Source organism: Chanodichthys erythropterus, chromosome 4 (genome assembly GCF_024489055.1).
Source record: "Chanodichthys erythropterus isolate Z2021 chromosome 4, ASM2448905v1, whole genome shotgun sequence".
In the NCBI taxonomy this organism is placed as follows: Eukaryota; Metazoa; Chordata; class Actinopteri; order Cypriniformes; family Xenocyprididae; genus Chanodichthys; species Chanodichthys erythropterus.
The window spans coordinates 20,152,092-20,296,270 of record NC_090224.1 but is presented as its reverse complement, the minus strand read 5'-3'; the positions used below and the strand labels follow the sequence as shown (position 1 = coordinate 20,296,270).

General features: G+C 36.9%; 4 protein-coding genes across 19 annotated transcripts; 3 read left to right on the top strand and 1 right to left on the bottom strand.

Moving 5' to 3' along the window:
* Positions 1–575: 575 nt before the first annotated feature.
* On the bottom strand, positions 576–15,537 carry hmbox1b (homeobox containing 1 b). 3 transcript variants are annotated; one of them, XM_067384450.1, is made up of 10 exons: positions 15,402–15,537; positions 10,481–11,002; positions 8,910–8,995; positions 6,083–6,193; positions 4,690–4,843; positions 4,388–4,470; positions 4,170–4,265; positions 3,684–3,793; positions 2,899–2,982; positions 576–2,527 (listed from the first exon to the last, which is right to left on the bottom strand). In XM_067384450.1, the coding sequence occupies exons 2-10, from the start codon at positions 10,999–11,001 to the stop codon at positions 2,384–2,386; spliced, it is 1,389 nt and encodes a 462-aa protein (XP_067240551.1). In that variant the 5' UTR covers position 11,002; positions 15,402–15,537; the 3' UTR covers positions 576–2,383. The 3 variants fall into 3 exon arrangements, with proteins under 3 accessions (XP_067240551.1, XP_067240552.1, XP_067240553.1); XM_067384451.1 differs by having other exon boundaries at positions 3,684–3,778; XM_067384452.1 differs by having other exon boundaries at positions 3,684–3,775.
* Positions 15,538–18,440: 2,903 nt separating this feature from the next.
* On the top strand, positions 18,441–50,902 carry filip1b (filamin A interacting protein 1b). 8 transcript variants are annotated; one of them, XM_067384442.1, is made up of 10 exons: positions 18,441–18,860; positions 23,018–23,116; positions 30,895–31,182; positions 32,588–32,761; positions 32,974–33,152; positions 38,012–40,790; positions 40,964–41,028; positions 41,279–41,335; positions 42,724–42,781; positions 44,285–44,746. In XM_067384442.1, exons 3-10 carry the CDS (start codon positions 30,901–30,903, stop codon positions 44,306–44,308), a joined length of 3,618 nt encoding a protein of 1,205 aa, XP_067240543.1. In that variant the 5' UTR covers positions 18,441–18,860; positions 23,018–23,116; positions 30,895–30,900; the 3' UTR covers positions 44,309–44,746. The 8 variants fall into 8 exon arrangements, with proteins under 8 accessions (XP_067240543.1, XP_067240544.1, XP_067240542.1 ...); XM_067384443.1 differs by lacking the exons at positions 23,018–23,116; positions 44,285–44,746 and adding an exon at positions 44,769–50,902; XM_067384441.1 differs by lacking the exon at positions 23,018–23,116 and having other exon boundaries at positions 44,285–44,745.
* Positions 50,903–51,029: 127 nt separating this feature from the next.
* On the top strand, positions 51,030–55,720 carry cox7a2b (cytochrome c oxidase subunit 7A2b). Its single transcript, XM_067384453.1, has 4 exons — positions 51,030–51,169; positions 53,075–53,164; positions 54,915–54,999; positions 55,237–55,720. Exons 1-4 carry the CDS (start codon positions 51,152–51,154, stop codon positions 55,293–55,295), a joined length of 252 nt encoding a protein of 83 aa, XP_067240554.1. The 5' UTR covers positions 51,030–51,151; the 3' UTR covers positions 55,296–55,720.
* Positions 55,721–57,595: 1,875 nt separating this feature from the next.
* Positions 57,596–132,041, top strand: col12a1b (collagen, type XII, alpha 1b). 7 transcript variants are annotated; one of them, XM_067384434.1, is made up of 79 exons: positions 57,596–57,731; positions 59,230–59,332; positions 61,373–61,489; positions 62,128–62,271; positions 62,589–62,645; positions 62,912–62,980; positions 64,250–64,513; positions 64,622–64,786; positions 64,939–65,112; positions 65,213–65,503; positions 65,589–66,191; positions 66,641–66,919; positions 67,123–67,407; positions 68,166–68,438; positions 73,698–73,967; positions 75,354–75,620; positions 77,946–78,138; positions 78,246–78,373; positions 80,815–80,964; positions 81,125–81,244; positions 83,705–83,869; positions 84,099–84,245; positions 84,683–84,825; positions 85,853–85,982; positions 86,979–87,124; positions 88,292–88,421; positions 88,535–88,671; positions 90,693–90,822; positions 91,271–91,410; positions 91,727–91,859; positions 92,749–92,769; positions 93,616–93,755; positions 94,676–94,805; positions 95,025–95,164; positions 95,316–95,445; positions 95,810–95,949; positions 96,060–96,189; positions 96,588–96,727; positions 97,158–97,287; positions 97,424–97,563; positions 97,824–97,953; positions 98,081–98,220; positions 98,307–98,439; positions 98,553–98,692; positions 98,783–98,912; positions 98,992–99,131; positions 99,224–99,353; positions 100,582–100,724; positions 102,181–102,310; positions 102,888–103,030; positions 103,282–103,411; positions 104,210–104,329; positions 104,471–104,617; positions 104,708–104,824; positions 105,187–105,339; positions 105,432–105,506; positions 106,951–107,090; positions 107,313–107,436; positions 107,712–107,855; positions 108,103–108,267; positions 108,368–108,406; positions 109,067–109,205; positions 110,560–110,702; positions 111,679–111,788; positions 116,392–116,550; positions 116,730–116,807; positions 119,297–119,383; positions 119,546–119,599; positions 119,711–119,806; positions 121,359–121,412; positions 122,985–123,038; positions 123,511–123,564; positions 123,687–123,758; positions 124,418–124,453; positions 124,540–124,606; positions 124,921–125,103; positions 127,523–127,600; positions 128,195–128,365; positions 129,434–132,041. In XM_067384434.1, the coding sequence occupies exons 2-79, from the start codon at positions 59,263–59,265 to the stop codon at positions 129,439–129,441; spliced, it is 10,917 nt and encodes a 3,638-aa protein (XP_067240535.1). In that variant the 5' UTR covers positions 57,596–57,731; positions 59,230–59,262; the 3' UTR covers positions 129,442–132,041. The 7 variants fall into 7 exon arrangements, with proteins under 7 accessions (XP_067240535.1, XP_067240534.1, XP_067240541.1 ...); XM_067384433.1 differs by having other exon boundaries at positions 95,025–95,173; XM_067384440.1 differs by lacking the exon at positions 62,912–62,980.
* The last annotated feature ends 12,138 nt before the right edge of the window (positions 132,042–144,179 follow it).

Genomic DNA, 144,179 nt, shown 5'->3' with positions numbered 1-144,179 from the left:
CACGAGCATAACAAATTTCTGTCAAAACCATTCTTACGTAACTGTCGTTTTGAGTTGAAATTGATCATTTATGTGAGATTGACTTTAAAACTGTTGCAGTTAATTTACGCAAGAATTGTTCTACGAATATTTGTTCTGCTCGCTTTTTATAAAATGAATGAAGCCCAGCGAGTGAATAAAGTTCTTTTAGAACCTTTTCTGAATACATTAAGCTACATTTTGGAACCAAGCTTATGTTAGGTGAGAGTTCAGACTCTCAGAATCTCTGTGGCAGCAGAGGAAACATTTATTAGTCAGTCTCTTTCGAACACTGTGAAATTCTGATGTCATTTCACAATAATAATAAAGCCTTGAGGACGCAGCGTCATTATGCACTGGGGAGTTCTGACTGCTGTCGCCTTGAGCCAACCATTTTTAGAGGAATGATATTTCACATTGACATCTTTAAATCTAAATATCCAAACACAATGAGAACAGATGCTTCGGTCTCGACTCTTTGAGTGAATTGCACGTTAATAAAAACATAAAAGTTAAATAAATACAAACATAAGAATAATGCATTAATTGACTGTGGGTAATGCTGGAGATTGAACGGTTTAAAATAAAGGAAGCTGAAGGAAGTCTCTCTTTGCAGGTTCATTTAGAGTCTAGGAGACTTTAGCTTTTGCACAGAATAACTTGCGCTTTGGCGGTTATCTAACCACATCTTTCAAGTTTTACTATGATTATAATTCAGTTTTCCCCCTTTGCTCATGAAAGTACAGTATAATGCAGTTGGGTGAATTTCACAAAAAAAAAAACTCTCCTGCAAATTAAAATGAAAATCATACATTTTTGCATTAATTTGTCAATTCTGCATATTTTCCAACAAAATTGTTTTGTTATTTTTACCATATTCTTTTTCAATTGAAATATATTTTTCCTGCATTACAGACAGGGCTTGACATGAACTTTTTTGCTCACCAGCCACTGTGGCTAGTGGTTTCCCAAAGTTACTCAGCATTTTCACTGGACAATTTTGACTTTGATACCATGGGGAAACACTGCCGTATAAATATTTTTAATATCTCATAATTTGGCAGCAGGTATATTAGGCTGCTGTCACTTTAAGACCTGATGCACTGATCCATTATACTGTTACACATGCGTTTTCTTTCTCAACCGATTGTGTTTACATGAATACTCGCCAAGGCCGCCATTTTGACATTATTTTGTGTGTATTCAACTGTTTAAGTGTAATAAGCACTGAAAAATAAGGGAATTTAGTAGTGAGAGGCGGCTTTATGTGCCGCACTTTGGGTGTGAGAACAAAAACTGCGGGAATTAGTAAAATTATTCACAATCCCATGCTAAAATTCAAGCCCTGTAACACCAACAATATTCATCTGGAGCAAATGAAACGAGGCAGGTTTGTGTGTCGACTCACTGTCAGAGAGAAGAGAGAGAAAGAGCAGTATTGTGTATCTATTCTGAGGAAAATAAGTATTGGAAGTGATCAGATATTTCAATATTGATATGTATCGAAAAATTTGATATTTTTTGACAACACTACATTGCACTTAGTTCATTATTTCAGATGCCTTTTTAAAAGACTACAACTGAAAAATGTATATATTATATATAAAATTCAACCCACAGGAATGACTGCGTTACACGCCACTGCTGAAATACACCCGCACTTGGCATGTTGGCGGGTGTTAATGTCAAGCCCTGATTACAGTAATGAAAATTGAGAGGAAAATTTGTTTTAAAATATGCAAAAAATTATCTTAGCTGACCTCAAAACATAGTTTTTTCTCTCCCTTTCATTTGTGGTGAAATGTGTAGACAGTTTTCATGAGATTCACCCAATTGCTGCTTGATGAAATACCATACAAAAAGAAAGCACAAACATTAAACCAGTTAACTGAGAACATCTGTAGTGGGAATGGAAGAGTTCATCATTGATCCAGAGCGGAAATAAAGTACAGCTTTGCCGTCTGAAAACGTCTCTGCACATTTTGCTATCAGACTCACCTCTCTCCTAAACGATCTGCCTTGAGCTTATCCGTGAGAACGAGGGGATGAGAGTTACTGGAGCACAGAGACAGGAAGCACACGAACATTATACGAGTTACTGGAACTGGAATGAGGTATGAGGTTTGGGTCAGCTTCTCTGCAAGGGTTCGGGAGGCTTAAATAAGAGGCGTAGGTGATGGACCAACATGGTGGAACAACCGTCCATTTGTCCTGTACTCTGGGTTTGTGTAGTGGTTCAGCAGGAGTGTCGATGGCAGGCGATATTAGAATCTAAAAGCTTGAGACAGAGCGCTGATTTGGTCATTGCCCCATGAACACGTCTGCAATCATCCACACATTGATTCTCATCGTCCTGCAGTCTTCCTCAGTCATCATCCAGTGCCTCTGTTTTGATTTCACTGGCCACGCCTCCTGGACGGGACAGGGCGAGGATGCTGTGATTGACAGCTGCCATCTCCACGGCGAGAGAGATGGGGTCCTGGTGGTCTGCGTGATTACCGGCGTCATCCTTAATAAAGACAAGTACGTGAATTAGCAACTGCGTTACTGAAACTTTCAATGTCAGGTTACAAAAATACAAAAAAAGTCTTTTTTTAATAGTTTTCTTTACAAGCAAAATTCTAGATTTGATTTAATTTTTAACAATTTATCACTCTGGGTGGATATGTTTATCCCCAGAAATGTACTTATAATGTTAATCGTAATTTAATTTGTGGCCATTTTTACTCTCACTCTCCGACTCTTAAGCATTCAACAGGCTGTTTTTTGCTTCTGTACCTTTAAGACTTTTCTTTGAGAGTGTTTTCATGTAACTCCATTGTGAGCTTTGACTATTAGCATGTACAAAGTGTGTGTGATGTTCATGTTTTCATGTGATACCTGTGTTGGTGAGGTGGGCTCCAGACGGTAGTAACCAAAAGGTCTGTTCACGCTTCTCTTTTCAAAATAGGTAACATCACAACCCTGTAATGAAATCAGAACGAACATCAGCTCTAGCAATTGTGATAAAAATCTCACATTCAACAGATTCTGATCTAAAAGTAAAAAAGATGATGAATCCGAATCCGAGTCACAGTGTTGCCAAGTCTGCGATTTTCCTGCGGAATTGGACTACTTTAATATGGTTGTTTTTCATGTCCGCGGGTTGAAGCAACTCTGGATTGCAAATTTTACCAAGGGAACCCCACTAAAAATGCGAATTTTACTCCCTGGGAACACTATTTATATTGGAGTCTGCGATTGTGCTAGTTTTGGGCTTGTTTTGAGTAGGGATGTGCAACGATTAATCGCGATTAATCATTTGCAAAATAAAAGTCTGTGTTTACGTAATATATGTGTGTGTTCTGTGTATAATAATTATGTATATATAAATACACACATACATGTATAAATTTAAGAAATATTATGCATCTTTAAATAAATATAAATATAAATATTTTATATATAAATCTAACATTTTTCTTAAATATATAAAAGGTATCTGTCTGTATTTATATATACATAATTATTATACACAGAACACACACATATTACGTAAACACAGACTTTTATTTTGCAAATGATTAATCGCGATTAATTGTTGCACATCCCTAGTTTTGAGTAGCAATTGGGCGAGTTTTGTTTTAAAAATATGGCAACCCTACAGAGTGGTTGGATTCGCTCACCTGCTCATTGTAGTCGTTGGCGTCAACGTCGTCACTGTTGGAGTGTCCTCCAGGACTCTGCACATCTATCCCGTGGCTTTCCAGAATTGTGGCTTCTTGGAAAAAAGACCCTGTCATGAAACATCTGAAACTCTTTAAAACCACTTCCACAACATGCGAACATTAGCAAACGATTCACTGCCAATACACAAACCAGTAAACTCCTGACTGATTTGACCATAAGACAATGAAATATTTTCAAATGCATTTTATTATTATATTTTTATAGTTAAATATTTTATTTTATGGTTTTAGTTAAATGTATTTTTATTTCAGCCAATGAAACATTTCATATTTTAATTTAGTTTAACTTGTACTAAAATAACTAAAACTAAAATAAAAATGAATAAAAACTATATAGACATAACTTTTTTTTTTTATTTGTTATTAAAATTAAAATAAAAACTATAAAGTAACAACACTAATAAATCAACTAAAACATGTTACCAATATTGGCCCTCCTCTTGATCTCTTTGCGTCGATTGGCAAACCAGTTGTACACTTTTAAGGACGTGACTCTTTCCAAGTCAGACAACTTCTTTCCTAGGCAGGAAAACAAGATTGAAAGGTCAGAGATGATTGCGAGAATAATTTGTTAATTTGTAGTGCAACAGATAAATGTCACAAACACAGCTGTGCAGATTCAGAGACACCAGCGTTTCTACCTGGTTTCTGAATAACAGCATTGCAGGCGTTGGCGATCTCCTCTCGTTTGGCTTCATCTGGATACTGATTATCACTGAAATAACTGAGGAGAGAACAAAATAGATCATTTCAAAAGGACAGCTCTGGTTTTTAAACTATAAACAGCCTAAAGTTTGCTAGACCATCCAGTTTGTTGGCATGATTTGCGCTATAAAAAAAAGCATTTTATTATGCTGTCAGATTTTATTTCTAATTTTAAATGTTATTGAGACCCAACACTGACAAAGAGTTTCAGTTTTTCAGACATTTCTGTCTGTCTTACCTCTCCATCACAGCGAGACATTCCTTCCTCCAGGTGAATCGACTGCCTCTGCGCAGACGGAAGCTTCCAGGGGCGGAGCTTATGGGGGGCGGAGTCTGACGCCACTCCATCTCATCCAGAGATACAGGGGTGGGTCGCATATTTAGTGTGGCACCTGAAAATAAATATTAAAAATATATATATGCTATCATTCAAAAGTTTTTTTAGTTTTTTTTTATGTTTTTGAAAAAAAAAGTCTCACCAAGGCTGTATTTATTTTATCAATATGGAAGAGGATTAGGGCCAAGCAATAATACAAAAATAAAACCATTGAGATTAAAGTTGTGAAATTTCAAGAAAAAACTTGAAAAAAATGTTGAATAAACTCATTAAATTTCGAGAAAAAAGTCGATAAAATGTTGAGAATAAAGTCATTAAATTACGAGAAAAAAGTCGTTAATTTATGAGAACAAATACGTAATTTAACGAATTTGTTCTTGTAATTTAACAACTTCTCGTAATTTAATGACTTTTCTCAACATTTTATCTCGACTTTTTCTCGAAATGTAACGACATTTTTCTCATAATTTAACGAATTTGTTCTCGTAATTTAATGACTTTATTCTCAACATTTTATCTTGACTTTTTTCTCAATTTAACAAGTTTTTTTCTCATAATTTCATGACTTTATTCTCAACATTTTATCTCGAATTTTCTCAATTTAACGACATTTCTCATAATTTAACGAATTTGTTCTCGTAATTTAACAACTTTTTTCTCGTAATTTAGCGTTTTTTTTTTCGTAATTTAACGAATTTGTTCTCGTAATTTAACGGTTTTCTCGTAATTTAATGACTTTATTCTCAACATTTTATCTAGACTTTTTCTCGAAATTTAACGATTTTTTTTTTTATAATTTAACAAATTTGTTCTCGTAATTTACCAACTTTTTTCTTTTTATTATTGCTTGGCCCTAATCCTCTTCCGTATATCAAAAATACAGTAAATTTATTCCTCTGATGGCAAAGCTGAATTTTCAGCATCATTACTCCAGTCTTCAGTGTCACATGATCCTTCATAAATCATTCTAATATGATGATTTGATGCTCAAGAAACATTTCTGAACAGTTGTGCTGCTTCATATTTTTATGATGCATTTTTTTTTCAGGATTCTTTGATGAATAGAACAGCATTTATTTGAATCTTTTGTAACATTATAAATGTCTTTACTGTCACTTTTGATCAATTTAACACATCCTTGCCGAATAAAAGTTAATTTGTTCTATTAAAACATCAATATCTCAAACTTTTGAATGGTAGTATACACAAACAATTCGGCCTGTACTTGGATTCAACCTTATCTTTGCAGATCTACCAACCTACAGCAAATTCAAAACAAGTGAAGTCTGTTAACCTGGCGTGGTCTTCTCAAGCTGGTACCAGCGGTAGAAAGCTCGTTTCTTCTGTTCGCTGAGATCTGAGCCCTGCTGGAGGAGCCAGTGAGAGATTCTGCTCTGACTGATGCCTGACAGAGAAAGAGAAATCAATAACAAATTAATGCAATGGCTGATGAAAGAATGCTCAGAATAATGATAAAACGACAGCCCATCTCACACAAAACATTTATAATTCTATTTCTGTTTAGTAATTATGATTAAATCTATTGTACATGATTGTTCTGTCCTCACTAAAAGAAAAATGCTGTGAAGCGACAAAATCTTAGTTGATCAGAACATAATGTTTAATATAAAGCTATGTGGAAAAAGATGAGCTTCACACAGAGGCGTGTGACAAAACTGGAAACCAAACGACCAATAAAATGATCTAGACATTTGTTGTGGTTGTGGATCTTCGGGAACAACAACAAAAGATTTATCACTTGCCGCAAAACATCATCTGTGACACGCTGTCATTTTCCACAGACAATCATTTTACTCTGCTTGTACAAATGCTTCAGTACAAAACAAAAGCAATAAGCCCTAAGCTCTGCTCTGCGCTGTACCTAACACCCCATAGCTGTCTATATTCACTGTAAACCACGGCTTATTTTTGTTTTTTATTTACTTTATTCACACTCTGGCGCAGTAATACTGATGTAATGAGGTCACGGGTTTATGTTTGTAGAGGAATTTACAACAGCTTCGAACGCAGCTCAATTAATCAGAATCAAGGACCAAAACTATCCATTTTGTAAGTGTTATTTGAGTTGTAAAGTCTAAACCCTCTAGCAGTGGGACTACAATCCTTGGCAGATGAACGTCTGGTGAACTCCTATTTCTGCTAGTTTGGTGAGGACTTTTTTCAATACTTCATTATATAAATTAAATATAGATTAAAACTTATTACAAAAGCTACAAAGTTATTCAGTCAAGAGCAGTGAGCGATTTTCTCTTTGTCTTTTGTTGTTTGATTAGTATGAACAACACAAACAGCAGCAGGTTTATTAGGTATTTTTTCAGGCACTGGTCAATTTTGATATATTGAGCTACTGTCTTTTAGACTAGTGGAAAGAAACATCCAAAATACACATGTAAGTGTTTATTTTATTACACTTTATATGCGTCTTAAAAGCCGTGAGATTTTTCCTCAGCACTTTAGCAGAAATCTCCACTTCTGCAGCTTTACATACACCACACTTTATTCCCATCTCTATTCTGAAGGTTTTACAGAGGGATTTCTGCACATATCATTTGCCTGATATAATTTAACATTTTATTCCTTAAATATGCCCTTGATTCAAAAATTGAATTTACCTCGGCATAGTTGAATAACAAGAGTTCAGTACATGGAAAAGACATACAGTGAGTCTCAAACCCCATTGTTTCCTCCTTCTTATGTAAATCTCATTTGTTTAAAAGACTTCCGGAAAACACTCGGATCTCAACATAACACCGACTGTTACGTAACAGTCGGGGGCTCCGCCCCCAATATTTGCATAGGCCTATGCCATTGCCAGCTCATATTCAAGCCATTAGAAAGGGCAGAATCATCAGACTAGGTAAGCAAGCGATGACAATAGCAAAAAAGGGCAGATGGACCAATATTAACTGACATGATCCATGATATCATGATATTTTTAGTGATATTTGTAAACTGTCTTTCTAAATGTTTCATTAGCATGTTGCTAATGTACTGTTAAATGTGGTTAAAGTTACCATAGTTTCTTACTGTATTCACGGAGACAAGAGCCGTCGCTATTTTCATTTTTAAACACTTGCAGTCTGTATAATTCAAACACAACTTCATTCTTTATAAATCTCTCCTCATTAGCCGTTAGCCACGGAGCACAGCCTCAAACTCATGCAGAATCAAACGTTTAACATCCAAATATATACTTTACTCACATAATTCAAAGCATGCATGCAGTATGCATGACGAACATCTTGTAAAGATCCATTTGATGGTTATATTAGCTGTGTGAACTTTGTAAATGCGCTGTAATATAGTCCAGAGCTCGTGTGGCTAAGAAGATGCGATTGGCAGGGGGCGGGGTCGAGTGAAAATCAGTGCATAGTTAATGATCCCACAAAATAGGCAGTTAAAAAAATTAATTAAAAAAAAACTATGGGGTATTTTGAGCTGAAACTTCACAGACACATTCAGGAGACACTTTAGACTTATATTACATATTTTAAAAACATGATCAAGGGCACCTTTAAAAAAATATATATATATATATATTTTTTTTTTTTTCTGGCTGTTGACAGTATTTCCTGATAAAAAGAGATATCTAAAATCCCCTCTGTAAAAACCTTTAATATGTCTATAAAATTAAACAAATTCTGAACCTGGATTTGTACAATGTTCAGAATTATTTTTTGGAGCTTTTATGCAAGTGAGTGCATATTTAATTAAATAATGCATCATTTGCATATTTAAAAAACATTTCAGAAAACCTGTAATACAAAACAAAGCACTGTCTGAGAGGCGGCTTTCTGCGCACGCTTCAGATGTGTGCACAGAAAATTCTCTTTCACATCATCTTGTGCTTGAATGTCTTAACTTCTTGAATGTTAAAATTGGCAAGACTTAAAAATGTATGATGCAAATGATAAACTTGTCCTTATTGTCAAGCCTTATAACAGTACCATCCCAATGTTTTGTCTTGTAGCTGTTCTGTTGAAAGCTGTCCTGTGTGTATTTTAATGTTTATGTAGCCCATAGACTTTAAGTGCATTAATGTAATTCATAGTAAGTGCATTAATGCATGCTTTTACAAACTGGGGTGATGACAGACTGACCTGTGACCTGAGCCACCACAGCCTGTGAGATGCGTCTGTTGCCCAGAAAGGCTTTGATTTCCTCTTTCACCAGGGTACTGTCCCGCCTGCACACATCACAGGACACAAACACAACATGACGTATGTTAAGATTCAGTTATCAAACTCATCGCAGACTGTCTCAGAGCAAAATGACCCTGTTTACACCTGGTAATCACGATTTGATAGCACTAAATTCAGGTCAGGTTCACAGTGAATTGAATTGGTTTTTGCCTTTGACCCACACCAGAGTTATTTTAGCATCACTGTGATACTATTATAGTTCAGTTTATAATATAGACCTTACAAGCAAGCATGCCGCCATCTTTAGAATTTTGTGTTTAAACTTGCGTAGATCTGTATATTTCTATGGCATCACTGTCGAAGAGTAATCAGCTGGTGAAGTGGATTTACTTATTGTAGAGTTAAAGGGATAGTTCACCCAAAAACTCACCCTCAAGTTGTTCCAAACCAGTATGAGTTTGTTCTGTGGTAATGTCAGTAACCAAACAATTTCTGGTCCCCATTGACTTCCATAGTATTTTTTTTCCTACTATGGAAGTCAATGGGGACCAGCAATTGTTTGAATACCAACATTCTTCAAAATATCTTCTTTTGTGTTCAACAGAACAATGAAATTCATACAGGTTTAGAACAACTTGAGGGTGAGTAAATGATGACAGAATTTTCAATTTTGGGTGAACTATCCCTTTAACGAAAGGTATCATGAGCATTGTAATGTCGGATGTCATAAATGTCAGTGGACTGGGAAGATTTTAAAATGAGCGGTTCATTTGTAAATCCGCAAGATCTTACCTTTATGTTGTGGAAATACAAACCGGCAGACAACACAACGATTGCAGTGATGAAAAGGGGCAGGGCTACATAAGGTCTATAGTTGAGAAATGTTGCTTTGACAAATAGCTGAAATAAAATAAGTTTGAGGGTTTTTTGGGTTCATTCATTTTTGTGCTCCAGACTGAAATTAAAATGGTTGCAAATGTATTTACAAATGCATGCATACATAAAATTATTATTTTTTTATTATTATTATTACTTTTATTAAAAATTGTGCAACTTTATACAAATATTTATGTAATGTTATTTAAAATCCATATAGCTCAAATGCTAGAAAAACAAAGTCTGTGTAGTACATACTGCATGTTCTCTATTGTAATATTTTAAACTTGTTTTTAACTTGTTTTGTTTAATTTAAGTTTAGATATTTTAGTAAATCAAGTTAAACTAAATGAAAATGTTACTTTGACAATTAGTCAAGTCACCTTTATTTTTATAGCGCTTTTTACAATGCAGATTGTGTCAAAGCAGCTTTACATTGATAAGTGGTACATAAATTTTGGCTGCACAGCAGCTCTTAAAGAATAGTGTCAATGCAGGCAGATCAGAAGCACTGTTAAATAAATGTCAAGAATAGTCAAGTGCTGACATAAAATAGGTTCACGCTTTATATTTTATTTTAGTTCAGTTAACGTTCGTTTTATCAAGTATGGTTTTAGTTTAAGTTAACTATAATAACCCTGACCCACACTGACCTCATGAGCTCCTCCACCTTGTCGTCTATATCCAGGTCCTCCTCTGACCCCTCCAGCCCGTACGACCTCATTGCCGCCGCACTGTTTACCGGGCAACGGTTCGGTGATAATTTCCCATTGGGTGTGGCTGCCAAAGCGTCCCGCCCATTCTGCACCATGGCAACCAGAGAGACGGGCGAGGGTAAGACCGCAGGTGGAGACGTGGCGTAACTGTTGTTGGGCGAGGGCGATAAGTTGCCATGGAACTGCGTCTGCGTCGCTGTGGAAGTGGTGGAGGAAGTTGCCATAGTAGCGCTGCTAGCGTTATTTGAGGTGGGTGTAGTGCTGGAGGTGGTGCTGTTGGTGGTGTTGGAGTCCGACGGGCCGCGCCGGCCGAATTTGTCCCCGTGCTCGCGGTCAAGTCGCTCCAGGGTGTCCAGGGCGTGCACTATCTCAGGTTTGGTCATACCTGTACGCCGCAGTCTCTGGAGCAGGTCGATCTGTTCGATGGTGAAGCGTGGCTCATCTGTGTAGTGAGACATTCTGAGGGGACACAGAAGCAAACGTTATTGCCCAACAGACATCAATCACATGTAAATCAATGGCCATTACAGGAGAAGAAGCAAACAGAAGCTAAATTCAGAGTTGTGAATCTGTGAAGTGCATACTGTGTTGTAGTACATACTGTATGCTCCCCATTGTAAACAAAAAAAAAGAAAAAAGAAGGTACAACTAGATATGTGCCGGTATTTATCACGATAATGAACGCGCATGATATTGTTATCGTGGGCACTTCTAAATACTATGAATAATTTGATAATTACGAATTATTCTGATTTTTAGAATGCATTTTATAGGATTAGTTCACTTTAGAATTAAAATTTCCTGATAATTTACTCACCCCCATGTCATCCAAGATGTTTGTGTCTTTCTTTCTTCAGTCGAAACGAAATGAAGGTTTTTGAGGAAAACATTCCAGGATTTTTCTCCATATAGTGGACTTCACTGGGGTTCAACGGGTTGAAGGTTCAAATGTCCGTTTCAGTGCAGCTTCAAAGAGCTCTACATGATCCCAGATGAGGAATAGAGTCTTATCTAGAGAAACCATCACTCATTTTCTAAAAAAATAAATAAAAATTGCTCGTCTTGCACTGCTCTGCACCATGCATTACGTAATTTTCAAGTCACGCTTTACTTTTTTGTAAAGGGTGTTTGACTTAGTCTTTGCACGTTCGTTTTGTAAACATTTGCTTGGTACTTCCACCGACGTCACAAGTGACTTTCCAACAGGATTATGTAATGCGTGGCACAGTGCAAGACAAGCATTTGTGGTTTTTATTTATTTAGTTTTTTTTTTAAATGACCTATCGTTTCATCTGGGATCATGTAGAGCTCTTTGAAGCTGCACTGAAACTGACATTTGAACCTTCAACCCGTTGAACCCCAGTGAAGTCCACTATATGGAGAAAAATCCTGGAATGTTTTCCTCAAAACCCCTATTTCTTTTCGACTGAAGAAAGAAAGACAAACATCTTGGATGACATGGGTGTGAGTAAATAATCAGGAAATTTTAATTCTGAAGTGAACCAATCTTTTAAAATCCATATTGGTCAACCACTAGTAAAACAAACAAAAAAAAAAAATACTGTGTGCATTAAAAAAAATTAAGTATAACAGTATGCAACAATATGCAACACATTCCCTGCAAATGTTGCATGATTAAGTGAGTGACATCCAATCATCCCAGCTTTGTTTTAAACTGCCATGAAATAACCCATATTTGGGAAAAAAAAGGAAAGTGACATATGAAGGCCAAGTATGGTGACCCACACTTGGAATTTGTCCTCTGCATTTAACCCATCCAAGTTAGTGCTCACACATTAGGAGTAGTGAGTAGTGAACACACACACACACACACACACACACCCCTCATCCTTCGAGTTACCAGTCTGACTCTCTAACCATTAGGCCACAATTGCCCCTACGGTCAACTACTAGTAAAACAAAACCTAACTTTTAGAACTCTACACTTTAAAAAAAACAATGCATGATGTTGATATAATCCTAAAGAAGAAGCAATGTTACTATTATTATATATAATTCACAACTTTATAACAATGACAAATATAAGAAACTATATTATTTAAAATCTAATTGCCATCATCATGCGGACTCAGTATTTAACTGAATCTTTAGAGTTTAATTCAGTGTTTTCTGTACCGCAATTAAGCATCTTTGCTGAACCTTTGAACACTTAAACAAATGACTTTTAGACACTGGTTCTCCTTAATAAAAACAGATTCACAAATTACTCTCAACGGCATTAGTTAATGTTTATACGGTTTGAATCAATCCAGTGACTCACTCAGTTATTGAATTGTACTAGGTAACAGCTGAGTTAACAGTTTCATAGTCATTTGTTTTAGTCTGTCACATTGGAAACAGAAGGTCGAGTGCATATATGAGGCGTTTCATGTGCACACAGTATATATACCATACACTTTCTACTGCATATTTTCTTTCAAGAACAATAAGAAGTACTACGCTATTCTGAACAAACCCACAATTCACTTAGATCTTACGAGAAATTAATTATAATTTCAAGCGCTCCGCCATCTCATGGCAGTCGAGTTATGATGATAAAAGCAGGATTCATATGACCTACTTAAAATTCTGTTTATCCAAGACGGCTTTCATCAGCAAGCACGAGCAATTACTGTCGCTGTTGTCAGGGAAACCATACCACCCAATGACGGATGAGTATGGCGTTTATGTAACTCAAGATTAAGGCGCAGAATGCAAATATGGAGCATGTGTTGTTTAACCTCCTAATCTAGAGCACATGGTTTTATATTAAGCTAATGGTTATGCATAGTTGTATTATTACCAGGCGGTAATAGATGACTAGCCAACCAGGCTACAGCTTACATTTTAACCATGTTCTCACTTATGCTGCACGTTAAAACATTCTTTTGCTATTTTATCATCTGCCAAGTAATATGAGCAATAATAATAGCAATGCTTGACTACTAATAATCTTTATTTTATCTTTATGCTACAGTTCCTGGAACAAAATGGATGGAAAAGTTAATAACGGACCGGTGACCCGGAGCCCTTGTTGCAACTTAGTAACTCCTCTAACTTAACCGTCCCAGTTGCGCTGCTGGTTTGCTGTGAAATTCCTCACTAGTGTGGAGTTTTCCATTATTCCAGACCTACTGTATTTACACAGGTTAACCGTTAACCTTACACAGCTGAAGCCAAAGCACTTGCCACTAAAAAAAAGGCTCTGAGAGCTCTTGTGCTGCATAATTGCTTCCACTTAGATCTCAGATGATCCTTATAAAAGTCTGTGATAGGAACGTGGCAGCCACTGTGGGTTTCTAAAAATACATTGCTGTGAGGCTTTGACTGAGACAGAAATTGTGTGTGCAATGAAAGAGATACAGAACGGCATCATGAAAAAGCCCTTACAGTATGTCATGCATGCGATCCTTTAACATGCACAGGGGGTTTCACCCACACGCCCTGCTGCATTAGTGCTCATGTGGCGCTGTTATACGCGTAAACCCAGCACTGGAGCATTAAATACTGCAGGCGTTCACTGCAGGGCTCTTTATGAGGGCACAGCTGCAGAGACTGCAAGTCAAGGGTGCAAACCTGCACCGCATGCACACGTGCATCAGCTCATCTGACTGCATCCACACAAGTCAAATGAGTTCACACTCAAAGCTTTAAATAATAATCCACATGAGAATCCATGTGCCCTTCTTCTCTTCATTTCATTTCATAACAACTACTTGTGTAGACATCATGCAACACTTTTTTTTTTTTTTGCTAATAATTGTTTGTTTTTGACAATCAGCCATGTTCTGCATTTGTCATTTCCAAAATCTAAAAACAAATAGTAGTGCATGTTATAGTAAACTGTGTGTAAACAATTATTAATTTCATTTCAGAAACTACAGAGTTATGGTTTAGCACAGGTTTTCTTACCATTAACAGACTTAAACATGTAAATCTAACCTTTAAATCCTGCAATATACTTAATATACTGCTTACTTGCTTCATTTAGATGTTGCAAATGACCTCCAGAGTTTAAAACCAGGAGCTTCTATGAATTGTAGCATGCAAAAGGATGAAAAATCTTTTTCAATGCATCTCTATACGCTTCTCAGATACTGGAAATTCAAGTTATGAATGCAGATCAGAACAACTCCATGCAGCAAACTCCTAATCAATGAGGATTATTGACAAATAACGTTCATTTATATTCACTTCCATCTTCATTGCATTCGAAGGGTCTTCAGTCAACCCGTGCAAGCCCAGACTGTGTTAAAATATGAATATTTTCTAAATGCATGTCATATGATAGTGATAAATGCACAGATCTACGCCCATCATTTCTATGCATGACACACAACTGCATATCCAGCATTAGAAAAAGACAGTCAGCGTGCACAAGAAACATAAACATATTAAACGCGCGGTTATAAAATAATTCAAATGTGGTATTTCAGCCTATATAAACAAAAATAAGTTTTGCATGACTCGTCTGTGTCCTGACCTCTGCAAAGAGACACCAAAAGGGCTTTAAATAACAGCACACATGCATATATAAATCTCAACCAGGAATTCGCAGGATTGTTCAATAGTAAATATGAAGAATATGCATAAATAAATACAAGAGTTCAGCACTTTCACACTGGGAAAACTGGCTAAATAACTCATTAACTGACAACTACATTACTATTTAAACTATCTAGACAGATAAACAAGTCTATCTGGATTTAAACTGCATACATTTGTCGATTAAAATGAAACCACGAAGCGTGTTTTTAACAAGATAAACAAAACGAACTAAATTATCCAGGCGGCTAGTTAGCTTAGCACGAGCCAGCACAAAACTGACTCTCCTCATGGATAAAATCACATTTCATACCTGGAATGAGGAAAATACACAATATCTCAGCGCAGCAGATCATTTAATGCGCTCTGTCAGGTGATGAAGATGATATTTTATGTGATGTTGTGAGGAAGACTCGCCCTGACTGACTGACTGACTGTCTTTGTCTGACTGACAGCAGCCGCGCTGACGTCACGCCGCACGCTTCGGATAAACTCGGGAAATGTAGTTCTTCGCGAACACGCCGCCATATTGTGTGTATGTGATTACGCGGTTGACTGATGTGTTTCTCTTACTTTTTGTTTTCTTTTTAAAGTCAGCCTAAAGATAATACCCGGTAAGCAACCGGGAGTGAATGTGAAAGACGAACAGTTTCCTTAAATTAACTTAAAAATAGTTAAATCCCTGTTTAAAGTTCGTCTTATTTGCATAAACAAACTGTTGCTTGAGGTATTGATGGCATCTGAAGAAGATAAACATGATATGGACATTATATCTTCAGGTACTCCTTTTACTACTAAATAAAAAGAAACAAGAGTGATGAAAAGGTAGAAAGATAAACCCTAAAATAGCAAATGCGGCCTTTTTGAGTTTTGGATATCAAAGCGGCCAGTAGAGTGCGCTGTTTTGCACTGTTAACTCTAATTGGATGGTCAACCAAATGACAATGAAATCTCTGTCTAAATTAGCTCCTTATCTGATGAATGATTCTTCTGTTCATTAATCTACATGGTATAACTCTCTAAATTGAAATAATATGCAGGAATGCTTCAGTGCCGCCCACACTCACTGCTGAAGATGATGTAAACTGATGTTTTGTGTTGTAGATTCACAGAAAAGCAGCATTTATGGGAGCAAGATTGACAGATTTACATATGTGGGTGATGCTGTACATATTCTGAGGTTTTGTCATAACATATTGCACTTGTTCTGGACTTAACTGGAGGTAACAAACACTCATGTATCACGGTTCACTTTTGACAGTAATGTTGTTGTTTCTGAAAGATTGATTAAGGTGTGTACCATTTGATCTTTACCACATGCAAAAACAAAACATGATAATGCCATGGTATTTTTGTTATTGTAAATAATTTAATTTGAATGTTAGATATATAGTTCTGTGAATTAAAGGGTTAGTTCACCCAAAAATGAAAATTATGTCATTTATTTGACATAAAATCGTAAATCGTGCCATTTTACACCCGTAAGACCTTTGTTCTTCTTCAGAACACAAATTAAGATATTTTTAATGAAATCCGATGGCTCAGTGAAGCCTGCATAGGGAGCGATGACATTTCCTCTCTCAAGATCCATTAATGTACTAAAAACATATTTAAATCAGTTCATGTGAGTACAGTGGTTCAATATTAATATTATAAAGTGACGAGAATATTTTTGGAGCGCCAAAAAAACAACAAAATAACGACTTATTTAGTGATCAAAACACTGCTTCAGGAAGCTTCAGAGCATAAATGAATCAGCGTGTCGAATCATGATTCGGATTGCGTGTCAAACCACCAAACTGCTGAAATCATGTGACTTTGGCGCTCCGAACCGCTGATTCAATACACTGATTCATTATGCTCCGGAGCTTCATGAAGCAATGTTTTGAAATAAGTCGTTATTTTGTTTTTTGGTGCTCCAAAAATATTCTTGTCGCTTTATAATATTAATATTGAACCACTGTACTCACATGAACTGATTTAAATATGTTTTTAGTACATTAATGGATCTTGAGAGAGGAAATGTCATTGCTCCCTATACACTAATCCTTTAAAGTGATTGATTTCAAACACCTGAGCAATAAATGCATGTTTTGAACAGGAAGACAACAAGTGTTGTTGACAAACAGCTCTACAGTAGGAACTGAGCTGTAAACACAAGCCTGTTTAAATGACTCTGTGACATTTCTGACACTTCTGTGTCAGTGTTTGTCATGATCTGCTGTCACACTTGTGGCACTTTGCCAAAAGTCAGGGAATAACTGTCTCCTGTTTTACATAGTCAAAAATATTTGATCATGTTTATTTATTTATTTATTTTTTTTCATCTTAGTGAACGAATCTGACAAAACCATGTCTCAGTAACAGTTAACCCCAAACTCAAAAGCAAAAAAAGAAAGATGAAAGAATTTACACATCAAATGATGCCTGTTTTAAATGATCATTATCATAAATCAGAAAAATCTAATTTTTGTTCCCATAATGCATCAGGATATTTCACTTTTCTATTTTGGAATTTCCAATATTACTGTATTACAGTAAAAAAATAAAAATGTATTTTTATTAATTAAATGTATTATTTATTTTTTATTTATTTATTAATTAAATCAGTATGAATTAATGGAGCATAAATTAAGCTAAGCAAAATATATAAAATATACATTTTGCATTAAGATAATAAACTCTAATATTTATTTTTTTATATATTTTTTCATTTTTCTTTAGAATAAATTAAATGCAGAACAAAAAAATGCTACCAGGATGCATAAATATTTTACTTTTTTTGCATTATAGTAATGAGAATTTGTGGGTAAAATGTACTTAATTGCATTGTCACAATTAAAAAGAAATCTTGAATGAATGAATAATTCATTAATTAAAATAATTAACAGCCTGAAAATATGCTTTATTTTTTATGGAAAAAATGAAAAATTATATATATATATATATATATATATATATATATATATATATATATATATATATATATATATATATATATATATATATATATATATATATATATATATATATATATATATATATATAATTACTTAAGTAATATATATTGATTTTTGTGATGAAATCTAATATGTGGATATGTTCTTGACACATTTTGTAAGGTTTTGTAATATTAGTTTTGCTCCCCAGTGTTTGATTTACCTCAGATAGAAAGTTCATTTCTTTCCCAGCAACTGCTTGGGTAGTTATGACAGTCTTTTCCTCATTTGGCGGAATACCGTGGTCCAGCTGTCAGCAGGGTTCACAGACGTCTGTTTCAACCCCCTCAGCTGCTGAACACTACGAGAGACTGAGCGCATGAGTTAAAATTAGCTCTTAGTCAACACACAGCTTCACGGGTCAGGACATAAAGGACTTTGGGGTCTCTCCAGACAGTCTAAACTGTCTCTGTCTACCGTCTTTCCCTCATCCAGGACATTGAGAAAGCAAAAGAAGTGAGCTGGAGTGATACCAACAAGATCCCTTCTTATTGGTCATTCTCTATCTCTCTTTTCTCAGTCGTTCTGCTCGCTCAGACTTGGATAGAGGACAATACAGTTCTCACAGACCGCTAGTGCTAGGACAATCTCTGTAGGAGCAGAAGACAACGTAAAGGCAGGACCGCAAGAAGGAGCGTCTTTGTGATGGTTTATTCCAGGAACAGATGGACATTAAAGTGGACGTTTCTTTTGACACGCTTTTAAAGTCTTCACTGACTTTGACACAAAGTCATCTGTGAACTGATACCTGTAACTTGGGACCATATAAAAAGGTATGTTGTGCAATTTTTATCAGCAAAATATTTGTACTGGAAAAATTTTTACTATTTTATATATATATATATATATATATATATATATATATATATATATATATATATATATATATATATATATATATATATATATATATATATATATATATATATATATATATGTTTATTACAATTGTTGTTATCATTTTGGCCAACAAATCTGTATCTGTAAATCTATATATATTTACATATATTATTTTTGTGTTAAGATTTGTTTTTTACTATTTAAATTTAGCTGAAAAGCATATAATCAACAGGTTATTTTAGTGTCAACTTACCCTATATAGTGTGACAACATGCCCCGCTACATTTCTAAGCAGTCGAATTAATGAATTGGATAAAAAACCCTTCATATTTATGTTGAATAAGGGACTCGAGCTATATCTAGAGACTCGGCGTTAGGATCTTTTAACTTGTGCTAGTAAGAAACCACCTAACAAATAGATAAAGCCACCCAGAAGCCTTTAGCACCAGAAAAGCAATACCCACATGTGAGTCAATGACCTCTCACATCTTTTGCAGGAAGTTTTAGAATCTAGTTTTATTTGTGTTTGTGCATTTACGGTGACCATGTAACTGAGAGGTTTGTTCATCTCTGACTTCATTGTGAGTAAGGGCAGCTTTCAGGAAGCGCTTCATCAGATTGCACTTAGCGATTCCATTTCCTACTGAAGGAGTTCCTCTGACACGGGCCCAGGGGAGCCGACTGGCAACGTTACAGCGCTTTGAAGTCGTCAGTGACAGAGATGATGTCTTAAATCAGCCTGTGTGACTCAATATTCTCTCTGGACTTTAGGATCTGTCTAAACATTTCAGTCCACATGTGGGTGAGCAGAAGGAGAAGAGATGAAGTCCAGAATGCTTGTGTTTAGACTCAGTTTTGCAAATAATGTTGGAATCTGAGCATGCGAGTTGTCATAATGTGACAGCACCATGCAATAACATGGTACTTTGATGTATATACAATGGTACTGAATGATTTCTGTATTCATATACTATCAGTGCACTGAAACCAAAGATTTGAAACCAAATCTGTGATTTCTTTCGTGGCCACAGGAATGATCGGCCCAGTGTTTCCTTTGAATCATCGGCCGCAGTTAGGGTCTGAACTAATGACCTGACGCGCTGCGATAAGACGCGGTACATGACATCAGCGTTCTAATTCTGCACCGCCATGTGAGAAACAACAACAAGCTTCCACTGCTACTTTTGGTGCCTGTCGTCGTCATGGCAACAAAACAGAGGCTGTTTGTTTAGATGGTTAATTGACATGTGTTTAGTTTATTTTTAACAAAAAGCATGCAGGTTCTAAATGTCGTCATCGATGTTTATTGAGTTTACTAAAACATACACTTTGTATACAAGGTATTTGTGAAGGACTTTGGAGAACCATTTAAATACTGTGTACTTGTCTTTACTATGGTATTTATCAAAGAACTATGACTTTAGGACATGCGGCATGGTAAATACCATGGTATATGAAAGTATAATTTTCTACAATGGCATATGTTAAGGAACCTTGGTAATACTATAGTTTTGGACATTGGTAGTACCATGGTATGCTTTGAAGTATTATATAAATAATTGTATGGTACCATAACATTACCAAAGGTCACGGTAATACCATGGTATATGAATATGGTGATCATTGAGTACCACAGTATATATCGAACTACAATGGTATCGCTGTGTTGGGGCATGTACTATGGTATTCTTTGTATTTCCTATAAAAACAAAGTACTGTAAATACCATAGTATATGAGTATGATACATTACTGTTCAAAAGTTTGGGGTCAGTCTTTTTTTTTTTTTTTTAAGAAATTAAAACTTTTATTCAGTGAGGGCACGTTAAATGTGGGTAAAGTGATAGTAAAGACATTTGTTATGTTACAAAAGATTTCTATTGCAAATAAATGCTATTCATCAAAGAATGACACAAAAATCCACAAAAATATGAAGCAGGACGACTGTTTTTAACATTGATGATAATCAGAAATGTTTCTTGAGCAGCAAATCAGCATATTAGAATGATTTCTGAAGGATCATGTGACACTGAAGACTGGAGTAATGATGCTGAAAATTCAGAGGAATAAATTACATTTTAAAATGTTGTAATAATATTACGTATTTTACTGTATTTTTGATCGAATAAATGCAGCCTTGGTGAGCAGAAGAGACTTCTTTCAAAAACATTTAAAAAACAAAAACAAACCTCAAACCTTTGAACGGTACTGTAATCCTTCGGTATCTAAATCTATTTTCACAAGAAAATTTGGGTGTCCCCAAAATGTGTCTGTGAAGTTTCAACTCAAAATACCCACAGATCATTTATTATAGCTTGTCAAATTTGCCCCTATTTGGGTGTGAGCAAAAACACGCCGTTTTTGTGTGTGTCCCTTTAAATGCAAATGAGCTGCTGCTCCCCGCCCCCTTTCCAGAAGAGGGCGGAGCTTTAACAGCTCAACAACAACGAAGCTGGAGAATCTCACGCAGCCAAAATGACTAAAGTGTTCAGCCTTACATTGTTCAAACCGGAGTTGACACTGATGGAGAGACTCAGGAAGAAGTTACAACTTTTAGACGTTTCTGAATGGTCAGTGGATAAATTTATGTAGTTGCTGTGGAGTTGATTCAACTCATCCACTAGCATGTGCCGTCATGTTCATCTTTTGTGCAAATCCAGTGTTGAATTGACTTTTGTGAAGCAGTCCGGCGTAAAAGGACGGCATGACAACAACACTCTACTACAACAACTCTTCCTCTTCTCTAAAGCAGCCCAACATGGCCCCGCCCCCTTTGTTGTGTGTTCTCGGGGACGGGGTTTATGTAAATTTTAGGGTTAGTGATGTCACCAACCCGGAAAGAAGCTCGTTGTAGTCCCTACCAGCCGTTTGTTGTAGTCCTTAAACAGAGAATTCTCTAAAAGAAAATATCTCTCTTTGCATTGAACTTTGAGCGTCATAACTTTGCAGATGTTGTTTATGCTCAAACAGTAACATTACACACTAACTAAAGTTAAAAAAGTGAAATCATATTCAACCACCCCTTTAAAGTACCATTGTCTGATATCATCACTTTACTATGGTACTGGCACAGTTAGAGCAGTTAGTTGTAATTTAGCAGTCATATAGGAATCTGGTAGAATAAATCTGCAAAAGGCCCTATATAAAGACAGAAAGTGGGGCGTGTTTATTTTGAAAGGAGTTTTTAGTTGCGTATGAGCACTGAAATCGGCATGTGTAAAATTTCAACTCTTTACCTGTTAGTACTCAAGCTATACAGCCTCAGTCTTCACTCCTTCTGGAAGGGTGTGTGTCTCTAAAAGTGACACAGCCGTGGGACGCAGGATTAACATTATATCATTACAGCTAAAGCAGACTCTGTGGTGAGGTCATCTCTCTGCTGCAGCCCACACCTACTGTCAGAAAAAACACGGCAGCGAGCCAAAAGCATTACTGCAGACGCTGAGAGATCTGGGGTCGCTCATGGCTTGGAAAAACTCCTCCAAATGATCAAGCAGAACCCTTGGAAATCTTTTTTTCCTGATGGATTAGTTGTTACATACTACTAGTTACTAATTTGATGATTAGTTTATTCTTTAAGGTCACTTTGAAATTGACCATTCGTGTTTTTTAAGGATTATTGCAGTGTTTGTTATAAATAATGCATCTGTGCATATCATTATTTATTTTTTTTTTTAATTCATGTGCCTCATATTCTTTAGTAACTTCTCCCTCTTGCTGCAACCTGTCACTCACATGAGATCCACCAATAACAAACCACAACCATCCAATCAATTCCCCACGGACAAAATCAAGCCCCGCCCTACATTTGTTCTTGTTTGCAAAGCCGTTTCATTCGGATATACGTCACAATAGGGAAGAAAAGACTTGCATAACTTCAGCCTTTAATTAATCTCCCTAAGTAACATGAGATCATAATTGATGCTCTTCTTCACTTTATTAATACTTGTTCCTGATCTTATTGTGCACAATTATTTATTATTTTTTTCAGCAAAAAGAACAATAGAGTCATCTGTTAGTGTGATAAAATTACTCATGCTGTGATACAAGAGTTTAATCGCTTTAACTAATTTCCTCTGTTTTACTGTACAGTACGTGGGAAATGACATCATCTTCCTCCCATCAGAAAGGCATCTGTTCATCTGGTCGTTCGTCCACTGTGACCGACGATCGGAGCAGAACCATACGGCCGTAAGAAAACATGCTTATCAGTAACATGTACTCATCGATCACAGGCAGGCAGGACAAAAGCGAGCGCTGTGATATGAATGACTCCCAGAGCGTGTATGAAGCTAACGCTGAAGTCATTACACAACGAGTGTTTCTCATTCTGGGTCAGCAGATGTCTTTCTGAAGGAGGTGATTTTGAAGGAGCCGTTTGTTCGATGGAAAGAATGTTCCAGATAGCAGAGCTATTTCTGAGAAAAGGCTTGTCGTTGCATCGCTGCCGCAGCCTTTGGGTCATATCATGGGTCATTCTTACTGCCGTTTGTTTCTGAAACATTTTTATTATTATTATGTTGACTTGACAAGGTCTGTTTGTCTGTCTGTGTATCTATCTATCTGTCAATCTAACGTTCTGTCTATCGTTATATCATTCTATCTGTCGTTCTATCTAACGTTCATTCTTCTGTTTGTCTATCAATCATTCATTCTATGTATGTATGGATATATGATCCATCCATCCGTCCATCCATCATTCATTCGTTTTGTCATCTATCCATCCTTCATTCATTCTATGTATCCATCCATCCATCCATCAGTCATTCGTTCTGTGTCCATCCATCCATTCATTGATCATTCGTTCTGTCATCTATCTATCCATCCACCCATTCATCCATCGTTCATTTGTTCCATTCATCCATCCATCCATCCATCCATCCATCATTCATTCGTTCTATATATTTTTGTATGGATATATGATCCATCCATTGTTCATTCGTTCTATGTATAGATATATGATCCAATCATCCATCCATCCATCCATCCATTTTTCATTCATTCATTTGTTCTATTCATCCATCCATCATCCATCCATCCATCCATAGTTCATTCATTCTATGTATGTATGTATCCATCCATCCAGCGTTCATTCCATCCATCCATCCATCCATCCATCCATTGCTCATTCGTTCTTTGTATGGATATATTATCCATCCATCCATCGTTCATTCATTCATTTGTTCTATTCATCCATCCATCGTTCATTTGTTCCATCCATCCATTCGTTCATTTGTTCCATCCATCCTCCATCCATCCACTATTCATTCGTTCTATATACTTATGTATGGATATATGATCCATCCATTGTTCATTCGTTCATTTGTTCCATTCATCCATCCATCCATTCGTTCATTTGTTCCATCCATCCTCCATCCATCCACCATTCATTCGTTCTATATATTTATGTATGGATATATGATCCATCCATTGTTCAGTCGTTCTATGTATGGATATATGATCCAATCATCCATCCATCCATTTTTCATTCGTTCATTTGTTCTATTCATCCATCCATCGTTCATTCATTCCAACCATCCATCCATCGTTCATTCATTCATTTGTTCTATTCATCCATCCATTGTTCATTTGTTCCATCCATCCATCCATCCATCCATTGTTCATTTGTTCCATCCATCCATCCATCCATCCATTGTTCATTTGTTCCATCCATCCATCCATCCGTCCGTCCATCCATCCATCCATTACAGCTTTGCAAAATACCACTATTTAAAGTACTTATCATCATTACTAATCTAAAATAATTTCGACCTCATTACAATAAATATGGAATTACAGCCTGCATCTACCACAGAAAGTTATATATTCCACATCTCTCTAGAAAACTTGATTCTGATTGGTCAGTCGCTACATTCCACAATTATTGTATAAAGACAGGAGTTTTGTTCATCCTATCTGTGTTTGTTTTGCAATAATGACTGACTGACTGTATTTTACCTCTTACATGGTATGTGGAAAAATGTAAATTAGAGAGTCACAGAGGTGATACAGATGAGGAAAGAGGCAAGTTTCAGTACAGTAGCATGACCTTCATTTGAAGTACAGTATGAGAGTCCACTTGAACTCTCACCTGTAACGCGACTCCACATTTTCATCATGTACCATTTTAAACTTGGATAGTTTATGATTACTATTTTTATATGTACTCTACAACCTCCCTCTGTCCTCTATTTATTTCTGTCACACACTCTCTCTCCTTCATATTGGGTGACATCAGGTCACATTTATTAGATTAAGGCTGTAGACCTTCAGCAGAAGGCAGTAAATAGGTTTCATTTTTATTTGATCTTGACTTTGCATTCTGGCACAAAATATCTGGTGCGCTCTTGTGATATAGGTATTTTTAGAGGCTCACGCTACAGGATGGTACAGTAGGAAATGGCAGATGGTTGAGCTTGTGCCCTGATAGGAAGTGTTTTACCCGATGCACTGAAAATGTTGTAGTCTGTGTTGTATTTCTGATGAAAGAATGACTAAATCTGTTGGGAAGATTTACAGAGGAGAATGCTTTGGTTTTGGTGAAATTGCATTCTGCTCTGCTCATTTCAGTCTCAGATATTTACCATAAAATGCTCTATAGGAGCAATAAAAATGGATGAAAATTTGGCATACAGCAAATACAAATCCTACTCTTAACAAGTATTTTAATATAATTTTCCTGTTAAATTATCAAAAATCTCTTCTCTGATGATGTGCGAAGGCTGGGACAACCTGTCACTCACATGAGAACCACCAATAGCGAACAACAACCATCCAATCAATTCCCCATGGACAAAATCAAGCCCCGCCCTACATTTTTTCTTGTTCCAGAAGCCATTTCACTCGGATATACGTCAAAATAGGGAAGAAAAGACTGCCACAACTTCTGTTTTATGCCTACTTTAACTAGTATTTTAGTCTAATTTTCCAGTTATAATATCTAAAAAATCTTCAAAACATATTACATACAATATTAAAACTAGTTTCCAGAGAATGTATCTTTAATATAAGTTTATTTTGTTTTACTGCACTTGAAAGATTTTTTCACTTGTTTTAAGTATTAAAAAATCTGGCGTATTTAAGGTGAATTCTCTAAAATCAAATCTTAACGTACATGTATCTTGCTTTTAAGGATTTGTTTGGAGATATTTTAAGTGGAAAGCAAGTCAAAAAAAGACTCAATAGCAGTTTAAGGCTGTAAAATGAATGTGAATAGCAGCTCAGATCACTTTGAAACATTGCAGAGATCATTTCTAATCTCTAGAGGAGACACATCTAGAGTTTACTTTTTTCTTCAGGACAAACATCTGAAGCAGGACACTTCAGCAAGTCATTATTAATGAGCAAGTCAGCAAGATAATTAAAAATAAGATGTCTTGCATTTTTTTCTTTCATGTGGGTTAATAACTTTCCAGGGATTATCTCTGACATTTTTTGAAAATAAAGCAAATAAATCCCTTATATTAATAACGTAGCAGATAGAGAGCAGATACAATAGTTCTGTGTGCCTGATGTGTTAAATTAATGACCATATGATGAACTTAATTTTGGCATTCATATGATCAACACAAATGCAGCGCTTCAGTTTGTGCCAGACACATGCATCAATGTTAGAGTTTCTCTGTCCTTATTTAGTCACAATCCTCCAGCCATGAAACAAACTCTGACGTTTTCCTCGCGAACTGTCTGTGCGCGTGTTCAGGTCTGTCTCTCTGTGTAGTGGAAGATGCGTGAGAAGATATTTAGACAACTGTTACCACCTGCCTTTATGTTGTTTAACACTGGTAATATAGTTGAGGTTAGTATAGTGGTTGAAACCAAGAAGATCTGTAATACTTGGAGAAAACGATCTATTATCATTCCTGTGTATTTCAATGGCAGTAACACTAGTGCGTGACAGTGTTGTTATAGTTATCTAAGACTATTACAGATATGTTTGATAACTGAAATAAAATTAAATATAAGTATTAGATGAAAAATTTGCACTAAATGAAAATGAGAAATGTTGCTAGCATTTAGTTCGTTAAAATATTAAAGCTACTAACAGAAATAAAATAAAACTATTTATAAATATTTAATAAAACTAATAAAAAGCACATACTAAAAAGTAACTAAAATTAAAATTAAAACAAAACTAAAAATATTAAAAATAAAAGCTTATTAATTATATATATATTTATTTATATAAAGATTGTGAATAAGCTTTTATTTTTAATATTTTAGTTTAATATTTTATTTTTTTCAATAGACCTATCATTCTACAAAATATTATATGAATAAAATAAAAATAATCTTAATAATTTTAATATTACATATACATTAATATACATTCATTTAATAGTAAATAATTAAAACTACTAACAGAAAAAAACTATTTTTAAATATAAAAAAATAATAGTTAAAAATGATCTACCACAAAAAATAATAATAAAAAGAATTATATAAATAAAAATAATATAATATATATATATATATATATATATATATATATATATATATATATATATATATATATATATATATATATATATATATATAATATGTATTTATTTATATAATAATTCTTTTTTTTATTATTATTTTTTGTGGTAGATAATTTTTTCTTTATAAATTTTTTGCTTTTGAATTCATGAAAAAAGCATAACATATGTTTGTTTGGCATGAATCAGTTTTTGTGATCCCAGATTAGCCGTACTGTTATGCCAACAAAGAATGTGTCGGTGTTTGAGTGTGTGTCCGTGTGCATCGAGCTCCAACAGTATCCATTAGTAAATATAAACGAAGTGCCACCGATGTTCGTCCACCTCTGCTGAAAATACCCTGAGAATCTGAGGAATTAATTATCACTGGAACTGCGAGTAACCGGTGCTCATTCACTGCATTCAGGCATTTAAATTTCCCAGGGGACATGCATATAACAAAACTGATAGCTGAGAATTTAAACAGCCTTGATCCGATTGGTGGATGAAGTGTGTCTTTCTGGTGTCTCCTGTACACAAGTGTGACTCTATAAATACCACTCAATTTCAGCAAGGAGCAGCTGCGTGGAGCGCCCGGGGAGCTCTTCAGGAGCGAGGTGCATATTCTCAGTATAAATATAAGACAAACTCTCATTTATATCTCCCAGCTGCCTCCGTCTCCAATAATAACAGAGCTAAGGTCACCCCAAAACTCTCAGGCATAATCAAAGTTAAAAATACACCCGTCTCTCTTGAGTTGGAACTTTGAGGTTTGTGAAAAACTGCAATAGATTGAACTCTCATCTAAATTGCAGTTTGAGACAGTATCAGTCTGTCAACAGCTTCTGTTTTTGTATTCCTTCATAGAAGACATGATGTGTGTGTATACAACTGTTGTTATTGCTATTTTGGACAGTGATTGAGTCACGATCAAAATGAAAACACTCCCATGGCCACGACTGCGCAACGCTGCTATTAATAACACAAATTCTTACTGCAACAATTCATCTGCCAGGGTTTTCCCGTCTTTGGTTACTTGCTGGTTTCATCATATTCACTTCAAACTTACAAGAACCTGAGATTAACATATTCATTATTGATGTTTCTATTATTCAATATTGATGTTTTCATAGATTTTAGGTTGGTCCATCTGTCTTTTTTTTCTTTCTTTCATATCTATCATCCTGTCGTCCTACAAAATATTATGTATCATATTAATAGTTTTAATACTGCATATAATAAATATTTATGATTATATGTAATCATAAAAAAATAATAAAACATTAACAATATTTCATTAATAAATAACCTAATATAATTTAAAGGTGCTACAGAGGATGTTTTGTTTTATGAATTTTTTGCAATATTACTTGAAACTGTCTTTACTAACTGATAAAAGACTATTTATTAGGTGCACTGAAAGGAATAATATTAATATACATCATCTGTGCACGAGGTAGGGCCTTAAAAATATCAGCCAATCGTTTATGCGATCATCGCATAAATAATATGCAATTATATTTATATTTAAAAAAAAAAAAAAAAAATATATATATATATATATATATATATATATATATATATATATATATATATCATAAATATATTTGATATATTTTATATTTTATAGACAGATACAAATATTGTCAATTACATAAATAAAAATACGATATATACAAATATTGACAATTACTTAAATTCTATATATATTTAAGTAATTGTCAATATTTGTATCACACTATTTGTGTGTGTATATATATATATATATATATATATATATATATATATATATATATATATATATATATATATATATATATGATATTTTATATACAGACATACAAATATTGACAATTACTTAAAAATTATATATATATATATATAAATATATATAAGTAATTGTCAGTATTTGTATGTCTGTATATAAAATATCAAATACACACACACACACACACACACACACACACAGCAATAGTGTGATACAAATATTGACAATTACTTAAATATATATAGAATTTAAGTAATTGTCAATATTTGTATGTCTATAAAATATCAAATATATCAAATATATTTATGATTTTTATATATATATATATACTTATGTACTTATATACTTATATATATATAAAAGCTACTATACAGTATATGCAGAACAGTCAGAATAATTCTGACTTTGGTTATCAAATTTCATTATCTTATTCTTTGTATCTTTGGATGAAAAAGCTACATGAACATGTAGTTTGAAAAAGATTAGTTTAGATTAGATTAGTTCTCATAATGTTGCTCAAATGCTCATATGTGTGGCCTTATGACCTACTGCAGAACTCAACATAGTGAACATCTTGTTCTAATAATAAGCTTCATTAAATGCTGTGATGATCTGAGGTTCCACAGTATTTTTATCCAGATGCAGTTCTGATGGGAACATGGATCCTGACTGATGTGTGTGATTTGAGACACTATGAGGGCAGTGCTGGATCTGAGCGAGAGCCAGGCCAGATAGGTTGGGTGTGAGATCATACGGGAGGCAGCGTGTACACAGTTTATCAAAAATCCTGATATCATAGTTGAGCTCAGCAGTCATTACATCCCTCTCTCTCTCTCTCTCTCTCTCTCTCTCTCTCTCAGGGAAATCCCCCTCTTAAATCTGCACATGGGAACATGAGAAATGAGGCTGTTGCAGATTTGCTACAAGGGCAAACTACATAATTAAATATTAAGAGTTGGCTCAGAGCTTGAGACTGTAGACATTTGATATGAGAGTCATCTGTAGAAAATGGTCCTGTAGTCATCCTGTGTACATTGCTTTTTAAACCTTTACACCTTTTATGCAGCAAATTTTTATTTATTTACTTATTTTTTTGCATGGCAAAATTTCTGTAATGTTATGTTTAAATAACATAAGGCATTATCTAATTAAATATGCACTCCAGAACAGAAATCTGAACATTGGATAAAGTTCAAAATATGATATTATATTAGAGTTAAAGGCTTTTAAAAAGGGGCTTTTGCATGTATTTTAATCACTCAAAAAACAGCAAATAATGTCAACAGCCAGAAAGAAAAAAAAAATCAAGTAATCTAAATGATCTATAACAAACCCGTCTGTAAAAACCTTCAGAATATAGACAGGAATAAAACTGTAAAGTGGAGATTTCTGACTCAAACTCACAGCCTTTAAAGATATGTATTGTAATTGAAATCTACAGATGCAAATAGATAAAATGCAATAAAATAAATGCGTTATAAAAAAGCCCAAAATCTCAAAATTTACAAGTGCATTATAAAACTATGGTTTCGCCTGTAGTGGCTTGCCTAAATTACCATAAAACTTGGCAATTGCATTTTTTTTTTTTGTTTTTTTTTTGACACCATTGCAAGTATATCATGTTAATTCCATTATATACATTTTGAATGGTTCCAAAAAACCCGGAGCATCAGATAATGAAAGATATTAGCTGTTTTATTGTTGTATCTGTAGCTGATGTCCATCTATGTTTGCACATGCAGGTGAAGATGAGGTCCAGGACCAGCGATATGGAGGGGCCAGAGAACAGACCACTGAAGCCTCTCGCTAGAATACACAACATTGAGAAAGAGGGAAGCAAACAGGAGCTGATGAGAAAGAAAACCAAAGCTCAGGAGGAAAACGAGAGCAATGAGGAGAAGGTTGTTGTTTGTGGGACGTTGAAGAAGCCTCAGAAGTCTTGTGAGATGCAGCTGAGGAGAGCCAGACTGATGGACCTCTCCAAAGAAGACCTCGTCCATCTGCTGGGGATCATGGAGGGAGAAGTTCAGGTGAAATGTGACTGCGTGATGTCATGCGTTGTATGTTAAGCATAGTAAGTTCCTGCCAAAATACTGTTATTGCTACAGTAAAACCTACAGTGACCTGCTACACTGAAAAATCATCGGTGTAAGATTAACTTTGTTACAATTTTCACTCAGTTACAAAGAAATACCAAGTAACACATTGAATTAGAATGAGAATGAAGTAGAAAAAGCTGGAATATATTTTATTGTAAAATGTACTCCAACAATCTTTGTTTAATTTACGATTTTACTTGCATCACTGTCATTCACAAAAGAAATTAAATAGATTCTGAAGCTGTTTGAAGGAGATTCCAAATGAATATATGATGATTTAAAAGCACTAACAGTAAGTAAACTATAGTATTTTGACAGAAACTACTGTATAAGTACTATGGTAATGTTCTGTCAGCGTAATAATAGAGTATGCTCTGGTTGTGTACTTGCTCTTTTTTGGCAATTTCAAAAGTGGGGTCAGATATTTTTTGAAAGAAAGAAATTAATACTTTTGTTCTGTAATGATGCATTAAATTGATCAAAAGTAACACATTTATAACGATACAAAATCATTCATCGAAGAATCCTTGAAAAATGTTTCAGGGTTTCCACAAAAAATATGAAGCAGCACAACTGTTTTCAACATTGATAAAAATCAGAAATATTTCTTGAGCAGTAAATCATCATATTAGAATGATTTCTGAAGGATCATGTGACACTGAAGACTAGAGTAATGATGCTGAAAATTCAGCTTTGATCACAGGTATAAATTTCATAAGTATTTTAAAATAGAAAACAATAATTTTAAATGTTAATAATACAGTATTTCACAAAATAACTGTTTTTGTTTTTGTATTTTTGATCAAATAAATGCAACCTGGGTGAGTGTAAAAGACTTTTAAAAACATAAAATATCTTACCCAAACTTTTGAATGGTAGTGTTCAGAAAATGTGCATACTGCACACAGTGTACAAACTCTAGTATTTTAGTGCATACAGCCATTGACGTGGTTGTGTTGGTGTTCTGCTTTTGTGAAAGGATATAGCTCCCTCTTCTGGTGAACAGTGAGAATGTAGCCGTTTGCACTGACAAATGAAAAACTTTTGTTTTCTTAAAAAATTATTAAAAAATAATAATTTAAATCTTTTATCAAATTTTAATTTTTATTTTGACCAGTTCTTTTTTTTTTGTTATCATGTTTTTAAACAATTTAATCAGCAAATGAGAAATGCTTGGGTTATTTTAAAAAAGAAGGATACTTTATCCTAGGATTTTTTTTTTTGCACCAAATTATTTTTTGTTTGGAGTATTATGGAAATATGACAAACATCCAGTACCATGGTACATATCAAAGTATCATGGTACCACAGTAATGCAATGATTCTATTGTTTTAGGCCCGTGAAGACATCATCCACATGCTGCAGTCTGAGAGAACACGGCCCGAGGTTCTGGAGGCTCATTACGGATCTGCGGTTCCAGTCAAACCTCTTCAAGCTCTGCAGAGAGACAGTCTGATGACCAGCAGCAACATGATCAGAGACGATGTTTATGAGATACCTATGATAGAGGTGAGAAACACTGCTTTATTCAACTAGAAACCATTCAAACCTGAATTTTCAGTTTACATTTTATCAAAAGAACTTTGAATGCAACGCAAGTTGCTTTGAATAAAAGCATCTGGCAAATGCATTAAATTTAAATGTAAAAAGCAGTGCATATTATAACATGTTGTTGTGCCAGTGCAAGCAATTCATGATGATAATAATCGTTGTTTTTATAGCTGGACCGCTTGGAGGAGAAGCACCGGGACACGTACAGACGAATGTTAGAGCAGCTGCTGTTAGCTGAGAAGTGCCACCGTCGCACCGTCACAGAACTGGACAGTGAAAAGCGCAAACACGTTGACTTCATGAACAAAAGCGACGATTTCACCAACTTGCTGGAGCAGGAGAGAGAGAGGTGAGGAGACATCCTGTGCGAATGAATCAGAGATATCTGTCAACAGTAAAATGTGCTCATGAAGTGGAAAAAATGATAACCTAATGACAAAATTAAAAACGTCATAGTCTGCAGATCATAAAGTAGGCAAAAACTTCTCACCGTAGCCTCATTTGAAAGCAACTACAACCATGTGGCATCAAAGCTATGAATTGCACATGGTTGTATTGGTGACCACACTGTCCTAAATCACACAAAGGGCCTTATAGCGGCAAATTAAGGGGTGACGGCATCAAAAAGGCCCGCCGTTAGCGTGGTGTTCTTCTGAGAATGTGAAAAGGGCAGATTGAGGCCCTGCAGAGCTCCAGTCATTAGACCAGGAGCATCTGAGCTACATGTATATATGGAGATGAATAGACTCAAATGAACATAAATGACAATATGGGGAGCTCCACGGGTCAATGGCTTTTCTGGAAGCTTCCTAAAGAAATTAGCATATTAGAAATTAAGTACATATCCTCTCAAAATTCTCATTATGAATAATGTGGGGAAAAATTATATATTATGATATATTATTTAAATTGCAAAATTTATGCATCATGGTGGTGCATTTGGGGACTGACAACCACTTTTTTTCACCACTTAGTCAGTTTCTGGTGGATGCAATCAAGTGTTTTCCCACATTATTTTATCACTTTTCAGAAGTAAAATGAGTGTTTCATGGTGAACAAAGACACTGTTTAAGGATGTCAGCATCTTTGTTGATCATGAAACAACATTCCAATCAACAATTCAGATTTGAGGGACAAGTTTACAGTTTATGTCAAGTTTAGACTTACAACCAGAGTTAGGTGCTTCTACATCACTGTTATTCACCTGTTATGTCCCTCTGATTTTGTGGATGAGTTATGGGTAGGGTTAAGTTTAGGGGTATGGATGGGGTTATGACTACATTTTCAGACAGGAATGTTGTTCCGGGGTCAACAAAATATGTTGATCCAGGAACATGTCTTACTTGGCAAAATCACAGTGACCTTACAGACACACACACAAATATTTCATCAAATAACATAATTGCACCCAGTAAATATTAACATATTCTGGTATGTTGAACTACACTCTTGTTCAAAAGTTTGGGGTCATGGGGTCAGCGAATTTTCATGCACTCTTTTCTCAGCAAATGTTTTGTTTGAAAGAAATGTACACTTTTATTCAGCAAGGATGCATTAAATTGATCAAAAGTGACAGTAAAAACATTTATAATCTTACAAAAGATTTCTATTTAAAAAAAATGCTGTTCTTCTGTTCATCAAAGAATCATGAAAAAAAATTATTACAAAAATATGAAGCTGTTTTCAACATTGATAATAATGAGAAATATTTCTTGAGCATCAAATCATCATATCAGAACATTTTCTGAAAGATCATGTGACACTGAAGACTGGAGTAATGATGCTGAAAATTCAGCTTTGATCACAGGAATACATTACATTTTAACATATATTCAAATAGAAAACAGTTATTTTAAATTGTAATAATATTTCACAATTTTACTGTATTTTTTATCAAATAAATGCAGCCTTGGTGACCAATAATAAAAATAACACATCTTACCAATCCCAAATATTTTAACTCTAGTGCACATATAAATTATTTATTAAACAATATATTTATCAATGGAAAATCAGGTGACTCATAACTGCAAAATCCAAACAATTCCAGACAGAGACAATGAGATTGTTCATATTCTGATAAGACCCCTATAGTGGTCGACTACAGTCACGGTCCCCTGACTTCCTGTTTACAACCCTGAACTTGAGTAGCATGTGATATTTTGCTCAAAATTTCTTAAGGAAACCTATTAAATGTTTTGAAGCGAATGAAATTGAAATATGCTCCATTATCCCCAAATTTAAATTTATTTTAGATGCTAATTTACTGTAGAAAAGACTGCAAATATATCTTTAATTTCCTAATCTTTTGTTTTTCATTTGTCAATTGTACTGCTTTTTAAAACAGAACTCATCTGTGTGATGCACCATTGGAAAAAAAGTCTGTAAAAGTCTATAGAAACATTATTTCTTTGCTCTAGTTTATTGCATTGGCACCGTTCAGTCTCACTCCTTCCCTTCACTTATCACTCTCATCTCCAGCCCGTGTGTTTGCACATTCCTCCATAATTCTCTCATTTCAGAGATTCATAGCAGGTGAGGTCACTCCAGCACCACGCCACCTGGGACTGAACGCAGGGCGATGGCGGGGAATCCCGCCAGGAATATAAAACTGCTGTGCGTTGAGCTTCTAGAAGCATCCGCAATGCCCTTCCTCCTCAAATTACCTCTCTCTCTTTCACATGACATTTACACTTGCTGTTTTTCCTCTTGAAGTCCCACACTCAAAAAAAGACTGTAATCTGAAGAGGACAATTAGTTTTGTTCTTTGATTGGCATATAGGTCAGTGCAAGACCGATACCAATGATTTTACCATCAACAAGTTTGTTGTTTTCATGAAATCAAAACTGAACTGTTTCATATTCATTTATATAGGCACACCTCAAGACTCTGATATTCGTGTCTGTAAATATGGCCTTAGGTCCTCAGGAAATTTTTTCACCTGTTTTATCATTCGCCAGACAAAAATTATAAGTCTGATCACTTAAAAAGTAATAGCACATCATTTATGTCTGGAGTTACACATCAAAGTTTCAGACTTACTTTAGCTGCATTAGCAAACATCACCAATTAAAACTACATCTGGAAGTTTCATGTGCTCTTGATATTCGGGCTGTAATTTAAATCGCGAGCACATTTAAACTAGACGCCAGATGATGATGTCATTCTATCACCATTCACATGATTTATGATTTATAAGTCTCTGGCTGCACATGTTACAGTGGATCTGATGGTTTCTGAAGAATTTCCCAGCTGTCATCTTTAACCTCTGCCAATATCTGAGAAATGCCAACTATATCAGTAAACTTCCTGCAATAATGAAATGATTCAACCTTTTTTTCCAAATATTATTTGCTGAGCAGGGATCTTATCATTTTTACTTTTTATTCATTTACACTAACGGTCAAAAGTTGTTTTGTTTTGTATTTTTGAAAAAAAGTCTGACCTAGGCTGCATTTATTTGATCAAAAATACAGTAAAAACAGTAATATTGTGAAATATTATTACATTTTAAAAGAACTGTTTTCTATTTGAATGCAAAATGTAACTTATTCCTGTAATCAAAGCTGAATTTTCAGCATCATTACTCCAGTCTTTAGTGTCACATGATCCTTTTGAAATCATCAGTAAAATTTTAAATATATTCAAATAGAAAAGTTAGTCTAAATGATGACTGTTTTTACTGTATTTTTGATTACATAAAGCCTCTGTGAGCAAGAGTTTCTTTCAAAAACATAGCAAAAAATCTTATCTGTTGACTGATAGTGTATTATTTATTTATCATGGCATTTCTGAGTGACAGGGCTTCATCTGAACCAAGAGAGTGCGACATTGTTCTCTTACAAAACAAAACTTTTCCCTTGCATTGTTGTGTGTTCCCATGGGAACGCTTGGTTGCATGTGAGAAAAGAAGTAATTGGGTCATTTTATAGTTTATATGAAATGGAAAGGGAACCCTTGAAATGATACAAGGGGTTTAGTACATTGACCACGACTCTAATTGACTGTTTCCTAAAACAATATCCTGACTTCAGTCTCTGGGAAAAAGAATAATAGAAGAAAGCTGAGAAAAGAGTGCATGAAAAGCTCTCAGATGACTCCGCCTCCTTTGCCCAAACAAGGGCAGAACAGTTCTATGTTAGAGAGATGATATCACCAGCAAGTGGGGCAATGCCGTTTCACACAACATTCACCTTTCACTGCGCTCATGACATGGTTGGAATGTGATGGCTAATTCGGAGAACCGTTTAATGATGCTTTGAGCAGAATAACTAAAGCTGTGCACTTCAAAACAAGTTAGGCATGGACCCACCTGGACTCTCAGCTAGATGGTGAGTATGCAAACAGATTGAAGTGTATGCAAATAGGCTGACAGTATTCATTCATGAGTCTGTTGTTCGGATATGTTATAGTGTCTGACTGCTGTAAAATTGTCAATGAGGAAATGAGATCATTGAATTATGAAGGAAATATGCATTAAACTTATTTCGCAAAGGACATGCTCCTCTCGACAGGGAGACTCCCGCTGAGCTAGATCAGTGTAAACATTCACCAGCATCATGGACTTTTCTTCAAGTGCTCTTGTTGGCACAAATTCCACTGTTGTGATGTCCTAGTAGACATTTTGCCAGGCGGGAACATTTTCCCGTTGACGTGCCAAGCTGCCCGTGAGGATCCTGTGATCATGGAAGCATGAAATGTTCAATAACTACTGTCAGAGACAATCACTGAAGCATTCAGACACTGTTCCTTGTTCTTGCAACATGCTTGTCTTCTACTCCTGTTCTTTTCCTTCACAACTGTACAGCTCTTATGCCACAGTTATTCATTCACTTCCAATAAGGCAATATGATGAAAATCACAGAAACACTCACGTCGCTGGTGTGTACTGTTATACTGTGAAAAGATAATGTCATAATATGTAAACTAAATATATGTAATATATCATAATAATAAACTAAAAATGTTATATATGAAAATTCTGTATATTTACATTTTTTGTACATGTATATTTATTGTAATACATATTAATATTCCTCAGTAATGTTGTTTGAAATATGCACCTTAAAATATTTAAATATTTATACTATTTTTAAATTTCAATTGTGTGACTCTCTCTTTGTGGGATAAGATGGAATATGAAAGTTACTATGAATCTGACCTATATTTTAAATGAGAATTAATCTCTGTCTTTTTGTTTCCACCAGACTCAAGAGACTATTGGAGCAAGAGAAGGCATATCAGGCTCGTAAGGACAAGGATCACAGCAAACGTCTTGAGAAAGTTCAGGAGGAGCTTGTTAAGTTGAAATCATTTGCCCTGATGCTCGTGGATGAAAGGCAGCTTCACATTGAACAGATTGACCAGCAAAAACAGAAGGTCCAGGATTTCAGCAAGAAGCTACATGAAAAAGAGCAGCATTTGGAGATCATCAACAGCAAAGCTAAAGAAGACAGCCAGAGGATTCAGAGGCTAGAGCTGGACCTTGAACATAAGACCTCCAAATTTTCACAGGAACATGAGGAGATGGCCGCCAAGCTGGCCAAACAGGAGTCTGAAAGTCGACAGCTGCGTCTGAAGCTGGCCAGCCTGTCACGCAGGATTGAGGAATTGGAGGAGACCAATCATACACTGCAGAAGTCCGAGGAGGACCTTCAGGACCTGCGGGACAAAATAAGCAGAGGGGAGTGCGGGAATTCAAGCCTAATGGCCGAGCTGGAGAACCTTCGGAAGAGAGTTCTGGAAATGGAAGGAAAGGATGAGGAGATCACAAAAACGGAAGCACAGTGCAAGGAGCTAAAGAGGAGGCTTCAGGATGAGGAGAATCACAGTCGTGAGCTGAAACTAGAGGTTGAAAAACTGCAGAAGAGGATGGTGGACCTGGAGAAACTGGAGGGGGCTTTCAATGTGAGCAAATCTGAATGTGTTCAGCTTCACACCAACCTGGAGAAAGAAAGAACTTTGACAAAGAGCTTGGCGTGTGAGCTAGAAACGGTTAAAAACCATATCAAAGAACTTGAGTGCTCAGAATCCAGGCTGGAAAAGGCTGAGATGGGTTTAAAGGACGACTTGACTAAACTAAAGTCATTCACAGTGATCCTAATGGACGAGAGGAAGAACATGGCCGAACGAATCAAACAGGAAGAGCTGAAAAGTGAAGAAATGAACAAACTGTTTAAAGCTGAGCAATGCAAAGTCATGGAGGTCACGGAAAAGCTGATCGAGGAAAGTAAGAAGCTTCTTAAACTGAAGTCTGAAATGGAGATGAAAGTGTCCGCTCTTAACAAGGAAAAAGACAATCTGAAGTCTGAACTTGCAAGTGAAGAAGAGAAGCGAAAGGATCTCAGCGTAAAGGTGTGTCAGATGCAAAGTAAAATGGATGAGCAAGAGAAAGCTGAGTGGGAATCTACAAGAAAAAGAGCTATTGTTGACAAAGTTGGATATCCTGATGAGGACAACAAGGTTAAGGAGCTCACGATGGAGATTGAGAGACTCAGGAACCGTCTCAAACAGCTTGAGGTTGTGGAAGGCGATTTGTTGAAGACAGAGGACGAGTATGACATGCTTGAGAAGAAGTTCAGAACCGAACAAGACAAAGCCAACGCTCTTTTCCAGCTCCTGGAGGAAATGAAGACGCAGATCACCAAGAACAAAGCCATAGAAAAAGGAGAGTTGGTAAGCCAAGAAGCTGAGCTAAGACTACGCTGCAAAATAGAGGAGGCCAAAACAAGAGATCTTCAGGCCGATGTACAAGCTCTAAAGGAGAAGATTCATGAGCTCATGAACAAGGAGGATCAGCTATCTCAGCTTCAGGTAGACTACACAGTTCTCCAGCAGAGGTTCATTGAAGAGGAGGATAAAAAGAAAAACATGAGTCAAGAAGTTCTCAAACTAACCAAAGAGTTGGAAGCAACTAAGCGTTACAGCCGTGCCCTTAGACCTAGCATGAACGGAAGGAGGATTGTGGACGTTCCTCTTGCTTCTACTGCAGTGCAGACTGACGCAGACATGAATGAACACATCGAAGATGAGACTCCAGCTGTGTTCATACAAAAGTCTGTTCAAGAGGAAAATCACATCATGAGTAATCTGAGGCAGAAAGGTCTCAAGAAACCGACTGTGTTGGACCGTTACCCACCAGCAGCTGCAGAGATGGCAATGAGGAAGTCTTGGAACCCTTGGATGAAGAAGAAAGAAGCCGTTACTATCACTCAGGATTTTCCATCAACCCAGCAGGTCAATGGAACAACATCATCACCATCACCAGAACTAACCATTCCTCGGAAATCCGGTCAACCCCTCCATATTAAGGTGACTCCTGACCATCAGAGCAGCACTGCAACATTGGAGATCACCAGTCCACGTGCTGAGGACTTCTTCTCAAGTACCACAATCATCCCGACTCTTGGGCTCCAGAAACCACGGATAACAATCGTTCCTACTTCTATGTTGCCCAAGTCCAAGGTCAACGGAGGGCCACCTGAAAGAACAAAGTCTCCAGTCACTATAACAGCCATCTCCAGAGCTAAGTCTCCAGAGAAAGGTAAAGGCTCCTTCTCGGAGCATCCTATTTCTCCTCTGTCCATCATAACCGTTAGTGCAACTCCAGTCTCTCAGGCATCCATCTCCCCAGAACCCCATGAGATGACCATGGGCAGAGCTGTGTTCAAGTTGACCCCTGAAAAGCAGACGGTTCCAACACCCATCCGCAAATACAACTCCAATATTATAACCACGGAGGACAATAAAATCCATATTCACCTCGGGTCACCTGGGTTCAAAAAACCTCAGGATGACAGAAGCGGCACAGTGACGGTTTGGCCTAATGGAATGAGTTCAGAGAGCAAGGAGATGTCAACAGGGACGGTTCTGCGCTCTCCCAGACAGACGTCCGCTAATGTCGGGAACATGATCCAAGGCAAGGTGACAAGCAGCATCACAATAACCCCCATCACCTCGGCCCCAACCAGGTCTACTCAATCTGTGGTGAGTACCAGATTTATTACATTGTCCCTCTGTTTGGGTTTTAGATGATGCGGAACGAAAAGTGAGTGTGCATATATGTCAACAAATGACAGGTATAGTCATTTAACAATTAATATTCTGTGATTTTGTGTCTCTAAAAACAAAATGATCATATTTAATCTTCTATATTTCAGTTGCTTCTGAAATGTTTCAAAATGATATCAGGGGGTGTCTGCTCCCTAGATAACTCTCTTTCAAGGTATAGATAAATCAAAACCGTTCTCCTCATCCATTATCGCTAACCAACACTGGAATGTACTGATATGTTTGTCACCAAAAAAAGCTTGTCAAGAAAATCCTTTAAATAGTGACACCAACTGACCTATCCCTTCATGTTTAACCTATAATAAAACTGAATTCTGTGTGAGCAGAACTAGGCTAACCTTCCTATCCTTGCCTAGGAAAACCTACTAAATCAAGCACCAATTGTAATGAAAAGTTGTTTGCAGGGGTGTGACGAGACACTTAGCTCAAGAAACGAGACGACACAGGGAGAACAAGAGGAGGCAAGATTTTTGCACAGTATTTTTAAGAAATCCTCAATGCCGAAATTCATGACTGTGTATAAGGAGCGGCGCTGATGTACGGAAGAGGATTAGGGCCAAGCAATAATGAAAAAATAAAACCATCTCGAGATTAAAGTTAAATTCGAGAGTTGTTAAATTTAATGAGAATAAACTCATTAAATTACAAGAAAAAAGTCGTTAAATTATGAGAACAAATTCGTAATTTAATGAATTTGTTCTCCTAATTTAACTACTTTTTTCCTAATAATTTATTGTGTATTCTCAACATTTTATCTCGACTTTTTTCTTGAAATTTAACGTCCTTTTTCTCATAATTTAACGAATTTGTTCTCATAACTTAACAACTTTTTTCTCGTAATATAATGACTTTATTCTCGTAATTTAACGAGTTCATTCTCAACATTTTCGACTTTTTTCTTGAAATTTAATTTAATTTAACTTTAATCTCGAGATGGTTTTATTTTTTTATTATTGCTTGGCCCTAATCCTCTTCCGTACTGATGAGCACGCATTCTACAAGATAAGACATTTATCAGATGCTTAGGCTCTGTTGCGTAACAAATCCCCCGCCATGGTCTTGTCAGTCATCTCGCCTTACTCTTGTCACATGGTCAGTGAACTCTGATTCATGCACTGTGTGCGACTCTGCAGCTCATGCTGGATGAGCAGGGCAGAAGTTTACAATAGTTTACAATTGAAGCGACCATTATCCAACTAAATTAAATGTTTTTTATTTCTATAAATAAAGCAAAACAACAGTGGAGGCGGCGCCGCAGTGGGCACCGTAATGTAATGTAAACGTAGCGGTGGCATATTCTATGGTAATTTTACCCTCACACTGAGTCATGGCGATATTGCGTGACAGCTTTTCACTCAACGAGAAATCTTGTCACATTTTAATATCGCAAGATCTCGTGGCACAAGATCTCGTCACATCCCTAGTTGTTAGCATAATAAAATATTGCATTTTACATTTGCAAATATTAAATCTTTTTTTATATTAGATGAAAAATTACTTATTGAAAAAAAAAAATGAATAAGACTTAGTGATAGTCCAGGATATATTCCTACTATTGTGAATGGCCACTCTGTTTTTTTTTATTTTGTTTTTTTTTTATTTATTTTTTGCAACTATATACTTATTTTATTTTTATTTAATTAATTAATATTAATTTCAGCTTTTAAAAATAAATAAATGACAGTTTGAGACCCCTTTACAAACAGGTTGAATTTTTAGAAACAGAAAGTTAACCTGCATAAATAAAAATAAAAATGCACTTTTTAAATTATGACAAACAGATGGTTAATAAAAAACTAAAACAAATTCTAAAATGTGATCTCATATTTCCCTTTGCTTTTTTTTTCAGCATGGAACGGATGTGCAGTCATCTCGCTCCACAGCAACACGAATCCCCATGTCAAAAGGTATGAAAACAGGGAAAGCGGTCTTAGGCCTGTCCACGACGTCACGCTCTGAAAGCCAGTCTATGAAAATTGAACTGAGGAAATCTGCAGTTTGCAGCTCAGCAGCCGGAGGGGGAGGAAAGAGCTGAGATTGGCTCATATTAATGTGGCACTGGAAATTAATCTAAGCACTAAAGAACTGAAAGAAATATGAACAAAAATGTTGCGATGTAAAACAAAGCAATCATTAGCACTGGGGCCTCCATTTCTGGATTAAGAAACATTATTGTAATATTGTAAATATTGTAGGTCATATCAACCTTTATGTACAGACATCTATGGTTAGATATCACACAAATGGAAAAGTGATGGATCTCTGCATGTGTGTTTTTTGTGCTAAAGCACATTTTGACTAACACTTCACCTTGTTTTTTCTTTTCTTTTAATATTTATTTTTCCATTTACCATTTCACTAATGTTTTATTTTGTAAAATGGCTTGTGGAGGTTTCCGGGGGTTTGCAATGTATTAAATGTCACTGAATGAATTTTGTGATTCCACCAAATAAATATTTTTTTCTGTCTTCAGAACACAGAAACATTCTTTTTTTATTTTATATTTTGCTCTTTTTAGCCATTTTTATTGATCATTTATATATTGATGTTTGATTGGAAATGCTAGGGAGAAGATGGGGGTAAATATTATTTATTTCTATCATCCTGTATTTATATTTATTTTTATTTATTTATTTATTTTTTGTCAGAAATATTGGATCAAGGTCAGGAAACCTCCATAATGTGTGAATAACATTTTAAACCATATTGATGTTAGTAAAGCATGTTCAGTGGATAAATTCATACTCATGATTGACCTGTTTTGGAGAACAAATGTTCTGACAGTGAAGGAATTTTAGAGATATTATTCCTAAAATTATATCAACGTATCTTGTTTCCTTGCAATTCAGTAACATTCTGAATCAATTTTTGATCAATAACATACATTTGTGTGTTACTGATTTTTGAACCCAGAATCGAATTTTGACACACAATTGTTACTTGCTTTGACAAGGGGGGGTAAGTTACTAAATGTAGTGCCCTTCACTTTAATGAAAAAAATGGTCATTTCTTTTAGCATCATAAGAAATCTCTATATGGTTTTCTTCTGCTGACGTTACAGTGCGATCGGAGTTTAGTGTTTTATCCAGGCCATCTGGGAGCCATGTTATGAGAAATAAGAAACAACAGCTGGAGATCTGGAGTCCCGATGAACATCCTGATCGTGTCCTTCTGCCGGATACAAACTCAATTACACAGATAAAGACATAAAAACAAATTTAAGACTCTTAATTCATCTGTTTGGCATTAAAGAAACCCTGAAAATGAAATGATGTCAACATTCACTCACCCTCATGTTGTGTGACTTTCTTTCCTACAGAAAGTCCAGAATGATCTTTTTCATATGAGGTCTGGTGCTGTCAAGCTCCAAAAAAGCTCATTCTAATGTGCTTTCGATTCATTTACTGTAGATGATATTAGCCACAGAAGAATGAAAGTCAAATGGGTTTTGGAACAACATGAGGGTGAGTAGCCTCAATGATGACAAACTTTTTATTTTTAGATGAACTATTCCTTTAAGCAAACATGCTTTCGTGTTTGCTGTTTTGTGTGTCACTATCGAGGGCTTTTTAAATCAATTAAATCCATTTCCACCGCAGCCTATTGCAGACAAACTGATTGTTCATTTTCTAATCCATCCATGCGTAATAACAGGCTTTGGCAGCTCACTGATGACATCACTCATGAGATAAAGCTCGTTGGATTCAATGGCGCGCTACGATTCCCAGAAAACGATTGTAAAAATTGCTCTGATATTTTCACCATCCATGAACTTGGCTGCTCAAAAGCACTTAACACGAATGTAAAACTGATTATTTCCATGCTGTAAGTCGTGGGTTTCGGATGATTGCAGTGTTGTCATAGTAAGCTCACTTTCCCTGTTTTCATCCACAGAGAATCTTGTGCTCCATGTGAGTCGAGAGCCGCGCTGAGGCGGTTTCGGATGCTTTCCATAATATGCCTGACAGAAGGGTCTCTACACCTGCCCTGCATCCAAACGCACCAATAAAACCAGGCGCAAATCTGTCAAACCCAGTTCAAGCACGAGGATCTGTAGAGTGGCAGCATATATGCATGCAAACACAGACTATACCAATGATTCAAGACAGGCAGATGACAGACTGCTGAATCCTGGATGCAAGTAAAGAAAGTTAGAGTAAAAAGGTCATGCTTTTGAGAACAAAATGGTACAGGAAAAGTTGCAGCTGCTGTAGTTATCATGCTTGGTGTAAATTGGCCTTATAAGGTTAGTTCACCCAAAAATGAAAATTCTGTCATTTATTACTCCCCCTCATGTCGTTCCACACCTGTAAGACCTTCGTTCATCTTCAGAACACAAATTAAGATATTTTTGATGAAATCTGAGAGCTATATGACTCGTCCATAGACGGCAATATAATCACCTCTTTCAAGGTCCAGAAAGGCATCGTCAAATGTGCCGTAGAACGTCTTTTCAAAAGATGTAATATAAGTCTAAGGTGTCTCCTGAATGTGTCTGAAGTTTCAGCTCAAAATACCCCATAGATTTTTTTTAATTCATTTTTTTAACTGCCTATTTTGGGGCATCATTAACTATGCGCCAATTCAGGCTGCGGCCCCTTTAAATCCCCCCCAACACCAGCTCTCGACTATAAGTGCAGTTATACAGTGCATTTACAAAATTCACACAGCTAATATAACCCTCAAATGGATCTTTACAAGATGTTCGTCATGCATGCTGCATGCATGGATCGGATCATGTGAGTATAGTATTTATTTGGATGTTTACATTTGATTCTGAATGAGTTTGATAGTGCTCCGTGGCTAAAGCTAACATTACACACTGTTGGAGAGATTTATAAAGAATGAAGTTGTGTTTATGAGTTATAAAGACTGCAAGTGTTTAATAATGAAAATAGCGACGGCTCTTGTCTCCGCGAATACAGTAAGAAACAACATGCTAATGAAACATTTAGAAAGACAATTTACAAATATCACTAAAAATATCATGAAATCATGGATCATGTCAGTTATTATTGCTCCATCTGCCATTTTTCCCTATTGTTCTTGCTTGCTTACCTAGTCTGATGATTCAGCTGTGCACATCCAGATGTTAATACTGGCTGCCCTTGTCTAATGCCTTGAACATGAGCTGGCATATGCAAATATTGGGGTCATACATATTAATGATCCCGACTGTTACATAACAGTCTGTGTTATGTTGAGATTCGCCTGTTTTCCGGAGGTCTTTTAAACAAATCAAATTTACAGAAGGAGGAAGCAATGGAGTTTGAAACTCAATGTATGTCTTTTCCATGTACTGGCACCTTTAAAACAGTCGACGTGACTGCAGTGGTTCAACCTTAATGTTATGTAGTGACGAGAAAACTTTTTGTGCACAAAAGCGATAACAAAAATAACGATTTTATTCAACAATTTCTACTCTTCTGTGTCATTCATCATAAGTTGTTTACATCCAGCACTTCCAGTTTGTACGTCATAACGCCGACTCATTATTGGCATAGACAGTAAAAGAAATGGACACAGCGACCCCATTGGAACTCAATTGAGACAAGTGAAGCCCATTTTTAGCGATTTTTAGCACTTCCTTTTCTGACGCGCAGACTCAAACTAAGCTTGATGACGTCAGCAACCTGTCTGACAGATGTAAATCTTCTAGTAGCTGTTCGTGCAAACTGCCATCGTTAATCTTGCAGAGACGGCGAGCTTGAGCGGGGAGTTCTTTGGCGTGAGTGAGAAGGAGTAAGTATTCTGATTAATTAGTTTGTATAGTATTTTAAAATGTAACGCCAGTAGGCTTCTCTCTTGACGTCTCCCCGATTGCCTGCGAGCTTCTCTTCTTGTCTGTACGGTAACTTCAGTTTTGTGCGACAGAGAGTCGAGTGGTTATGACGCAATCGTTAGCTTATTTTTACAAAAACTGTTTCTACGGGGCCATAATGTAACATAGAAGGTAATGGAGCCCTTTATACATTGTTGTGTATCTTTGGAAATAAATAATGGACAAATGGAGTCTTTAAACGCCTCAGACGTAAAGTTATTCACTGTCAAAGTGACGCCAAAATGAATGGGAGTCAATGGGGATGCTAACGCAAGTGAAGTTCTGCTACAAGATGGCGGCACCCGGCCGACTTCAACTTCCGGTCGACTTCCTTGGGCACTGATTATTGGCTGGCTCCTGCGTCAGCATCATACGCATGCGTCTTGCTGATCAGGTGATCAGCTTTGGCCAAAACGGAGCCGGCATTCGGACATAAACACTAGAGCTGTTTCTCAATATGCGTTCTTGTCTGTACTTTTGTTCTTGTGAATAAGGAGGGTTGTTTAATATTTCGTTTTGTTATAAATACTATAGGCTACATGCAGACATTAAAGATAATCAATGAACGCGTTGCCTGAACCACATTTGTGAGGCTATTAATATGTTTTTGTTTGTTTGTTTTTTAAATAAAGAGTGGTGTTTATAACACATTTCATTTTATTGTTGCCTAAAATCTATACAGAGATAAGCAGAGCAGCCAGAGCGAGCTGAGTGGCGTTATCACGCTGATGTGCCATTTGCAGAATCACCGGACTTGCGTCCTCTCGTCCATGGGAGTTCGTTCTCCTGAGTCGAACTTGCCAAGTCCTAACTACCAAGGACCCAAGTCCGAACTTTGGGAAATTGGTATTGAGAAACGTCTTAGGGGTGGGAATCTAGTGTGAATTAGTCACCTCACGATCCGATTCCGATTCTGGGAGTCACGATCCGATTCCAAAACAATTCTTGATCTACTTTTTTTTTTTATTATTAATTAATTAGTTTACTGACTTGAAAATCTTAAAATCATTATATTTACATATCCTCCAGAATCGCGATGGATAGATTTTTTTCTCCCACCCCTAATAAACACGGCAACTGTGTAAGGATAATGACAGGGAAGAGAAGAGATTGTTGAATAAAGTTATTTTTGTTTTGTTTTTGCGCACAAAAAGCATTCTCATCGCTTCATAAAATTAAAGTTGAACCACTAGAGTAGCCTACCTCAGAGATGAGATGCATCCCAAATGACACATTATGCACTTATACACTATATACTTATGCACTATGTACTCATCAGTGTAGTGTGTGAATTGCATAAGGTTATTTTGTCATTTAACATCAGAGTCTGACAGCCTCTTCCCATCCGCTACATAATTAAAGCTGTGACAGTCCAGTGCATTAAGTGTCCAACATTCCACACTTCATTGTTTCCGTTAATTTAGTGCATCATCCGGGTATTTAAAGTGTACTTTTTCTTCTTGGAATTTTCAGTGTGAACGCACTACTCACACTATTTATACTTAAAAATGTCATAGAATAGTGCATAATTACATAAATTAGGACGCACCTTATGGGTTTTTTGAATGGGTTTTTGCTAAATCGCCTGAAATAAGGTCTGTGGTTAACAAAGCCTCTAAATATTTTCACGTTTTGATCTATGACATAAAACACACCATTTATAACCCGCTTGTGATTTTATTTTTTAAACCTTTATTGTGTCTTAAAAATGGCGGCTGCTAACAAGTTGCAAAAGGACTACTTCCTTTGGCGGGGACTTTAGATGTCATCATGACAAACAGGACATTTGGACATTGAAGCTCGGTGGTGGCGACGTTGATCCACGACCATGTTGTGCTGTAGTTCGTTTATAGCCTACTGTTAGCTGTTTATATTTGATGACTTTATTTAGGCTTCAAAATGTATAAATGTTGTGTTAACTTGTAAAGATTATCTTGATGGACAAAACATGTAAGTGTCATAACCCTTTGTTAAACACAGAGCTTATTTTTTGCAATTTTCCAAAAGTCTATGGGAAAATGTATATGCTTTCGATCGAAGGAACCCGTGCGCCGCTAACTTCCGGGTTGGCCTACAAAAACACATCATCTCTGAAGTACTCTATAGTCACATGAACCGTTTTAACAATGTCTTTAGTACCTTTCTGGACCTTGAAAGTGTTGATTATATCAACTCATCAGAAATATCTTAATTTGTGTTCTGAAGATGAACGAAGGTCTTACGGGTGTGGAACGACATGAGGGTGCATGAGTAATAAATGACAGAATTTCATTTTTGGGTGAACTATCCCTTTAAATGCTTCAGTAAGACAAGGAAAAGCATTAACAAGTCAACGAGAAATCAAAATTGACCCCATTCACTTTCTTAATGCACGTTCCAGATCTTATCTCAAATGATTAATCAGTGCTTGTTATTCTAAAGAAAAAAATGTTTTCATAACCTTTTCATTTTGTTTCACTTGGAAATGTGTTGCGTTATGGAAGTAAATTGGGCTGTGTAAGCAAGTCCATGTTGACTTTCAACAGTGGTCTAATATTAAATAATATAGGCTGTTGTTATTAAAAAATGACTGGTTAAATGGGAGCAGTTTATTGATCATTGATCAATAATCGTCTGCTATTAATGGTGGCATCAATGAATGCGCATGTCTGAGAGATGGTCATTTGGGGAAAAGGTTTAAGTCTGAGAATAAAGGTACTCACTGCACAGCACTGTGACCCACAAAATCCTTATAATCAATAGTGTTTCATTTCATTTACAGCATATGAGCTCTGTGAACGAGCTCACTGTCAGCTCCTGCATATATACAAAATGAATAAACACATGTATGAATCACATGACTTTATGAGCCACTGAATAAATATGCACCACAAACTAATGACTTTTAAGAATATCTATCTATCTGTCTGTTTGTCTGATGCAAAATTAACTTTTTTTAATGCTTTATTTGAACATTTAGTTTACACTAGAACAACAAACTCAAAATATAACAATTAAGAACAATACCAGTAGAATATACAGAAAACAAGCAAACAAAACAATCAGTACCATAGTTCAAAGCAGTAAAAGACCATAACAAAAAAGAAAAGGAAATAAGAGGGCATCACACAAATGAATACAAATTATACATTAAAAAGAGTTTGTAGGCCGTGCAAATTGTACATGTTTTAAGAGCTTTTTTGCTAAGTGAGAGTAAATAATGTTTTATCTCTTGAAAAAATACTAGGTTTACAATTTGAAAATTTACATTTATGAATAAAAAATCTACATAGAAAGAGAATTAGGTTTATAATGAATCAGGCATTTGAATCCGCTGCAAAGACAAAAACAACAGACTTAGGATTCACTGAAAAACCTTGTAAGATAGTACTTGAAATAAAAGAACTAACATCATTCCAGAGCTGAAAAGTATAGATGCACGACCAAAACAAATGAAGAAGTGTTTCAGTATCATTCTGACAAAAGGAGCATGTAGTGTTAAAATCTGATTCAGATTTTTTCTTAAGAAAATGTTTGACAGGGTAAATATTATGGAGTGATTTAAAAGTTATTTATTTTATTTTGTTAGTGAGGAAAAATCTTTGTTGCATGGATTATATTTTTCCAATTTAGATTATCAAAAAGGTTGTTTCAATATCAGACTGCAGGGGGGAGGAGACTGTTAAATTAATACATGTTTTTTTTTGTTTTTTTTTTAATTAACCAGAAATATACAATAATAAACAGAAACTTACATATTAATGCACAGAAAAAAAAAAAAACATGCCAGAGCATACAAACCATTGATTGATTCATCAAAATTCTGAATATTCTTTAAAAATATGACAAGTCTTCCTTGCTTTTTTATTTATAATGTTCTCCAAACTGGTGCAGTAGTCTTTTGTCTCCTGAAGAAAATGAATAAAATTTGGCTTGGATCCTGACCATTTCTTCTTGTGTATATGAAATATGAAAATGAATAATATATACACATATCAAAAGAATGTAATTTAAATATAACATTTGTTTTCCTTCTAATGAAATTTTCCACATCCACCCAAAAAATCTTTGTGTTTATACAGTTACAAAACAGATGGACAATGGATTCTTTTTCCATTGAGCAAAAATCACATGAATAATCAATCTCTAATTTAAACCTCACACTTTTAGCTGGATATATACCATGTAAACTTTTATTTTTAAACAGTAAAACAGTATGCTTCACAAATACACCAAGCTTTTTTCCAGTTTATATTCCTAAATACATTGAAATTAACACGTGTCCCTCGAGGCTGCTAATAACTAGCTGCTAATTTCCCTTCCCCTTAATGATTTTTATTTTTCCATCGTGTGTCATAGTGAGCAAACAATTCGGTGCAGTTGCTCTCCTGAACAGCAGGTGGAGACTTTTCTCTTCCTCTTGCTACGCTTCAGTTTCTCTTTCTCAGTCCCGTGACTTCAGTCATTCACGCTGAAAATGTTTCGCCACATTCTGGTAATTATTAAAAATATTCTGTTTCAGTTTAAGATTTCAGATTAATAATGTAGTTTATAAGTCATTCGTCATACATTAGTTTGTTTCACGGTTGTTTATGCAGGAGTTTGAGGCAGGAGAAGTGAAACGCGGGAGTCATGAGCAGTTTGACGTTCTGCACGTATACACTCTCAATGAAAATATGATTTTTGATGACTTTTATAGTTCAAATAAGCCAAATAACAGATTATAACTACTTGTTTAGATGGTGTCTATGTTTATTAAAACAGTATTTGGACTAGTATTTGTGGTCACTCTTAAAAATCTGAATGTCATTCATTTATGAACTTGTTACAGCTGACTTCAGACATCCGCAAAAACACCAGCTGATTAAAAGTCATTGGTCAATTCAATTCACATTTATTTGTATAGCGCTTTTCACGATACATATCGTTTCAAAGCAGCTTTACAGAGAATGTCAACATTAAAATTTAGAGAATGCATTTAGCTAATAATGTAATAATTTAGGCAATTAATTTACAATCATTGTTAGCAAAGGTAGAAGCTGAATTACAGTAAATTAAAATGAATTACATATTTACAATAGTTAGGATTATATAAATAGGACCAAGAGTAAGGAGTCACGCTGGACTGATGATTTAATGAATGCATTTTTAAGTGTCCAAATACTTTTTGATTTGTTTCTGAGAGCTCCAAAACTGCAAAGTGTTAGTAAGAGAAAAACAATCTTGAATTAGGACATTTCTGTTTTATCATTATTTTCTTCAGTTGTCAGTATGATATGCATTATTTACTGTACATATGCAGTGAGTCTATGAACTGCCTGTCTTGTTGTCAGTTTTACACATTATGGGTATTGTGGCCTAATGGTTAGAGAGACGGACTTGTAACCTGAAGGTCGCAGGTTCGAGTCGCAGTACTGACAGGAAATGTAGGAGGGGGAAGTGAATGAACAAGCGCTCTCTTCCACTCCCATTTCCCACAACTGTGGTGCCCTTGAGTAAGGCACCAAACCCCTAGTCACTCATATATATCAGATATATATATATATATATATATATATATATATATATATATATATATATATATATATATATATATATATGCACACAATAATTTGCTGAAGTTAAAGGATTAGTTCACTTTCAAATAAAATTTTCCTGCTAATTTACTCATCCCCATGTCATCCAAGATGTTCATGTCTTTCTTCAGTCGAAAAGAAATGAAGGTTTTTAATGAAAACATTCCAGGATTTTTCTTGTTATAGTGGACTTCAATGGCCTCAAAACGGATGAAGGTCAAAGTTAAATGCTGCTAAGTGTATTACTGCCCTCCACAGGTCAAAGTTTGAACTATATTATCATATGCTAGTTCAAGTATATAACAATTAGTTCAAACTTTGACCTGTGGAGGGCAGTAATACACTTAGCAGCGTCTACACTGCTGGAATACTAATAGAGAAGAAGAAGAGAGCTAGTTCAAGATGAGCATTTATGGTTAAAACTTATAATTTTTTTTTTTTTTTTTTTTGAAAATGAGCAATGGTTTCTCTCGTTACTCCTCATCTGGTATCATTTAAAGCTCTTTGAAGCTGCACTGAAACTGTAATTTTGACCTTCAACCGTTGGGGCTCTATTGAAGTCCACTATAAGGAGAATCAACCGGGAATGTTTTCATCAAAAACCTTAATTTCTTTTCGACTGAAGAAAGAAAGACATGAACATCTTGGATGACATGGGGGTGAGTAAATTATCAGGAAAATTTCATTTGAAAGTGAACTAATCCTTTAACTGTGCTAAAACGCTTATTTTCTACAATATTTAATAAAATTTCTGATGACATTTGGATGTGCATCACATTTGTCATCTTTAAAGATATATATATATATTTTTTTATCTCCATGAGACTCTTCAGCAGGTTTCCAGACGGCACATCTCCAGTACCGTCCGCAGGCAGATGTTGAATAAGGTGCCAGAGAAGCAGAAATTGTTTCAGGTATGATTGTCACTTTTTCTGACCATGACAGCTTCTCTCTCTCTCTCTATATATATACAGTTGCAAGAAAAAGTATGTGAACCACTTGCAGAAAATGTGAATAATTTTAACAAAAAAAGAGAGATCATACAAAATGCATGTTATTTTTTATTTAGTACTGTCCTGAGTAAGATATTTCACATAAAAGATGTTTATATTCGTCAACAAGAAAAAAAAGCTGAATTGATTACAATAACCCTATTCAAAAGTTTGTGAACCATTGGTTCTTAAAGGGATAGTTCACCCAAAAATGTTAATTCTGTCATCATTTCCTCACCCTCAAGTTATTCCAAACCTGTATGAGTTTCTTTCTTCTGCTGAACACAAAGGAAGACATTTGGAAGAAAGTTTGTAACCAGGCTGCTTTGGGGCACCATTGACTTCCATAGTAGAAAAAAAAAATACTATGGAAGTCAATGGTGCCCCAGAACTGTTCATTTTCCTTTAATCTGCAAAATGTCTTCCTTTATGTTCATCAGAAGAAAGAAATGTATACAGGTTTGGAACAACTTGAGGTTGAGTAAATAATGAGAGAATTAACATTTTTGGGTGAACTATCCTTTTAATACTGTGTGTGGTTACCTGATGATCCACGACTGTTTTTGTGTTTTGTGATGGTTGTTCATGAGTCTCTTGTTTGTCCTGAGCAGTTAAACTGAGCTCTGTTCTTCAGAAAAATCCTCCAGCTCCTGCAGATTCATCAGTTTTCAAGCATCTTTTGCATATTTGAACCCTTTCCAGCAGTGACTGTAGGATTTTGAGATTCATCTTTTCACACTGAGGACAACTGAGGGACTCAAACTCAACTATTAAAAAAGGTTCAAACATTCACTGATGCTCCAGAAGGAAACACGATGCATTAAGAGTCGGGGGGTGAAAACTTTATGAATTTGAAGATCAAGGAACATTGTACTTAATTTGTCTTCTGGCAAACATTTAAGTGTCTTCTGTTGCTTCTGAAGGGCAGTACTAAATGAAAAAAATATATATATTTAAACAAAATAAGAAAAATTTGGACATCTTCCTGTTCAAAAGTTTTCACCCCCCGACTCTTAATGCATCGTGTTTCCTTCTGGAGCATCAGTGAATGTTTGAACCTTTTTTAATAGTTGAGTTTGAGTCCCTCAGTTGTCCTCAGTGTGAAAACACAGATCTCAAAATCATTCAATCACTGCTGGAAAGGGTTCAAATATGCAAAAATGCTGGAAAACTGATGAATCTGCAGGAGCTGGAGGATTTTTCTGAAGAACAGAGCTCAGTTTAACTGCTCAGGACAAACAAGAGACTCATGAACAACCATCACAAAACACAAAAACAGTCGTGGATCATCAGATAACCACACACAGTATTGAGAATCAATGGTTCACATACTTATGAATGGGGTTATTTTAATAAATTCAGCGATTGCTTTGTCTTGTGAACTAAATGTAAACATCTTTTATGTGAAATATCTTACTCAGGACAGTACTAAACAAAAAATAACATGCATTTTGTATGATCTCTCTTATTTTGTTAAAATTTTGCACAGGTTCACAAACTTTTTCTTGTAACTGTAAATATAAAATTGACCAAATGAGATATATTGAGATGCTTTGTACCTATAGGCTGTGTTCACTTTACAGCACTCAGAACTTTAGGCTTTGGTTGTTCACATGTTTGTTTTATCATGTATTTGTGCTTATAAAAATGTTGATTTCTGTTTCTTGTTTAGGAGGCTAATGGGATGCCAGTTCATCTGAAGGGAGGAGTCAGTGATGCTGTTCTTTACCGTGCAACTATGGGTCTCACACTGATGGGTATGTTACTGAGCTTGTGGGCATTGCAAGGTCTTAACACCGTTTACTATGATTATTAACTCAAATACATATTCATGCTTGCTAAGACATATCAAGCATTACAGCAAATTATGCAGCTTTGCCACAGCTACATGCAGACATTGGGAATGGGTGCTTTAAACTTGGGCTAGTAAACAACCACCCAGAACCCACATGTAATGTTATCACTAATCTGATCATTCATGTGTCTCTTTTCAGGAACTGCATGCGTCATATATGAACTCGTAAAGGCAGCTGTGCCTCAGAAGAAGGACTGATGTCAGATCCTGCCCTCATTTCTGTTGAAATGTGATGTTATGAGCATTTCACACAATATATTTATTCTTTCATTTGGAAGGTATAAGGGACCAAAGTGATTTGAATAAAACAAACTGTACCTGTCATAAACAGACAAATCCTGATTGTTTTACTTGACTCAATGACGATATAAACACCCCAAAATTAAAATAAAACATTTTGCATAAAGAAAAGATTTTTTCACACATTAATTTTCTTTATGCAAAATGCAATTGAATTAGTTTTTTGATTTTGGGGTGTAATGTTACCTACTTGATGGTTATCATGTGATTCATCTTTAATTCCAGCAATTGATACGGTTTAATTTGTTTGTCTTCTGATTTCATGCCTCCTCCTGTATGTAATAATATTCTTTTCATAAAGAACGTGATGAAGAAAACAAAAAACTGAACTATTTTCGTGTACGTAATGTCTGAAGTTAACTGATGAAGGGTGTTTGTGACTCACAATGTCTGTTTCTTGGATGTCTTCGTCGGTTCCCAGGAAACAAACAGTAATGTGGATTTCCTTTTTGTACTTCAAAACAACGTGTTTTCAAGGCATATAAAATAGTTTCCAAATGCGTGCGTATACATCAAAGAAATGTTTTCCCCTCTGGAAGTTTAAATTTACAGGGACGATTGATCATTTGAGCTCAGTATAGCACGCCTCAGCATTGGTGGTCTATAGAGTTGAGCTTGTATGGAAATTTATCACATGCATTATGAACAATGTGCTCTTTGTGTCCCACACAAATGCTCTCAGCTCATTGCAGACATGCACAAATAATTGCATGCTAATTATAAAACTATAAAGCACAGATCATTAAGTCTTCAAGCGATCTATAAGGAGCATTAGAAGTTCAAGCTTTCCCTTGATCAATAGTTATATTTTTCATTTCTCTCTAACAATAAGAATAATGAGAGTATGATCAAATTAAAAACAGTCCTGAACTCAGCTGAAACAAGTAATAATAAACTTCATGATCACAAATCAAACTCTACGCTGATACCCAGTTGGCACCCATGTGTTTCTAAATGTCTAAATGTTTATTCATCAGATGTGTAACAGAAAACTTCTTTTATGGCTTAATAATGAGATCAACAGTGTAGTTTTGATTCATTAGATGTGTTGGACATCTCCATCCCCTCAGTGTGTTACCCGATTTGACCACTAGGGGGCTACATATTCAAATAAATGGAAATGGCTAGTTGTAAAACTGATCTATAAGCTCAAATTCAGCACAGGTATATGGTATGTGTCCAAAAAACATGGTTTTACAACAAATAAAAATAGTCTGGACCTTTTAAACAGTTACTTTCTGTGTCTTAGTTTTGATATTGAACATGGTAGCTGGTTTTTAACGGGTCTAAACTAAAAAAAACTTTTTTCAAAACACAGCTATTAGCTTATAAGCTTGATTTTCCAACAGTGTTAATATAACTGATATGTGTAACTTTTTGTATGTGAAACAACAAAAGAGTGATTGAAAGTCAAAATCTAGTGACATTCATGTGAAGATGTTACCATAGCAACCGCTCGAGCGCTTTCCATTTGGACCGTTGGACAATACATCGAAAACAGTATCGGTATTGTCATTATTGATCACAATATTTTATATTGACACAATAAATATGAACGGAATTGTATGTGAAAAAATCCTGTTTTTTTGTATGTGAAACTACAAAAGAGTGATTGAAAGTCAAAATCTAGCGATTTCACGTGAAGATGTTACCATAGCAACCGCTCGAGCACTTTCCGTTAGGACCGTTGGACTATACATCGAAAACAGTATCGGTATTTTCATTATTGATCACGATATTTTATATTTACACAATAAATATGAACGAAATTGTATGTAAAAAATTCTTCGTGATGTTTTGCGGTAGTTGTCGGTTGGGTCAAATGTGCTGTGGGCACCGTAAAATCATTTTTGGCGTGGCGCGAGACGAATCTCCTCAGATTGCGCTCCGAATACTAAGTTGGTTCATAATTTACTCTTCCACAAAGACCTGACTTGTAAATAGCCCTAAATTTCTCATTTTGACTAGTCATTCCCAAAACATCGATGAGTGACATGCTGCAGGAATGCCGAAAATGCGCGCGACTTCCCAAAAGCGCATCCCAACACATCCATCACACAGGCGTGACGTCAGCGCTCCGGGTTCGGTATCTGCCTCCTGTTAAGAAGCTCATTCTAGCCTGAGATCCTGTGCATTTGAAATCAGCCTTCATGAGCTGTGGGTGATCAGACCCTCCTCTTCATTTTCATCTCCATCACTACAGCATCACGGAGAATCTCTTGCTTTTCTGAAGAGACCTTTACGTTAAATCCCTTTGTATCCGGGCGAAATTTCCACTTTCATTCACCAGTTTTTGTGATGTATTGATAGATTTGGGAAACTTTGGGGAGTTTGGTAAGTTCATTTTCTTGATAAACATATTTAAACATATAAATGTTATTGCTCTTGAATTTGAGACATATTAGATAAATGTCACGTGAAATTATGAATGTGTGCACACTGACCCATTTTCAGCTGCTCTGATCACTTTTTTCCATAGACGTTTGTATGGTGATTTCATTTTTTCCACCACCCTGTTATTGTGCTCTTTTAAAGTTGAATGGGATGATACTTACTTTCTTTCGTTGAGGAATCTATATCACTTGTATGACTCACGAGACCTCTTGAACTTTATTTATTGGGGATTTTTGTAACTAATTCACATTAAAGAATACAGGTAAAGTGTGGTGGAGAGCTTAAATAAATATAATAATAATAAAAAAAAAAGGGTTCAAACCCATTTGGCTCAACAAATGTTCAGAAAGCATCCCACATGTTTTCACAAGAGCTTATGTTTGCTTTTTCATTCAACTTAAATTCTTACACTATTACAACACCAAACCCAAGATAAAGTGCCCGCATGATAAGTTTTGACTCACACTTTGCATGTCCATTCACCTATTATCTGATTTATTTATTAAAAATCGTTGAATTTCTAAGTTAAATATTGCATGTTCCTGAGTTTTGTGTTCATTAATTGAAATACCCTTTTGCCCTAGATGATTTCAGATGGTCCTGCCATGTGATGAATGCCTTTTCAAAAGTGTAAATGCAGTCTTAATTAATATGAGGTTGTGTATAATGTATAAAAGGACTGGGAAGATGTTGTTTAAAATAGTTTTAGACTGAGTAATCATGTCACACTGCAGGACACTGCTTGTCTTGAAATGTCAGGGCAAATACTAACTGCTGAGTGATATTAATCACAACTTGTGCTCACTCTGCAATTATTTTGTGAGCCGCTTGTTCTTGCATTGGAAATTATTTATAGTAACATGCAATATATATTTAACACACACATCAAGCAGCACATTGCCAAAGTTAGAGGCAGAGCAGCGAGTTGCTCTCAGCATAAATGTATGTAAAGTCTGAATTTGTCCAGGCACAACAGGGGGCGCAGGAACCCTGCAGAAAAGTTTTTCCAGCGCTCATGTGTAGGATCCTAAATCAGGCAAATTTCCAGACAATTGCATATAGTCTATGAGCTCACAGTTTCCGACGTTAAACAGATGAATCGGTGAAGTTTGCAATGACATACAGCATATGCAGTTTATAATCGTTTTACAGTTAAACTGCAGAGAATGTTTTTCCAAGACCCACAGTGGGTTATTTTAATTAGTGACCTTGTTTTATAATTTTTTTTTGAGAGTAATAACAATGGAAATAACTTTTTTCCTATGTTGACCAGAAAAACAGCTGGAATTTTGAATGAAAAAGTAATTAAAATCATATTTTGAATGAGATCTCTTGCATTGAGCTGCATGTGTTGGAGTCCAGTGTGTTTTTTTAATTTAATTTTTTTTGGATTGATTTATGAGCTGTGTGTGTGTGTGTAATATGGTTGATTTTTCAGATTGATTGATGTTCTGCTGATACTGGGGTGAAGATGTCGGTCAGGCGTTTGGCAGCGGCCGCTCTCTTAACACTCGCAGTACTGACATCAGTGAGAGCTCAAGGTAAAAAAGCCAACAAATCTGTCCCTATTCACCCTTTTAAATTAAAAATACTTTATTCCAAGAGTTTAGATCATAGTCTATAATTTCTAATATATATATATATATATATATATATATATATATATATTGTACTGTACTATAATGTTTGACTCTGTTCATTATTTTTCAATTTTCATTGTCATATCTCCATAAAAATGAACAAAAATAGAGAAGAAATGAATGTGTTAATTCTATGTGTTATTATGTGGATTTTTACTGCCCTTTAAGACTTATTTTAAACAATCTGTGCCGTTCATGCTAGTGGAAATGGAAATGCATGACAGCACAGGATATTTCATTAGTGTTTTTCAGCAACTGATTCTTCAAGAGTATCCAATGTAATATCTTTTAATTGCAAATTATAAGATAGAACATGTAAAGCCAAATCCAACAAACATTTAGTATTGAATATGACTTGGTTTTAAATATTTTCCATATGCAACTTAAGACCCATGATCATTTGCAGGATACCAGACATCTCAGCCAGACAGATTCATGTTCAACTTTTTCCTCTAGTAAAACATTTTTTCATTTATTTTAGCATTCACTGTATATCTTTCAGTAACTGAGCTCTTGGTAGGTTTGAACAGTCTTAGAGGCAGTAAAACTGTGACTTAACCTTATCAAATTATTGAATAAACGACAGGGTGTTAAAGCGCACATTGCCAACTTTCAGTGGAAAGTATAGTGGAACATTTTACAGCTTTTATTGTACCAAAAAAAAAAAAAGAAAAAGAAAAGAAAAAGAAAAAAAAATCCTTTGGAGGCCAAGTTTCCCTTCTCCACTTTCCACACTCTTAGGGAACAAAAAGACAAAATATGAGCTTTATATTTTTTTTCTTAGGAAAGAGAGGGCAAGAAGTAATTGTGCTATAGTATGAAAAAATAAGAAAAGTCTTTGTTTAAACATATTCCACTGATATAAAATATGACGGGCAAACAAATACCTTAAACAACATTATCACTTTCTTATTTGACATTGTTACGATTAGACGCTCAGCAAAATAAATGTTGTTAAATGATCTTGCACCAAAACCGGTTAGTGTTGGATGGACCCAAAAAAGAAAGGAAAATCTAGAATGGATGATGAATCGGTGTGTGGTTGATTTTGGATGTGTGTTGGATCCATTTGGAGTCAGACATGGAACCGATTGTGACATCTGGTCAGCCAGGTTGGTAAATCTTGATTTTGGTGAACCTGTTCCCGGTCAAGCTTAAGCCCTGGTCAAAATTTGACCAGAGCCGCAGCTTCACAAAATATTTTATTGTGATATTCTGACATGCACACATGACCTCTGGGTTCCACCTTTCAAACACAATGCAACACACAATACCATAAGAATATCACTTTAAAATATTTAAGTCCTCTACATGTGCGTCTTGTACATGAAGTCCCTTTAGTCCCACAAGTTGTTGTAGACAACTTTTCATGTACAAGTGCATGAGTCTTCTAGTTCATCTAGATTGGTGCAATGTTATGTAACCTCGTTTTGTTTTGTTTGTCACTATCCTGTATTTTCTCATTAAAGGTTGTCGTTGTGCACCCTTTTAATCGGTTTGCAATGGAAAGTGACCACATTAATGCAGTTGCACAAAATGTTACCCATTATTGTCAACTTCCTTCAAGTCCATTGTACAATCAACACTTCTTGTCTATCTGTGACATCAACTATTGAAACACAGCGCGTCTGGCTGTGTTGGGTTGACTGCATGCACGTCACGAGTTATGGACCCATGTAATGTTTTGTCGAGATCTTTGTGGAACGCGCTTTACGTGTCTATGCTTGAGTAGTCAATGGCCCTATGGTCAGACAGCTCAAACAGATGTCATTTTGACCCAAAATGGCCGTCGTCCACATTTGTTTCATGTTGCCTTGAGTCCTTACCCCACAATGAACTTCGCTGATGGGATTTTGTCCATAAACCTGTGTGCTCTTCTCATAAATACGACTTTTGGAATGGTTTCTTGGAAATAACTTGATTCACCTCCTCTTTCCACAGTAATGCCTCCATCAGACTTGAGGTTTAAGATTTTAAATGAAAACACAGTGCAAATGATATGGAAGCAACCGCTGTCAAGGATTGAGGGCTTCAGAGTACAAGTGACATCGGATACAGGTTGGTGAAATGGTAAAAGCACAACACATGTTGGAATTACAACAGCAACATAAAACATTTGATACAGGTTTTAATTCAGTGATGTCTTTCAGACTGGAAATTGATATTCAACAAGGAAAAATAAGTGACAAAATTCATTTTTGTCAACTGCCAATTGATTGGATTCTAAAAAAGTTGGTGCTCCATACTAGAAAATGTGTAGTATGAAAGTAAATTCATGTGGGCTAACACTAAGGGTTGTTCAGACCTGCAAGGGTTGTCTCATGATCTATTGCCATTTAGCCCATGAGCGAAGCACTTAACCTAAGGTTACTGCAGGGGAACCGTAGTAAGTGTACTTTATGTTGCTTGAGATAAGAAAGCATCTGGTAAACGACAAGTAACCCTTAAACTCACTGCCACAGGCAACTCTTGGGAAATGCGTTCTGGCGTGCCCTTCAAAAATGATTTAAACATGGACTGTTATTCATCGCATGTCTTGGGAAGTCATTAATGTTTCCCTAATCCAGGTCTTGTGTGTCTAGACTAGATTTATCTTCTTAAAAATGAAGGGTGGCTAGATGTTATCTTCATGTAGAATGTATGTCATGATATGACATTTAAACATTGTAAATGCAAATGTTCCCTTCTCTCTGTAGAAGAGCCTATCAAGGAATTCACACTTCCTCCAACCTCGACCAAAACCTCCATCAGAGATTTGACCCCCGATGTGGATTATGTTGTTACGATAATTTCATATTCTGGATCTGAGGAGAGTATACCAATCTCTGGTCAGATTACAAGTAAGTGGTAGGGCATCTTATTCCTTAAATATGTCATTAACACAGGGTTCCCATAGTCATGGAAGCCCTGGAAGTCTCAGGGAATTTGGAAAAGTTAGTGAAAATGGAAATTCATGACAATTCCTTAAACGTTCTGTTTATTTCCATGTTCATTTGAAACTTTCAATTTGTAGTTATGCTCAGCTTTAAGATATTAAATTGACTAGAGATGGCATTTTGTGGAGAAAGCATGGGAATTCATTGGCCAAAGGGTATAGGAACCCTTTTTATGGAAGGAATACATTAAATATTTATTGATTTATTGTTTTCTGTTTTAGTCCAATCAAGTGGTTCTGAAGGAAGTAGCAGGAAGCCTCAGGTCTCAGATGCAGTCAGTAAGTACACACCTCCAGGCTCTTTCCATTGCTTCTGTGGTCACAGCATTTTATTGGGAGTTTCCATACTAGTCAGTACGCAAATGTGCGAATGCCTTTCTTTCTTTCCGTATTTATGTTTCCCGATAACAATTTAGCTTGTTAGTCAGCATTAACTTTTCCAGACATGATAAATTTGAGCCAATGTTTCCAGCATGGCTTTTGGGTGAGAGTTTGTAAGTGGCCCCTTTCGCCTAGTTTGAAATAAAAACTTGAACCTCTTGCAGTGCAGAAAGTGGAAAGCATTACAGCTCCCCTCTTTACAAGAGCACTGTGGCCTCGTCCTCCAGATGAAGGTGAACAGCTTTACTTTTCCTTTCCTACATTAAGCAGAAGTGGAAAATCCAAACACCCCCCTCCCCACCCAAATACCGTAATGGTTAGTTAGCATGCCTTCTGCAGACGACTCACTAACAAAACCCAGTTTCAGAGCTACAGTGCTCCCATTCTGCAGGCACAAGTGGAAAATGGTGAATCTAATTACAGTAATAAAGGAGGGCAAGCAATGTCAACAATATTCTGTCTTGTCCCGTCTGCCATAAGGGTTTGCCAACATCTTACCAAAGATAAAGCCGACACAATCTGTTCAAGGGCAGCATATTCCACAAATTATGATTGAGGGAAAATATGATTGAAAGATGAGGAATTTTTCCAAACCGAATGAAGAATTAAGATGGAGTTCAAGAGAGACAGAAGGACTGGTAATGACTTGCCTAATAACATTTTGTATAGAGACATACTCAACCCATGTGTCAGTGAGGAATGAGTTGTAACTGGTGTGTATTACATAATAGATACATTTTGTGCTGTTATAAAGGGGATCCCCTTCGTATTTGTACATGTATATTTTTCTATATTTTCAAAGACACTGAAGCATACAGTATCAGCTAACACATAAACCTGTTTACATTTTTACATTTGAGATGTACAAATCTATCGAAACCTCTGGAATTGTCATCATTTTTGTGAAGTTGCTGTTGCAGGTGACCAGGTTCATTACTCTCACTTATCGTTATCTTTTTTTAATGGCAAATTTAAGTAAACATGTTAAAATGTAATTATCATCAAAGCTCAAAAACTATGTGAATAAGAAAGAAATGTGAAAAATATGCCACAATGGAGAATTAAACTGTCAGGTAAGAATTAGGTCAATGTTAACTATAAATACATTCAATGGTGTTAAACATGCTTAATCTTATTTATTATAAATAAAATAAATATCAACATATACATTCTATTAATTAAATATTTTTTGAATTTGTAAGGATTCATAAACATTTGTACATCTCGAAAGTTATACATATGTAAAAGGGTTTGTGCGATAGAAACAGACCATCCAAATGAAATCACATGGTGTTATAATACTAAAAGATATGGTCTTTTTCTGAAATGGAAAAATAGGTCAGAATTTTGAGTTATGTGCCAAATGTGTCTGCCCAAACTCTTGAATGGTTTATATTTTAGAAGCTTTGCATCCTTTTCAAAAATGTATCCCATTTTCTAAAGTAAAAGTAGGGTAGAGTTTGTTAGCTTCTGGCTCATTGACCTCTTACTCTTTTTCCCAGAATGCTCTGTAAGTGCCATTGCTGATCTTGTATTCCTGGTGGACGGTTCTTGGAGTGTCGGGCGGGAAAATTTTAAATTCATCCGCAACTTCATAGCAGCCATGGCAGGCGCATTTGACCTTGGAGAGGACAAGACTAGAGTGGGCGTGGTTCAGTACAGCACGGACACCAGAACCGAGTTTAACCTTAACCAGTACTTCAAACGGGCCGAGCTGCTCAGAGCCATTAACAATCTGCCATACAAGGGTGGGAACACCATGACAGGTACCAAATTTGAACTTGTGTATTCATATTGAATCCTACAGATAATATTACCGCTGAACAACAAAGCTACAATGTGAATTTTAAGTCTCAGTGATTGTTTTTGTGCAGGCGAAGCCCTGGACTACCTGCTGAAAAACATGTTCACAGAGACCGCCGGTGCTCGTAAGGGATTCCCCAGAGTAGCTGTAGTTATCACGGATGGGAAATCTCAGGACCCTGTTGAGGGTTACGCCAAGAGGTTGAAGAATGCTGGAGTTGAAATCTTCACTTTGGGTATGTGGTCATTCATCACTGCTGTCTTTCACGGTCTGGATTTCTTCTTCATTCGCACAGAACTGGACAGCTTTCAAGAAATCTATCCACACAGAAGAAATCCTTGAAAGGAATTTTGTGAAATAATACTATTATTTATCATTTTTATTCAGGAATCAAAGAAGCAGATGAGGAAGAGTTGAAACAAATGTCTTCAACGCCCTACAGAACACACGTGTACACGGTGCCAAACTTCGACATGATCAAAGCTGTGGAGAAATCACTCATCACGCAGGTGTGCAACAGTGTGGATGACCAGCTCAGCTCGCTGGCTAGCGGCGAGGAAGGTAAACAAACAATAACAACTGTAAATCTGCTTTAGCAGGTTTATTAAACAGAACCCCATGCATTAAACACCCCATTTTTCTTCTTTTTGTTTATTTGCAGTCGTTGAACCAGCGTCAAACTTGCAAGTAACTGAGGTTGCGTCCAAGTCAATGCGGGTGACGTGGGATGCATCTATAGGGGAAGTGACTGGATACAAGGTGCAGATGGTTCCCATGTTGGCTGGCAGCAAACGTCAGGAGCTGTACGTTGGGCCGACTCAGACCTCTGTGAATGTGAGAGACTTGTCCCCTGATACTGAGTATGAAATCAGCCTGTTTGCACTCAAAGGTCTGACGCCTAGCGAGGCAGTTATGGCAATGGAGAAAACCCAGCCTTTAAAAGTATCCTTAGGTGAGGAAAGGTCCACACTCTTTAAATATCCACTGTAATCCATTGATTAAATAGTTGTTTGACCCGCAAGCTCTTTTTCTTCTAGAATGTTCTCTTGGTGTGGATGTACAAGCCGACGTCGTTCTCCTGGTCGACGGTTCCTACAGTATCGGTCTTGCGAACTTCGCTAAAGTTCGAGCTTTTTTGGAAGTCCTGGTCAACACCTTTGACATTGGTGCGGAGAAAGTTCAAATCAGCTTGGTCCAGTACAGCAGAGACCCACACACTGAGTTCTACCTGAACACCCACCACGATCTAAGTGCAGTGGTCAAAGCCGTGAGAACGTTCCCCTACCGCGGTGGCTCCACGAACACCGGCAAAGCTATGACGTATGTGAGAGAGAGGATTTTTGTTCCTACCAGAGGCGCTCGTGCAAATGTACCTCGTGTTACGATTCTGATCACTGATGGGAAGTCCTCGGATGCTTTCAAAGACCCGGCGGCTAAGCTTAGGAACTCGGATGTAGAGATTTTCGCAGTGGGCGTGAAAGATGCTGTCCGCTCTGAGCTGGAGGCGATTGCTAATTCTCCAGTGGAGACCCACGTGTACACTGTAGAGGACTTTGATGCTTTCCAGAGGATTTCTGACGAGCTAACCCAGTCCATCTGTCTGAGAATTGAGCAAGAGCTTCTGAACATCAAGAGGAGAAGTGAGTATTGTTCGATTTTACCACTAACTGCTGTTAAATTTGTTGGGCTATGGGTCTGGACGTTCATAGAACCATATGTTTCTCAAAACTCTGGTTTTGTACCAATTTGTACAAAAGTTTAAAAGGTTAGTTCTGTCATCATTTACTCACCCTTATGTCACCCTTTCTTTCTTTTTTTTTTGTGGATCACAAAAGAAATCATTTAGCAGAATGTCCAAGCAATAAAAATAATAAACAGAAGCTGTCAAGCTCCAAGAATAAACAAACAAACAAACACCAAAAGAATAGTTATTGTGTGCTGTATTTCAAGTCATACAATAGCTGGGTGTCAGAAGCAGACCAACTTAAAATCTATTATGTTTTTAACATTAAACTGGGATGTGAACAAAATTCTCTTGGGAAACCAAAGAAAAAAGTCTCTTATACTTCGACTCTGCTCTCCCTTCTAGGTCTGATTGCACCCAGGTCTCTGACCTTCTCAGAGGTGACCTCCAGGAGTTTCCGAGCTTCTTGGGTAACAGATGCTGTGGATGTGCAGTCCTATCTGGTGCAATACAAGCCTGATGCTGACACAGAAGTGGGCTACATCTCCGTCTCTGTGCCGGGAGACACCACTACGGCTGTCTTACATCACCTTACTCCAGTCACAAAGTATGAGGTCAAGGTTTACGCCCAGTACGAGAAGGGAGAAAGCTTTCCTTTATCAGACTTTGAGACCACACTAGAAGGTTAGTATATTTAAATGCTTAGCTAAATACTATTGACATTTCTTTTGAAACTTTTAAAGGATTGTTGTTTTTTTGTGTAACACAAAGGTTTTTTAAAGAATATCCTGGCCATTGTACCTGATGAATTTTAGGGTAAACTGTTCCTTTAAGAGTCGCAACAGTGACCCTTTTGTGACCTACTGTATATGTTCCAATTTATGCAGAACAAGGATCTGTGAACAACCTGAGGGTGTCCGAGGAGACCACAAGTAGTTTCCGTGTCTCATGGGGGGAGGCTCCTGGTCCAGTAGTGCGGTATAGACTCACATACGGGCCTCATGGTCCATCCCGAGGGGATAAAGCGTTTCTACCAACTGCAACAATTGGCCCTGAGACCACTATCGTTCTGCAGCATCTTAACCCAATTACGACATACCGTGTCTCTGTGGCAGCCGAATACCCATCAGGTGTTGGACCTCAGATGCAGATTGATGGAACAACCAAAGAAGGTGATTGGAACAATTTAAAGACTTCCCCTCCTAATTACTATGTTCAGCCAATGAGATTGATCCTTTGAAGGCATGATACCATATTCATCTGGTCATTGAAAGTTGTTCATTGATTATTAGTCAAAATCAACTGTGCTTTTATTTAAGACGTGTGCCCACTCATTCTAGCATTTTCATTGGTTGTTTCCCAGGCATTTATAGACTAACAAATCGCTTGAGGGTGTGAATTTCTGGTATTTCAGAAAACTGGTGTAAAGTTTTACAGAGATTGCTTGAGCAGCCAAATACCTTAAGTGAATGGAAAATCAAAGTTGATTTTGACAAAAACTCTATGAGACGTTTCCCAGAATTTCTTTAGTTGAGTTGGCGAAAAATTTCTGTTTGGTTAGGCAAAACCTCTCGGTTCTTTATCAAAGCTGAGAGTAGTTAGTGTCCAAGCATGAGCCAGCTGTGTCTTAACGGCTGCCTACAGCGATGCAGCTGCAGTCTGTCCACAGTTATTATCTGCAGAGGACAAATCCCAGGTCATGACTTTCAACTCCTGTGTTAAACTATAGTTTAATCTCTGCATTGTCTCTGTTCCAGTCAACAGATTAGTTTTTTTTTTCTGCTTGCTAAAGACGTGATTCCTCAAAACTTGTTGGGCAGAGGTGTGCTGTTACTAAGTGATTTTTTTCACCTGGTGGAATGTAAATCAATTGCAAACAACAATTAAGGTTACTTTGATTCTAACTGCTTTCTCTTCTTACATCTGACAGAACGTGGCTCGCCGAGAGACCTGCGTGTTTTTCAAGAGACGGTGTCATCCATGCAGCTGTCCTGGGCCTCGGCGCCAGGAAGAGTCCTTCAGTACCGCGTGTTCTACCAGCCCACAGAAGGTGATGAGATGAAGGAAGTGACGGTTAAGGGGGACACCACAGCGACCCTGCTGAAGAATCTCCAGCCTGGCACAGAGTACCAGCTGGCTGTGAGGGCACGCTACTCCTCAGGATTAGGAGAGCCACTCCAGGGCACTGGAACTACACTGGAAGGTATGGGATTGCACTTAGATAACATTCATCTAAGACATACAGAATCTGTGCAACATTATCTTAAGGACACATTGTCTTAAACCCATGTTGGGGGTTGTGTGATGTAGTGGTTAAAGCTCAGGGCTGGTAATTGGAAGGTTGCTGGTTCAATCCCAACAAAAGGGGAGAGCCAGGATCTTTAAAGGTCAAGCTCATCAAAAAATGAAATACATCATTAAAAACCTGTATATTTTTCTTTCTTTCTTTCTTTCTTGAAACACAGAAGAAAATATATTACAGAAAATTGGGACTACTGAGGTCCAAAAATAATATAAAAAGCAAAGTAAAAGTAGTTATTTTCATTGTCAATCATTAGAAAATTATAGGGTGGGATCAAACCAGCAACTTACCAGCTACTATTACTTTAATCCTACTGTATGCTTCTTTGGATAAAGGAATCTGCTAAATGACATTAGCACTAAGGCTTTTGAGTACCCAAGGATATATCCCAGACATATTCCAATTCTCGCCAAGAAAAAAAAGACACTTAAATGTGATATTGTTATACTGATTTGTGTCAATGCAAAAGGCCCCCATTGAACTCCCCGTGAGTGCATTGCAGCACAAAATTTGAGATTATTTTTGCTTTTTTTTATCAGTTGAGAAAGGACAGCCTTGGAAGAACTGGGGGCATTTTTAACATCCTCAGCTCCTGTCAGAAAGGATTAACAAATAGGCTGAACAGAGTCAAGCGATTATAATACTCTTTCTTTCCTTCATCCCAGATAAACAGCTCACAGGCCTTCTGGGGTTTCAGAAGACCAAATCTTAAGCTACAGTATCCTCTAATGAAATTACCAGAAGCAAGGATTGCCCAAGATCTTAAATCACAGAATTCCGGTAATCTTATGTCACTGAACCTGCAGTGTTAGATTTGAAGGCCAAAGATTAGAGTCCAGAAAGAATAAGCTTTGAGTGATAGAAAACCACCCAAAAATGAAAATTCTGTCATCATGGAGCATAAACGAAGTACTCTGAGATGTCAAGAGTACTTTTTTCCATGCACTGGAAACATATTGTGACCAAAAAATGATTAAAGTACCATAAAGGTTTTTTAAATGACTCATGCTCTATATTTTTCTAAAGCCATATTATATCTGCTATAAGCTTCATCTGTTTCAGTCATGTGGACCTGGTATAGATCAAATAAAATGATAAAAAATGGTGTCATATACCGCTATTACTTTGCTTAGCTGATGGTCATAAATATGGTGCATGAGGGAAAAAAATAAAGAAAAAAATGTCTTGTGACTGAAAAAGATGAGCTTCTGAAGACATGGAATATATTACACAAGTGGTTACACAAGATATATGAGTTTGGAAGAACAAGAAGTAAATGATGTCAGAATTTTTGGGTGAATGTTTTTAAAGTGACATTGAGGGTGTGTATTGAGGGTTTGCATTTGGTAGGCTAGAGATTTGGCCTGGTGCATCATGGTGCATTGTGGAATGGGGCTAGTTCAGGGTTAAATCATGAGATGTGGACCATGGAGTGGTTCGTCTAGCATGCAGAAGGCCCTGTGCCCGGTTGCATAAAGCACCTTAAGTTTTTCCCTTAAGTATGACACTTAAGGCGTGATTTCCCCTTAACTAAGGGAATGACTTAAGGGTGTTGCATATAATCTCTTAAACTGTTCTCTTAGGTAAGGGAAACCGTTAAGTGTTTAACGACAGCATCCCAGGTTTTGCCGTTAAAAAATTCTACTGTTGCCATGGACACGTTATTTGTTAATACGTATCGTGGTAAGTTTTCACAGAAAACAACATAATATGGATAAGGAAAACAAAAAAGAAAACCAAATATGAAAGAGACAAGAAACTCAAATTGATTGTTTACTCAAAATTGAGATTTCTGCCGTCATTCACTCACCCTGACACCCTCATGTCGTTCCAAACCCATAAGACTTTCATTCATCTTTGGATAACAAATAAAGATATTTTTAATATTCTCTCATCATTTATGTCCGTTTATTGAAAGACATCCATATGATTACGGCTGTGTCGGAAGCTCAAATGTGCGCGCAAGAACCAATGAGGTTTGTTTTTGCGTGTGATGCACGCACGTTTGCGCTTCCGTTGACCATATAAGATAATAAGATATGTTATATTTCATCAATGTTTATGTGAATAAACCGCTAAAGTACAATTTGTCTATCATATAAAGCGGCCGATCGTGGCACGTTATACGACTTGGATTGAACCTGCTCACTCTGTGTAACACTTAAGGTGAAGTTTTACGAACCTTACGATATACTTAGGGAAATGAAGGTTAAGGGGCTTTATGCAACACTTACGCATTACTTAAGTGAAAAATATATACTTAAGGGAAATTCTTAAGGGTTTATGACGTTTCGCCTAAAGAAACCCTTAAGTAACACTTAACGGTTATTTTCTGCAACACCCTTAAGTTTAAGGGAAACATAAGGGTGATCTTAAGGGAAAATTACACTTAAGGTGCTTTATGCAACCGGGCACTGTTCTCAAAATCTGATCTGTGAGGAGCGTAGCATTATGGCTTGATTGTGGACTGACATTGAACATTGTGAGATGGTGATTTCAGTTCCTCCATCCATCCATTGAGACTTGGTCAGCGGGAGCTGGGCTAGATGAAGTTCTCAATTGCAGAAAATTAAGTAATGCAGGAACTATGCAGCTCCGTCCCACTCTGAAACAAAGGAACAGAGGAGTCACCCAGACATCTCTGTTCCTTCCTTTGTGACCTCAAGAGGATATGCATTAAGGAAGAGCATGAAAGATTTCCGTTCTGTCCCCAATCTGATGCAGGTGTGTATTGACCGTGGGCTCTGGTCCAGTTAATGACCTAGTGTGTTCATTTGTAGAGCAGAGAAGATATACAATTCCAGATGCTACGTACATTTTGAGGTAATTCACACTGTCTTAGCTAATCATTGCCTTGTCGGCATGCAGCAAGTCTTCAACAGGTTCAATTACTGCAAAAAAAGATGATTTTCAGCAAATTACTGAGAAGACCTTGAGACTTTCAGGAAAAGAGGGAAATGCTACATGACGCTATAATAGTTCCCTTATTTCTTACTTAAATTATGTTATTTTTGTTGTAGTTTTTGAGCTACACTAAACTAAAGATTTGTTATATTTTAAAGTCGGCATGTAAAGGGATTTGTAACCCATTGCATTTCTACAGTGTGACATTTCAATTATTTTTGACATCTAATGTTTAAAAAGATTTTTTTTTCTTCATAATAATTGAAGCTGTGCGCAAAGTGATGGTTTTGAATCCGTTAAATCCGTTGCTCTCAAAAAGTGTCTGTCTGTGACATTGCTGGTGAAAACCGTGAAACTAAAATCAGCTGTTTTGTTTCATCATCTCACAGAAGATTGAAAAATTAAACAAAAAAGTTCCCATATGCATATATTCAAAGGAGAATCAAGAGACACGAGTTATCACAATGTAAACTCAAAAGGGCATGCATGTGGAACAAGTTACCTGCTTTGCACTTTCGATCATTTCCAAAAGGATTTATTTGTATTATATTCTCATTAGAGTAGCACGTGGCCAATTGAAGTGAGACTGATTACATAGCAGGATATTATACTGTTACACATGGATATTAATTTAAAATAAAGACTTAATCAGCAGGCCAAAAGGTGTCTTTGTACTTCAGCACATGGGTATCCTCAGAGGAGAATTGTTCTTCCTGTTTGCCATCTGTTAGAAGCGTATAATGCATTCAAGCTGGTCTTGCTGTCCGGCCCATGAACCCGGAGATGTACGTAAAGCACAGATGAAGGGGACAACCGAAAGCTCTTTCAGCACCTGCGCTTTCCCGTTGATTGACATGAGGTTAAACTTCAAAAACACTGCGGAAAATTTACTGCATGTGTATGGCCTGTCTCTTCTTTGGATTTCGGAGAAGCATGGGATGCTGGATTGGCTTTTTGAATGGAATTGCATCTTTAAATGGATATAAAAGATCATTTAAAATTCAAGGCTCTTTTAAAGGCAGAGTCCAATAAAATCCTGCTGTTGGGCTGCAGAGAAACTCATCTGAAAGTCACATGTTGAGGAAAGATGTTAGAAGTCACATTGTTCAACAAGATGCACTGTTTCCAATTTGTGAAAATTGTGGAGACTTATCATCGTGTCAGGCAAGGATGAGACAGAACAGGAGGGGGTGAAAAGACAAGGATAGAAGGATGAAGAATGACTAGGGATTTGAGAAGGTATCAGACATCTGAGGAGAGCACTTTATGGTGGTTTTGTGGGGATTTGCCATGTTTTGGAAAAAAAATAAGTTGGCAAGTGTTCACATGTCTGCTTCTTCTCCATAGTCTCTCAGTATCTTGCAGTGATTTAAAACAGTGTATATTTTTCATGTTTTCCTCCAAAACCAAAAACAATGAAAGTGTTACTTGAAATAAAATAAATTTTAACTGAAATTATTATATATAACTGAAATAATAAAAAAAAACCAGTAATTAATACAAATGAATAAATAACAATGCATAAAAAGAGATTCAAAATATTCAACAGACCTTTGTTCTGAAACAAGCTTTATCTTCAGTCCATCTTTACACCGCTGAGAATGCCTGGAGATCATGCTGTATATCTGATGGTACATCAATCTTCCTGAGACAGTCATTCAATCATTTAAGTAAAAGAATTTCATTACATGTATGTAAAATATTTGAAGGAGGTCACTTAGAAGAGACTGTCCTAAGATCCTTAAGTGAAGTTTCCATGAAGTTTAGCTACAATGACAAAATGCTTTTTTGTGTGGTGCTTCTGTGTGGTTGGTTTTGCAAGGTGTTTGTGAGTGTCTGTGTGAGTGTGTGTTGACTTTAGACTTTATTTACTTTAGACAGCTGTTAAGTTTAGCTTCATCTGAATGAATTAGTGCTCATTGCAGTCATGACACACCTGCACCAGTGACACCAGAGACATCATGAGAAATGGCCTGTCTGCTTCTGGAAATATGTCACAGATTATGGCCCAGGGTGATTCTGCTAAAATACAGCTTGGAATTAAATCTTGTTCGCTTAATGTAAATCTTTTTTCCTGTGAGCAAGTAGTCATTTTATCCAAAACAACTGTACAATTATTACAGTGATAATCCACCATTTCTTGCACAGCAAACTTCCACTTTGGTCGTGAGCTTTATCCACTACACCACAGCACCCACTTTCTAATGTTTCTCAGAATTTTTGTATATTAAAGTCAGTTTTTTGTTTTGCCTGCAGCATTGGGCTCACCGAGAGACTTGATAACCAGTGATGTGACCGACACCAGCTTCATGGCGTCATGGACGGCTGCTCCAGGAAGGGTGAGGCAGTATCGTGTTCGTTGGAAGTCTCTGTACTCCGAGGAGTCTGGGGAGAAGCTGGTGCCTGGGGATGTGACCAGCACACTGTTGGAGAACCTCACCCCTGAAACACGCTACCAGGTGTCTGTGTTCGCGTCGTATGATGGCGGGGAAGGAGAACCACTTGCGGGAGAAGAGACCACTGATGGTTCGTTTTAATTGTTATTTCAATTATTGTAGTAATCCCATATTCTCTAAATCAGGGTTTCTGGAGGAAACTGCAGGAGTGTGTGGTTTGCTGAAAGCTATTAATTATTAATTAAATCATAAAGTAAAATTGCAATAAATAAATAGGGCTGCACAATTGATCTAAATAAAATAAAATTTAATTTGCGATTTACAAAATGCTGCACTTTGAATGCACTGTATGTTTCAGAGTAAAGCTTGACAAGCATCATCAAGTTTTTAGCATTTTACCAGATTTGTAACAAGAAAACATTTATGACTTGTTGATGAAACAGACTTAAATGTTTACCAGAAGTTTTCCATTGTTTATTATTTAAAAATGAAGAATTTAAGATATATTAGTCTTGTAACTTGTAGTGTAAAATAAAATTATTATTATTATTATCAAATATTTATTTATTTATGTTTTGCTTATGTAATGGATTTCTGTCTTTTTTATAATTAGAGTTAATAATAATAATAATAGCTCTAATTATAAATTGTCTCAGGGAGTCTCAAGGTTGTTTAATGGTATCATAGTTACTTAAAAATGTTTGTAAAAAACTGTTTTTGGAAGATTTAATAGTGTTAATTGAACCCAGTTAAACAATTTGGGATGACTGACTCACTGAAGGAAGCTGGAAGTTAGGTTTGGCTGGGTTAGAATAGGGTTGTGATTATCTTTAAATCTAGCAAACATCTTCTAGGAAAGAAAGATGGTTCTTAAGGCAATACCTGACCTGACAGGACATGCACGCCTGTGCCTCGGGCTCTGCCATTTAAAGTGCATCAATCGACAACCTTTTACTGCAGTCTGAGGTACATAGTTTGATTGAAGGAATGGAATGGAAAAGGAAAGAAATCTTTGAATCTTAGCTAGTCGAAAAATTATTGAAAGTTAGCGTGACTTCTTCAAGTTGTGGTTTTGCGTTTGGCACCAAATCTTGGCGAGTACAGTGAGTTTTGAATTTCTGTGCAGTAGTCACTTGCCTCCGGGTGGAAAAAGTGAGCTGATCGCAGCCTGGGTGTAGTGAACATCGCCACTGCGGGAAAGAGCAGATTTAAAGGGTTGCATGTGTGCAGGGCAGCTCATAATACGAGCCGTATGTCGACTGGGATGCTGGCTGAAGCGTGGATGCGTTTTCTCTACCCTACTCAAATCGTACAAATCGTGGAAACTTAACACCAGTGTGGGGATTAAAAAAATACTGGAAAACTTTTGCTTCCTTCTGCCTCACTTGTGGTTTCACGTTCACCTCTAACCATCTCTGCTTGTCTGTTTTCATTTCATATGTCAGTTTTTGATTTTTTCAGGTCATTGAGGAAAGTCTAGTAGAATTTCAGTCAAATGTTCTTGTCTGTTTTGTAGCATCTGCATCTGGCAAGGCTTTAGTGGTGTTTGATGAAACTGAACGAACCATGCGTGTGACATGGAAAGCCGCTCCGGGTCCTGTGGTCAGCTACAGGCTCACGTACGTCCCTCAGGCCGGCGGTAAAGAGATGACGATGAAGATCCCAGCCAACGTCACCACCACCATGCTGAGAAAACTGCAGCCCCTGACCACCTACCTCATCACCGTGCATCCCATTTACAAACGAGGAGAAGGAAAAGCAAGGCAAGGAGTAGGAACCACACGTACGTTGGCCAATAATTCAAAGCCCATGAGTCACAGATCTGTACAGACACAGGCATACATCACCACTTACACTGGAAAAAATTATGTTCTTCCTCAGTACAGTACAGTTTTCCAGTATAATTATCTAAAGATTCTTAAATCAAGATACATTTACTTGAGACACAAAATGACTGAAGCTTAGAAAAAAATGTCTGCCAATCAGATCAGGGAAAACAAGATTTTTTTTTCTTGTTTTAAGTAAAAGTTCACTTCATTTTGATATATATATATATATATTTTTTTTACATTTATTTATCGAGCACATTTAAAAACAATGTAGATTGTTCCAAAGTGCTGTACAAAATACAAAACAGATCTACACAAGAATAATTTGCAGGTTTCCAAACGCTAAAGAATAAATACAAGACTTTATATCATTTTGTTTCTCATGTAATTGTATGTTGATTTAAGAAAGTTTACATATTTGTACTAGAAAACAAGACAAAAACACTGAGGAAGAACTTTTTTTCTTGCAGTGTAGGGTTACGGATTGGAACAAAGCCCTAAACTTGTTAGTGTTAATCTTCACACATTACTCATTCCATATAATTTTTGCAGCATTAATGATTCTTCAAATTGTTCTGAATTGTGATCAAACAAGATTTTTACTTCATGAATGAAAAAGCAGATAAAACAAAAAACAAATCAAAAAAAAAAAAAAAAAAAAAAAAAAAAACCCCACAAAGACTTACATTGAAAGAGGGACCATATCAAGAGACCAGAATATCCCAACATTCAGACTTTTGGCTTTGTCCAGTAAGCAATCACCCTAACAATGCATAGCAATTTGTTAAAAAACAACACTCTTAACACCTTAGCAACTGCATAGCAATTTCTTGACAACCACCCAGCAATGTTCCCTCTAATTTTTTTTCTCGCTGAGCAAAACTTTTCTCTGTTGAGCGCACATTTTGGCCACCTGAGCAAAAACATACTTTATATCAGACCTGTACAATGAACGTAAACACAAAAAAATGGTTTTATCATGAAACTGTAACATTTAACTTTAATGTGTCATTTCTATTTTATTTGACCCTTGATGTAACTTAGTGATTTATTAAATAATATGTTTAAAAAAGCAGTTCAGTCTCTAAATTAAGCACATTTTAGGTTACTTGAGATTTTTCACATTGCTGTATTAACTGTACGAGTCTTTACCGAGAAATTCTACTAAAAAATAATTTCTGTCCTCCTGCAGGACAGTTCAATTCTTTATAATAATATAATATGAGCAGTTACAATGATGGTTTGGAACAACCATGATGTGTTTTTGTACAGTCAATTATTAGCAACAGACAGTGTTAAACCATCAAAATTACATGTTTATTGCTTAATTTCTCAGATTTTATATACCAGGAGGTTAAGATTTTTTGTGGCAAGGAGCCCTAAACAATCCCCTTGTGAGATCAATTTTTTATACACTATAATATAATAAAATATAATATTTAAGTATTTAAACTGATATACAGTATTATATCAGTTTAAATACTTACATTTGTTTTATGATATAGTGAAAACAAACTGAAGCATTTAAACTGATAGCTAAATATTTTTAAGAAAAGTGAACGTTAACTCGTTTATAGTTATCTAAACATCCCTGAAACCCACATCACCACCACACACAATAATCTATTTAAACTGAGGTATCACTGATGTATTTTTGAGTTTGCAAGCTACACCTGTGGTGGGTGAGTGATTGTAAATGTCTCAGTTTTGTTAGCATTCTGTGCCCATCATCCGTTATTTCCAGCACGTTTTATTTCACATTTCTTTTCGTTTCGCGTTGCCTCTCGTATTGAGGTATTTAGTCCGCAAACATTATAGTATTCTTACCGCGACTGATTTGGCTCAGGACCAGCCAGCTCACACCTCACACGCGCTCAATCGTTCTCTTTCTATGAAACCTGTAAACCGCATTCACCGGTTCCAACTCTATAGCGACAATAACTCTATAGCGGTTGTCCAGAGCACTGCAATTATTTCTCATTTAAACCACTACAGTCATTTTCATGTCTGTTCTCTGCGCGGCAATTATTTCTTCTGCGTGGCCGCGGCTTCAGAGGTGCGCTGCCGCGCACATGCGCAGCTTAGAGGGAACATTGCCACCCAGAGCATCTTAGCATCACATACTATTCACATACTACTTACTTAGAAAATATAAAAATGTAGTTGCATATAATTCAGAATGTTTGCAAAGAAAATTATGCCCATAGTGTTTTTGCAGTATTTTGTAGCTGGATTGTGTTAGCATCTGCTGATATCGCCGCCTTCTCTTCATCCTGCAGTGTCACCATATAAAGCCCCAAGAAACCTACAGACCTCTGAACCCACCAAAACCAGTTTCCGTGTGTCCTGGGACCATGCTCCCGGTGATGTACGAGGGTACAAAGTCACCTTCCATCCCAGCGGAAATGATATTGATCTAGGAGAACTTCTTGTTGGACCATACGACAACACGGTTGTTCTAGAGGAACTCAGGTAATGTTTAGCATCGACTTTAGATGCTTTTCTCTACGTAATGATGCTAAACATACTTCTTGTTTTAAGATGGCACACATGGTTTCAGTCTTGTTCTCCTTTCACAGAGCTGGAACTAAATACTCTGTGGCTGTTTTTGGCATGTTTGATGGAGGTGAAAGTATGCCACTGGCCGGGGAGGAGAAGACCACTCTTTCTGATGCACCTAGCAATGAAACACCCGTTGACATATCCGGTATAATCTCAGCACATCATTCTAAGATGTCATCTGTATAGTACGTTCTTAGCATGCACTTTCTGTTGAAGTGCTAATGTGAGGTATCAAGAACTACAAAGAACCCCTGGAAGAAGGATTGCAATTCAGCGTCATATGAATCAAGACGAGCCATTAAAGCAGAATTGCGCCAATGAGTCTAGATTAATTAGTACAACACAAATATTATAAATAATATAAACAATGTTGTTAATAAATAAGATGATAAATATAAAATGCAAATATGTAACAATTAAAAATATAAATGAGTAATATAAAGAATAATAAAAAAATATTATTATTATTATTATTAATTATATAAAACAAATACGTAACAATAAAAATTGGATATTATAATAATATTATTATTATATTATATTATTATTAATGTATTATTATTATTTTCTAAGAATACAGTATCTCAGAATTCACCTTCACCTTCCCTTTCTAATGTACAAATTATTGATAAACTATTTAAAACAGACTGCCACAATTTAGGTAACTTTGACACAAACCTGGGTTAAAAAATTAACAACAAACAATTCTATTTTCCGTTATGCCACCAAATGTTAACATTCTTGACTTCTAGAGGAGGTGTCTTTCAATGCTAGATTTAAAAGGAATGAATGGGCTTGTTCTGATGAACAAAAGTGTACAAATGGACACTGTTTGCATGGTGAGATCAAGCATTTGGTTTGAAGTTGTGGGCTCAAAGCCTTTGGCAGAACACTTTGCCAGCAACAGTCTTGAGTTTGATTCTGGCAGCTATTGGCAGGCAGTTTAAAGACTTGAGTGTAGTCATAACGTGAAAGACTTTCCAGAGGTTAAGTTGTGCAGCAGCGAGGAGTTAAGCAGCAGATGCAGGGAGGATGATGGGAGTGTGTTGCGGGAGTTTAGTTCTAAAACGACCACAGTGAAGGTCACATGAGGGCACAGTTTTCCACATGTATCACAGCAAACTAGCCCAAACCAGTGGTCTGGTCAAGTAGGATGACTCCAGGTTCTAAAAGTTGATGTGTAATCAAAATTAACCCTGTTTGTGTTCTTTTTACCTGTTACATTATTACATGATTCATCAGATATTTGAACATTCTAAAGGGAAAAAAAAAGTGTTTAGAATATTTAATCAAAATGTTTCTGAAATCACTTTCCTTTTCAGCCAACCTCATCTAGGTCATACAGAATATTAGGTGGTGTTATAATAGCCTAATATCTGTTTAGGCTTTGTTTTAGGCTACTGATTTTATAAAATTCATGAAATAATTTCATCCCTTCACATAATCAGCCTTCATCACAAACATGTTATAATCAGTACTTTTCATCTTTTTTGGCAAAACAAATTACAGCTTGAAGCCCTCTGTGACGTGTTCGAGGGTTCTCACGTATGTGCGCCTATCTCCCATTTTTAGCACTGTAACACAAGTTCATGGAAAAAATGCTCTGTTTTCAGTTAGGCACTATTTCATTGAGGAGAGGAGAAGGCCACAGAATAGAACACGTTTAGGAAAGTGTTATGTTTCTTTGCTCTTCATCACTGTCTGTCAGCATTATGTCAGACTGAACTAAGAGCGGTATAACAGATCATACCAGCTTTTCATTTTATGTAGTTTAGTTTAGCTCAATTAGAAAACAACAGTACATTTTTTAGATTATTCTGCCATCTGTTTAGCATGTGATGTCTAATAAAACTATATATATTTTTAATTAAAACTCTAAATACAATATAGACCGTCTAATGATTGCCAGTGACCATCCTGGACCAGCTAGAAACCATGTAAAACCAGCTATTTTGATTTTCCAGCAAGAAACCGGTTCCACCTCAATGATTTTTATATATCTTTATTTTATGAGCATGTGTGTGTATATAAATCAATTTCACAAGATATTTTTCACTTGCAGACCATGTGTGATGGTATCCAGTGAGATCACCAGTGCTCTAGCCTCAGTTTTGAGGCTCTTCTCACCCTTAATAGATATCTGGATCTCCACATGTTCTACAGTGGTGGAATGCACAAAAGAGATGAAGTTCATATTTAATGCATCACAAAGGGCTACTTCTTTTCTCTGTAGAACAGAAGCAATGACAATTCCAGGAAAATGGCCTCCAGGGCCGAATGCCAATGGGGATTTGGATACAACGCAAGACTGAAGATTCAAAAGAGAAAAGTAGAAATTGAACGGAAAGAGTCTGTAGCTCCAAGAAATTACAGAGAAATAAAAGTCTTATCTAAAAGTGTGATGTTTTGAAGTTATTGCGATGTAAATGTGCCTTTTTTATTTGCTGTGAGCATGTGTACACACATCTCTTCCCCGTTTCTCATCACTCTCCTGTTGAACTCTGCCTGCCATCGGCGATTATACAATCACATCTAAGCTCCAATTGGCGTTTCTTGCTGTATGACTCTGGTGTGTTTTACTCACAGATGCTCAGTGTAAAACCACAGCCAAGGCTGATATCGTCCTGCTGGTTGATGGATCCTGGAGTATCGGCCGTTTGAACTTCAAAACCATCCGGGCTTTTATTGGTCGCATGGTGGGCGTCTTTGACATCGGCCCTGACAGGGTTCAAATCGGCAAGTCTCCCCTGCCTCTGTTTACTTCATGTTTTTAGATCTGTTGAAGTTATATGCATGCATTTGGACTCCAGATATGGGCTTTATGCTGGACTTCTTATTTTGTTTTTAACAGGAACCTATACACTTTCATTCATAATGGCATGTGCTTCTCTCACAGGTTTGGCTCAGTACAGCGGGGATCCCAAAACCGAGTGGCATTTAAATGCCCACGCCACCCGTAATTCACTGATGGAGGCTGTGGCCAACTTACCCTACAAAGGCGGAAATACTATGACGGGTACAGAGCCATTACATAAGTGCTTTATTTTTTACAGTCTTGAAGATGAACTCTTATTTGTTCATCTAAATTCCTGAAAACAACATTTAAAGGTGTTGTTTGTCATTTATGCACATCTAGTGGCAATTGCAAAACATGATAGTCTGCTTCCCATAATCTCCATAGGGGAATTAATTTTGACAGACCTACTGTGAGAATGGTTGAAGTCGTCAGTCAATTTTTTTAACATATTTTTTTAAAAATGAACTCAAGAGGCACTCTAGCAACTGAAGCTAGAGACTGCAGTCTTTAGCCTTCTTGTTAGAGCACCCGACTCCCATGCCGACGGACCTGGGTTCGAGTGGACGGTTTGAACAGGAGGGGTTACATATGCATAGTTTGCAATAAATGTCAAATATGTTCCCTCTGTATGTACATCAACATCTTTAAATCCAGAGTTTTGTATTTGTCTGTCATTTTTAATTTAAATATGTTATTCACTATGCTTCATGGAATTGAAGCTCCCAGCTGTTGAGTGCACAGTCTTGTACCTTTGCCTTTTTTCCCCTGATTTTCAAAATACATTTTTGCTTGGCTGAGGCAGAATGTTGACATTTCGCAATGTGCAGACAAACAATGTAACTGACTGTGTACACCTATAAATGGCTGGCTTATAGTTAAACTGTAAGAGTTATATTGTAATGCCAAAATGACACACTTCACCTTTAAATCAGTTTCAGAAGTGTTTTGCACAAAGAATATACAGGTGCTGGTCATATAATTAGAATATCATCAAAAAGTTGATTTATTTCACTAATTCCATTCAAAATGTGAAACTTGTATATTATATTCATTCATTACACACAGACTGATATATTTCAAATGTTTATTTCTTTTAATTTTGATTATTATAACTGACAACTAAGGAAAATCCCAAATTCAGTATCTCAGAAAATTAGAATATTGTGAAAAAGTTCAATATTGAAGACACCTGGTGCCACACTCTAATCAGCTAATTAACTCAAAACACCTGCAAAGGCCTTTAAATGGTCTCTCAGTCTAGTTCTGTAGGCTACACAATCATGGGGAAGACTGCTGACTTGACAGTTGTCCAAAAGACGACCACTGACACCTTGCACAAGGAGGGCAAGACACAAAAGGTCATTGCAAAAGATGCTGGCTGTTCACAGAGCTCTGTGTCCAAGCACATTAATAGAGAGGGGAAGAGAAGGAACAGATGTGGTAGAAAAAAAGTGTACAAGCAATAGGGATAACTGCACCCTGAAGAGGATTGTGAAACAAAACCCATTCAAAAATGTGGGGGAGATTCACAAAGAGTGGACTGCAGCTGGAGTCAGTGCTTCAAGAACCACTACGCACAGACGTATGCAAGACATGGGTTTCAGCTGTCGCATTCCTTGTGTCAAGCCACTCTTGAACAACAGACAGCGTCAGAAGCAGCTAAAGACAAAAAGGACTGGACTGCTGCTGAGTGGTCCAAAGTTATGTTCTCTGATGAAAGGAAATTTTGCATTTCTTTTGGAAATCAGGGTCCTAGAGTCTGGAGGAAGAGAGGAGAGGCACAAAATCCATGTTGTTTGAGGTCCAGTGTAAAGTTTCCACAGTCAGTGATGGTTTGGGGTGCCATGTCATCTGCTGGTGTTGGTCCACTGTATTTTCTGAGCTCCAAGGTCAACGCAGCCGTATACCAGGACGTTTTAGAGCACTTTGTGCTTCCTGCTGCTGACCAACTTTATGGAGATGCAGATTTCATTTTCCAACAGGACTTGGCACCTGCACACAGTGCCAAAGCTACCAGTACCTGGTTTAAGGACCATGGTATCCCTGTTCTTAATTGGCCAGCAAACTCGCCTGACCTTAACCCTATCGAAAATCTATGGGGTATTGTGAAGAGGAAGATGCGATATGCCAGACCCAACAATGCATAAGAGCTGAAGGCCACTATCAGAGCAACCTGGGCTCTCATAACACCTGAGCAGTGCCACAGACTGATCGACTCCATGCCACGCCGCACTGCTGCAGTAATTCAGGCAAAAGGAGCCCCAACTAAGTATTGGGTGCTTTACATGCTCATACTTTTCATGTTCATATTTTTCAGTTGGCCAAGATTTCTAAAAATCCTTTCTTTGTATTAGTCTTAAGTAATATTTTAATTTTCTGAGATACTGAATTTGGGATTTTCCTTAGTTGTCAGTTATAATCATCAAAATTAAAACATTTGAAATATATCAGTCTGTGTGTAATGAATGAATATAATATACAAGTTTCACTTTTTGAATGGAATTAGTGAAATAAATCAACTTTTTGATGATATTCTAATTATATGACCAGCACCTGTATAAGAAATGCATGAATCCACAAAAGACATTTCTCATAGAGAAATGCAAAAGAACTAATAAAATATAGTGACTGTAGATGTCATCATACGAAACCAACATGTAACTTAATGTGTTTCCAAAGGTATGGCCTTGAACTACATCCTCCAGAACAACTTCAAACCAAACGTGGGTATGAGACCCGATTCTCGTAAGATTGGTGTCCTTGTTACTGACGGCAAATCTCAGGACGAGATTGTAGTGAATTCTCAGAAACTGCGTGACTCTGGCATTGAGCTCTATGCCATCGGTAAGTTCTCTTCTTGACATTGTTGATATACTGTCTATTCAGTCACAATTGAATAAATAGTTTGCATGCCAGTAAGAGATACTCAACCCAGAGCTCTCCTGTGTCCAAACATCTCACAACTTTTTATTTGGCAAGACTACAGCTTGATCTACGTCTCTTTGACCCAGCTAAAGTAATTGAGATCTTTTAATAATGATTCAATAATAATCAATCTCCTCTTGGCTCCTAGGTGTGAAGAATGCAGATGAAAATGAGCTGCGGTCCATTGCCTCCGACCCTGATGAAATTCACATGTACAATGTCAATGACTTCTCCTTCCTGTTGGACATTGTGGACGACCTCACTGTCAACCTCTGTAATAGTGTTAAAGGCCCAGGTATAGTCACGGAATTGACTAGTGTATGTTTTGACTGAAAACAGTCTGTGAATCTAAATGAATCTGTTCTGCAAACTAGAAACAAAAAACCAAGAACTCCCAAAGCTTCCAAAGTTTGGCTCAGCTAAACTGCTTGAACTCATGCCATCCATTTTTGATTTGCGCTCTTGTTTTCCCAGACGGCTCTTTGTTTTTTTTGTTTTTTTTTTACTAATAATCTTGCCGAAAAGACTGTGAGGGAAAAGTGTAGGTTGCACTCTGATCCTCCTTGGGGGATAGCAGTGATTTACAGAACCATGAAACTTGTGATATATAACCCATTTAACCTTTTGCAAGAAGCTAATAGGCCTGAGGAAGATTTACAGTCTAAGTGTAAACCTGTTTGAGAGCTGTTTGACACCACCGCTTACATTTTTCCATTGCTTTCCATGAACCAGACAGCGGCCCAGGGACACCCACTGACCTGGTGACTTCTGAGGTCACACATTACTCCTTCCGTGCTACCTGGATCCCACCTGACGAGCCAGTGGAGAAGTTTCGTATCGAGTACGTCCCTGCCGCTGGTGGAGACACTGAAATGGTGAGCACTAAAAACACATATATCCAGCTTTTGTTCAAATGGACAAATGCATGCATGGTAGATACTTCACAAACTTTAAACTTTCATTTATTAGCCTGCGTTCTCTTGCATCTTCTGCAAAAACTTTATAATGTAGCTCTGTTCCAAAACCTTGTGAGCTGCCTTTTTGATCCTGCTGCCTACGTAGGGAGCTGCATTATAATGCAACCTCCTAACCATCAATGAGCTTCAACAACCTCTTATTTGATACACTAAATAGGCAGCAACACTCACGGTTGATTCTGGTAGAGTTTGACATTATCTTGTTGCTAAGTTAATGTCACAATCCTATAACACAAATATTTAAATACATTTTCAAAATTTGATTTAGGTTTAAACTATAGTTTTCAGTATTGAAAAAAAATATTAAGGTATCTGCATTTCAATCAGTTCTATTCTAAGCTTGTTATTCTAAGTATTTTAGAAGCTAGTGTAATTCTAATTTTATTTTTTTACTGTAATCTTTTGCATTGGGAGTATATCTATGATTCTGTCTAGGTAGACAGTTCTCTAACTTTTGGAACAGAATTTAAATGTGCCTATCGCTTATTTATTATTGTGCCCTTTGCATGGTTGCTATAAAAGTCAAGTTTGATGAAGTGTAACATTTGACATTTAATTTCTATATCTCTACATACCTTTACATCTCTACATAACTTTAATGACTTCAGTAAAACAGGACAGCTTTCATATTACATTCATTCAAAGCTATGCATCATGTCATATTTTATTTTACCGTATAGCCTACGCTGTGTACATTTGGGATGATCTATATGGCTTAAAAGTATCATGTATCAGCATGGGCTGAACTAGATCCCATAAATCTCCCAACATGCCCTGCGTGTCCGCGTGCTGAATTCTGACCTCTAAGAACCTACAACTTAAGAGAGATGATTACAGATGTCCACATGCCTCCCCGTTTCACCCATTCAACTTGTGTAATACCCCTCTCAGCAGACAATCACCTTTCCCTGATGATTTCTTTCAGATGTTCGTTGATGGTGAAGAAAACACAGTTGTCCTGGTCAGCTTGACCCCCATGACCGAGTATGTTGTCAGAGTCTATGGAGTGATTGGTGAGGAGAGCAGTGAGCCTTTGAAAGGAACCGAAACCACATGTAAGTTGAGAGATCAAAACCTCTCATACTGTTTATGTTAATCACACTTGAATTCCTACTGTTCATTGTCTGATAAAACTCACTAAATAAACCATATCTTTTCTTCAACCACTGGAAACAGCTGTTTCCCTGTGTACTGCGGCTATTTTCACAACGTTGTCTACATAAGGCAGCAACTTTCTAACTGAAAATGGAATGTGATACTCTAGCAACCACCCAGAATACCTTAGAAAACACCAAACAATTCCCTAGCAAACATTAAAACACCCTACACCCAAGCACCACTCACATTTTCTGAAGTAAAGTACATTTTTTATGTTTTCCACCAACTTTTGAATGACCAGGCTTGCCCCAATACCTAACCACAAACATATATATGCAAGAATTTGGCCTAAGCAAAATATCCTTTAAGTTTAGTAACAGCCAATGTGTTGGGAACACACTAATGATGCCTGGAAATGTGTCTAGGTAGGCAGCTCAGTATTGTTTGGAGCAAAGCCAGAAATAAACCTCAAAGAAATACTGCAGCTCCTATATAACATACAATTTTAATGCTGGTTTCCACATCGCAAATAAGAAGCAGCTGTAAAATCTGTGAAGTGGCCCCTCGTCAACAGCTTAGTTTTGGTCTTATGGATGGACAAAGAAAACTTGAATCATTTTTTACAGATTTAAAGTAAACAGAACATCTTAATTGGCTATTCTCGCTTTATAGTTTGCTTAAGTCTTTTTTTACATTTCTCACTATAATGTTTATGATCTACATTACAAGACCTTATCCCATCGTAAAGAGAGGCTTATCGTTTTGTCATGAGCCACTTGGATGCAATAATCTGCCGTGGTCATTGTGGCTTTAGCTTTATGGTCATTTAATGTGACCAAAACATGTACGTTGATGAGAAATCACAACTTTTTATTGTTCTTTTTCATTCTTATAAAGCTGTTTTGAATGTGCTTGAATTATATTTTAGATCATTTAAACCTTTTTTTCCACAGTGCCCCTACCTGCTGTTACCAGCATGACCGTGTACGACGAGGCCCGGACCTCCATGCGGGTCAGATGGGAGCTAGTTGACGGGGCCAGTGGATACTTGCTGAACTACAACACCATCAACGCCAGCGTGCCCTCTGGAAAGATGGAGGTGAGCGCCTGTCTCACTGACGCCTTCCAGAACACCCTCCAGACGATCTCTCAAAATTTCCACCTCTGCTTTATTAGACCTCAAGTCAGAGTAAACCCACCTCTTGCCAGCGGCCCCTTTAGTATAGCCAGATGGTCAAAGCAGGGAGCAACTGTTTTACACTGCTGTTCAGTCCTATAGGAAAGATAAATCACAAATGAGATCAATGCAAAACCATTTCCATAATCTGACACAAAGGGTTATTTTACTATTATTTATATACAATTATACTATTTATTAATATTTTGGATTAGCTATTATTTTTAGATTTTCAGTTTTCATTTTAATTTTAATTTACAATTCAGTAATATTAAGTGTTTTTGCTATTTTTATTCGTTTTTTTTAAAGTATTTCTATTTAGCTTGAATTTATTTTTATTTCAGTTTTAGTAACTTCAGGACTTAAACTTTTTGTATTTCAGTTGGTTGCCAAGGCAGCAGTTTTATTTATTTTACAAGTTTCAATAGTTTTAGTTTTCATTTTAGTTAAAAAAAATTAACTAAATTTAAATTTAGCTTCCAAACAGGATATTATTCAATTAGGATTTTATCAATCAGAAAAAGGCTCTAATAATCTCAAAGTTACAAAGATACAGAAGTCTGCAATCAAAAATTATAGATATCATTTTTGACTTAAACCTTTCTCATCAAATTCCTTTGAGGTCAAATGATCTAATCTGCTATCCACATTCATTTTAAAGCTCTTTACTCTTATTGTATTTCACAGAGACAAAGTTGATAATTAAATTAGGCTTAGCCAAAAGTTTTAGTCTCCTGAGAATGAAAGAGTGGCCTCTAAGTAATAAAATCATTCTCTAGGGTGTCTACAAAATGTAGACTTGTCCAAAAGACGAGCTTTTGGCAAAAAAGGAGATAATGCTGTCTGTTCTAGATCTATTTCCTCCCTGAAGTCATGTACATAATAGCACCCAAATATCTGCAGATGCACTGTGCTTTTTGGAAAAGTCACAACCATCGTCCCAGGAGACCCGGCTGATCTGATTTAGTCTGGAGGTGACATACCTTAACCGGGAGTGTGTTTATGCCAGGTGTTCCTCATAACAAGTCTTGTCTCGCTGGGCCGTTGCTTTGCTAATGTCCATCCTCTTTACATCCCTCCCTCCTGCAGATGCAAGTTGGAGCAGATGTGAATGATGTCCAGTTATTGCAGCTGGTTCCAAACACAGCGTACTCTATCTCCCTGTTCGCCCTACATGGAGTGGACGCCAGCGAACCCCTGATCGACAGAGGAGTCACTCGTACGTCTCTCTTCAGATGGTTTCGATCTTTTATTGTCAATATGTTTTGTAAGTTCTTATAAATATCAAATTAAATCTCTCTCTCTCTCTCTCTCTCTCTCTCTGTCTTCTAGTGCCTCTGCCTCCAGCGGGTGAGTTGAGAATCACAGAAGTGACTCACAGCTCCATGCGTCTAACTTGGGATGCAGCTCCTGGAAACGTCAGAAAGTACATCATCACCTACAAGCGAGAGGATGGAGAGCTGAAAGAGGTGATCAAAATCAAAATTTGTATAACCAGTTCCAGTAAAAAAATAAAAAGAATCCAGTTCTGATGTTTGATTTCAGTTAATGGAAGGTAGGACTAAACTAATTAAGGGAATTCTAATTGTAGTTACATTTCCTATCCTTAATCATTTTTAACAGTTGGAGCTTACAGCTCGAAATAAAAGATTTTAATTGCAGTTTAATGGACTGTCTTGTTATATGATGAATAGTCTTAAGTTGGGAAATCGGCCTGAGCTATGCAGGGAATGTGAGATAGATGAAGACTCGAGCAGTGGAGAAACTTTTTGGAGTTTATTGTAGAGAGGGTCTTCTGTAGAAGAGTTCATTAGCTAGGACTTCCTGTGTTATGAAAATATTAATCTCACTGAGGTACTCACACTCTGATCCTGATCAGATGATAGGACAAAATCTTGAGGTTTACGCTGAGGACACCACCTCTGGGAATTGGCTCCCCTCTTGCTCTCCTGTCTCTCTACATTGATGCCTTTATGGATATTTCCAGAGTACTGCTGTTTTTACAAAAGGTTTCTTTTATCTTTGAAGATCTACTGAGATGAACCAGTGGAACTATTTGAGGAGGTCCGAAAGGTCATGTCCAAGCAAACTTGTTGATAAGATGCAGACTGTCTTGTTTATCTCTTCTTGGACATACTTTGGAAAGAGGTTAAGATGACCTGATTCACTAAACCGAACTGTGGGTCCATCTTTGGAGCCCTACAAGGCCAAATATCACTGTTGCTATTTATCATACTTGCCATTTACGTCATACTTTGAGGATGATTTGTCAAATCATGTGCCTGGTTTAGGAAAGGTGTGTTAATAGTTATCAAAATTACTTATGATTTTTGCCTGGTGTACAACAAAAGGAGGGAGGGATCTGGGCCATATCCCAAAACCTGTTTGCATCAAATCCCTTAGATTAAGAAAACAATAAATTAGAAGGTAAAGGATAACCTTGGTGAAACTTGGGTTGCAAGAAAAAACTTAAGGTACCTTAAAGGGTTAGTTAGGGCTACTCTTAGCTTGTGCTACTCCTACATCCTATATCATACACCGGAATTCATGAATGCGCGGACGAATGTTACCGGAAGCTAGTGATTATAGTCTATAAAGTTATAAATATGGATATTTTTCTTACAAAAATGCATCAGAATCCCTTTATTAACCCCCGGGAGTCATATGGATTACTTTTATGATGGATGGATGTACTTTTTTTCTATCTCGGTTGCTATTTACTACCATTATAAAGATTGGAAGAGCCAGGATATTTTTTAATATAACTCCGATTGGGTTTGACTGAAAGAAGAAAGGCATAAACACCCAGGGTGGCTTGAGGGTGTGTAAATTATGGGATAATTTTAAGTTTTGGGTGAACTATCCCTTTAAGGTCGTCTTTAAGTATATCCCTTTAATTGCTTAAGTGTTCTCTTAACTTCTGTTATACATTGCAACAAAGTCCTTGTTAACCCTTAGTAATTTCACCCTAAAAAAAATTAAAGGGACCAAAACAGTCATCTGCTGATATTAAATTGATTGTGTGTTAACTGAGGAGGAGGAAGTACCAATGCACATTTTTAGTGATAGAAACAATAATATTGAAAGTGTGGTATGATTTGTTTATTTTTTCGGTACTATTAAGCCAGTTTCACACCAGGTGAGAGCTGCCAACAAAAGCCTAGAGTGAAGTCACTGAGTTCATTAACAGTGATTCTGGACAAATACTGTATAATGTAATTTAATGGAAAAAATGTGAGTGGCGCACCAAGATTTTGAGCAGTTGGTGTTTTGCACAGGCAAGCGTTGTCCTCAGAAAATCTAGTTTGGTGTATTTTTTTTTACTGTTCTGTTAAAAAAAAAACACCCAAATTTTCACTCTTTTACACCAATGCAGATTTCAGTCCATGTGTAACGAATGGAGCCGAGGCGAGTCGGTCTGTCAAAAGCATCTGTTATTCCTTTTCCCTAGATGTGTGTTAATGTTAACGCTGACGTTGGTGTTTGACAGGTTGAGGTCAACGGTGACATCACCACTCTGGTTCTCACCAGCCTCCGCTCTCAGACAGAGTATGATGTTGCTGTCACTCCCATCTACGACGAGGGTCCAGGAAATACCATGATTGGCAGTGCAGTAACTGGTGAGCTTATAATTCTCATTGATTCTCCAAGATGACTTGATTGACCGATGATGTTGGTTTGGCAACAGCAATTACTTCACGGCTGTCGGTTTTTGTTTGTCACATTGGTGTTGAACTATGATTTGCTGGCTACAAGACCTGCAATTTCAGCAGGTCTTTCAAGCTCCCTGTCTGGATAATAACTGCCATGTGTGACGCCAACCTTACCCAAGCCACGTGTATGTGTTCATGGCTTTATTTTATCAGTCCCAAGGGTGATACCCTTCATCAGTCCCAGATCTGCAAGTCTGTTGTTTTCTTGCTGACACACAACCCGCTTCCCTTTACACAGGAACACATTCACTTGCTCCAACTTGATGCATGATGGGACTTGTCAGGTCTGATGGTTCACAGTCCCAATGTTCACATCAGTTTCTATAAGACACATGCTTTCTCTGTTGACATACAGATGTGGTTCCTGCACCCAAGAACTTGAGGTTTTCTGAGGTGGGCCAGACTTCATTCAGGGCCACATGGGAGCATGGAGCACCAGACGTCGCTCTGTACCGCATCGGTTGGACCAAGAAGGGAGAGAACAACTTCAAATATGTATGCTTGTTATTTTTATCAAGATTTATATTTATTCAAACTAAACTTTTTTTTTTTCTCAGTATGAAGAACATTTTAATAATCTAAAGAACCCTTTTCACTATAAAGAACATATAGAACATAGATATAAACTTCTGTGGATTGAAAAGGTTTCATAGGTGTTAAAGGTTCCTCATGGAACCATCAATCCCAAAGGGATTGTACACAAAGAGTGTACCATTAATCTAAAGCAACATAAAAATGGAATCTTTATTACAAATTTAATGAACTCTCTCTGAAATAATATGTGATGCTCACTAGAATTGATCTTTTGTAGGAGATCCTGAGTCGTGAAGAGACAACCCAAGTTCTGACAGACTTAGACCCAGACACAATGTATGATGTCACTGTCACAGCCATCTACCCCGATGAGTCGGAGAGTGAGGATCTGATGGGGAGCCAACGCACATGTGAGACTATCACACAACCACACATGTAGAACACTGACTCTTGTGTACTGGGACAAAAACAGGCAACAAAACTGCCTAAATTAGTCTTTTTACTTGAGTACAACCTCCTGCCCGCATTGCAGGCCCAACAATGCCTCTGGCCCCCCTACACACTGTACCCCTTTTCCCCCCTAAGAGATGCCCCCCTTATGACACCATCATATGCAATAATAATGTGTCAAATTATACACTACCATTCAAAAGTTTGGGGTCAGTAAGGTTACTTATATATATATATATATATAATAGAGAGAGAGAGAGAGAGAAATTAATACTTTTAAAAAGCAAGGATATTAAAGGCATTTATAACATTACAAAATATTTCTGTTTCAAATAAATGCTGTTCTTTTGAACTTTGTTTTCATCAAATAATCCTAAAAAAGTATCACTGTCTTCAGAAAAAATATTAAGCAGCACCAAATTGGCATATTAGAATGATTTCTGAAGGATCATGTGACACTGAAAATTAGAGTAATGTTGCTGAAAATTCAGATTTGAATCACAGGAATAAATAAAATTTTAAAATAAATTACAATAGAAACCAATAATTTTAAATTGTAATAATATTTCACAACATTACTGTTTTACTGTCTTTTGATCAAATAAAAACAGTCTTGGTATGCAGAACAGACTACTTTTTAAAAATATTTTAAAAGTCTTTAGACCCCAAACATTTGAACAGTAGTGTACATATTATAAACATTAATAAACCTCACTTGAATTTAGATTAGTGTACAAAATAACCATATTTTATCCATTTCCCATTTGTCCCATGTCCCAAGACTCAGAATCAACACATTAACAACTGTTGACGTTTTAATAAAATAATGTGTTGTTTATCTTTTTCTAGTGTCAAAGGTCATTACACCCGGTATGTTGTTTCGAATAAGAGGAAATTTTATTGTGAATGTAAATGTAATGAGGATGATGAACCTTTTAATGGAAAAGGAAGAATTGCATGTGCATTTTTGTTTCACCAGAAACTCATCCACCATCATTTGTCCATCATTATTCATCATTGCCATTTCATCATTATCATTTTTTCATCGTCATCTGTCATCAGTCATAAACGCGCATGCACAACTTGCCCGACTGCATTGATTTTGTTGCAAATGATCATTTCTCCATCCCAAACACCCATGCACCTCCTCCATCCATCATTCAGGATTGATTCATGATGCTCATGTGACCAGCATAACGAGTAGGGTTGGGAATCAATAACAAATTCAGAATAATGTTCCATATTTAACAAAACAAAAATAAATTAGGATTTTTGTAGGATTTTTATGATCTTTGGTTCCATTCATGAATTAATTGATTTGTTTTAATGAAACAAATCAACCTGAGTTATTTTTTTAATCAAATTAATGAGTCTCTGAATTTGTCAGAGAGGTTGTTGAGTGACTAGGTTGGATGACTGATTCTTCGTATATGTTTAGTTAAAAATTAATATTTGGAGTTTTTTTTGTGTGCAATAAACAATAAATAATGCGCTTTAAAGTACAAGAAACATAAGAATATGTTGCCAAAATCATATATTTTTTAAATTTATTTTACAATTCAGAATAATTTTCAAGGGTGATTTCTCAAAAACCCTAAAATAATGAGTATAATCAGAACCAGAATCATTACATTTCTCATGATTCCCATCCCTAATAGTTTTAGCTACTGTTCCAAAGGACAGATTTTGCTGATTGACCTTTCTGTCTGCTCCCAGTGCCCACTGGACCACCACAAAACCTCCAGGTCTTCAACGCCACCACCACAACTCTAACCGTGAAATGGGACCACGCGCCAGGCCCCGTTCAGAACTACAAAATCACCTACCAGCCCGTTGCAGGTGGAAAACTGCTGTCTGTAAGTTTGGCTGTCCCCATTCACCTTCTTTTAAGATGTTTTGAAGCAGGGCTTGGGCCATCTTTCACTTAGGATGATGAATGGCAGAATCTGTTTTGTTGAGATCAAGGCCCTTGTGTTAATCATTACAGCAAGCTGCCTCTGAAAGCCAAACGGGAACTTTGTGACAGGAAGTCATTACCAACAGACTGATCTGATGCAAACCATCACAACATGTCTGTAATGTGGCCCTCAGTTACCATCAAGATACAAAACACTTATTGTCATATGGTTAATGTCAAGGCGCTTGAGATGAACAGTCCAGCGAACATTTATTGTTTGTTTTGGGACTGTTTAGCTAACAGTATTAAAACTGAACAATGGTGCTTTTACCAGTTTGTTTATTAATGCAGGATGATGCTTACTGGTCACAAAAAAACTGGTGAAAATTCTTTTAAACCATGTGATGTATTCCTGTTTAGTGCATAATATTTCCTTGCATTTTATTCCACAGCAAAGACACCTTGTTTATGTGAGCTGTTAGTTAATGTACTTACATATTTCATTTATTCATTTAATGCTTTTATCCAAAGCAACTTACAAAAGAGGAACAAAATCAGTTTGTCAAATAATGCCAGGTTTATTAGGAAGCAAGCAGAAGAGGAAAAATGGAGAGAAGAAAATGAGTTTTGAGTGTGTGTTGTGTGTGTGTGTGTGTAATGTAGTTAACTAGCTACTTAGGCATTATTTTAGGGTTCTTTTTAGATTTGTTTTTTCATTAAATATCTTTTTTTACAAGGAAATAATTGACATTACAGAAGCAAAATGAGTTGTGAATGCCGTTTCTTTTGTGTTGCACCATATTCAAAATATTTTTTGAGAAGGAGCCCTTCTCATTGAACACCAAATCAAGTCTTACTATTGACATCTTATTCAATCAGGTTCAAGTTGGTGGAAAAAAGAACAGTGTCATTCTTCAGAAGCTGTCCCCTGACACCCCTTATTCCATCACTGTGGCTGCCGTCTATCGCACTGGAGAAAGTAAAGATATTTCCGGCCAAGGAAAAACAAGTAAGTGGCTCCAAGAGAATCCTTTCAATGTCCTGAAGTATTTTATGACTCCATTCGTGAAACGAAAACAATGATAAACTCATTTAGGGAGGATGCATTCCATAAAACATCTTGGTTTTCACTCACATCTGGAGTTTTTTCAGATGTAGAGATTATTCAAGATGTTGTGCAATAGAAATTATATTCCATTATGTAACGCTGTGTGTGGTGTTCCTGTAGAAGCCTTAGGAGGAGTGAGAAACCTACAGGTTTTGAACCCCACCATGACCACGCTGAATGTTCGCTGGGAGCCAGCGGAAGGAAAAGTGAAGGAGTATAAGGTCATCTACACACCTGCAGCTGGTGGTGCCGAAAGCATGGTAGGACTGGTAGGACTTCTAGAATCGACTAAAGAATAAACTACAATTTGATGTTCAGATTAAGCATAAATATTGATTTGCAGATCTCAATTGGAAGTGATTAGCAATGTTTCTTTGACTTAAAGAGACTTTATATCTACCATGCAAACAGGAGCAGGTATCAGGAACCACTACCACCACAGTTCTGAGAGGCCTTCAGTCGGACACACTTTACACTGTGACTTTAATTCCTGTTTATGCAGAGGGAGATGGCCAAAGAATGTCTGAAAATGGAAAAACAAGTGAGTTTCTATTTGAAACAAATGTGTCTTACTATCAGTATCTTGCTTTCACTGATTAGAAATGAAAAATAGGTGACTAAACGGCTCCCTCAGATATTTCTGTCCAATTCTTTTGCCCATAGAGAGTATTATAAGCTTCTGTGCAACTATACAGCCAACAAAGGTACTTGATAAGAAGTAGTTCTTTGTTAACCTCAATGTGCTGCAAATAGCCATCGAAGAGCCTTTATTTTTATGAGCGAGCATGGATATTGCACCATTCTTTGCTTTGAGAACATGACAGAAAATGCAGTTTGGAACTGCGATCTGGATTATGCTTTATATCCCTGTTGCCAAAACAGTAAAATGGAAATTTTCTTTGCAGGGGCTTTGGGTGGTGTGAAGAACCTGAGGGTCACCGACCCAACCATGACCTCTCTGAATGTCAAATGGGACCCCGCAGATGGGGCCGTGCGCCAGTACAAGATCTTCTTCGTTCCTGCAGCTGGAGGAACTGAGGCGATGGTTGGGCTCTCTCAAAAATCTTCCTGCTACAAACACTACAACTTAAAATTGTTAATTACAAATGTGTTTTAGAAGTTCACTGAAGTTCATTTTTCCCTTATTTTAAATAGGAACAAGTACCTGGAGCTCAAACGACCATAGTTCTACGAAACCTGCAGCCTGATACTCCGTACACTGTATCCGTGGTTCCAGTGTATCCCGCCACAGAGGGCAGACGCCAGTCTGAGAATGGAAGGACATGTGTGTATCAACTTTGTAGCTTATTATTTATCTATGTACAAACATGATATCGTTGTTACAATGTAATGAGCTAACTACATGGCCTGTTTGGATAAATTTGAGTAAAAAAAAAAAAAATTCAAAGCATCATTATACATAGTTCAGTACAATTAAAATGTCTATTTCTAACCTCATATTTGTGTGTACTATGTAAAACTCTATAAATCAGTAGAATCTCCTGTATGGAGCACTATTTGTTTGGCATATGAAGTTGCTGCCTATGTAGAGAGTTTCAAATCAGTCACTTCTAAGATTAGGATGCTGCCTACATAGGCAGCCAAAAGTAAGGCAGCTCATTAGCTTTTGGAACAGTGCTGTTTAAAAGCATATTTGACAAATAATTGTCTTTGTCACTCTAGTACCTCTTGGAGGTGTTCGAAATCTCCGTCTCATTGATCCCACCTTCACAACACTCACTGCCACATGGGAAGCTGCCGATGGGAATGTGCAGGGCTACAAAGTGTTGTATGTGCCCACCAATGGAGGAACTGAGCTCATGGTAGGAATAACTTAATAATTCCAAGTTCATTTCTACAGCATTGATGTCACAAGTGGAAATCTCTCTAAAATCTAATGACATGGCTTGCAGACAGATGTATATAGACATGGTCTTCCCTAGAGGAACAAAGATGAGAGAGTAGTGGAATGAAACTCTAATTGAATTCTCATTATGCTCAAAAACCTGCTGGGAAAGTTTACAACTGGGAGCACCAATGTTTAGATGAAGCTGGAATAAACTGTGAAACTAATTTGTTTGGCAAGCTACAAAGAGAGATTTTTTTTTTTAGTTTTTAGTTTAATTTTCTTTATCTTTTTAGATGGGTAGACCTTGTGCAACCAATTTTCATTAATACAAACTAAGGTTCCTTAGTTGGCATGGTTTTGAAGGAGATGTAGTGTACTGAGCTCTAGTTTTTATATTCTTTCAGGAACAAGTGTCTGAGAGCACCACAACATTAGTGTTGAGTAAACTCCTGCCAAACACAATGTACACAGTGACTGTTTTGCCAGTGTATGCTGAAGGAGATGGACCTCAACTCTCAGCAAAGGAAAAGACTAGTAAGTGACTCCAAAATTACATCAGTCACGCTAAGAAATCATATATGAATATCTGTAGAATTTTTAGCGCATAATGTAAAAAAAAAAAAAAATGCATGCAAACAATGTCAATTTAACTCCATTGTTGTCTCCTTAGAACCTTTGGGCAGTGTGAGGAACCTGCAGGTAACAGATCCAACTATCAGCACCTTGAATGTACGCTGGGAGCCGGCAGAAGGCAATGTGCGGGAATACATTGTCATTTACGTTCCTGCCGGTAGCCAAGATCAAGAAGTGGTGAGAATGATTTCCATGGATGTTCCAGAAAAAGCAAAGGAGAATTTAACTCTGTAGTTTCACACTGATACACTCTTACCATGAACATTGAAATGTAAAAAAAAAAATCTCCTTTGATTGCTTGTTATAGAAATGACAGCTGTAAAGCATTATCAAGCACCACAATCAATGCTGATGTATCCATTCAAGATCTGCTGACAGGTCTTCTGCTAACTTGGACAGTATTTTATTTTTCAAGTCCTTTTATTTTGCTTGGGCAGGATCAAGTCTCTGGAACCACCACCTCAACTGTTCTGAAGAATTTGCAGCCTGACACAACCTACACAGTGACTCTGGTGCCAGTATATCATGAGATGGAGGGCAAGCCTCTTTCGGAGAATGGAAGAACAAGTTAGTTCATGTTGAAGATACAGTGTAGTGCATCGTTAGATAATCTTGGTGACCAAATTGAAATGTCTGGCGGTTGTTTACTTAACAATGGCTGAGGTATTAAAGTTCATGTATCCCTGCTTTTCAGAACCACTGGGTGGAGTTCGCAACCTTCAAGTTACCGATCCCACCAGCAGCACCCTAAATGTGCGATGGGAGCATGCTGAGGGAAACCCTCAAAATTACAAGGTTTTCTATGTCCCGCAGCCTGGAGACTCTGAGAAGATGGTACGATGTGATTAACAAACTTCTAATGGTTTATATAAAACAACCTTCCACATTATGAGACCAAATCTCTTGTGTTTTGTGATCAGGAACTAGTTTCTGGTGGCACGACAAGCACCGTACTGCGTAATCTCAATGCTAACACGGTGTACAAGGTCACATTGTTGCCTATGTATGAAAATGACGTGGAAGGAAAGCGTCAGTCAGAAAATGGAAAGACAAGTGAGTCCAGATGTTTGTATCTTGCAATTTTGGGATGGAAAACTCATCTGCCTCTATGATGATCCCTGTTTATTGTCTTGTGAGGGTTCACCATGTCTGTTTTATTAACGTAGAACCTTTGGGAACTGTGAAGAACCTCCAGGTGACAGATCCAACTGTGAACTCTTTGAGAGTGCGATGGGACCCAGCAGATGGAGATGTTCGTCAGTATAATGTCATCTATGTGCCTGTTGCCGGAGGTGCTTCAAGCATGGTAATCACCTAAATCCAGATTTGTCTCATGTTTGTCAGTTTGGTTAGTTGGTTGTTAACTAGTGTGTGCCTGTACCGATGTACTCTACAGACTCAAGTGTCAGGATTATCCACCAATACTGTTCTGAGAAACCTGCAGCCAGACACGGAGTACCGGGTCACTGTAGTACCAATATATCCAGATGCCGAAGGAAAGAAACAGTCTGAGAATGGGAAAACAAGTGTGTACCTGCAATGTCAAGTTTGGATTGTACTCTGTTAGCATGCAGCATACTTAATTTCAATTCTCACAATTCCCAGAGCCTCTGGGTGGAGTGAAAAACCTGCAGGTCACTGATCCCACAACCAGCTCATTGAAGGTGCGCTGGGAGCCCGCTGAGGGTAACGTCCGGCAGTATCGAATCTTCTACGTTCCAGCATCTGGTGGTGCAGAGGACATGGTAAAAGATGCTCTACAGAAGAACCTCTATTGTCTTTCTGGACATGCTACTGATCTTCTGTAACGTTCTTCTTAAATTTCATACATCAAAAGGAGCAAGTTTCTGGAGGCACCACCAACACCGTCCTGAGGAACCTTCTGTCAGACACCGTCTATACTGTGACTGTGGTTCCTGTTTTTCCAGAGGGAGAGGGTCTCCGGCAGTCTGAGAAAGGAAAGACACGTAAGTTGTACTACTACTATTACTATCGCTTAAAAATCGTGAGGTGATCCAATTGAGCGGCTTGTTGTTTTTTTTTTTGACTTGGACCAATCAACCCCCTAGAACAGCCAATCAACTACATAGTAACAATAAAAATGCTTTGAACACCCTAGCTACCACTTACACCATGTCTACACTGGATGCGACCAATGTTACATTGTGCCGCAACAGCTAGAAGCTGTCCACATTGGACGCAACAAAGCAACAGTTGCAAATCCATTTGTCCCTTCTTTCAGAAGAAGCGCAAGCACTTGGAGTACATCAGAAAATGAATTGGGCATCAGTTTATTGTCAGTAATTTGCATCCAGTATAGACGGCATCAGTGATTATAATGGGTTCTATTTGCCTTTGTCGTGTTGCGCCACTCGTGTCCGGTGTAGACACATGTTGGCAATGCTTTGCAACCACTAAAAAACATGGTAACACTTTAGTTTAGGGTCCAATTCTCACTATTAACTAGTTGCTTATTAGCATGCATATTACTAGGATATTGGCTGTTTATTAGTACTTATAAAGCACATATTAATGCCTTATTCTGCATGACCATATTCTACATCCCTCAATCCTAACCAATGCTTAAACTTAACAACTACCTTACTAACTATTAATAAGCAGTAATTTGAAGTTTATTGAGGCAAAACTTGTAGTTAATAGTTAGTTAATAGTGAGAATTGGACCCTAACCTAGAGTGTGACCATAAACACTAGAGCAATTGGATTTTGTATAGGTCACCACTCATTGTGAAGCATCAACACAATTTATGCATGTTGGTCCAAATGCTAAATTTTATACACTGAGCAAAAACTACAGGATTAGGTTTTGTATACATAACAATAAGTAGCGCTAAAAGAAATTGGATCCTTTGAACTAATGTTGGATAGCTTTTTACTGATTTCTGTAGGAATTTTCACATCTGCTTTGGTTTAAAAAGCGTGCTAAGCTGTTTTAGCATCAACCCTAAATGCCCCCCACCACCTGCCTTTCCTTTTTGGCACTTTCTCACCATAAAACCCGTCTGCACCACTGTCGAATGCCTAGCTCAGCATTCATTCCTGAACTTTACTGAGCTTCCTCCTGTTTAAACGTCTCTGTGAGCTGTTCGACTTCCTCTGCTGTTCTGTAAATTCCTTGTTCTCACTCTGCTGTTTTGTGGTTTCTCTTTCAACACACTCTCTCCCTGTTTCACAGTTCCAAGAGTCCCACCCCGGAATATCCAGGTCTACAACCCATCTCCCAACACTCTGAATGTGCGCTGGGAACCAGCCTCGGGCCAGGTTCAGCAGTACAGGGTCGTCTACGCCCCGCTGAGTGGGATCCGGCCTCTTGAGTCTGTGAGTGACGCACAAACATGCATGCACAGCATTAACTCATGTTCATATTTAGGGGACACTTTTATGCAAAACTTAAGTTATACATTTAATGTACTGTACATTAAATATATGTGCATTTCATGGAAACCAAACCAGTGATCTTGCTAGTATTATGCTCTGCCACTTGAGCTACAGGAACAATGTATGTGAAATATATGTTGAAGAGTTTTCATTTTTCGGCACTTTACAGCAGTTTTGGACCTAGTTCATCCAATCAGAATGCAAACAATTGATAGTTAATCTTTTTTTTTTTTTTTTTTAAGTAGTATGCTACTAAAAACTACATTGAAAGTGTAAAAGACATTTCAGATAATTATCAGATTATATAATTCAAAAAACAACGAGGACCTCAATAAACTGAAACGTGTAAATTAACACAAAATGCAGCTAATAAACCCAAAACAAAGACAATGAATTGAAAACATAATGATAAACAGCAGTCTTGAACTAAATATTTATTAAACTACAGCAAGTAAAATGGCTTTTGTGAACCCTACAGAGGGATGACTCATGAATCTGCAAAACTATTTATTTGAACAAGTTCATTGCTACAACAAACCATCTGAACAGATTCACTGAAATTATTTAGACTTTCTAATGCTACTTCAGAAAAAGAGAGATGGTGGAATATTTTAGGGATAAGGAGTTTATTGTGTCATCTTGTTCTGCAATTTAGCGTTTTTCTAGTCCTAGATCCCTTACTACTTAATGTACATAGTAGCTCATTACTGAAGATCTGGAAATTAGTCTTTGTTTTTGCTACTGTCACAGTATTTTAAGTTAGTTCATTAAAGTTACTCTCCAGCTCAGGATGTTTAGCACCTACCCTTTTGCTTTTAGGCGTCATTTACAGTGTTTTCATAGAAAGAAGTTCTTTAGGAGTCTCACAGGCTCACAAGATTCCCCTTCCGCATCACTAAACACAAGTTGGGACACAAAAAAACATTTTCATATTCTGCATGCTGACCCATATTTTTCAAACCCATCAGTTTGAGACAGAACTGATTCTGTCATGAGCGTTGGTGTATGGAAAGTATGCAGCTGCCATCAGTGATGTGAAGCCAATAAATAAGAAACAAATGAACAGATGGGGTGATAATCCAGCGGGGTGGTGACAGGTAGCTGACGGGGTTTCCCCGTCTCCCCAATCCTGTCTCTCTTCAGCTCCATCCATCCCCTGAGGTCAATTACGCTGATCTGACAGTATTTATGTAGCATTTAACCCCATGAGCACATCTGTTTGCATTACATTTCTGTTTGGAAATGTTATCTAGCTACACTAGTCTAAACAGGGATTTAACAGTGACGTCATTATGTATATTCACTTTGCCAGATTTGCAACGTCTGCACTGGGTTGTCATACAGTTTTGTGAATATACTAGTCTCTGTGTTATCTAAATAATGGTCTTCTCCTCAGGTTCTCATTCCTGGCAACATCAACAATGCTCTCCTGGATCAGCTCATCCCGGATACTCCGTACTCTGTGAACGTGATGGCGGTATATGCTGATGGAGAAGGCCCGGGAATTGACGGAAAAGGAAAAACATGTGAGCTAAGGCTTAAAATTTTGCTTTATACACTAAAACACAGATGCTAATGATGACATAAAAATATATATTTGATGGAAATATATTTTGGTGCAGTTAAAGTCATCATGAAATAAAAATCTATTTTATAAATGCATGTTATAGATCTTATTGTGAACTCTTTTCTGAAGAACTGAAAATCTTTTTTTTTGTTTTTACCTCTTACTGTTTAATCAAAATGTCATAACTGGACCTTGAGAGTGAAAATGACAGACTTCTCTCTGGTGACGTATGCAGAACTTTTAGTAGATTCATTTAGTCTGCTTAAACCCTCCCCTACAAGCTTGTTTTCATCTGCATCAAGTTTTGAGTCCTACTCCCACTTTTCAACAACCAATCAACAACCGATATATAGAACCATGTTTAAGCCCTACATTTTTTTTTTTCCATTCCATCCATTCCACTTGGATGTACATCACAATACAGAAGAAAAGATCCTTCGCTACTTCTGTTTTATCGCAACATTAAACCACCTAGCAACCACAAAGCAACTCCCTGGCAAGTCAAAACAACTTAGCTTTGTAAATGTCTATTGCAGTACCACGAGCTGGACCCAGGAACATGAGGGTCTTTGAAACCACCACAAGCACGATCAGCATCGGCTGGGATCACGCTGAGGGTCCTGTGCAACAATATAAGATTGCGTACGCTCCAATGACAGGAGATCCAATCACAGAATTTGTGAGTTGAAGTCCAGTGATTATTGCTACAACTTTATCTGCACTACAGTCCTTTTGCATTGAGGTCTATGACATGAAGTTAACATAACATTTAAATTAATCCTATTTATTTTCTTGATGAGTGCTTTTTATCATACTGTGCATGAATTATCAGTACATCTTATTCTAAAGAAAAAAATGTTTGATTTCTCAAATTAGACTTGGTTGTGGTTATTCAACCAAACATCATATATCTGATGGTTTTCTCTGCAGACTGTTGTTCCTGGCAACAGAAATAATGCTATCCTTCAAAATCTACTTCCTGACACCCCATACAACATCACCGTCACAGCAGTTTATCCCGAGGGACCTGGCGGATCCCTGAACGGAAATGGAAAAACACGTGAGTCAGAGTAACTGCCCTTGCAAAACATACACTGCTTAGATCACTATACAACTTGTGTTTAGGAGTAACTAAGAGTTGCAACATTACTTCTTTAATGCGTGACATTATAAAATTAAAACTGCTGAAATAAAGTAACTTGTAGTTTGGCAAGCTACGGTTAGTAGCAGTGGAATTGTAGTATTATTTATGTACTATTATAGTTTTTATTTATATGTTGAATTAGCATTTATTTTTATATTTTCTGTTTTCATTTTAAGTTTAGTTTAATTTGTAATAATTTCTTTTGTCTTTTCATTAGTTTTAGTTTTTTAATCACCATTTAGGTTCAATTTAATGTAATAGTTTTTTTATTTTTTTGTTTAGTCAAGTTTTTCATCTAATATTTATAATTTATTTTAGCTTTATTTAAAAAATGTGAAAAAAAAATAGTTATAGTTACAGTTAGTTTTAGTTATAACGATAATAACCCTGGATAGTAGCAAGTACACGTAGTACAATCTCAACCTCGACATCAGCCATTTGAGGATATTCTTAAAGGTTTAAGGAGAATATGAGTGAGCAATTGCTGGTAGGGCATGGTCGAGAGTTTGAAATACTGTTGTTTGTGTTGGCATAAACTAACATGTAATCTTCCAGTTAGCATGGGCTAGAATCCAGAACATCCTTCAGCTAACAGTAACACAGCACAACTAAAACATCACTGTAAACCTGTGTATTTCTTGTTTTAGGAGCATTTAAACACTATTACTGTGATATTTATCAGTAGTTTTTAACCATGGATCTTACTATGTTCAGTTGGCCTGCTGGAACCTCAGAACCTGCGTGTCTCAGACGAGTGGTACACGCGCTTCCGTGTGTCCTGGGATCCGGCACCAGCTCCGGTCTTGGGTTATAAACTAGTCTATCAACCAACAGGTACCAAATACTGCAATAGTGTGTGTTCACTACATGCTGTTTAAAAAATGTTTTAACTCAAAGTCATGAAATCCTAATTTCTTTCTAAAATTCATCAGTACAGTTCAATTGTTAAATGTTTTGTTGCCTTTCCTCCTTTAGATAAAGACGAGTCTTTGGAGGTGTTTGTTGGTGATGTCACCAGCTATACTCTACATAACCTGCTTCCTGGCACAACGTACGACGTTCAGGTGTTCGCCCAATATGATGGCGGTATCAGCAAACCTCTCACGGGACAAGGGACAACATGTACGTTTTCAGTTTTTAGTTTTAAGCCACTGTTTTTAATGTCAGCAAAATTCCCAATTTGAGTGCAACATCTCCATCTTATCCTTTCAGTGTACCTCAATGTGACCAACCTTGAGACATATGACGTTGGCTATGACAGGTTCTGCATTAAATGGACGCCTCACCGTGCCGCCACGTCTTACAGAATCAAGCTGAATCCTCTGGACCGTGAGTCACGCTTATGTTGAACTCTTATTTCATTCTGCCTTGAGTCAACATTGATCTGTTTCAAAACCTATAGTGAGCTGCCCATCTAGGCAACATATTTAGGCATGTAGCCACATTTCATTATATATACACCACCATTCAAAAGTGATGATTTTTTTTTACATTGATAATAATAAGAAATGTTTCTCAAGCACAGTATATTAGAATGATTTCTGAAGGATCATGTGACACTGAAAATTCAGCTTTGATCACAGAAATAAATTACATTTTAAAATATATTCAAATAGAAAATATTTCATACATTTCATAATATTACTGTTTTTACTGTATTTTTACTGTATTGTTGTTAAATCTGTTTGCAGCGGCAGCTAAAGGTCAGCAGGAGATCACCATCACTGCGGGCCAGAGTCAGTACTGTTTCGAAGGTTTGAGCCCAGACTCCCTCTACAGTGCCACAGTGTTTGTCCAGACACCCAATCTGGAAGGGCCCGGAGTCAGTACCAGAGAACGCACTCGTGAGTTTATCCAGAAATAAGCAGAATTCGTCCTCTTGCTGAATTTAAACAATGATCCTACAATGTCTTCTGACTTCTTTTGGTTCATCTAGTTGTTAAACCAACACCGGTGCCAACAAAACCACCCACTCCTCCACCACCACCAACTATTCCACCCGGCTGGGCAGGTAAGTGCCTTCAGCAACTGCTTTAGAAACTCATATTGTAGTTAAATACCTCAAATCATGCAAATTTTCATGGTTTTCTTGGCAGCAGATTTTCAGTTGACAAGCAGCACTCACGTTTTCTTCAAAATCTTGTTAGTAAATAGATTGCGGTTTGGAATGGTGGAATAGAGTGCCCAGAGCTTTTATGGATACAAGCATTGCAAACATTTTCTAGATCTCCTTCTTTGCAATGAGTTTGGATCAAATTAATATCAGTTTTAAAACCTTGGAGAAAATCCTTCTGCTAATAAAATACGGATCCTTTCTTTTTATCTTCAATTCATAAAAAAATTGGATCCCTAAATGGGGATCATGCTGGATCATGCTCAAAATGGTTTTATTCATCACGCAAGAAGTCTACAAGTTGCCTAATGCTTCAATTCACAATGTTTTCTACTCCAGAAGAGTCATCTGGCTTTAAGTATGGAGTGGCATGGAATAATTCATTGTGGATTTTACATTTAAATTGAAAATGACACCATTAATTACACAAACTAACATTGAACAATACTTATACAGCATTTATTATCAGTATTAAGTTAATCTTAATTTTGACATTTGCTTAAACATTTCTAAAATCAAAAGTGTTAAAACTGTTAAGTTAATGCACTGTGGACTAACATGAACAATTCTAATTTTATTAAAGGGGATCTATTATGCCCTTTTTCAAAGTCAGGTTTTCATGCTTGATTTTTCAAAAAACACATTATTTTTCCCATATTTGTCATTGTTGCAGCTCCCAGTCTGTCAGTAACGCTCTGTTCACAGAGGTGAAACCCCTCCTTCTGAAAAGCACACTGTGCTCTGGTTGGTCGACTCGACCAGTATGTTGTGATTAGTCAAGTGCTTCAAGCGTGTTTGGGAAATGTCCCGCCCCTTACCATAATCACCAGTTTCAACACACTACTAACTAAATCAACCAGGCCCCGCCCCTTTATTTTGCATATACTCCCGCTGGAGCAACTTTGTGCTTTGGAACTTTGCAGACCTTTTTCAGGCTCAAACAGCAACACTAAAGAAAGATATACATGGAAAAAAAGCATAATAGGTCCTTTTAAACTAATATTAACAAAGATTAATAATTGCTTTGACAAAATTCTTAGCTCATTGTTAGTTAATGCATTAACTAATGTTAAGAAACAAGACCTTATTGTAAAGTTTTATCAATTAGTTACTCTTTAGACCTTCTGGATTTTATATGTACGTCATTCTTGCATACTTTCACAAGAATATGTGGCAGAGTGTGACAGTAATTACAACATGGAGGTTCATTAAATTGTTTTTTCAGTGACTGTGTTTGTTAGTGAGATTTCATTACCCATTCTCCACTCTTATGTAAAAGTTTAATCAGAAACAAAGCTGTTCTTGCATGCTCCAGTTCATAGAGTTGTTTTTGTGTTCTCAGTATGCAAAGGAGCAAAAGCAGACGTGGTTTTCCTCATTGATGGCTCCTGGAGTATCGGAGATGAGAGTTTCAGCAAAGTGATCCAGTTTGTCTTCAGCGTTGTTGGCGCCTTTGATGTTATCGGCCCATCAGGAATGCAGGTAAAACCCTAGCAACAGAATAGCAACACCCTAGCGACCACCTAGAACACCCTAGCAACCAAATTGCAATACTCTGGTAATCACCTATAACATGTCGCAACCTTTTTATGACTTTGGGAAATGAAAAATGTAGTTTAACCAGTCATCTTTGGGACAGATATATTGCATCACTGAATCATTGCTACCATGTTTAATTGTATCTCAATATTTTTGTGTCGAAAGGTTTCATTTGTGCAGTACAGTGATGATGCAAAGACTGAGTTCCGGCTCAACGCGTATAACGATAAAGGCACCGTGCTCTCTGCTCTGAAACTCATCCGTTACAGGGGAGGAAACACAAAGACAGGTATCACTACAACGCGCCTAAACATTTACAGCTGCTCTAAATACACAGCTTTAAAAGTTGTTGACACAAAAGATAATTTATTTATTAATACATTCAGAATTACTAATTTTGTAGTGATATATGACCCAAACATTTCTTGACAGATAGATTTTTAAATTTTTCTTGATTTTTGGCCAAGCTTAATGTGAAAAATTTGCAGTATAGACAGATTTAGATGTTAAACTTATGAGGGATGAGTTTTGTTGATGTCGTTTTCTTATGTTTATCCCTCCCAGGTGTGGCTCTGAAGCATGTATATGAGAAGGTCTTCACTCTTGACAGTGGAATGAGGAGAAACGTACCGAAGGTCGTGGTGGCCGTAACAGATGGACGTTCTCAGGATGAAGTGAAGAAAAATGCTGCCAAGCTACAGCATGCTGGTATGACTCACTCCCAACTATAAAGGTTATGACATAAGTATGAGCTCATTACCATATGACATCAGCACCTATTCAGAATTCAAAACCTGATGAATGACAGTGTGAACTGCATCAGTATGCAGAGCTTTGATAATCACTGGAGGTGTAGTAGGAAACTACAACCTAATTATGTCTATTTTGATATACTTTAAGTATAGAATATGGTGACTTTAAGATAAATATGCTAATGTAGGTTGTGCCGTATCAGGTTACAGCGCGTTTGTCATTGGAGTTGCTGACGTGGACTTCGTTGAGCTGCAGAATATCGCCAGCAAACCAAGCGAGCGTCATGTCTTTGTGGTGGACGACTTTGATGCCTTCTCCACCATTCAGGACAACCTAGTCACATTCATCTGTGAAACTGCAACATCCTGTGAGTTGATGTTTTGTGGTATTTTTTAAGATATCTTTGAGAATTGTACAGCTGATCTGTTCAAAACTTAAATTCATGTGTTTACGTCTTGCTTCCACAGCCTGTCCATTGATCTATGTAAATGGATTCACATCACCAGGTAGGCGTGTGTCATATGCAGTGTTAAAAAGTTTGGGGTCGGCATGATTTTTTCTTGGTAATGTTTGTTCTTATGCTTGCTAAGGCTGCATTTATATGATCAAAAATACAATAAAACTGTAATATTTTGAAATATTATTACAATTTTAAATTGTAATTTATTCCTGTGTTTAAAACTGAATTTTCTGCATCATTACTCCAGTCTTCAGTGTCACATTCAGAAATCTTTCTAATATGTTGCTGCTCAAGAAACATTTCTGATTATCAATATTGAAAACAGTTGTGCTGCTGTATGTTCATGTGGAAACCGTGATACATTTTTTTAGCATTCTTTGATGAATAGAAAGTTCAAAAGAGCAGCATCTGAAATATAATTTTTTTGTAACATTCTAAATGTCTTTACTGTCACTTTTGATCAATTTAATGTGTCCTTGCTGGATAAAGTATCCATTTCTTTAAAAAAAAGAAAACCATCAAGACCCCAAACTTTTGAATGGTAGTGTATATATATATATATATATATATATATATATATATATATATATATATATATATATATATATATATATATATATATATATATATATATATATATATATATATATATACATACATGTGTTTATGTATGTAGACCACTAACATGAATTATGTGACTTCCCAGGATTCAGAATGCTGGAAGCTTTCAATCTGACTGAGAAGATGTATGCTAGCACCAAGGGTGTTTCTATGGAGCCCGGTTCCTTCAACAGCTACACTGCCTACAGGCTCCACAAGAATGCTTTCCTGAACCAGCCCTCATCGTGAGCTCAAACCTCTCTTGATTTGATTTGAATGCTGATTTTGTTTACAGTTCTGTTACTCATCATGCATGACTCTGCATGGTGAATTTAAAGGAACAGTGCAAGTTCTTTCAGACTTTATTTTTGTTGTGGAATACACAAGAGGGGAAGTTTAGCTCTTTCCATACAGTGAAAGCAGACAGTAACCAGACACTGTCATATGTTGTGATCTGTTAAAAGACATGCAAGAAGTTGAGGTCAAACCTGGTGTGACACGTCTTGACACGCCATGTTTGAATGTTCATGAATCAGACCAAAGAGCAAGATTTTTAGTGAATAACAAATTAATGGCTTTAGAAGACATTAAGTGTAGTGTACAAGTCGTATGGACCACTTTTCTGATATTTTACAGTACTTTTTGCAGCTTGAAGAGCAGCAACATCTCCTTTTGTGTTCCTTAGAAAGTCAATTAAGTCAAGTATTTCTTAAAAGTCTTATTCAGTTAATGTACATTACTGTTCATTAAGTTTAGGGTCTGTAAGGTTTTAGTTTTTTGTCTGCTATAACAAAAGAAGAAATTAATACTTTTACTCAGCATGGACACATCAAAAAATTCTATTTCGAATAAATGCTGTTCTTTTGAACTTTCCAGGAAAAAAAAAAAATCATAATTTCCACAAAAACTGTATTCAGCTGTTCCATAATTGTTGTTCCACTGTTGTTTTCAACATTGATAATAATCAGAAATGTTTTTTGAATGATTTCTGAAGGATCATGTGACACTTGAAGACTGGAGTAATGATGCTGAAAATTCAGCTTTGAATCACAGGAAAACATTATATTTTAAAATATAAATAGAAAACATTTATTTTTGCTCAAATAAATGCAGCATTGGTCAGAATAAGTGATTTTTTCAAAAATATTAAAAATATATATATTTTTTAAAAATCATATAGACCCCAAACTTTTTCTGTAATGCCATGTCTGTTATTGCAGAGGAATGCTCTTATCGATTACAATAATGATTGTAATTTAAAATCAGTTGTTTATAAGATGACACTCTGACAGTGTGCTTGTGTGCAGACATAACTGTGAAAGTAGTTTGGTAAAAGAGAGAGTCATTAGAGGGCTGTAAGGCAAAAGTGAGAGCTTTTTTGGCTGCTGCTTGCCCAGGTAGAGCCTACTATCCAAAAGCATTCAAAGCCACGGTTCTCCCACACACTTCCTTAATTATTTTACCATAGAAAAGTTCTGATAAAACATGGGATCAAATAAATCTAGTCTGACCTGCCTGCGCTAATGTCTGCAGAAAGAACAGAGATCCTTCTCCTCGCTCTGGCTGATTTTGTCAGCTTTTTTTTTTTTTTTTTTACAGATATATTCATCCTGATGGCCTGCCTTCCACATACACCATCATTCTGATGTTCCGACTGTTGCCGGACTCACCAAACGAGGCCTTCGATATCTGGCAGGTGTCAGACAAGAATCACAAACCCGAAACTGGTGTCACCATCGACCGTAAGTGCTGTTTCCCTCCTTTATGTTCACACCTTTTCATATCAGAATCAATGTCTTCATGGACAACAAATGGGAAATAAAAATCACAAATAAGATCTCTTTAATATATCAATATTTTGTTTAGATTAAATGGAGAGCAAATAAAGTCTTCTGTTTCTCACATTTTCCCAGAGCCTAGCAAAATATAGATATAAAAAATAAGAATTTAGTCAGTCTAATATTTCAGGTTTGTTTATGCCTTAACCTTATTTTTTACTGGCTTTATTTTAACAACAAATATTTATATGTCTAAAAAAAGAAAGAAAACATAAATAAAAAAACTAATATTTTAGGTTTTTCAACTGCAAAAAAAAAAAAAAAAATTCGAATCTAAAAAATCTAATATTACTTCTACAACAACAGGCTGGAAACTTTGCTGGAAAAACAGATCATAAAGTGATTTGTTTATAAACTTAATCAATTCCAGTGGATGCTTCTAAGACTGTCATAAATCATTTGCAATTATAAAACGTCCATGTCAGATAGCTAGATAACTCTATCTTGCCAGTTTAAATCACCACAATTCATATTAACAAAGTTGATTGCCTCATAGAAAACCACGTTTAAGAATGCAGAGCATAAAAACTCCCCATCCTTATTTTTGAGTCCTGTACACTGTCCACATTCATTTCTCTAGACGTTTACTTTGTTTCTCCTTTTATTTCTGCTGAAGAATTTAAGAAGAAACATCTGAGAAACAAAGCTGATACTTAAATATCATATCTGAGATCTACATTTAGCTTTGAAAAAGTCATAAAATGCTCCTTAAGGCTTTCTCCCTGTCCCAGTAATCTGATTAGGCCTGTTCCACAACATCTCCTTTAGTCATATCATACGTTTACTGCAGAGGATGTTTATTTGCTCTAGTTTGTGGTGACTTGTGGGATATTTAACTCAATTAATATTTGTCTCTGCCTTTCTATTTCTATTTGTCCAGCATCCGCACAAAGTGTGTCGTTTTATAATAAGGATACAACAGGAGAGATCCAACGAGCCACTTTTAAAAATGATCAAATCAAGAGGATCTTCCATGGAAGCTTCCACAAGGTAAATTGCTTGCTTATTACTGTGCTTTAGGCATATCGATGGCAGAATTCGTTGGAGACAAGTGCCCACATTCTCCACCATAAATGTCTGCATATACAGAGCCAAGCTGTGTGAGGTCTTCAGCAAAAACGGTCTCAAAACAAATGTCCATTATGTCTGAATGCACAAAACATGCACAGATGTTCACGCAGATAGATCAAGGGATCTATTTCTTTCAAGAAGACAATGGTCTGCAAGTGTGGAATATAAATGTAGGACAAAGAGGGCTTACTGTCAGCAAACATATTCACTGAAAGGGTTTGAATCTGAAATAAGCAAGTTTTGGACTATGCATGACAGTTTATTGTGAGAATTTTGCCGAAAGGAAGACCACAAAATGCTTACGTTGAAATTAAAGTTTGATGTGGCAAGCTGAAAAAGTTTCACAATGTTCAGAAGTTAGCTAATCGTAACAGAGATGAAGAAATACAAGAAATGCAATGAGCTCAGCTTATTTGCCTAAATGTTGAACTTGGTTACATCACTAGACATGCACAACTGCACACCTGCGCACATTGTGTAAATGGACATTTATCATGTCAGCTGTGATGTAGATGATTAATTAAGATGCCAAGATGTGTCTCAGAAGTGTAAGTATATTTGGTGAGGCCAGAAAAAAGTGTATATCTGGCAGACATACAGGAAAATGTTGAATCACTGCTCAAAAAACAGTTACATCAGAGTGCCAGCAAATGCCAAGCATGGAGCAGATGAATTGCTTTGAGCTGATTATACGTTTGTCCTTATCTTCAGTCAGTATATCTGACTGGCCCTGATCCTGACGGTCCATCAGGTTCCCTGTCAAAGTTGACCAGGGGGGAAATTCTTGTGATTTGAATGAGAGGTGCGGTGGCTTGTTTATTGTGGTTTTGGCCTGTGTGTGAACATCAGTATATACCCTCAGGAGACACATCACCAGTCACTTTAAAGTGAGACTGGATGGTATAACAGGGTTTAATGGCATATAATAATAAGAATAATAATTCCTTACTGGATACCAAAAGCACTTTACATATGTAAGGGGGAATCTCCTCAACCACCACCAATGTGCAGCATCCACCTGGATGATGCAACGGCAGCCATATTACGCCAGAACGCCCACCACACACCAGCTTATTGGTGTTGAGGAGACAGAGTGATGAAGCCAATTAGTATATGGGGATGATTAGGAAGACATGATGGACAGAGGCCAATGGGCAAATTTGGCCAGGATGCCAGGGTTACACCCCTACTCTGTTCGAAAGTCATTCTGGGACCACAGAGTCAGGATCTTGGTTAAACGTCTCATCCAAAGGATGGTAGATACTGTATATTTGTGTGGCTAGCTGTAGGTGGGACTTTACAATATTTGCATGTGAGAGTGACATGAAGCATTGTGAAAATACAGAGCGGGATTTGTCCCAAATAAGTCAAGATAAATACTTTACTTTATTAGGGGTTTAGTAGCAAAGCTAGAGTTTACTCTAGTATGCCAAGCAATATCCAAAATTGGTGTATTAATAGAAATCAGTTGAAGGTCACATGGTGTTTATATGAACTGTTTTTATAATATTTAGTTTTACTATTGTAAGCCTTTGGTTTTTAACTCAAGTGTTATTCAGTGCAAATTTGTTTTTGTACTGATGCCAGACTGGTTAATTTGTTGTGAATAGATCTTTTGGTTTGAGTCCATCATGGTCCAAATCCTAAAGAGATGAAGTGCTTTTCATTTGTAAAGTGTTTGATTTACTGGATTGGCCAAAATAGGCATTACCATATGATTATTTAATATGTTAAACATTTTTCCATTAAATTTCTTTGCATAGGCCTGTCTTAGAAACTGTCATATGATGAAGCAGCGCAGGGTTTGCACCCTCTTTGCTTTTTTTAATGAAAGCAAATGGAGTGGCATAAGCGTTCATATTTGTGCTTGACGAATCGTTCATGCTTCAGATCTCTCCTGTTTGGAAGAAAAAAAATACTGAATTTCAGAAATGAAATGTTTTTTTTTTAAGAGCTGCATGGTTCTGGCACATCATTTACTCATGCAGATGGTTTTTTGGTCTAGATAAACAAACATGATTTAGATTGTCTAGCTTCAGCAAAGGATTTGACTCTATGATTTTTTTCTTTTTTGGCTCCGTATGTGGTGCACGTAATGGGATTTTTTTAACAGCAAGTTTATATTGCTCATAAAATAATAGTTCACCCCAAAATGAAATCCTGTCATCATTTACTCAAACCTTTGTGACTTTCTATCTTCATTGGTCTTTTTTGGACCTCAACAACCCATGGTCACTGTATGCTTTCATTGCTTTCAACAACAGCAGTTTGAACATTATTCAAAATTGCGGCATGAGGGTGATTAAATGAATAATTTCTGAAAATCTTTTAACACTAAACTCTGAATGACCATGAGTGTGCAGAAAGCTCTCAAGCAGCCAAGAGAAAGTGGGTATGGCCATTATCAGGGTTTCTTCAGATATCCTCTGTGGATTTGGCCAAAAATGGAGGACAGTTCTGTTTTGAAAGATCTGTCCAAATGTGTGGCAGATTCAGTTGAAATGGAGAAGTCATCTGTTTAAAAGACCCTTCTTCCCTCTGCATGGCCACAGGTGGCCATTAAAGAGGACGTTTGAGGACAGCTGCCAGTGATCAAATTAAAATAAGCAAAATCAAATGACTGTAATCAGTTCCAACATCACTTTAAACGGAATAACAGTGCAGCAGATCATAAACAGCAGGGATTGCGCAAAGTATCAGGTTCAGAATGCCGTCCTACTCTTGCATTATGTATACTGTGCTCAGTATGTGAATGTTTTGTACACATGGAATATCTGGATATCCTTACAGACTGGACAGAAGTGTGAGATTAATTGGGATTACTTTATTCTATTGACAGCACTAGTTTTCAAAAATAAACACTAAAATAGCATGTAAACACAAATGTATGACATGTTAATCATTGCATAATGTGTTCTGTTTCACATACTATCGTTTTTAAAGTAGTTATATTGTTACAGTTTATACTGTGTATTATGCAGTAAGCTGTATGATATTATTCCGTACGGAATATAATAATCGAGAACAGAAGAGACCTTCAGGCTAAATAGAAAGTAATCATGTGCCACAGGGAAAGCTTTAGATAATATGTACCACATTTAAGAAAACTAATGATCTCATGCTTGTTTTGATATTGACTAGGTTTGATAGGCAGTTTGTGAAGAGACTCGATAGAAAACTGGTTTAGGCCTTCACAGAAAAATGGTGGTCTGGCTCCATAACAATCCCTTCATCGTTCTAATGAATATCATGTCTTTTTTGCTTTGTTCAGCCCAATAGTGAGGTAAACATCAGTGTATCTCAGGCCTTTAGCATGTTTACTAATACTGACCAATCTTATAGTATGTGGTCAGATCAGAATCGCATCTCCTCAATCTGCTAACCACAAATTTCCTATCCATTCCCAATCCATAGCATAAGTCCTGTTCTGAACTCTTCCATTAGCTTGCGGTAGAGAAATGTGATTACACTGCAGCATTCAGCTGGTTTTTAAGACTTGGCAGCCCGATGGTCCATGGCATATGGAGGAACAACTTCATCATGCGCTGTGGTGAACAGGGAATATCCGTGTACATTGATTACGTGGATCAGAGATCTGAAAAACTCTAAGGAGGCAATTCACTAAGAAATATAGCGCCAAGCAGCCATTACAGAGCCAAACACATCACATGCAGCCTGAGAAACACAATTAGCATGACTGACTAATCAAATGATTGCAGAACCATGATTCTAGGCAGAGTAGCTCAAAGTGTATGAGTACATTTAACCATTTTGTGCAACCTATTTGGTACACTCATTCTCAGATTTGTTAGATTTGTTTTGTACAGCAAAAAGCTTTAAATAATTGTGACCATTGTGGTCTGAAGTTCCCCAAATTTCGGGAAGATCAAGAGGAGTTTAAGTACACTACCATTCAAAAGTTTTGGGCTGGTAAGATTTTTAAATGTTTTTTAATAGTCTCATAATCAATCTTATTTGCATAGATTGGAGGCTGAAAAGTATGATGCTTTATATATGCTAGTTTATGTATGTATCTGTACTGAAGGGGTGCAACTATTTAGTGAATTTGCCCCTCAAATGTTTATCAATCCAGAGAGGAAGAGGCCGCTTCAGATCAGATGGGAAATCTGCTGGATGATTTGACAGTCCCACTGTCGATGTATTTAAGCGTTAATATGTGGTGATGTATTTGTTTACACTCTTGTTAGCTGCTGTTAATCTTTTCCAAATTTCTCTGTAAAAGTACTTTACAATGGACTCTCTGTTATCATCGCCTTGAGCGTGTCAGGATGAATTTGGTGGAGAAAGAACTTGCTGGTTTTTATATGTGCCTCTGGCCAGAACACTCCCTTTGAACTGAGAGGCTCCCTAATTAAGGCCTGGAGTTAAAAACAACAATAGAAAACTGCCAAGGAGACTTATTTAATGATTCACAGTGCTGAAGATGAAACAAATTCTTCCTTTAAATTGACCCCTGAGTCAGTTATAAGCTTGAACATCTAACAATCATCTTTTTTTCCAGCTCCACATCCTGGTGTCTTCCAAGAGTGTCAAGTTGAATGTGGACTGCCAGGAAGTGGCTGAGAAGGAGATTAAACCAGCAGGAAACACATCGATGGATGGATTTCAAGTGCTTGGCAAAATGTCCAAATCTATCGGATCAAAAGGAGAATCAGCAACGGTGAGTTGCACCTTATGTACAAAAACACAACTTTTGTTATCACGCGTTGACCGAGAGCTCAACACTCTCTCGCTCTTTCCACCCTGAATCCTTTTAATAGGGCGCCTGAGCCCCATATTTGAAAATGCAAGCTTTTATCAAAGACACGTGTAACATCCGTTTTCTCTCTGGTTGAGCAGTTTCAGCTCCAGATGTTTGACATTGTGTGCAGTCTCGGCTGGACCAGCAGGGACAGATGTTGTGACCTTCCTTCAATGGTAAGTGAAGACTTTAAGAAAGCCTCTAGAGATCAGGGGCCAGTTGCACCAGCTGTGCGTAAGTTACAACTTGGCCTAGTTTTGACCTAAATGGGCACTAATTTACACACTACTGAATATTTTTCCGTCGCACAATTAAAATGATTTAAAATGTATATTTAAATACGGAAGCCTTCGACCAAGAGTAATGGTTGGAATAAAATAGTAGATACACTGAACTGCATCAGTAAACTCTTGATTTAAATGACAGATTTCAATCCTTTAGAGTACTTTAGTACTTTAGGTCTCCGACCCTGCTCCTGGAGAACCACTGTCCCGCAGAGTTTAATCAAACACACCTAAACCAGCCAACCAAACTCTCAGGATCGCTTGAAAATCACAAGATAAAGCAGGTTAGATAGAAACTTTGCAGGGCAGTGAGTCTCCAGGAGCAGGGTCGAAGACCTCTGCTTTGAACATACATTATAATGTTTACATTTTAAAAGAGAGAACATTATATGAATCAATTGCTTTGTTAGCAGCTCTTCAACACAAAACCAACCTAAACAGTGTGCATCAGTCAGTGTTGTGCATTGCAAATCATTTTTATTTCTTATGTTTCTTTTGTATCATTATTTATTTATTGATCATAATTAATTTCAAACAGAGTTTCTAAATGTTATTTTCAAATCGTATTTTTACTGTTAGTTATGTGAGGCAAAAGAAATTAGAATCAAGAATGAACTAAAATTCACAGCATTTCGACACAACTTGTGCTCACGTATTTGTAGGCTGCTATTGGATCACAATACAAGGGTAAATGTTTTATTATACGACTATGCATTACTTTATGAAAAGCTTGCGACTTACTAACTACGGTATGTTCTGCTTTAAGAACAGATTGTGCAACCGAATAACATACGGAGTTAGTTACAATCCAGCTAGTACACTGAAAAAATGGCTTCGAAGCAATTTTCACTCAGAAATTGCTTGTAGATTTCACAAAAAATGGTAAAACATTGAATTAAGCTTGAGATTTTGAAGTAGAAAGACTCATAAAAAACATACTCCAATAAACTTTGTCTTATTTACAACTTTGAAAAATCATATTTACAATGTTGATACTAAGCCTGTAGTGTGTTTTTGTAACATATTTAAGAAATAAATGGTTGGGGCAACCTTACCTAGGGTTACACAAAGGTCAAAAGCCCAAACGCTGGGTTAAATTTCAGGAACGGATGACCCAGGAACCACACTGTTTACATCCCACACCATGCCTTTGATCATTGTGGCCTTAAGCAAGGCTCTTAACCCCAGACTGCTCTTGCTTTAAAGTCATGTTGAATTAAAAGCAAATGACTGTCACGCATATCTCCTACGTCTTTCTTAGCTTCATCTGCCCACGCAGGTCTGTCTTAATATTCCATATGTTTCTGATGCGTCCCCGATGACATGAAATTTAACATGTGCTCAGCTAAATGGCTCGCTATTGTTACAGCATTTCCTTTCTTTGATCTCTCGTTCAGCACTCTTCCTTGTTATTTGATTTGTCAACAGCAGAAGGGTTTTAAAAAAGACATTTTTAATGCTATTCGTTTGTGGTTTTTAGTTTTACAGTGTGAAATGGTTGAACTCAAGTGCCTTCGGTACAGGGTTGCGAATATGTGTCTGTAATGCAAACCATGAGACCAGCTGTGTCCAAAATCTTTATTATATTTTTAGTCTTCCATAAGCAAATTATTAAATATTTTGAATTTCCTTATGGTATTTCTGACAGTCAAAACACAGGAGGTTTTAATCTTATGTGGTATTAATAATTTTTAGCAGACTTTTATCTAAGGAGATTTGAAGTACATTTATGTATAATATAGACAATCTGGCTGTTGGGTTACAGTAAGTGACTTGTTTAAAGCTACAGTGACAATTGACCTTATGACAGATAAATGAGTAACAGCTCAAACATCCAATAATATTTTGTATTCCACTATTTTGTCAAACTTACTGAACTGCCTGTGACATGCAAACCTCTTTTTTTGCCAAATTCCCAACATTATGGTAAAACGGTGTTGGTATGGTACATTTAATTTGAATTTTCTTTGTGTTCATTTCAATATTTATGACGTTGACTGTCGAACTCTGACATTTCATTATTTCATTACTTCTACCATTATATTTAGAGTTTCAGCATAACAACCCGATTCAAATGCTCAAGCTTATTGTTTTGTTTTTTGCTTGATGATGAACTCTGTTTTAATTAAGAAAGCTTTTTCCAAAACTGTGGCAACTCCCACATGATTTTGTTTGAAGGACACAGATAGTTGTAGTAAGGTAATTTGCCCTTCAAGAGGTTGAACCTACAACCCTTTGGTTATCAGTCTGGTCATGTCACTAACCAGATTTTCAGAACATCTAAATATCCATGAGTTAGACATCAACACAATGCACATGCAAAATTAGCAAATAATTTGTATGTGGCTGCCATTTGTTCTTATGGTTTTTGTTCTCTTCAGAGAGATGAATCCAAATGTCCAGCTCTTCCCAACGCCTGCACATGCTCTTCAGACAGCACGGGACCCCAGGGGCCTCAGGGGCCAGTGGTAAGTCACCTTTTTTAGTTTGTAATATTGTTGCATAATATGGTTTGGTTTGCATCACATGATTTTAAAAATGTTAATAAAAATTTGAATTCATAGTTAACATGTTTACATTATTATTCATTGGATTAATGGCACTGTTCTCTGTAATTTCTCTTTTCCCAGGGTGCTCCAGGAAGCAAAGGACCCCGAGGGGAGAGAGGAGAAACCGGCCAAGTTGTAAGTCTGATTTTCCTTCTCTGTTCTGTCTTAACCTGTACATTATAGCTTATTCATCAATTTTATCTACAGCATGAAACTTTGAAATCCTGATTCTGTTTGTTCCTGCAGGGTCCGGTTGGCCCACGTGGAGACATGGGTTTGCCTGGTCCGATGGGCCCTCCAGGACCACAGGGCCCTAGTGGGCTCTCCATCCCAGGCGAGGCTGTAAGTCCATCTCAATTTTCATCATTTGTCGATTGTCTCCTCACACAGTTAGATGTCGGTAGCAGGCTTTAAATCCTTCCACACACCAAACAGGGATTGTTCAGGCTATTTATTATAGTTGTGGCGGAGGCATAATTATGGCAGCGAGCTCTGGATTCAGCATTCCTGTGTGTCTGGGGGCTTTACGCTCATCAGAGCACTTGAAACCGCCTGATCCTGCTGCTAGCACACAAATCTCGCTGGATTTACTCCCCTCTCAGTTTCAGCTGCTGCGTTTTAGTGCTGTTCGCAAGCATTACAATTACTATTGCTCATACTTTGAGTTAAGGATTTGAAACAAACCAATAACCATAAGTATGAAACGTCATTTCCTCAAATGATTCCTCAAATTGTGGCTGGAGGAGAGGAGTGTGGTTTAGGCCTGCACAATATCAAATTGCAACGGCTACGATTTGAATTTTGACATTTTGGCATTTTGGCTGTGTGAGATTCTCCAATTTTGTTGTTGTTGAAGCATGAGCTGTTAAAGCTCCGCCCTCTTCTGGAAAGGGGGCGGGAGCAGCAGCTCATTTGCATTCAAAGGGACACACCCAAATAAGGGCACATTTGACAAGCTATAATAAATGATCTGTGTGGTATTTTGAGTTGAAACTTCACAGGCACATTCTTATGAAAGGAGCATAATAGGTCCCCTTTAACCTTTGTGTGACAAAATTCTGCTGGCAAAATGCAATTATCTCACTAGGAATCTATTTGATCAAGAGGGACACGCAAGGCAAAAAAAAAATATCGCCACACGGATTTCTCTTTGGATTCACTGTGTTTTCCAAAATAATGTTGCTTGGTTTGGAAGTAACCTGTGAGTAAAAGGTGCTTCATGCATCATTACACTTTTGGATCTACTTTGCCCGCAAAGTTTTGCTAATGTGACTGCATCTTTACAGCAAAACTTTACAAATCCCACAGACTTAAGGCCCATTCACACCAAGAACAATAACTATAAATATAACTATATTAGCATCCACACAAATGCATGATAATGTTCTGTTTATTATACCTGCAGTTTTGTCTTCTGTTGGTTTAAATGCTCGAGCTCTTTAAATTCGAGTGGATTCTAATTGGCTGTCAGTGTTTTTATTGATCATCAGCTGGAAAAAAATCATTTTGAAAGTGTTTCCAACAATATTGTTATTCTGTGTTGTTATTGTTATAGTTGTAGTGCGGACTTTCCTATTCTTGTATAATTAGAACAATTATTAAAATATTTTAGTTAACATTATCATTTTTGGCCCATTCTGCCTTTACATTGAAGAAGAGACTAAATCCATATCTCGAGACCTGAACTTAACAACCACAGACAAAGTCTAGAAATCTAGTTTTCCGTCCTGTTTTTACAATAAGACACAATCTCTCAAATCACTCTTTGTCTCTCAGCCTTGTTCTCTGATCTGATTTATGTGTTTCATTTTTGTTTGGATCACACTTAAGCTTTTTACCAAAACTTTGGGGTTCATTTTTGACAGGTCTTTTTCCTTTTTTTTTCTCCACACAGGGTCGTCCAGGTCCAAAGGGGGATCCAGGCGATGCTGGCTTACCTGGACAGAAAGTAAGTGTTGCTCTGCCTGAGTTTTAGGGAGGAAATGGGAGGATTATTCGCTCTCTACAGCCTGCGCTACCTCTCTGGATGGGCTCCATGTGGCAAACGTTAGATCATAACTCAGGAGGGGGGATGGCTGGGAGGCAGCGCTGAACAATAGTTGTAGATCACGCCACAAGATAAAATGTGGGTTGGGGCTGTAATTTAGACGAGTCCTAATCTGTGCCACTTTGTGGTTCGCCATTAAAATCTCCTGTTTCTTTAGTTGGACTGTTTAGAGCTGGAGCATGTGTGGAGCTAGTGAAGGGGATCATGTGATTTATTTGCTGAAATTTATTTATCTATCTATCATCTATCTATCTATCTATCTATCTATCTATCTATCTATCTATCTATCTATCTATCTATCTATCTATCTATCTATCTATCTATCTATCTATCTATCTATCTATCTATCTATCTATCTATCTATCTATCTATCTATCTATCTATATCTATCTATCTATCTCTATCTATCTATCTATCTCTATCTATCTATCTATCTATCTTATCCATCTATCTATCTATCTATCTATCTATCTATCTATCTATCTATCTATCTATCTATCTATCTATCTATCTATCCGTCATTCCAAAATTGTATGACTTTATTTCTTCCATGCAACACCAAATGCGATGGATTGCTGAATGTTCATAGTACTCTCCTTCATGCTTTTGAGTCAGAAAGACACCATAAGGGTATCATAAATGTCCATATGACTTGTATTCAAATCTGAAACTAAATCACTATTCAAATGATACTTGATATCTGCAAAAGGAAGAGTGGGTTTTCTTTGAATAACGACTTTCCTCATATGACTTCAGAAGACTTAATGGAGTACTTTCATTGTTATTTTTGTAATTTTTCCCATTATGAAAAAGAACACTATGGACATTCATCTAAGGGAAGTCTAGAATAGCACAAAGGTGATTATGAGAGAAATCAGCACAACACTATGAACAAGTACAACTGGTTCCTGAGACTGAAAATTGATGGATTGGTAGCGTTATGCTGATCCGTTTTAAAAGCAGACGAGAAGTTTATTTGCATTAATGAACAAATTAAGAGGGACACAAAAAAGGCAGAAGGTTTTCTTACAGTTGTGATTATACTACATGGTAATTTTGTAAATTCTTCACTGTGTTATCCGATCCCTCTTAATGAAGAGTGGGACGAGCCATGCAGGTGACCATGTTGGAGGAGTTGCTATAACAACATGCATTTAATGACTTGCAGAGAATGCAGCCGGGGTTTATAACGGCCAGTAAAACGGATCTGGAATATATTAAGTACCCTGTAAATCTAATGCCAAGACATCAAAGGAAAAGCAGGATTGACAAAGAGAAAGAAAGACAGAAAGAAAGCTAGCAAGAACGAAATGGAAGGATATCATCTTGTGTGTTGGGGGAAATTGTTTGTGTAAAGTAGATTCATTTGTTTGGTCGGAGGTAAGCGACCTGTGCTAATGTGAAACTGGTGTGAGGCTCTGGCTCTGAGTCTGTTAGTTTTAGCTTTTGTTTTTCTTCCATTCTTTCTTTCAGGGTCCACCGGGACCGGCTGGTGCCATCGGGCCTATTGGACCGGCTGGAATAAGGGTGAGTGAAGACTGTTCAATGTACAGCACATATATTTAATTTACGTTTTATACAGTTGTAAAGTACAATTGCATACATCAAATGTGTATAGCTTTATTGCCTTTAATTTATGCTGCTATTATTTTATTTTATTACTATACCGTGAAGCACTTTGGTCAGCTTTGTTGTTTTAAATGTGCTATATATGTAATGTTTTACTGAAAAACAAAAAGCAGTGGAGGATCATTTTTATTACTGCATTACAGTAATGACTGATGCTTATTGAATGATGATGCTGCTTAATTGTTATGAAAACAGTGTCACAATGCAAAAGATCTCAATGATCCATAAAAAGGGCTTCATATTCTTTATTTTCATTTTGGGGTGAAATACAACACAGATGTTTCACCCATTAACATCGTTCCTGTGGATTTGAACATGCATGTGTATTATCAGTCTAATGCAGATTTGTGCATGTATGTTATCAATGCAGGGACCCCCAGGGAAGGAGGGGCCGGCAGGATCCACAGGCCCACAAGGACCAATGGTATGTCTTGATTTTTTTGAGGGGAGGGAGTGTTGTTAAATTTGTTTTCTTTTGCTCAGATGTGAGACTGTATTGCAGACATCTGTTTTGCTGAAGACCAGAGCTGTTATTCTTTTGTTCAGGGACCCCCAGGAGCCCCTGGAATGCCAGGACCTACTGGAAAGCCTGGAAAGAATGGAGATACAGGTGTTCCGGTATGAAACCTTCTGGTTTTCATGGACATACAACAGCACGACACTGTCACTGCAACTAATCTTCTAAATTAGTCAAAATGCACATGGCAGGAGGAAAGAAAAACTCTTAAATATTGCTATTGTTTAAGAGTGAAAAGAGACTTCTGCCAAAATCTCCTGCTGATTTTTCTTCTGAGAAAAAGACCCCAGTAACTTTACACGTGTTTCTTCTAGACTTTTAGAAGAAATCTCAACAATTTCTCAAACTGTGTTTATATTTTCCAGGATAGTCTGCAATCTAAAATCAGAGATCTCAATATGAACTCATTTCTCATCAAATTATCTGAGCTGCTTTACAATAATTTTATAGCTCTATACACGTTTCTTTTAATAGTGTAATTGTTTAGTGTTACAAAACATGAGTGGCAGCTTTCTATGAGTTTTAACTGAACACATTGAGACTATTATCGGCTTTTCTTTCGAAATGGAAATTCAAAAAGTGCAAGTTAAAAAAGTAAATAGTCTAACACGATCCACATTGTTTGCAGTTCAATAAATATTTACTCACTGAAATGCACAGTGCAGTTTAGGGCATAAATGAAGAGTCAGCAAGTAATTTTAGCTCATGTTTGGATGCGTCAGAGTCTATTTAAAGATAAATATGATTTTCATCCATACAGGGACCTTCTGGGGTTAAAGGAGACAAAGGAGAGAGAGTGAGTGATGATTTTAATATCTGCTTTCAACATTTCATAAGAGTTTGAGTGGAGGAGACGTTAACATCTCATATTCCTCCTCCTAGGGAGATTTCGCATCTCAGAGCATGATGCGCTCCATTGCCAGACAAGTCTGCGAACAGCTCGTGAACGGTAATGCATTTCGATGCATATCTCACCAAGGATGCATTTATTCAAAATACAGTAATAATATAGTGAAATATTATTACAATTTAAAATAACTGTTATCTATGTAAATATATTTTAAAATGTAATTTATTCCTGTGATGCAAAGCTGAATTTCAGCATCATTACTCCAGTCTTCAGTGTCACATGATCCTTCAGAAATTTTTCTGACCCCACATTTTTTGAACGGTAGTGCACTCATGGCTAAAAGATGTTGTAAACCATGATATGCGTATGCAGGTTATACCATGCATTATAATCCACTGTTTCACATTTTACAGGACAAATGGGTCGATTCAACGAAATGCTGAACCAGATCCCCAACAACTATCACAGTAACAGTCCAGGCCCGTCCGGCCCTCCCGGACCTCCCGGACCCGAGGGACCGCGTGGAGAACCCGGTCGAATGGGCAGGAACGGCCTTCCTGGCAGTCCAGGGTTGCCTGGTCGGCAGGGAGAACGAGGTACCTAAAACAACAACCAAAATCAAAACAAAAACAAAAAAACTGCGCCAAACACAGCCATGTGATTTTAATTAGCCTCAAGAACTGTGGTTAGTTTGGACTTCTGCCCTTCACTGTACAGTATATGTAGAAATGCTAAAACAGATAATTGATGCCTTGTGAGCTTTCATGCGGTTTACTGTCTAAATAAATAGGAAACCTTATACACTCTTAAAAATAAAGGTTCTTTACAGGAAAATTCCATGGAACTTTTCCATATCCATAATATTCCATAATCTTAATAGTGGAAAAATGTTCTTTGGATTATTAAAATGTTCTTCACACTAAAGGGAGGAACGTCTCATAGTTTCTATAACTATTGGTGGAAGTACCCGCTCTATGCCGTGTTCGCACCACACGAACTGGGAAAGATTTTAGTTATAGGAACACCTTTTGCGGGAACTAAATTAGCTTCTACTTCAGAGTAGGGTCTAACTCAGCTCGATAGGATCTACCAGTGACGTAAGTGTACATTGATTGGCCGAACGCATGTCATACAAAACACTGGCATCCATTTTTAACAATTTTACATATAGTTGTTTTACATGTTTGTGTGACAAACATACAGAAAGCTGATGTTAAAGGTGTTGCCTTTGTCTGTGGCGTTGCTCTTTTCTCAGCCTGTGTAGCACTGGAAGTTGTAATAGGAGAGGGCAAGAGTTGCTAACAGCTTGTACCAGCGAAAACCCAATTTTGGCTTTAAAAACTTTTACTAAAGACACGCACTGAAAATTTAGCGCTAAAAAAAGGGTTAGGGTGGACAGGGTTATTTTTGCGGCTGACCTTATTGCATATGCATTTGTAGGAGTTTCTCTTTTAGGGGCAAAATTTATGGGAGGAGAGTATTTAAATGAACCATGCAAGGTGATTTACTAAAGTTTGCGCTAGTCAATTTACTGGTATTTGCGGCATTATTTACCACCCAAAAAAACGTCTAATTTGCGCTACTCTTGGTAGATTGATCTTAGAATGATCTGAAATGATCTGGCTACGTCTTTTCATTAATTTGCAAGTCGCCAGTAGATCACGCACACAGAACTTTCCACTCTCATCTGCGGAATGAGATGAGAATTTTCCTTTCATGTAAATCTTGCCCTTAGTCTCATTATCTTATCTCCATTATCATATGATCATGGAGTCCTTCAGTTCAGTTAACGTTCAGTTGTTAATGTTGTTGAAAGCCGCGCTTAAATGACGTCACTGTCATTCGGCTTACATCACTTCAGAGTTCCTAGTGGTGGTGCAAATGCAACCAGGAAGATGCCCCTAGTGGCAAATTCCTATAACTGAGTTCCTTATCTACCTGGTATGAACACCCCTTAAAAAAAGGTTTATTTTAAGTACTGTTCACTGAAAGAGATCATAGGGATCTGAAAATGGTCCTTTTATGACATCTCTGCAAAAAACAAACCCAGTGCTTCCCACACATAGACTTTACTTGGGCGGGCCTCCCAGGTATATTAACAGCCGCCCAAGTATACTTGGAGACACATTTATGCTTTTATTAGTTTTTATTTTCTTATTCTTTTGTATCTGCCCATGCTAATGAAACCATCCGCTATTGATTAACTAGTGGAGAATCCCACGCATTTCATACCTGCTCGTTATGTGTGCGTAACTGTTTACTCCCACTGACATTCCCACGTGCGCTGCAGAGACATGCTGGATATTTCATGACTGCAGCATGTTGCAAAGTCACAAGGTGGCGCTATTGCGTGTTCTACATGCTCGCGCAACAGTGCTTCAGACTGCTTCAAAGTGATTCTCAATCAATGAAAAGCGCAGATTTATGCCAAGCGATTGCTAATGAACCCAAGTTGATGAATTATGAATGTCTACTTTATGGCCTTTATATATAAAATGTTTCAGACGGTTGTAAGAATCTGAAGGATCAGGTTATTTGATTATTCAGATTATTTGACATATATTATTCATTATATAAATTTTACTAGTAAAATTTGTGTCCCATTCACTGAGAGAGACACTATATGACAGCAAGGAGAACATAGGAAAAGGAGAACCATTTAAATGTTGAAATTTTGCATAATTTACAATGCATAATAATAATATTAGATACATAATACATAATATTAGTAGGTGATTAAATGTAGTAGAGTAGAGCAGAGCATTTTTGTGCCATGGGTAATAGGAGGATTTTTCACCCGGCTACCACCGCAAGTATATTTCAAACCTGTGGGAAGCACTGAAACCTTTTGGAAACTTTATTTTTAAGAGTGTATGTACCTGATTCAAAATGCTCTGCATTTCAGCATCCACGATTTAGGTGTTAAGTCAGGCCTGTGTGTCTGCAGCATGTAAGTTGCGACGCAGATATACACATATGGGCTTATATTTCTGTGTTTGTGTGCATTCACATTAGGACCAGCTGGAGAGAAAGGAGACAGAGGAAATCCAGGCATTGGAGAGAGAGGACAGAGAGGACCCGCCGGACCACCTGGTATGTTTCATGCGCACATTTATACGCTGAAACACGTTTACCTAGCTTAGCTCACAGTCGTGAAAATATCAGGAAAAACTGTGATTTACTGGCCTGTTTTCTTCATTTTTCCTTTATCCTTTGTCTAAGAAAGAGATTATGCTATATTTTATCTCATGTCCACCACTTTTATTTTTAGGCACAGAGCAGTTGGATGTGTTGTGTGTTATATTATATAACACTTAAAAAAATGAGCAGGCATAACTCTTCCAGACTTTTTCATCACAGAAACTGTGTCACATTTAAGGATTGTTTGGTAACACTTTACTTGACACCTTTATATATGATGCATTTTTAATGCATTAATTATGCATTGTTATGCATCTTATTATGCATTCTATGACATAATAAATAATTGTAACTACAGTTATAATACATTATAGTACTTATTTATTCATTGTTACACCTTTAGAGAGTATAATGCATTACAACATGAATTGCAAATATTGTAATGTATTTTAACTTTTATGCATTGTTATATACATTATGAACACCGTTATAATGCATTATACATAAAGGCTTCAAGTAAAGTTATATTTTTTCTGATTTCTTTAGGCCCGCCAGGTGAGTCCAGAACCGGCCCTCCTGGTCCAAGCGGCTCTCCGGGCGCTCGCGGTCCACCCGGTCGCAACGGTGTCGCCGGTGTACGTGGTCCTCCCGGCCCACCTGGCTACTGTGACTCCTCTCAGTGTGTCGGTATGCCATATAACGGACAGGGTTACAGAGGTACGTCCCTCTTGTTCTAGCTGTGCCTGTTGCATGACAGTAGAAATAACATTAATGGCATGTGTAGTGTAACGCAGTGCATGAACTGAGCAGTAGATGATGCTCAGCAGAATAATGCAGATTATCATGGGTGAATCTTACTAAACCTGTCAAAAGCATATGTCAAAGTCTTATTTCACCCCAAAATTAAAAGAAGGACATTTTGGATAAAGAAAATGAAGCTTTTTTTTAGGACTTTTAGAATTTTTTTTTTGCATTGTGGCTTTATTTTGACATAAACACATTCTAAAGTTTGAGGTCGGTAGATTTTTTTAATCTTGTTAAGTCTTTTCTGCTCACCGAGACTGCATTTATTTGTTAAAAATACAGTAAAAACAGTAAAATTGTGAAATATTATTACAATTTAAAATGGCTGTTTTTTTTAATTACAAAGCTGAATTTTCAGCATCATTACTCCAGTCACATGATCCTTTAGAATTTTTCTTTGCTGTTACTTTTAATCAATTTAATGGTAGTGTAGTGCAAAAAAAAAAAACAGAAGTAATTTTCACTTCGGTAAAGCAAAAAATAATAAGAATAAGAACTCTTCAAAAGTTTTGTGCTACCTTTGTGTGAGAAACAGACCAAAATTTAAGTTGTTATTCACTGAGAATCTTCTCAAGTCAGTTTGTACAAACTGATTGAATCTGTGAGTTGAACTTGAGAACCAAACCAGACTTTTTCTTCTCACAAAGCTCTTATATGACTCTTGTATGAAGATTTGGAATAAAGTGCAGAGGTCATATCTTTTTTTAGTCCTTTTTGAAGTTTGAAAGCTTTCGTTAGCATTCACGTTGTATAGCATGGTAGCATAGTATTTCAACACAAAAGACATTTCCTTTAATTGCCCCTAAAAATAGGCTTCATTTTCTTTACGTAATAAATCATTCTTTTTCCCCATTCTTTCGATTTTGGGATGAAATGTGCTCGGGATCTTCACCCACTCTTAGTATCACAGTATCAGAAGCTGATTTTCAGTTTGTGATTTGTCTGGCGAAGAATTCTAACACCCTCTTTGGCCTGTTGCAGGTTCATAAACTTTCTAAACCACCTGTGCTGCTTACACTTTGAAATCCTGAGAAAATCACATGTTATTGGGCTCTGTGCGGATAACCACCACGGAGATGATTAAGCGAACACTATTGACAAACAAACAAATAAAAGCAACAAACAGAGATTACGATCTGCGGATGGGTACTAACAACAACTCACAGCCACGGGCATCAGTGATGGCAGCCAAAACAACTGAAAACAAGCTGCAGTCGGCTGGAGACGCATGACCAAAACACGCAAAAACACACCAGCAACCACAACAAATACTAACCAGGTGGATCTGTAGCCAAATCGACAGTCATTTAGCATGTTAACTCCAAGAGTTTTGTTTATCTGAAAATAAACTAATCATGCCTAGTAACTGAATCCCAGTCCACTAAAACACAATAGTTTTAACCCTCGTAGTGAGCTTGAATTCAACTGCTTGCTGAATGCCGACACCAGTGCCTCTTATTTTACTGCGTGCCTTAAGTGATCTCACAGACTTTTGCTCAGGGCCAGTCTGAAGCACGTTTCTTTTTGTTCATCCGACCCTTGAGGTTTCTTTTCTCTCTTAGTATGTACACAGTTTTCTTGCCAGTTTCATTTGCTAAAGGTTAGTTTCTGTTTTGGCAAGATCATTTCTCTTCCAATTGGCTGTAAGTAAGGGTTTAGATGAATATCTGAAGGGACGTGTGGTTGAATTCTTGATTTAATTTCTCATGTTGATATTTTTGCTTAGCAGGCCAACTTGCCCATATCAGCAACTATTAGTATTGATTATTTTACAGTGTTTATGTATGAGTGTGTGTGTGTTTGTGTGTATATACATACCGACACACACACAGACAAACAGTGGCGTCCAAAAGTCTGAGGGTACTTTTACACGACAACAATGTACTAAAAATGGAAAAGTTTTGTTTTTTTGGCATACAGGCGACAACATTGTTAAATTGATCAGCAAAAACGATTGTATTATGCATGCCAGGCCAGTAGTTGGCGATCTTACCTTGTAAAGAAGACGTAATAGATGTAATACGCATGCGAACGACATCGTCATTTTGTAGTTTACGCGAAGACGATAACGATATTGTTTTCAAAAAGCATGCACTTTGAACCCTGTTTTCAAAAGTTTGCGCTCTGAGTGCCATTGTCATGTAAATGAACAGCCAAAACTCGTTTTCCGTTTTTAGTTGTACACGGTGTCGTGTAAACAGCTCCTGAGACCTCATTGAAAACTTTTTATCTTTTTTTTTCATTTGAATCTGGAAAACAAAGTTTGAAGATTGTGAAGCTCATGGTTTTATTTGATTCTTCCTCAAGATTTATGTATTTGGCAGACACCTTTATCCAAGGCTGCTTAGATCATGTTCAAGTTATTTATGTTGTCAGCATTTGTACTGCCTGGGAATCGAACCCTGATGTGAGCTACAGGAACAATTTTTGTGATGTAAAATGAAGAAGATTTTAAACTAGTTGGTGAGGTTGATCGTTTATTACCTTATCAGTCATGCTGGAGAACAAGATCAAGTGATTCTGAAATTGTTATGCTGATTTGGATGCATTTTCACTTGAGGTTTCTGGCTTCTGGACCCCACTGTGTGTGAAGTACATATATAAAGCACTGACTTATTTACAACTCCCCAACAAGCAGTTTCTAACCCTTTGCACTTGCTGTAGCCACACTGAGGAAGGTAACAATCGTTTTATGCTTGAGTGACTCAATTGGCCACTGCCGTATCTCCAAGCAGAACAGTTTCCACCTGAGGCCGAGAGCATAGTCCCAATCCCAGAAGAAGACTTTGAGATTTCACCAAACCAACGGCGCAAGAGGTCATTGCCAGAGACGGGATCTGAAAGGAAAGCGTGGTAAAAGGAGGGGAAGTTCATTGGCTCATGTTATTTGTTTGTTGACGTTCCGACGGCCTGTACAGATAATTTAACCCTTCGAACCCTGTGTGAATTCAGCAGATCAGACGCATGAATCTCCTAATGTAACCTCAAAGCTTCTTTCTGTTCCACTTGTACTCCATCGCTTGTAAAATCGCATTGAATGTGTCCGATTGGAATCATTGACGTGTCACACATCGCAGCGTGCAGGTGAAAGGTGTTTGATAATTTATTAACATTAACATCTTCCAGCCATCTGCATATTCATCAATCATCATTTATGTCTCATATGAATACACATTAGTTATCCATTTCTGTCTTCATTCACCTGAGAGATTGTCTTTTTTTTTTGTTGTTGTTAACATCTGCAGTAAAACATGCCCTCCATCACAATATTATAAATCAGATATTGATCATATTGGATGAATGTTTGATTTAACCTCACAGCTGATTTTACCAAAGGTGGAATTGCATGTCTGTGCTGTATATTATGTTTTTTTCTTGTTTGTTTTTTGTTTTTGTTTTTAATTTTCATTTGTAGTTTGATTTTCTTTTTTAATCCAGAATATAGTTGTTGTAATTGTTGTTTTATCAATATCAAATGCAGTTTTGGCATTTGCGTGCAAGACTATAGATATAGTATTGCTGCTTCATGTTTGCAACTGCAGATTGTGAATTCCACAGCCTTATTTTCTTATTTATTTCTGAAACAGAGGAGGCATTTTTCAATAAAACTACTGAAAATATGGTGTGTGCCCTCTTTTTTTTTATTGCTGGTATCATTTGATAAAGGTTTTTCTGAGGCAAAAGGAAAAGGGCTTATGAAATCATAATGACAGCTTCTAAATTCTTGTATATGGGCCATTCTGCAACCAAAAAAGCAAATCTTATATGTTAAGATCCTTCTATTATCTATTGAATCCTACATTAATATTTGAAATATCAATAAGCTTAATATAGGCCTACATAAAATCATAATTTATTGGGGACTTTCAAATGGGAGGTGGCTGTCCCGAACCCTAACCCCTAAATTTCAACTTAATACGTTCCAAAAAATATTTATTTTATATTTTCTTTATAAATCATGAAACTATGTAAAAAAAAAAAAGTGTCCTGCATTTTCATGTCACTTCCGAAACAGTGTATGTTTTAGTCCATTGGCTGAGACTGATTTTAACCACACTTCTACATTTTTTATCAGGAAATATTCCTCTGTCCCTCTCTCTCAAAGCTACATGGTGAGTAGCTAGAGCCCATCATTTTGAGGTGAAATGTGTTCAAATGTCTCAAAATCTGTGTGTAATTTTAAGGAATGTCACTACCCAAACACTTTTATTCTGCAACTAAGCAAACTTTTTTGGCTGTTATTCCATGAAATGTAGTTCAGAACTGTGCTAGCTAACCATGTGCTCATTCACGAGTTCACATATCCATATAATTAAATAGAGTAAGGTTATGCGTATTTGGCTTGCTGTCCGGGGAGAGGGTTCCGAGCTCGGAATTTTGTCCCGAACCCAGAGTACTCCCCCCGGTGTGGTAAAAGTAGATAGAACTACAAGTGAGGAGATGAGGTGGAGGAGGGATGCTGATAAACTCTCAGATGAACAGAAGTCAGTCTGCTGAATTTATACCTTTTGACAATGGTTGAGTTGATTAACTGAATGCTCTCCACCTGTGCTAATTAGGTTAATTATCTGAACTTGCTCCTCCCGAATTTTGTTAATAAAACATCATTTAGCATCTTTGAGCTATCAAAAGTATTGAAAATTGTCACTACCAAAACAGTCACGGCCAAAATGACATCATTCGTTTTTGGGGGTTATTCAATAAAATTTAGGTTTTTTGTGTGTGTAACTGTTCAGAACTGTGCTAGCTAACCATGTGCTGATTAACATTTAAAATTGTCATATCCAAAACTTCGCCACGTTTCGGTCGTGACATCATTGTTTTGGTAGTGACAAAAGGGAACACATAATTGTTTATTTAGCAGGAAATAAACTACATTTTACTGCATTTATGCAAATCATTAGTGTTTTAGTATGTTAGTTAAAAAATTCTGTGATGTGGTCATTATCAAAACATTACTGTCACTACCAAAAATGTGCGACACGACTGAAACATGGGATGTTTTGTCAAAAATAAAGTATATTGAATGATCAACTAAGATGTTATGATAGAGTTGAAGGATTCAAACTAATGAATCCTTCACTTTGAAATCAGTTTGATAAACTTTATGACTTTTACAAAGAAAGATTGAATTCAAAATACAACAAATCTCATAAATTACACTTGAAATATTGTTAAAATTGTAATTGTTATTGATTTACCTGTGAAAACTTTTTAATAAAATAGCAAATAATATATTTTCAAGGTAGTTGCAAACAAAAACTTAATAGGTCAATATAATCCTTCGTATTCAATTATTTATGATTGTGTTTCAGTAGTTACAAATTTGGGGAGAGGAAAAACTTTTTCCACAACGTTCTGAAAATACAATATGAAAATTAACTGCACAATTACTAGAAATGTGTACCTTGGATATTATACAATTTGCATACATACAAAAGTTGTGTAAAAAGACAAATTTCCAATTCTGACTCAATTCAATTCTGTAGAATGGCCCATATACTAAGAGTTGGAGACATTTCTGAAGGTGAAGGTGCTGGCAAGAAATCCTCCACAAATGAATCTAAAGTGTCTTCATTGTGTGCATTTTACAAAAGTGACATAAACTAAAGGTTATTAGCTTTGATTTGTTCCTGTTTCAACAGGAAATGCTTCAAAACGTGAAGGAAAATTGTCATAGCAAATACAATGTAAGTGCTTGCAAGGCAGCAAAAGGATAGTGTTTTGATAGTCAGACATTTCACATAATTGTCTGATTATACTATTTTAGGCCAATCACGGTAATCGCACATGACGTCAATTTGTAGGCCAATCAGGAAGGCAAATTTTCCATGAGTTCCCTCAGAAATTAGACTAGTGGTTTGCTATTTATGAGTGCATTTATGGTCTGTGGTTAACTTGAGACTTTCACATTTTGCTTGAGAAAATAAATTACCTTTAAATGACCAGTCATGGCGCAAATGTGACTTCTGAAACTGCTGTGTTTGATTGTTCAATTCATCAAGCTTGTAAATATATGTTCAAACTTGTAATTTTACATTAACTTTTGATATTTAAATGTGCATTTATGCTTTTATCCAAAGCAACTTACAAAAGAGGAACAGAAGCAATGACAAAGACAGAATTGAAAAAAAATAATGATTTATGTAATGGTTTTCAAACACTCCCTCCATCTGCCATTGATAAGATTGAATCAGCTGAATCCATGGGTATGTTGTAGCCTACTGCATATTAGACTGAATTAATTACAGAAATTGGTGGAAAAAGAAAGAAAAATTAGAACACAGTTGCTGCCTTGCAAGCACTGATAATTATTGCATTTATTTCTTATGACCAATACAGCTTGTTTCCTCATAGTGCGCATTGATTCGTTTTGTTGCATTCAAGTATTTTGATCAAATTAAGCACATTCATCTGCTTCATATTGGGAGCAGATTTGATCTTTGCAGTCATTGTAATCTGGGAACTAAATTTCACATGACAAATATTAAAAGCATGTGTACAAAGGCTCATTTTCCCATAAGGAACCACTTGAAGATGGACTGGAAGCTTCTATTAGGGGCTTCATTGATTTATGGCCAAAATAGTTGCATAATAGCCCACATTTAATGTTGTTCAGACACATAGATGTGTCCCCGATCCAGATAACTTAACTGATTTAGAGGAGAGTCTCATAACGGAGCAGTTTCCAGCAGCGGCGGTCTGGAATTTAATATGAAAGATATGACGGATCTGACGGTATGACAGTGTAGCGCTCAGAAGCGTTTGAAGTCTGTCCAGACATGCCATTGAGAAGAATGCCTCGTGACCTCTGATAGTGTCAAAATATAAAACACATTATCAGTTAGAGTCAGAGGTTGGTGGAGATTTGCAGTGTAAAATGACTTCAAACATAAGAGCGCTGACGTGATTTCAGCCTACACACACATACCATGATGCTCTTTCCCTTTCAAGAAAAGTCTGTTCCCTTGTCGGCCATATTTGCAACGCCTCCGGGCAGCTGTTTTGGGCATCCAAGACCAAATCCTATCTATTTGAATGGGGCAATCCTTAAATCTCAAAAACTGCTTGGCAAACTCACAATTAAATAACATATTTCAAATCAACAACAAAATCTGACATGAACCGGCCCATATATGTTGTTACTTATGCTCAAATAGCATTAAAAAAGCTTATTTTTCAGGCTTGATGAGCCAATGCGCATGTGCAGTCCTAAGCGTGAGTCTCAGCTACAGTGACGCAATGACTTTATCAATCAGCGATTGGCTCTTTTACTTAGAAGGCGGGACTTATTCCGCCATATTGCGCGTTTCTCCCATTCATAACTAACAGGAGTGAACCGTCTTTCTATATCTATAGTCTTTGAAGGTATTTAGACACTTAAAATACACTATAAATGTCAGAATGTCATTGCATTTAAAGGATTAGTTCAATCTGAAATGAAAATTAGCCCAAGATTTACTCACCCTCAAGCCATCCTAGGTGTATATGACTTTCTTCTTTCTGATGTACACAATCAGAGATATTTTAATAAATATCCTGACGCATTCAAGCTTTATAATGGCAGTGAACGGGATCAATGAGTATAAGCTGAAGAAAGTGCCTCCATCCACACCCATCCATTATAAATATGTGCTCCAGACGGCTCCGGGGGGTTAATAAAGGCCTTCTGAAGCGAAGCAATGCATTTGAGTAAAACAATATCCATATTTAAACAAGTTATGAAATAAAAAAACGCCTTCCTAATTTAAGTTATGAAGAAAGTGTAAACTGGTGTCACGTCAGTTACACTTTTTCTGTAAGTTGAGTAGGACGTAGTGTAAGCTTTGTGAACTGCAAGAGTTTTACACTTTCTGCGTACGTTGAATACGGAAGGCGGCTTATGCGGAAGCTAGATATTTTACTTCATAACTTGTTAAATATGGATATATATTTTTTACACAAATACATCGCTTCGCTTCAGAAGGTCTTTATTAACCCCCGGAGCCGTCTGGAGTACGTTCATGATGGATGGATGTGGATGGAGGCACTTTCTTCAGCTCATACTCATTGATCCCGTTCACTGCCTTTGGATGCGTCAGGATATTTATTAATATTTCTGCAATTATGTTCATCAGAAAGAAGAAAGTCATATACACCTAGGATGGCTTGACGGTGAGCAAAGCTTGGGCTAATTTTCATTTCTAAGTGAACTAATCCTTTAAGGCGTGGTCACGTTACCATTGCTCTGCAAATTTTCACGCACAAAATATAGCCATTTCAAAAAGAATCCGCGCGATCGGGATTGTCTCACGGATGCAAAAAGTTCCCCATGCCGATTTCACTCGCATTTTTAGTTGGTTGCAGGAATTCATCGCATTGATCAACAAAGCTTCTTGAAAGTGAGTTCTGCATGAGCATTATTTCATACATCTCTATGCTAATTGACAACAGGCAATGGACCTTTTTTGCCCACAAAAATGTCGCTAATGTGACCATCTTTAGACAACAAATGTCCACTGAGGAAACAACAATTCCGAAAGCACTGCTTATAGTGTGTTTTGTCATTTAATGAACCCCTGACAACTCCTTGTCAATGCTTTTGTGTTTCACAGAAGTAAGTCATACAGGTTTGGAACATGTGGATCAGTAAATGATGACAGGATTTTAATATTTGGATGACTTATCCCTTTAAAAGTGCTTTAAGGTACATGTTCATGAGAAGAAAAACAGCACATTAAAATTGTAGAAACAAACATAAAGGAGTCTAACAAAGAGACGTTCCACACATTTTTAAATAAAATGATAAAGCATTCAATGTCAGCTTCAAACATTGAGGTCAAACAATATATAGCAATTAACAAAGTCAATGTTTTTCTTTTCCTATATTTGCAAGGTCATTATTAAATTCTTAAGCAGCATTTAAAGGTGCGGTAAACAAATTCTGAGAAACACCAAAACACATTTGTTGCCAATAAGCACTAAGCGGCATATACACTCATTAGGGGGGAGGTGCCTGTGTTGCATAGAGTGTTCGTGAATTTGGGGGCGGAGCTATCAAGATAGGGGTGTGATTCTTTTGGGTAGGGCCGTGTTTGTTTTGGTTATTTCAAATATCAACAGCATTTCTCAGAAATCGCGTATTGCACCTTTAAAGGAAAAGTTCACCCAAAAATGAAAATAAAACCCATGATTGTCTCTTTTCTATCTTTGGAATTAAAGAGAGATGTTTAGTAGACTCTGAACTCTTCTTTTCAATATAATGAATGTAAACTGTGACCAATGACTGTCAAGCTCCAAAACATTTAAAAGCGTCATAATAACAGTATTTCATATGCACTACATGCAAAGTCTTCTGAAGCATATATGATAGCTTTGTGTGAGGAGGACCAGACTGAAATCATTATTCACTGAAGATCCTCCCCTCCACCGTAGCTCATTCAAATCTTCTTGTTATTCAAACTTTGCATGTGTTTATGCAGCAAATTAACCAATCATATGGCTTAAAGGGTTAGTTCACCCAAAAAATAATGTCATTTATTACTTACCCTCATGTCATTCCACACCTGTAAGACCTTCATCAATCTTTGGAACACATTTTAAGATATTTTTGTTGAAATCCGATGGCTCAGTGAGGCCTGATCAATGACATTTCCTCTCTCAAGATCCATTAATGAACTAAAAACATATTTAAATCAGTTCATGTGAGTACAGTGGTTCAATATTAATATTATAAAGCGACGAGAATATTTTTGGTGCACCAAAAAAACCCCGAAATAACTCATAAAGTGATGGCCGATTTCAAAACACTGCTTCAGGAAGCTTCAGAGCATTATGAATCATGATTTCGATCGAGCGTCAAACTGCTGAAATCACATGACTTTTGCGCTCCGGATCGCTGATTCGACACGCTGATTCATTATGCTCTGAATCTTGATGAAGCAATGTTTTGAAATCGGCCATCACTATAAAAGTCGTTATTTTGTTTTTTTTTTGGCCTCACTGAGCCATCAGATTTCAACAAAAATATCTTAATTTGTGTTCCGAAGATTAACAAAGATCTTACGGGTGTGGAACAACAAGAGGATGAGTAATAAATGACAGAATTTTCATTTTGGGGTGAACTAACCTTTTAAGAAGACTTATAAAAGACTTCATTGTGCTTCAACCCTGTAAAGCCAGACACATGAAATGGTCAGAAAACCAGAAAGCAGTTTATTGAAGTAATTTTTATTGTGGGGGTTAAAACATATAATGCAATGCAATGCAATGATGATTGAAAGATGAACAAAGCCTGGTGGGATAACTCAGAATTTGTCACGATTTTCTATAAAATGATGAATGGATAATCAAGTAAACCTATCATCTTTAAATATTACTACATGGGTAATATTACTAAATACTTTTACTTGCTAAAAAACTGTATAAACTATCAATCACATGACAGACGGCATGTAGTAGATTGTGCGACAGGTTTTTCATGTTGATAATTTAGAGGCCTTAGCAATGTGTCTATTATGATACAGTAGGCTTTATAAAATTAATGTCCTTCATGCAGCTTAACTGATCACCAGGTTTCGAACAAAATGAGTAAATGATCACAGAATTGTAATTTTTGGCTGAATGATTCCTTTAACAGTGGCAACAAACAGTGAACAAACCGCCAATGGCGTGATTATAAACATTTCCCTCTGGAAAACTAGGCCCATCACAGCCCGCAGACTTACGACTCATTTGAGAGTTTAATGTGAGCACATTGTTCACTTACTCCCTGGAACATCACAGGACCAAAGAAAGTGCTCTGAGAAAGCTTCAGTCTCCTGCAGGGAGCTTTCAACACTCACTGACGGCTGCTTCCAAAGCCTAGTGGGGTACGACGAGAAAAAACCCAAAGCTCTTCTACTTCTTAGCTGAGCTGAAACTCATACTGATGCGACAGCCAAACATGACTTCATGGAAAGAAAGCAAGAGGAATCTGGCAGCCCGGGCCGCTCACACAGCAGAAGGGGGTCCAACTGCTCCAATTAGTTTCAGTATGTGCTTGTCTGAAGAAATTAATATCCTGATATCCTTACTGACACACGAGAGCAAGACCAAAGATGAATGAAATGCTTGGACTCAGACCTCAATGAGAGTTGGTGGACAGTAGTTTAAATACGGTCATAGAGACTTTCCTTTTGGTTATATAGCGCAACCATGACATCATATGAGCTCATTCTCAGAGCCAATAGTTACTCAATGTAAGCGGTAGGAAAAAACACCAAAGTCTTTCTAGGGTGATTGGAGCTCTGTTCTATTATAGAGATCTATTAGACCGATTATAGAACTGCACTGAAAGGCTGTTGACATTATCAGGTTAAAGTGTCTTTTGTTTCAATTTCAAAGAAGGGTAGCACAATATACGTTTTTGAAAACAGCCTTGATGAGCATAAGAGATTGTGAAAAACATTAACCCTAAAGTCGTGAACAGTAGTGTGATTAATGTAATATTCAATTAAACTGCTATACATAAAAGATCTCTGACTAAAAGTTTCTCTAAATGTGGATCTCAGTTCATTTTCCTAGATTCTGTTTTGTAGTTGAAGCAGTTTTGATTCTGTGTGAACTTACAGTTTATGAAACAGTTAGTTCCTTGATTCTGATTGGTCAATAGCTGTGTTTTATTCATGATAAAACACGGCTATGACCGCTTCACACAATAGTTCTGTGTATCACTACACAACACCCTTAGCAACCACTCTTAGCAATGTAAAACTATGTTCTCAATAATATTGTTCATTGAAGCTTACTGTATTATGTAGAAGAGTGTTGTGAGAAAGAGATCGAGTGAGCGATTCAGATTTAGCTTTGTCCTTCAGGTCAGTCCTATTTTCATAATTAAAATCTGATGTATTATCTTGTCCTTTTAACAGTTAAGGGGTTTTCCCATGACTGACAGCGCTAGTCAAAGCATTTCTCAGTTGCGTCTTGTTCCGTGTTCACAGCAATTCAGACTTTTCAATGTAAAAGTCTTCGCTACTGACTGACACACTCATAAAGACAGTCTTTGCTGCCATCTAATGGCGTAATAATGTAACTTCTGTTGCTGTTCACGGTCAGGGACTATTTTTTCTGGCGGAAGGAAGGCTTTAAGAGAGTTTAATTCATGAAAGTTGCATTGATACATATTTTTGGCTTTAATATTTGTATTGTGGTAACCGTTTTAGAAAAGCAATAAGGTACTCGAGTCATAAGTCATGGCTAAAGGGGTTGCAGGCACTCTGATTCGCGTCGTGCTTAACTTATTCAAGATACAGCGTAGCCTCTCGTACCTTATTGCTCACGTAAAACGCATTCTCAAACATTAGAAAGTCTGTTCTGTAGAACATTATGGACTCATCAATGAAAATTCAATCAATGAGCCTGTTGATTGAAAATTGTTTATTTCTGGCTCTGCTGTTCTCAAAGGGAGCACAAAAAAAATATTTCATAACACTAATAAATCCCTTTTTAGGTCACAATTATCTTTTAATAGTTCAGTAAAGACTCTATGCAAGGCCTGGTGGCCAATCTTCTCTGATTTCAAGAGCCGAGTGTGAAGGTTGAAGTAGCAGAACATTAGCACAGGTATAAAACACTGCAGTCCACACAACATAAATGGGAGACATATCAGAGTTCAAAAGAGGACAAATTATTGGTGCGCGTCACGCTGGTTCATCTGTTACCAGGACTGCAAGTCTTTGTGGTGTATCGAGAGCTGTGGTATCCATGTTAATGTTGGCACACCACCATGTAGGACAAACCACATCCAACAGGAGTAACTCAATGCAAAAGGAAGCTGTCTGAAAGAATGTTCAGATACGAACCCGGATTGTATCCAAAACATAAAACCGCAGCTGTCCAACTCACCTCGACTCTCCTGTTTCCACCGAAACTGTTCGTCAGGAGCTCCACAGAGTCAATATTCATGGTCGCGCTGCTATAAGCCAAACTTTTGGTCACTCGTGCCAATGCAAAATGTGGGTTTCATTGGTGCCAACAGTGCAAATCTTGGGCTGTGGACAAGGTCAAACATCCAATGAGTCCACCTGAACTGTCTTTCCCACATCCGTGTGAGTTACAGTGTGGAGAAGACCAAAGCACGGCATTGGATCAGTGATGGTTTGGGCTATAATATCATGGCATTCCCTGCTGTGCTTTATGGGCGGTTCACTACCAAAGACTCCCGAACCATTCCGGAGGACCATGTGCACGTGATGGTTCAAACATTGAACCGTGAAGGCGGTGTAGTGTATCAGCATGATAATGCACAAATACACACAGCAAGACTTGAGACAGAAAGATTTGATGAACATGAGAGTGAAGCTGAACATCTCCAATGGCCTTCACAGTCACCAGATCTGAATATTTTTGAGTTACTATGGGGTGTTTTGGAGGAGTGTGTCAGAAAACAATTTCCTCCACCAGCATCACATAGTGACCTGGACACTGTTCTGGAAGAGGAACAGCTCAGAATCCCTCTGGCCGCTGTGAAGGACTTGTATCTGTCATTCCCAAGACAAATTGATGCTGTATTGGCCGCAAAAAGAGGCCTTACACCATCCTAATAAATGACCGTGGTCTAAAACCAGGTGTTTCCGTTTCATTGTCCAACCCCTGTATGTTATATTTATAACATTACAAAAGCCACATCTGCATAAAAATAGCACTGAAATGTACAACAAACCCTGATCTCATCAAATGTGTCTAACATTGTTTAAACAGACTTTGTCAAATTGTGTTTACAAAGTGTTCACCATGGCATAATGATCAAAATATTGTGTAGACATTATGAAATTGACAAAATATTTCCCTTGAAATGTGTTGAGGAAAAAATGTATATCTTGACTTCAGTAGCAGAAGGGTTCACTCACATTTAACATAAATAAACACAAATGAGAAATGACTCTAAAATGCTGTAAAAATTATTGGCAGATGGAGTGTGTTTCATAATTTTCATCATTTAGTTATAGATGAATCATGAAATTAATTTAAATTCATGTTTAAAATCTTTTGCTTTCTACATACACAATTTTGGTCTTACTGTGAGTGATTCATCAGTGCGTGTTATTGTAAAGAAGAAAAATGTTTGTCTTCCTAATTTTTCATGTTCTGGAGGCTAAACATGACTTATTAAATATCCTTATTTAATTTAAAAATACACATTATGGAAGTATGAGTTGCAAATGCTGATTTATGATGATTTTAAAGGTGAAAGTCATTTCACCTGGGGTCAGTACTTATTCTCACCAAGGCTTTATTAATCAAAAATACAGTATGAAATACTGTGAAATATTATTACAATTTAAAGGTGCCCAAGAATGCTTTTTCACAAAAGCATGCAAATATTTTGGGGCATCATTAACAATACACTGATTTTTTCAGCGCGCCGCCCCTTTAAATCGCGTGCTTCCTGCCACACGAGCTCGCGACTGTATTACAGCACATTTACAAAGTTCACACAGCTAATATAACCCTCAAATGGATCTTTACAAGATGTTCGTCATGCATGCTGTGTGCATACATCGAATCATGTGAGTAAAGTATTTATTTTGATGTTTACATTTGATTCTCTATGAGTTTGAGGCTATATGCTCCGTGGCTAACGGCTAATGCTACACTGTTGGAGAGATTTATAAAGAATGAAGTTGTGTTTATGAATTATACAGACTGCAAGTGTTTAATAATGAAAATAGCGACGGCTCTTGTCTCCGTGAATACAGTAAGAAACGATGGTAACTTTAACCACATTTAACAGTACATTAGCAACATGCTAACGAAACATTTAGAAAGACAATTTACAAATATCACTAAAAATATCATGAATCATGTCAGTTATTATTGCTCCATCTGCCATTTTTCGCTATTGTCTTTGCTTGCTTACCTAGTCTGTGCACAGATCCAGACGTTAATACTGCCTTTCCTTGTCTAATGCTCGAACATGGGCTGGCATATGCAAATGCAAATATTGTGGTCATACATATTAATGGTCCCGACTGTTACGTAACTGTCGGTGTTATGTTGAGATTTGCCTGTTTTCCAGAAGTCTTTTAAACAAATGAGATTTACATAAGAAAGAGGAAGCAATGGGGTTTGAAACTCAATGTATGTCTTTTCCATGTACTGAACTCTTGTTATTCAACTATGCCGAGGAAAATTCAATTTTTGATTCTAGGGCACCTTTAAAATAAGTTTTCTATGTGAATACAGAGTAAAATGTAATTTATTCCTGTGATCAAAGCTGAATTTTCAGCATCATTACTCCAGTCTTCAGTGTGAAAATCAGTCAAAATTATTCTCTGTGCTAACTGATATATTTCAATATTGAATCTTGATGGAGTTAATAGTGGTTTTGTGCTGTAAGAACCAACACTGCAGCAGCTGAAGGTGTTTGGCGGAGCAGGGTGGTCTGGGTCCTCCAGTACAAATAAAATCACTTGAGGCTCATTTCCTGTCTATCCTGTTATGAACTCTTCATTTAGTAGACCTGCGGAAGACCTTCTCTGCCATGTGTCTGAACATCTGGGACGTGTCAAAGCCATTTACAAAAAATGCAAGCATATGGAAAATGATAAATTAACTTCAATTAAATTATTTTTGTTGTCGTCTGACTTCAGCGGCGTCTCGTTGAGGTCACATATTTGTGATCACGCACATAGATTTGTTCAAAGAGGCCATATTATAGGGTGAATTCAGGTTGATTGGGACACTTTTCCCCAGTCATCTCAAT

Coding starts and splice junctions, on each gene's coding strand:
- hmbox1b (XM_067384450.1), bottom strand. CDS start 11,001: ATGTCTCACTACACAGATGAGCCACGCTTCACCATCGAACAGATCGAC. Junction 4,844..6,082: donor GCTTGAGAAGACCACGCCAG/GTTAACAGACTT, acceptor ATTTATTTTCAG/GTGCCACACTAAATATGCGA. Junction 4,471..4,689: donor TGTCTCGCTGTGATGGAGAG/GTAAGACAGACA, acceptor TTCTCTCCTCAG/TTATTTCAGTGATAATCAGT.
- filip1b (XM_067384442.1), top strand. CDS start 30,901: ATGAGGTCCAGGACCAGCGATATGGAGGGGCCAGAGAACAGACCACTG. Junction 31,183..32,587: donor TCATGGAGGGAGAAGTTCAG/GTGAAATGTGAC, acceptor CTATTGTTTTAG/GCCCGTGAAGACATCATCCA. Junction 32,762..32,973: donor ATGAGATACCTATGATAGAG/GTGAGAAACACT, acceptor TTGTTTTTATAG/CTGGACCGCTTGGAGGAGAA.
- cox7a2b (XM_067384453.1), top strand. Junction 53,165..54,914: donor AGAAGCAGAAATTGTTTCAG/GTATGATTGTCA, acceptor TTTCTTGTTTAG/GAGGCTAATGGGATGCCAGT. Junction 55,000..55,236: donor TATGGGTCTCACACTGATGG/GTATGTTACTGA, acceptor GTCTCTTTTCAG/GAACTGCATGCGTCATATAT.
- col12a1b (XM_067384433.1), top strand. CDS start 59,263: ATGTCGGTCAGGCGTTTGGCAGCGGCCGCTCTCTTAACACTCGCAGTA. Junction 78,139..78,245: donor GTTGTTCTAGAGGAACTCAG/GTAATGTTTAGC, acceptor CTCCTTTCACAG/AGCTGGAACTAAATACTCTG. Junction 105,507..106,950: donor TATTCCACCCGGCTGGGCAG/GTAAGTGCCTTC, acceptor TTGTGTTCTCAG/TATGCAAAGGAGCAAAAGCA.